Consider the following 144,179-nt stretch of genomic DNA (forward strand, 5'->3'; position numbering starts at 1 on the left):
ACGTCACCTCAGCTAATAGCTGGGTTTCAGTCATGTGATCATGATGACGATTATGATGACGTGGGAAGGCGGGGCGATTTCAGATGGAGGGCAGGAAGTAAACATGGATAATACGTCTATGGAGGAAACCGTTGCGGATAGTCCATATTGAGTCTAATTTACCTTGATCATTTAATGTCCCATTCCCACTGATCCCCTGAACGACAACCTAATGCTATATTAACACAGACACAAAAAAACTCGTTGGCTTGCTAACATACCATCGCTGCAGACACGGCATTAAGATACTCTGCTCCTCCCAAACCGCAGACGTAACGTTACATTAAAAATCCACTTTTTATGGTGTTGTTCTATGAGCTTTTTACATTTCTCACCTTTATGAATGACAATCTTTGGTACTCTATTAAAACCCTTTCCTCGATTAGAACGATTGGAGCAGCCGTAAACTACACAAAACATTGATGGCAGATCCTCAGTGTAGGGTATGGACCAATCAGACACATACCGTATTTTCCGGACTATAAGTCGCTCCGGAGTATAAGTCGCATCAGCCCAAAAATGCGTCATGACGAGGAACAAACATATATAAGTCGCACTGGACTATAAGTCGCATTTATTTAGAAATTTATTTAACAAAATCCAAGACCAAGAAAAAGTTATTTAAACAGACTTTAATTCATTTAAACAGAAGGCATTTAAGTTATTCAGCTACACACAATAGCACAAAGAACAACAGGCTGAATATGTGTCCGGTATGTTGTTAACGTAACACATCAACAGTTAGCTACACAATAGCATAAAGAACATACCTGAGAGGCTGAGTAGGATCATATAAAATTAAAAAAAACATAAGACAGCGAGTCCAACAGTTATCAGTAAAGCAATTTCACCAAGCTCCCGCGATCTTATTCCACATCACTGAAGAGAGATTTTTTCAGCAGATTTTACGACCTCCGAGGAATGTGGCCACATACTCAAGAGAGAGAATATGAAACAGAAACCCTCTTTAAAACAGACTTTGCTGCATTAATCATAGACTAACTGATCTATAAATGAACATGCATAAAACTGTGAAAGAAACAGTGTAAATGGTTTACTGTCTGTTGTACTATTAGGTATATATTATGGTATGTATCCTGGTATACAACCAACTAACGATCAATGGACCTCAGGGCCCAGCAGGCCTCGATTCCAACCAGATATGGGCTCAGGCAGGAGAGAGATGACTCTCTCACAAAGAACCAAGGACAATCTCAAGAGTTTTGGAACAAAGACTCCAACCAACAACGGCTCCAATCACCCATCCTTCCGACTTCCTCACTTCTCCTGGGTGCTCGGCGTGGCCTCAACAGAGTCCCAGGCCTTGACCAAACCAGCGATGCGTTCCTGGAGAAAGAGAACGCTCAACCAACTTCCACTTGACCCTGCCGGAACCATCAACGACTTCAATTTTCAACAACTTCAAGAATTGTTCCAATTACAAATGCAAGTATTCAATTCAATGAAATGTGAAAATGAAATTCTGATGGTTCTTCTCATAGACCCCCTTCCGGTTTCCAATTTCATCCTATCACTAACCTATTTATGTATTCATGTGTGTATGTTGTTTAGTTTATTTATATTCATATAAATATTTATATTTAGTTAATAAAACTTGTACATAATATGTATTTGGTTCTGTTTTGTTTGCAATACAAGTCACTTTACGATCACGTTTTTTGCTACTGGCTCAAAGTACTGTACAGGCGAAGAAATAATTATTCTTCTGTGGCCATGGAAGATACCATTTTCTTAGAATAAATTAATAATCAAAAGAGTTAGTTGGAAGAACTGATTAATTGATTGTAATATTAATTCAGCCACATCAAGTTAATCCAATTAACTGATATTAATTTATAATTAATAATAACAAGATATTATTGATTATTAATATTTCCAAAAAGCTGAGTTCCTTACATATATGGTGGAGAATTTTAAACATTGTATGCAAGCAGACAGTAATCAATCATATGTTGTCCCATACGTTTTTATTAACATCTCATACATGCACGTACAAGTTTCTGGGTAAATCAGCAAAACTATAGCTTGAATATGCCTTCCTACGAATGGCAGAAAGTTCACAAATGCTATAATGCATATTTAAATCGTACGATAAGAAACTCCTAATATTAGCGAAGAAAGCCTAATTTCAGATATAAATCGAGCATAAGCCTTCTCTGACGAAGAAATCTCAGATTAGCCGCGCGCATAAATGGTACCAGAACAAATTAACCTGATATGGACGAAGAAATCTCCATTTTCAGCATTTTTGAATGTGATCTGAGCGATGTTCCTCAATCACCGATTAAGGCCTTATTATGCGTTACGTCATTGTATTCATATTAAACCGCTGAAGCGCTCATATGAAACAATCGCGTCGAATTAGTGGAATAAATTCTAGCCCAGCTAACTAATTTGCCATTGTCTGTGAAAGAACGGTGCTGTTTTGATTTGTTAAAAAGAGTCACTCACACGCAACGTCGTGTCTAAGCGAGAGACTCAGTGCAAACTGTCAGCACAGCTCGCCCGCTGCTCTGGCCGATCTGTGTTGTTGGTTGGCATTGCGTCCGGAACGCGAGCAGGCGTTCCTATCTAGTTTTTCTGACAACAGCACCAATCTCACAGACCCTCGTGTAAACAAGCGACGGTTGTAGCCAATAACCTCCCTCAATCCTAACTTACAAGTAAAACCCTCTACCTCGAGTGATAGTTTTAGCACCGCCTAAAAACTTAGACACGTTAGAGCGTAAAGTGTAACCTTAAACCAAAGACTATAGATTTTGCGTGATTTGAACTGAGTGATTTGAACACGAGTAATGAGAGTCAAAGCTCTTCGAGGCTTTGAATCAAAGGAGTCAACTGCGTCACAAATGATTCTTTGTTTGAAGCGCCCTCGCTGGCGACCCCTGCTGGTCAGAACAGTGTAAGTGTAGCGGAAAATCAAATCAACGGAACACCTTTTACAAACCAATCGCAAAGGTTTTATCAAAAGGTGTAATCAGGTAATGGCAATCCGCGAGCTACCTAATATCGTTTAATATGAGGTGTCTTTCAAGGCACAATATCTTAGTAAACTGTAGGGCTCGTTTTATGAAAGCTTGACTTGAAAGTCAATCAGACCCTAAATCAAATGCGTCATTAAATGTGTACGAATCTATAAAGTGATACGAGATCACATAGAGACCAGATACACAATGGTTCACGAACCGTTGAAATTTAAAACAATTTCAAAACAGCTATGACGAGTAACGAAGCCCAGTTTAATAAAATCACGTGACCTTAGCAGTGATACACATTACACACTCCGAATGATTTGAGATGAATGATTCACCCTGGTGTCAGAGCTTCACGAAGCACGTCTCATAAGAGGGTTAAACCACCCTCTTCTCTCTCTCTTTCTCTCTCTCGACCCCTTCCTCTTGGTTTCACTTTCAGATTGAAACCCAGATACTTTGGGTTTTTATTTGTGTTTCTTTTATTTTTACTTAAATCTACCCCTATTTTATTTTGTGTATTTACACCTGTTGAGCCTGAATCGTCATATTCAGTTAAGTTGAATTTAATTAAATTGGGAATTTAATTAAATCAATTTGCTTATTCAAGTTCCCCCCCTAGTTACCAGAGCTATGAGAACACACAATGTTTACATAATTTTTTTTTTGATTTTATTTCAATTTAGTTATTTACTTTTGTTTCAGCCTGAATTCTTATATTCAGCTAAAGAAAAAAAAAGGGCTTAACTCAATTTGAAATTTGATTAAATTACTTGATACGCTTCCCTTTCCTTTTAGTTTTCTTAGAGCTATAAGGACGTTCTAACTTTACCTTTACCTTATTTTAGATCACTAGTCACTATCCTCATCTTCTCTCTCTCTATAGGATTTCCATAGCGAGTTACACAGGTCATTAATATCCTACTTCCTGTCTGTGTTTTACCCATCCTCACTCCTTAGCACCAAGCTAAATACATGAAGTACGGCTAAACACAAACGCACAGTAGGCCCCAGACAGAACTGGAAACACTTCCCATTGTTTCTTCTTCTTCTTTTGGACCTTGAGATGTCTGATGTGTCCCTGGTAGCTTAGTCTAACAGCAGCATAACCCATAAGTGACTCCTGTTTACCTATGTCTCCTAGCTAAACCTAAATAGGTAAAACTCCTTTCTTCCTCTACTTTTCTGGTTTCATCCTATTGTTTTATTTTGGTTTTGCTCTATCTGTTACTCTCGTAGCACAACATGTGAGAAGAACCATCAGCATTTTTGAGTAATAGGTTATGAAATGTAAGAGCCCAGTCATCAGTCGATGCTGCTTAAAGCACGTCAACTAAAATACTCAAAACTTTTTTTGTTGTTGTGTGTGCTCACCAACACTAAATTTTAGCTGCTCCACATAGCCTTTCTCCCACACAGATAGCTCACCAAATCTGTAGAAACTTGCATTTGCCTTTGCCATTTCTCTCTCGTGTGCCCACAAGTGTGCCAGTAGGCCTCAGACACCCGGCCCTGCCACCAGGACCACCTGAAGACCCGGCAGAGCAGTGTCATGGACATCCTTCAGCCTGAAGCAGGCAACGAACTGCCACGGCAGAGGAAGGAACAGTTAGGCAACAACGAAAGCAGACGTCTGACACCCAGCCTGAGCCACCAAGAGCTGACCAGCATTATCTTCTCCTTGGCCATGCTCCGCAGGCCTCAAACAGGAGGTAAATGAACTAACGCTGCCAGCCACAGGACTCTACAGAGAACGAACCCTGCTTAACGGGAGAAGGCACAGGACAGATGCAGAGACCCTGACAGCGTGGAGCAACTGAAAGAGATCACCAGTTTTCAAGCGGCTCTGACTGAACTGGTTGAACTCAAAGAGAGAGACGCTGAAGCCATCGGCTTGCAGCCAGAGCTGAAGTCCCAACACTGACTCAGCGATGCTGCAACATTATAGACCAGCTCGATGTGGTCCAAATAGAACTGAAACAGTCCAACCAACTGCAAATGGACCCCACGAGAAAGATGTACCCTGCTGAACTTTGCATCAGCAGCGTAGGCTTCCTCACCCCTGCACAAAAGGGGGGGGGGGGGGGGGGGGGGGGAGAGACAAACCCCTCTGCTTAACATGTCATCAGACAATTTCCTTAAAGCTTCTGCAGCCGTTGAAGGAAAAGGATTGATTCAGAAGAATCTTGAAACGACGCGTGTAGTGACAGTCAAAGACCTCAACCGAATGGCCATCCAGTCTAACTACCTGCAGCCGGAACAAGCCATCACAACAGGATTCTCAGACTTAAGAGTCTGAATGTAGACTGGGCGCGGTCCCAGACACCAACCAGGGTAACCCTGAAAGTCCCTGTGCTACTACCACAGACATCAAGCGAGCTACCTCGGAGCGTGCAACGAACCTGTGATGGAGGAAGACACCAGCTTCAAGAACCTTTTGACTCTGAACTTCAAAACCCAGAAGACACACGGCATGACCACAATGCACGACTCTGCTACAAAGTTCCTAGTCAGCATAGGACATAAAACTTTTAAAGTAGATGAAAATGTGTGCTCAAAAGGAAGCAAGAGTTTGCATTAGTAAAATTAGAATTTTACTGATTTAAAGAAAATCTTGAATGCAGGTGTAAGCCTCACGTGCCAACAGACTATGCACTGCTTTTTGAATCATACAGACATTGTGCCACCCGCTGGTTGAAATATACACTGCTGCACATTAGTTTCCGTGACAATGACTTGTTACAGGAAATACAAACTCCAAATAGGGCATTCGTCACCCTAATGCCAGATAGTAAGCAAACCACCTAAGCTGGGAAAACTAGCATGACCTAGAGCCCCTTCGTAACTACTGTTATCCTAAAAGTGCTTATTTGATCATTCCGATCCAAACGGGACATGATATGCGATACACATTTTGATCACCAGCTGCTGGCTTGTCTAAATGCAGATAAAACGATAGCTGGAATTGATATCTCTACTTAAAATAATAATAATAAAATAAAAATAAAAAAGGGTCTTAACTGGTATCGGTAATTTCAGCATTAAAGCGTAAGTCTGTATGACAAAGGAATCTCATCTCAGCGGCATGCAAACTGTACCGGTATTTATTAGTTTGCTTTGGTTGAAGGAATCCAAATTGCAGTATTGCTTAATCTGTTTCTGACGAAGGAATCTCAGTACAGTGTTAGATACACGTAGACTTGGGTGATGCTCCCCTTTCTACAAAGTAAAGACCTTACAAATTATTGTTAGATTGATGTAATTCACCTAAATTTTGGCTGCATCTACAAGCAGAGAGCTACCTAGCGATCAAAACTGTTCACTCGCTGAAAAGTCAGTATTTATGCACGAGATGGACGTAACTATATAGGCTTAGACAAGCTTTGACTTACAGTAAATCTATTTCCTTACTCTGTAAACAAATAGAATAAGTTGCGTAAAGTAAAGAGTTCCATGAGTAAAATTTGCAAATGCCAAACCACATTTGCATTTTACTGAATGTAACATCAAGTTCTTGAAAGACTTAGAGTATAGGCGCCCCCTTTTAACCCGTTTAAACATGCATAACTCATTTAAAATGTGCAGACATTCTTCATGGACTGTTGAATTGTTCTGACATGCACTGGTTCCCATGACAACGACTTGTCACAGGAAGTGCTAACTCGTGACGTCATCTTGTAAACAAACCAGCCTAGGTGGCTAAGCTAACTTAACCTAGCGTCCATCCAGCTTAGGCTAAGCTAAGCTAACCTAGCATCCATCCAGCTTAGGCTAAGCTACATAATAACTTCTACAGTTAGCGGTTAGCATCATTTACTTGAAGCCTTAATTACAGCTTTTATGTATACAGCGCAAAGTATTCTAAAATACTTTCTTTAACCCCATTTAGGGTTTCTAATTTTTCTCTTTCCTTACTTTCAATTCTTCTCAGCTGAATTTCACCTTCACTAGTTTAGGCATAGTCCTTGCTGAGCACTGTAGGCTAAATTTGCAGATGCCCTGTCAATTAAACCCAAGTTTAGTTACATGTAAGCTATGTAGCTAGAGAAGAATTCTTATAGTTATGAGAATTTTCATCAGCATGTTGACTAAACCTTTGGAGGGACACACACGGTGTGGTCTTAAACACGCAACAGCTGTGACCCACTATGGAGTGTTGGTCCAGGCAAATCTAAAGGTTAGTCACTAGTGCTATTGATTATTCTCAATTTCAGATCATTCCCGCTGTTTTGATCACTTACTTAAGTCCTTTTTATTTTTATTTTACTTCGATAATAATAGCAGTCAGCTATTCACTTGTCTATTCTGGCATGTATATGATTTATTTCCATTTCCTCTCTTGTTCAAATGTGGTTCCATTTCCATAGGGCCCAGAAAGGAACCAGAGACACCTTTATTTGTGATTTTGTTTATTTTCAACAAGTGCACTAATTTTTATGACCCTGCAACACAAGTAATTTCAACGATTACTAGGGCATAACTATAGTCCTGAGGATTGATAATAAGCATAATTTGAATAGGAAAGCTGTCCTTTTTCCTCCTATTCTTCACTTCGTCAAGCCGTAGTGAACCACCAGTTAAGTCCAGAGAAATATTTTAGTCATAAGAACCATCTTAAGTCATTTATTTCATCTTGGCTATGCCCTTTCCAGGAAATACTCTCGGAACCACACAAGTTTTAGCCTCCTAACATCCACAGCTAAGATGATAAGGATACAATACACACTTCACTAGCTAGCTACACATGAAATACCTAGCTTTATGCTACATATCTAGCGAACCCATTAAACCGTAGCTCTGAACTTTCTAGGGTCATGCATTAGTCTCTCACCACAGGTGTGCCAAAATGTTGCAGATCCTCTGCTTAACCTGACCTTAACCGGTTAGGAGACCGAAAAGACTGACAAGCCATCGCAAGGAACATTGTTCCACCCATGGCTGCTGACATCCGACGGCACCAGAGCCAACGGAACTGCACCATGAGAGAAGAGGACAAACGACCCATGACCCAAGCCAGAGTTACAGCCACACCGGGGTGATCAAGATTCTCATCTCCTTACCCCACCTTATGGGTATAAAACAGAAGGTAAACAACCTCACATAATAGATCACAGCGTCCCACATGGAGCGGACCTGTGCCCAAAGCCTTACAGACCAGCTAGACACTGAGGTTCGAACCAGATTCAATGCAGCTGGACTGAGCATGCCCAGGACCAGCACAGAACTGTCACCATGGCAACAACCCAGGTACCAGCCAAGCCCCTTGGAGAAGCCATGGAGGACAGCACCCTCAACCTGCAAACACCACAAGAAGACCAACGGCTGTCAACGACAGCATCCTCTTCCATACCCTTCACACAGGTATCAATCTGAGGCTCCGCAAGGACAGCTGGACGCACCTGCCTCAGAGTTACTGGAGCCGCTGACACACGCAAAAAAGCTCCCTGCACAGGACTCACCCGAGGAGTCCTGTAAGGTACAAGCTTCCGACTCCTTGCCCACCCCAGCTTAGGCAAGCTTGCGTCGGCACCACCATAAGGACAGAACAACACTTCAATCCTTCAGACCTCTCGTGACTGAGAGGCTAACAACCACCTTCTGACCTCCGGCCACCAGCACCAGGTCAGCTTGAAAACCTCTCTATGCTACATAGAGGCCTAACCACTTCCTGCAACCACAAGGAAACACCTGCCCCAAAACTAATGAACTTCAGAATGCCCCAACACCTGCTGCCTCAACACCTGCTGCAGAGACCTGGACTTGGCTACTGTCCACATTACCAGCCGTGGAACGACCACCGCTCCAGAAGACACGAGCAACCAGAGGCCACCATGGCCTTCCAGCCTTCTATGACAAGTGTGTGTCTGATCTCTCTGCACTTCCAACTTCGCTCGTGGTTGTCCTTGAGGGGGGACAACAACGATCGAAAGGGGGGGGGGGGGGGGTCTGTAGGGTATGGACCAATCAGACACATACTAATTATTCATTATATACAAAGGTTTATGAAACTCCTCACACAGCCCAAATGAACAAACACAAGGGCAGAAACAGTGTCATGTTACAGGGCATGATAAGGAGATTTTACGACCTCCGAGGAATGTGGCCACATGAAACAGAAACCCTCTTTAAAACAGACTTTGCTGCATTAATCATAGACTAACTGATCTATAAATGAACATGCATAAAACTGTGAAAGAAACAGTGTAAATGGTTTACTGTCTGTTGTACTATTAGGTATATATTATGGTATGTATCCTGGTATACAACCAACTAACGATCAATGTAACCTCACCTGTATCATGCCTCCTACCTAAATAATCCTCATTTAATGACTCACACTTTGATGTACATCACCTTCTTCTAGAATGCAGTGTGGATGTGTTATAGCTATTTGAGCATTAATGAAGGTATAATCATGCTAGGGACAAAGATCCGTAAATCAACTAAGAGCCACTTTCCCTCTCAGACATGTCCCCTTTCTGATTGGTCGAGTTCAACCCTTAGGGGAGGATCTTCTCCAGGCCTTATTAGAGACAGTCCACATGTGACCTCCCTCTCTTAGTTCTTTCATCCAGCCGCAACACTGTTCTGGGGAACCCCCTCCCCCTCCACGGGGGCCCCAGGGCCCAGCAGGCCTCGATTCCAACCAGATATGGGCTCAGGCAGGAGAGAGATGACTCTCTCACAAAGAACCAAGGACAATCTCAAGAGTTTTGGAACAAAGACTCCAACCAACAACGACTCCAATCACCCATCCTTCCGACTTCCTCACTTCTCCTGGGTGCTCGGCGTGGCCTCAACAGAGTCCCAGGCCTTGACCAAACCAGCGATGCGTTCCTGGAGAAAGAGAACGCTCAACCAACTTCCACTTGACCCTGCCGGAACCATCAACGACTTCAATTTTCAACAACTTCAAGAATTGTTCCAATTACAAATGCAAGTATTCAATTCAATGAAATGTGAAAATGAAATTCTGATGGTTCTTCTCATAGACCCTCTTCCGGTTTCCAATTTCATCCTATCACTAACCTATTTATGTATTCATCTGTGTATGTTGTTGAGTTTATTTATATTCATATAAATATCTATATTTAGTTAATAAAACTTGTACATAATATGTATTTGGTTCTGTTTTGTTTGCAATACAAGTCACTTTACGATCACGGTTTTTGCTACTGGCTCAAAGTACTGTACAGGCGAAGAAATAATTATTCTTCTGTGGTCATGGAAGATACCGTTTTCTTAGAATAAATTAATAATCAAAAGAGTTTGTTGGAAGAACTGATTAATTGATTGTAATATTAATTCAGCCACATCAAGTTAATCCAATTAACTGACCCAAATATTTATAATTAATAATAACAAGATATTATTGATTATTAATATTTCCAAAAAACTGAGTTCATTACATCAGCTATTTTACTTCCTGCCCTCCATCTGAATTTTCGCGCTCCCGCGATGCAGCAGCGTAACGTCATGTGAAACCAACCTATTCCAGCTGCTGAACTTGCCATCTCTGCCGTGTTTATAATTTTTTTAGGGATTATTTCAAAAATTGAATACACGCCTTATACTTTCGCCCACGCCGTTGGATTCCGTCATTGTCGAGTATCGAAAGAACAACCAGCGCTGTTTTTCAGTTGTTTTCCTCTGTGAACATGCACTCATTGATGTCTGACAATTTCGTTGCTTTTTGGAGTTCAGATTTAAAAACGTCTAAGATATAGAGGCCACACTCGTTCTGCGGTACCGTTGATCTTATGGAACAGATAGACTATTATGCTTATTTAACTTTTTAGTGTTAAATAAAAAGTACCATCAGATGAAATCCTGCAGGTGTCAGTACGTGTATTAAATTTGATGAAATAATCCAGAAAAAAAGTATAAACACGGCAGAGATGGCAAGTTCAGCAGCTGGAATTAGCTGAGGTGACGTGATGGCTAACAGAGAGCAGACAAACGATAGACATCATATAGATAGACGCCCTATCGACCGCTACTGCCTATTGGCGCGCACGAGCCGTGGGGCCGCCATCTTAAACCGGTCACCCGCTCCGCTCAGTGTATTCTTTTTGGCAGGTACAATGAGCTGCCAGCGCATTTAATTAATCATATCTCACTGAATACCGAACTGATTTTCACGCAGGTTTTTTTGCTGCAAAGGTCATACACGTAGCTACGATACAGGACACATTGTATATTTTGTTCACAAAATACAACCAATAGTACAGTAATGTTAAATGTTAAATCTTACTTGTGAAAAGTAATCCCCGAGTGATGGTCCGCCGATTTGAGCAGGAATATGCTGCACAGTATAGATGTATCGATCCTGATCGATTGCTCCTGTGTGCCTAGCTGCCTGCTGTGTTTTGTTTGCTTCGAGGCTGTAAGCTCCGTCTAAGCCTCGTATTAGCTTTGTATTTCTTTCTGTTTTGAACCATCATTTACTACCATTTCTAGTTGTTTATACTACTAAATACAGCTTAGACAACATCTCAGATTAACCTGACATCGCTAGCTTCCGTTATTGTTAGAACAACATGCTAGTAACTCGCTAGTCTGTTAACGCAGGCGCGCTGGAAGCTGTTTCATGCGAGGGGGGCTGAGTCCTGGTTTGGAAAATATGTGACGTCATCATGGGCGGCGCTAAGGAGGGGGCGGGGCTAGCAGGTGCTTCAGCACCCCCAATAAAGACCAAAGCAACCCGAAAGCACCCCCCATAATAATTTCTGGAAGCAACTTATCTCGTTATTTCGACATATCTCGTTATTTCGACATATGATGGGACATTCTAATCTGTATTAAACCAAGTGTTCTTATAATGGTTTTCTATGGGAGGAAAATGCTTAATGTGTAGGCTAATTAAACGTGTTGCGTTTATATTCTGGGCTCATCTGATTTTTTGTAGTATAACCTACTTTATGATTTTAGTATCATAATGATTAATAAATGCACGCACAATTATTCGTGAACTTGATACATTTTTCAAACGAAAAGAAATAAGCTACTCTCAGATTATGCTGCACACACACATGTCGAAATAACGAGATATTATGTTGAAATAACATAAATAATAGGCCTACATCTTTAAATATATTTCATTGAATGTTGTGCTTATTCAATTTAGTAAAATTAAAACTTTAGTTGTGATAATTAAAATGATTGAATATTAAATATTGAAGTTTTGCTCATTTTATAATAGTATTTATACGAGCAGCTCCCCCTGTCAATGATAGCACCCCCTCAGCACCTGCTTAAAAATTATCTGGCGCCGCCCCTGGACGTCATTATGTTGTGGCTGACTGACGACAAGACATGAAATTTCTCTGTACAGTATACTTGTTGTAGCCATTAAAGTAAACATATTTAGTATCATATTTATGTTTAAATATTATAGGCTAATGTTATTTTTTAATTTAATCAATGTTGATTATGAAAATGAGCATGCAGCATGATAAAGATATGATACATCATGAGATGCGCAATATGTCTGGACTGGAGACATGATTTTGACCAATTCATTGAGTTTTGTTATGTAGAAAGACTCTTTTTAAAAGATTTTCGTTTTATATAAATTGTATCTTAATTTTGATCAATGTTTTATCAACCAATTGAATTGCCTGTATTTAATAAATAAGCAGCAAATATAGCAGACAATGTAATAAGGCGCCGGCACAACTTGCATCGCACGTGAACTTGGAGGGCGCCGAAACTCAGCTTGTGCCTAACGCTGTCCATTGATACCCACTTCAATCAATCACGTAAAATGAGAGGCCAAGTCACAAGTCAAATAAAATGTTTTATTAACAATAGTGATTGTCGGACGAGATAGGGGATGCCTGGCTTCCTTTGGCTTCCGGTAGAAAACGCTGAGAACTGGGATGATAATTTCTGAAAAATAAAAAATAAACTAATGTCATATTTAATCACTATAATACATGCATATTATTTAGTGATGTGCTGCCCAATGCTAGGCTTCTTCAGCCACAGGATACAGAAATAAATAAAGCTAAAATGCTTGGCGGCAGTATAAGGGATTTAAAACAATTTCTTACCTCGATTTAAAGTGCACCAAACATGGCCTTGCGTTCAGGTGTGTTGCTGATAAATCTCCGAACAAGAGATAGTATATCCAGCCTGTCCAGAATGTCACTATGTATGTGCATTAACGCCAGATGTGTCAACCTCTTCTGGCTTGTGGTACATCGGGTCCAGGTTTTCAGTCGTCTGAGTGCTGAGAATGATCTTTCTGATGGAGCAGCTGACACAGGTAGACATAAACAAAGCTCAACGAATGCCTCAACTTCTTTAAATAGCTCTCTAGTTTGGGGATGCAATGATGAAATGAATTCAGCTATCTCTTTCACTGCAGTGAACCGTCTCTCCTTAGTTAGGCCACCCAGTAGAGTTAGTTGCATTTGTAGGCGTGATCGATCAAACCGTTCCGGGAGTTGCATTTCTTCATTTAGTCCAGACAGGTTTTGGTTTGCAGCTTCGATAAGAGTCGTTTCTCTTTGTGCAGCCACTTTCATTCCATTTTGATCAAATCTTCTTTTAAGCTCAGTTTTGATTAAGTCTACTGCTTCAAAGAACTGACGTCGCCACTGTGCTTCTCCAGATTTGCACACCAGAGCCTCTGGTTCTGAAGTGTTGCGGATGCGAGCTGGGGTTTTGCTCAATCTGGAGAGATTTGGCATTTTCAAATTGTTGCATCTTGCAGCGGTGTTAACCTTCTCCATCAGCTCTTTGAAAGAGTCATCCCCCCGAAGTCTCTGCATTTGTTGCTGGAGGACTGTGACACACTCGAGGGCTGCGCGTGCAGTTGATTTTTCACTCTGCAGACTTCGGGCCACTGCCTCAGAAGGCTCAAAAATTGCCTGGCTGCACACTAATCCAAAATATGTCCTTGCTTGTTTAGCTTGAGTGCACAATCCAGATATCTTAGACCGAATCTCAGCCCTAACTGACTTGTCTTGCCCCAGAGTCTTTAGGGTCTCCAGTAGTGTAGCATATGCAGAGGTGACTCTTGAAATCGCAGTGCTGCGGATGCACCATCGAGTTGGGCAAAGCCCCAGAAGATTGCACACCACATCTTCACAGCCAAAAAGAGACCTGAACAACTGCTTACGTTTGGCTGATTCTGAAATGACCACAGACACTCCCTGAACAAAATTCAATGTGTCTGCAATGAGTCTCACTTCCCTTGCTACCTCTTGCAGAACGAGGTCCAAAGCATGGTTACTGCAATGCACATATAGGGACCCTGGACACTCTGCTTTTAGCTTTGCCTGAACACCATTTATACGGCCAGACATGTTGGACGCACCATCAAAACAATATCCTGCCAAACGTTCCAGAGATACGTTTAAACGGATAAATATGTCTTTGATGCATGAAAACATTGTTTCTGCCGATGAGTCACTAGCGTTATAAAATCCAAGAAAGACATTTTGTGCCCTTAAATCATCTGAATCCACAAACTGCAAACAACATGAAAATTGCTCGCTCGCGCTGATATCGGTTGTTCCGTCTGCTGTGAGTCCAAAGAAAGAACAATGGCTAGTTTGAGACATGATTTCACGTTGTATGGCATGAGCAAACATCCCGAGAATTTCGTTTTGAATTGTATCGGACATCCAATTGTCTCTCCGTAACATCAATTCTCTTTCTTTCGGGAGAGCGTGTGTCCTCTCCAGCATTAACTGCCAGAGTACTCCATCTCGGTGAGCGTGCCCTCTGAGTGGCAACGCTTCGCGGCCCAGGGGCTTGATTGAGAGGAAAAAAAGCTCCAGCACAGCCCTACCCGTAGCCTGGTCTCGAGCGGCAATATCCGAGATCACAGCGTTGATTGGTGTTAATTTTAAGGATTCCAAAGCACGCACTGAATCCGAGTGCAATTCGGACAACTCATGTTGAGCAAATTTATCACGAGCTTTCTTCCAGTTACTATATCCAACACCAGCCTTTACAAAGGAGCTTTGATTGTCGTTGTGGAGGCGCAGTAATCCTTTATCCATGGCTTTAGCACATATAAAACAAATCACAGAGTCAGATTCTCTGATGCAATGCAACAATCTCCATTTGTCAAACCATCCACATTGAAATGAACGCTCGAACGTTTCCCCACCAAATCTCCTGCCTGGAAATTTCATCCTGGGTTGGTAGGGCTTGTCATCTTCCCTGGCAGCCATCCGATTATGTGTCCCGACCTCAGCAGAGTCCATAACGTCCAGCTCACAAACCTCGCTGCTCGCGGATGCTGATATAGGCCTAACGAGGCTTTGAACTGAGTTTCGTGTCAGTGTCAGCCTTTGGCGCGGGTTCAGTCGTCGTTTCATCGTCGTTGTTGTTGACATCCTTTGTTTGAGAATTTTTCCCATGACTACTATTTATTTTACTTTTCTTAACCGTGGTGTTACTCGAAAAAAAGTCAGAAATACGTTTCTGCTGCTTATTGCTAGCCATGACCAAATTAGTATGACGTGACGGAAGCACTTCCTGTCTTAGGAGTAGGCGTATATCAACGATTCACGAAATATTAAAATAAATCATCAGTTTATATCTTACTGCCCATAATTTTTATCCCATACACAGTATGTTATGTATATTTTACATTTTTTCCTCACGTTTTTAAGTATAATATTATAGTCCACCACAGCCCCCCACCAGGGGGGGCTGATGCTATGACGAGGGGGGCTGCAGCCCCCGCAGCACCCCCCTTCCCGCGCTACTGTGTTAACGCGCCACCCGTGCGCTCAGTTATTTATTTATTTTTCTCTCGCGCGCCCGCGCCTCTGAGTTCATAAAAAGCCCAGGGGCCTCATTTATAAAACTTTGCGTAGGACTTGCGTCAGAAGTGGCGTACGAATGAAACATAGGACGTGCGTACGCACAGAAATATTCAGATTTATAAAACCGTGCGCACGCACATCCTACGCATTTTTCCCTTAATAAATCACAACCAATTCTAAATATAGCGCAGCTTTTACGGCTTCATGTCACGCCCATAGTTGCCCATAAATAGTCCGTGAAACGCCCACAAGTTAATATTCATCGATTGCGAAAGCATGGTGAACACAGAGAGGAAATCAAAAAAACGTAACTTCACTCAATGTGAATTAGAAGTTATCGTGGCGAAGTGGAAAAGAGGAGAAAAATGTTGTTTGGAGGGCACAGTGTGGGCATTACTAATGTCAAAAAGGCATTTGAGTGGCAAATGGTTGCAGACGCAGTAAATGCTGTAGCCTCACAACATCGGACTGTGGCCGAAATAAAAAAGAAATGGTCGGACATTTGCCTCATTTGCCAGCAAGTCTTCTTGCTGTCTGAAGATGCGTTCACTCCGAATCCTTCCATTTTCCACATCTTCTAAGAGCGCAAGATCAGCCATTGTGCGTCATTACGCATTGTGATGGGGCATTTTATTTCCATCCATTTAATTGCATCCATTTAATTTTAATAGATTAAAATTGCGGTTATAATCTACTTGGAAATGGGAAATAGTTCAGCGCAAATGTAATTTCTAGCAGTTTTCTGAATGTTTGAGACATACGTCATACGTTATTTTATCTAAAATAAAACAAAATAATGGCATATGCATGAATACCATGATTCCGTAGCTGATGAAGACATTTTTACTAAAACAACTTTCCCCAGTGGACAAATAATCTATCTATCTATCTATCTATCTATCTCCCTAATTATCTATCTGTCTATCTGACTGACTATCTAATTGCATCTATATCTGCTCCGCCAGACGGACACATTGGCGAGAATATCAGTTTTGTACATTATTTCGTTCTGTTTACCATCTTATTTATGAGGATGAATTGTATAACATGCCAATATTATTGCAGAACATATTTCACTTTTCTTTTTGCAAATAGGCCCTATGTGTTAATTTGCATTTCTGTTGCAGATCGATTAAACGGGTGTTCATGTAAGCTGTTAATTGTAAGACTTGCTTTGTGAAGCTTCGTTTTATTTATGAGAGGCAGTATTGCCATTTATTTTACATAACGGTCTACAGTTTCACACACTTTCACGTGTTTCTTCCATCTGCCGACGGTGTCGCCATTTCTCATTTCACCCGTTTTTGTGCGTACGCCTGGGTCAGAGCTTGCGTGAAGGACCGCACATTTTACCGTCAAGTTTGCTTTTTATAAATACCAATTATTGCGTAGAGAGCGGCGTACGCCTTCTTTTGTGCGTACGCAACGTTTATAAATGAGGCCCCAGGTGAGTAAGAATCAGTCAACAAACACGGTGAGTAATGTCTTGTCCTGTTATTGTCACCTGCACTTCATGTTACATGTTTAGCATAGCCTTCCCCGTCGGCAATACAGGGTTTATATGTGATAAATGCAAGGAAACAGTCAGGCTGACAGAGAAGATTTCAGAATTAGAAACACGCATCCAAACTTTAATTGAGGATAGTAAGTGTGCTAGAGCTTTAGATTCTACTTTGGATGCGCCTAGCATAGTGAACTCTTTACATGATTCGGTTCCGGCTGAATTATTGCCTGTGCCGCCAGGCAGATGGGTGACAGTGAGGGATCGCTCTAGTCACGGATCAAAAAACCACTCTTCCGTTCCGATTACCACAACAAATCGATTTGCCCCACTCAGTGAAACACCCACTGAGAATTCTGTTGATTGTGCCCTGGTAATTGGCGATTATATTACACGGAACGTGAAAATAGGGACACCAGCCAACATAGTCACATGTTTGCCGGGAGCCAGAGCGCCTGAAATCAAAGCAAATTTAAAAGTGCTGGCTAATGCTAATCGTAAATTCTCTAAGATTGTTATTCACGTCGGCACTAATGATGTTCGACTCCGCAAGTCGGAGATCACCAAAATTAATATTAAAGAGGTGTTTGAACTCGCAAGTACGATGTCAGGCACTGTAATTTGCTCTGGCCCCCTTCCTGTTCGAAGGAGTGATGAGATAGTTAGCAGATTGTCATCACTCAATGGCTGGCTGTCTAAGTGGTGTCCGCAAAATAATATAGAATTCATAGACAATTGGAAAAGTTTTTGGGGCAAACCTGACCTGTTGAAAAGAGATGGTATTCATCCCTCCTGGGATGGTGCTGCTCTTCTCTCTAGTAATTTGGCTCATTGTCTTAGAGACAAAACATGGCAATCTGGGGCTCAGGTCAGGAAGCAGACAAACTGGCTAAACCGACCATCTGCTAGCGGCCTCGCGTCACCAAGGTATATTCAACAAATATTTGTTGATATTCAACAAATAAAAAATAGATATAATACAGATGAGCAAACGATAAAGCTTGGGTTGCTGAATATTCGATCCCTTACTTCAAAAGCACTCATAGTTAATTATATGATTTCAGATTATAACCTAGATGTGCTGTGTATGACAGAAACCTGGCTAAAACCAGACGATTACATTACTTGAAATGAGTCCACCCCTCATGATTACTGTTATAAACATGAACCTCGCCTGAAAGGCAAAGGGGGAGGTGTTGCTGTAATTTATAGTAATATTTTCAAAACCACTAAAAAATCTAGTTTAAAATATATTTCTTTTGAAGTGTTGGTGCTTAATGTAAAAATATATAATGTAAACGATAAATCTAGTTTGAGAATTCTGCTGGCAACTGTATACAGGCCACCAGGGCACCATAAAGATTTTTATCAAAGAATTTGCTGACTTTCTATCAGAATTAGTATTGACTGCAGATAAAGTCCTAATTGATGATTTTAATATACATGTAGATAATGGAAAAGATGCAATGGGATTGGCATTTAAAGACATTCTTAACTCTACTGGAGTTAGACAACACGTGTCAGGACCTACTCATTGTCGTAATCATACTCTAGATCTAATATTATCACATGGAATCAATGTTGATGCTGTTGAAATTCTGCAGCAGAGCGACGACATCTCAGATCATTATCTAGTCTCATGTAAATTACATTTAGCCAAGGCTGCAAAGCCAACTCCGTGTTACAAGTATGTTAGACCTATCACTTCTGCAACTAAAGATTGCTTTATCAATAATCTTCCTAATCAGTTTCATCGTCTCAGCATCCCAGATAGCTTAGAAGAACTTGATATGAAGAAACTTTTAACTCTCTCCTTGCCAGCACTTTAGATACAGTTGCTCCGTTGCGCTTAAAGAAGATTAAAGAAAATAGTTCAACACCGTGGTACAACGAGCACACCCGGGCCCTTAAGAGAGCAGCCAGAAAAATGGAGCGCAACTGGAAGAAAACAAAACTAGAGGTATTTCGGATTTCATGGAAGGACAGCTCGATTGCTTACAGAGAGGCTTTAAAAGCTGCTAGATCTGCTTATTTTTCAACCCTATTAAAAGAAAATAAACATAATATTTATTATTTATTTGAAAAAGTGGCTACACTAACGAAAAAGAAAGCTTTAAGCCCAGAAGTTTCCAAGAAACACAGCAGTAATGACTTTATGAACTTCTTCACTTATAGGGGTGGCACGATCCGCTTTTTTTGCCTCCGATACCGATTCCGATACCTGGGACTCAGTATTGGCCGATACCGATCCGATGCTAAAATAATAATTAAAAAAACAGTGCCAAATTACCTAATAAACTGTATCTGTATGCCTCACTGTGGGGAAGAGACTGGGATTATTCTTTTGTTAAAGGCATCAAAGCTTGACTTAAACATTATTTTCCTTACTTTGTAAAACTATACAGACAAAATATATACTATATAATTAAAATACATTTATTTTAAAATTTTAAGCGAAACTCTTTAATGAATCAGCAACATATGATACATAGATTGGACAGAACAACTAAGGCTATCAATAAACTGCCATCGCGCAAAAGTATTGTAATATGAAAGGCTCCAATTCAGATTGGCACGAAACCTTATGCGCATCCCGTGCGCAGAATGATGCGCTCGAAGCAACATGGAGTCACGGCGCGCAGCGCGTCACATTGAAACGTTCAAAGCACAAAAATAAGATATACATATATTTCTTTATTTATTCATTAGTTTGAGCCTTTTAACAGTTTTAAATTTCAGTTAATGTGCGTGTGAAGAGCAATTATATCGCTCTCTACTCCAGTGTTGTGATCACTGAGGAGTTGTGTTGTGATCTAACAGACACCCGGTTGAAAGTAACATGTGAAACTCCAGCACGCTAAAGTCCTTTTATTCAAACCATAGACCTTTATCTACATATCTACAGTATAATAATAGGAACATTGACTCATCTTGGAGAGAGTTTCATCGTGTTGACTGTTTTACCCGAGCGCGACGCGCTGTTTGAGTGCTGAGAATGACTGACAGCCGCAGCGGAGGGAAGCACTTAGGTGAAGATTAATTTAACGATTTATATCTGTACCTCACATTAAACTATATGTAATGGCTTCAGAAATCTTGGAATACAGTACACGAAAACATTATAGAGCTTTATAATGTTTTTGTGCCTTTTGTGTTGTATAACAATAACATACGTAGGCTATACAATGGTCTCGTCTGGCGATACCCGATCTGGCAAATATTGCTAGTATCGGAGCAATACCGATACTGCGTATCGGATCGGCGCACCCCTACTTATAAGATTGATAATATTAGGGACAAAATTATAACTATGCAACCGTCTACTACAGCATCACATCAGGGAGTGCATTATAGTCTCTGCATTATAGGTAAAATTTGATTAATTTGTTGCCATAGGAGAGGAAGAATTTTGCAAACTCGTTAATTCATCTAAATCGACAACATGTATGTTAGACCCTATACCGACTAAACTACTGAAAGAGATGCTTCCAGAAGTCATAGATCCTCTTCTTAACATCATTAATTCATCTTTGTCTCTAGAATACGTACCAAAAACCTTTAAGCTGGCCATGATTAAACCGCTTGTTAAAAAAACGCAACTTGACCCTACAGAATTAGTCAATTACAGGCCGATCTCAAATCTACCTTTTCTGTCAAAGATACTAGAAAAGGCAGTATCCTCACAACTGTGTTCCTTTCTTAAAAGAAATGGTATCTGCGAGGATTTCCAGTCAGGATTTAGACCGCACCATAGCACTGAGACAGCACTCATTAGAGTCACAGATGATTTGCTCTTATCATCCGATCGTGGTTGTATCTCTCTATTAGTGTTACATTTGACACCATTGACCACAACATTCTCTTAAATAGACTAGAAAACTATGTTGGCATTAGTGGAATTGCATTAGCATGGTTTAAATCATATTTATCTGACCGCTATCAGTTTGTAGCAGTAAATGAAGAGATGTCTTATCGATCACAAGTTCAGTATGGCGTACCACAAGGCTCAGTACTAGGACCGCTGCTTATCACTCTGTACATGCTACCTTTAGGAGATATCATTAGGAAACATGGAATTAGCTTTCACTGTTATGCTGATGATACTCAGCTCTATATTTCTTCCAAACCTAACGAAACCAATTCACAAAATTATCGGAATGCATAGTTGATATCAAAAATTGGATGACTAGTAATTTCCTACTACTAAATTCTGAAAAAATAGAGATTCTAATTATTGGACAAAAAACTTCCACACGTAATAATCTAGAATACCGTCTAACACTTGATGGCTGCTCTGTTAAGTCTTCGTCGTCAGTTAGGAACCTGGGTGTGCTCTTTGATACCAATCTTTCATTTGAAAGTCACGTGTCTAGTGTCTGTAAAACCGCATTTTTCCATCTTAAAAATATATCTAAATTACGTCATATGCTCTCATTGACAAATGCGGAACAACTAGTTCATGCGTTCATGACATCAAGGCTAGATTATTGTAATGCTCTACTGGGTGGTTGCCCTGCACGCTTAATAAACAAACTACAGCTAGTTCAAAACGCAGCCGCTAGAGTTCTTACCAGAACCAGGAAGTACGACCATATTAGCCCGGTTCTGTCAACACTGCATTGGCTCCCTATTAAACATCGTATACATTTTAAAATATTGCTGATTACTTACAAAGCACTAAATGGTTTAGCTCCCCAGTACTTGAGCGAGCTCTTAACGCATTATAGTCCTTCACTTCTATTGCGATCTCAAAACTCCGGCCAGTTGATAATACCTAGAATATATAAATCGACTGCTGGCGGTAGATCCTTTTCCTATTTAGCACCATAACTTTGGAACAATCTTCCTAACATTGTCCGGGAAGTAGACACAGTCTGTCAGTTCAAAGCTAGACTAAAAACACATCTCTTTGACCTAGCATTCACATAACACTCTATAGCCTTCTATAATTCAATATTAGGCTGCTTAGATTAGGTCAGCCGGAACTTGGAACACTTCCCTCATATCCTGATGTACTCGTTACATCATAAGAAGAATGGCATCTACGCTAATTTTAGTGTCTTTGTTTATCCCGAGGTTTTCCCGCAGCCTGCTGGATCCAGGCCGTTTCCAGATCTGACGAAGGACTTTGGCCTGGACCTGATGACAATGTAGTGCTGAAGTGCCAACTAGCCTCTCCCTATGGAGGATCCCTATACCACTCTACAGATAAAGCATTGTGGAATTTTTCGGTTCGCGTACCTACCCAAAGTAATAAGATAAAATAAAAATTCTGCATCAAAATTTATAGACAAGTAGTTTGTTTAGGCATGGTTTGTAAGGAATTACAAACCTGCGCACATATATTCAAACGCACATAACTATAGAATGAATTCTTAATGCGCATGTGAACGCCATCAGCGTCTATCACAGGTTCACGTTTAAAGTCTGTTTAGAGAGAGCGGTGTCGTCTTAGCGGCCCCTAATTTAATAACAAATGATCATTTAGACGGAAGTGAATCAATCAAAACTAACTTTAGCTGGAAAAAACATTTTTCAAGAGCCACTATAAAACCAAACCAATATCTGTTACCTTAAATTATATGTTTATCTCTGTAAAGCTGCTTTGAAACTATCTACATTGTTAAAAGCGCTATATAAATGAGGATGACTTGACTTGACACAGTGCTCTGGCATCTACTGCTGCTATTCAACGCAAATAGGAGTATGACTGGTTTAAGATGGCCGCCGCATTTCTTGCACCACAGCGGCCAATAGGGCATCTAGTCTCTATATGATGTCTATGTGACAAATGGCTAGACAGCAGCGCAATCCACCCATCACTCAAGTGGCCACGCCCTTGATTATGCAGCATTTTAAGGCTTAATATAATTTAAACGGATGAGTTATAAAAAAATTCACCCCCCTCACAGTTGTCATGAAGGGTAAAATTAGCTGTATAGACCAAAACCACTTTAGACACCAGGCAGTAAACATATTTTTTTCTGCTGTAAAGTTGGACTTTTTAACAATGGGGAGATACAGGGTGCTTCTCAATATCCCCTCGTCTCCTCGCTCCTCCTTCCTCCACCCTATGACCCGGAAACCGATCGAGCTCAGCCATCTTGAAGGACATCTCAATTCTCTAATTGCACCGCGAGGAGTCGAGGATCAAGGAGTGAGGAGGGTTCCTGAGGAGTCATGAGCGAGGATACACAGGTGCATCCTATGCGGAAGTGTTTTACGACTAAACGTAACGCACGCATCCATTCTCCTGCCCCTTCACATCGATCACAATCGGTTTAATTTATACTTTACAGTTTAAATAAACCACACATCACACATATTTCAACAGGGTATCTTGATTTATGATTATTTATTATGAATTTCTTAAATAACCAAACTTCAACAACATAAGGGCAGATCCTTTGAGCGCTGCTGATGACGCTGTTAACTGACGCTGTTAACTGGCGCTCGAGTGATCAATTATTCCAATGTATAAAAAAGCTTTAATTCGATTCCTTCATCCTCATTTTATTTCCTCGCAGCCTTCCCTCGCATCCTACAAGGGGGAGGAGCTAAGACGCGAGGAACGGAAGCGAGGAAAGGAAACGAGGATGCACAAATAAGAAATGAGAAGCAACCACAGATTTGACTCACTTTTTCTCCCAGCCTCAAGCGGCCAGTCATGAATTACAGTTTAATTCACTTCTGTGAGGTTGCCGCTTGGAATAAACGCGAAAACACGTGATTGTTGCCGTGCGGTGAATCGTGAAAGAGCTGTGGCGTCATCAGAGCTCTTGCAGCCACTCTGGAGAAGCCGCGCTGTATGAAGTCGAACAAGCCTAAAATCAGCTAGTATTCTTCTTCTTCAATTTTTAAATGGCGGTTGACAACTATTTGTTGCATTACCGCCACCGCTGTCACGTTACAGTTACAAAAAGTGGAGAGGAGGACTCAAGTGCAGCAACGGATGATTTATTAACAAAAGAAAACAAAACACAAAGCAAAAACCCACAAGGGGGACAATAAATCACACAATAAATGAGACATTAAACAAAAACTGAACTTGAAGAACAAACACTGACTCTGAACACGAAGACCATCACACGGAAACTGGGAAAACATATGACAACGATCCGACAAAGACTGCAAACAAGAGTTAAAAAGACTTAAAAAGGGAACAAATCAAGAGGGAACAGGTGGAAGAACTCATGCCCACCCGGGACTCTGTCGCGGAGCCAAAGCTGAAACGGTCTCATATGAAACAATCCGAGCGGCGTCGCCGCGGCTGCAGATGCCATATGCCCCAGGAGCCTCTGAAAAAGTTTCAGTGGAACCGCACTCTTGCCCTCGAACTGTCTCATGCAAGTCAGCAGTGACTGCGCGCGCGCGCTCGCTCGTAAGCTGCGCGGACATGGCGACCGAGTCGATGTCCATACCGAGAAAAGAGATCCTCTGCACGGGGCAAAGTTTGCTCTTCTCCCAGTTGACCCGAAGGTCCAGACGGGCTAGGTGCCGGAGCACAAGGTCCCTGTGTTCGCAAACCTGGTTTCGAGAGTGAGCTAGGATCAGCCAGTCGTCGAGATGTTCAGTTCAGGATGCGGACCCCGTGTTCCCGAAGGGGAACAAGGGCAGCCTCGATGACCTTCGTGAAGACGCGAGGAGACAGGGCTAGCCCGAAGGGGAGAACCGCGTACTGATATGCCTGCCCCTCGAAAGCAAACCGTAGGAATGGTCTGTGTCGAGGAAGAATGGAGACATGAAAGTAGGCGTCCTTCAGGTCGATTGCTCCAAACCAATCCTGGGGCCGCACACATTCGAAAATGCGTTTGGCCGTGAGCATCTTGAACTGCAGCCTGTGAAGGGAGCGGTTCAGAACATGCAGGTCAAGGATTGACCGTAACCCACCGGTTTTCTTCGGGACAATGAAGTACGGGCTGTAGAAGCCGGACCTCATTTCGGCTGGAGGGACAGTCTCGATCGCACCCTTCGCCAGCAGGGTGGCAACCTCCGCTCTCATGATAGGGGGATTGCCACCGACCATAGTGGAGCGGACTCCCCTGAAGCGGGGAGGAGACCGTGCGAACTGAATCACGTAGCCGAGCCTGATCGTCCGCGCGACCCAGCGGGACAGGTTGGGAAGCTCTAGCCAGGCTCCCAAGAACTTTACCAGAGGGGTCATACGAACCAGACTTCCCGGTGGTGCAGCAAGGCGGAATGACTGGCCCAGACGTGGACGGCATAGCGGAACCGACTGAACACACTCACTGGCAAACCATGCTCAGATAGGCAGGAAGTGTGCACTCGCCGGGAGATCGCCGTCACACCAACACTGGAGAGTTGCTCGTCTCGTAAGAAGCTGACAATCAGATAGCTTAGGGAGTGAAGAATACACTTGGCTCCGAAGCGAAAACATATCTGCCTGTTGCCGGCATCCTCCTTTTATACCCACGAGGTGGGGCGGAGTTACGTCATGCAAATTCCGCAGACCCATGGCATTTCTTTGCCATTGGCTCGTTTTGTAATACTCGAAGTTGATAGGCTTTCTAAGCGAAACACCATTCGTCGTCATCCGACGTAACTCGGAGTGACAACGAAAGGGAACTGAGCATAGTTTCATTGCTAGATAAATCTGCCACCTTGTTCAAACCTTTTGATGCCCAGATTTTAAAGCCACCATCATGTGTCCCCGGTGTAAACATAGTGTTTCCCCAAATAGGGGTAAATTGTGATAATTGTGGAATCTGTCCAATATGTTTCCAAACTTCATACCATACCACAATAGTATTTTTAGCAAAGGGGTTGGAAGTGGCTTTTTTCAGTTTGGGCAGGGTTGCTGAATACAGATACAGGTTCAAAGGCAATTTCTGAGTTGTACTCGCCTCAATCCCTATCCAAGGTATAGAATTATCATTTGCAAACCAAAACATTGCTGCTCTTAGCTGAGCTGCCCAGTAGTACCACTTAAGATTAGGCAACTGCAACCCTCCCCTTTCATATGGTAAATACAAAAGAGAGAGCCTCAGCCTGGGACGTCGATTTGCCCAAATAAAATTGGTAAACAGCTTCTTCATATTACAGAAAAAATAATGTGGTTGGGGCAGAGGGTTTGATTGAAATAAATATAAGAATTTTGGGAGAACATTCATTTTTAATATATTGATTCGTCCGATCTGAGAAATTGGTAGGGATGACCATTTATTAATTGATTCAGTGATTAATTTAGTTGTATAATTATAATTACTGGTAACCAAATTCTTTATGTCTGCTGTGATATCAATACCAAGATATTTAAAATCTTCATGAGCATTTTTAAAGGGGTCTGGAAGGGAGGTCTGAGACGTTCCGTTCCTTTTAGAAATAGGATCATCGATTTTGACTCATTCACTTTATAACCTGAAAAGGATCCAAATGATTTAATTAGGCACAATAAAGAAGGCACAGATACACTTAAATTGGATAGATATAATATAATGTCATCAGCATATAAAGCTATTTTATTTTCAAGACCGCCAATTGTAATTCCTGATATGTCTCCACTTCTTCGTAGGGCAATAGCCAAAGGCTCAATAGCCAATGTAAAAAGGAGCGGCGAAAGGGGGCATCCCTGACGTGTGCTTCGAGAAAGTGGAAAAGATTTAGAAACTATATTATTAGTCAATATCTCTGCTGTGGGTTTTGAATATAATTTTTTTATCCATTTTATAAAATACGGACTAATACCAAAATAAGAGAGTGTATCAAAAAGATAGTCCCACTCCACTCTATCAAAAGCCTTCTCGGCATCTAAAGAAAGTAAAGCTGTATCAGAGACTCCTTTTGTTGAGTATATGCCATTTAACACACGCCATATATTATGAAAAGCTTGTCTACCTTTTACAAAGCCATTTTGATCAGGATCAATCAGTAAAGGTAAATACTTATCAAGTCTACTGGGTAAAACTTTAGCAATTATCTTTGTGTCAGAATTTAAAAGACTAATGGGCCTGTAAGAGCCACATTTCGTAGGATCTTTCCCTGGCTTAGGAATTAAAGTTATGAGGGCTGAACGCAAGGAAGAGGGAAGTTCTCCAATATTGAATGATTCATTTATCATGTCAATCATTGGGGTTATCAATTTGTCATGAAAGATCTTATAGATATCTATAGGTAGACCATCGGGACCTGGTGCTTTCCCACTATTCATACAATTAATGGCTGCATTCAGATCTGTTACTTCAATTGGTTGATCCAATACTTTGGAGTCTTCCTCAGACAATGACTGTATCTGGATCTCGTCCATTAATGTTTTATAATGATGGGTATTCTGCAGGGGTGTCGATTTATAAGGATCTTCATAATATTTTCTAAAAGCATTATTAATTTCAGTTGGGATCGTGGTGTTCTGTCCATCTATAGTTTCTATCTTGTTAATCCCCCTTCATTTTGTTGAGTCTTAATTCGCCATGCCAATAACCTCCCAGCCTTTTCTCCTTGGTCATAATATGTTTGTTTTAGCCTAGTTATATTAGTCGCAGCTTTATTAGTAGAAATGTCATTAAATTCTGCTTTAAGTAGCAAAAGTTTATGTCTCAGTTCAGGAGTATCTTGTTTGAAAATTTCTTCTTCTAAGTCCTTTATACTCTGTTCCAATTCAATCATTTTAAGGGCAGATCTGTTTGTCTTAGAACTAGTAAAGCTGATAATTTGTCCCCTAATATAAGCCTTAAATGCCTCCCATCGTATTGAAGCGGATATCTGGTTTGTATTAAACTCAAAGAATATTTCAATTTGATTTCCAACAAAATCCTGAAAATCAGGGTTATGTAGCCACTTTATATTTAGATGCCATCTAGATGGGCTTTTGATTATGGTTCTGAGAGTATATTTCAGTGATAATGCTGAATGATCCGATAAAACAATACTACTATATTTACAGTTAGATATATAATCAATCAAATCCCTTGAAATAAGAACGGAGTCTACTCTGTAGTAGGTACGGAAAGATGAGGAATAGCAAGAAAATTATTTCTTTGTTGGGTTTTGAAGCCTCCAGACATCGCTTAAATTAAGGTCTTTAATGTATTGATTAATTATGTTCCTACTTTGCGAATGTGAAGTGTCAATACCTGTGGAACGATCCAATTTAGGATCGAATGTACAATTAAAGTCACCAGAAACTTTTAAGATACCTTGAAGGGAAGACAAAATTAAGAAAAGATTATGAAAAAAATTTGGTTCATCTGTATTAGGGCCATAAACACTTACAAGATTACAATATTCGTTGAGCATCCTACCACTGATTATAACATATCTAACTAATGGATCACGAATAGTTTTTAATATATGAAATGGGACTGATTTATGTATCAGCACAGCTACCCCTCTTGAGTGCGAGCTATATGATGCTGCTATAACCTGCCCCGGCCATCTTCTATGCAGTTTAATGACTTCCTCGGACAATAAATGTGTTTCTTGCAGGAATACTATTTTAGGATGGAGGTAGTTAACTCTGTTCATCACTTGTTTCAATTTAGTAAGGTTACAAAGCCCCCGCACATTCCAAAATGTCAATGTAAGACTAGAATCCCCTGACATTTGCAACAAAGTTGAATATTCTAATTATTCTTGGTAGTCCAAACATTAATGATTTGTTCCAATAAACACCCTGTAACCTTTTTGTAAAGTACAAGGATGTGCCAGAAAACTGAAATGCAAGTATAAATGTATAGTAGTAAAAAAAAAAAAAAAACACAACAACAACACAATCCCCAGCACATGCACTAGATAGAACACACCGATGCACGGCGAAACTCCCTTTTTCTTCGACTAGAACTGTAGTTACGTACTCTTGCGGTCCTCTAATAGGAACGCTATTAGGTTACTGAATTAAGAGGAAAAAAGACAAAAGAATAGTGTCCAAAACAAAAATAATAAACGCACGCTCTCAACGGCCAAGTATTATGACCTATTAACCAAAAGAAAATAAGCTTACTTGATGATTCTGCTTAGTATTCAAATCAAAGCCAACCTTTTACGAAATATGAAAACAGAAAAAAAAAAAAGCCCAACCTTACGTTTTATAGGGCATTTTCAGACTAAGCGTCCAACAAAATTTTTAATGAAAGTTCAGTACTAAAGTGGACGATTAAACTTTAATGCAAAGTGTCAAAAAGAACAAATGAGTTCTTCTTCAGGAGAGTCGAAGAAATGATGACGGTCTCCGAAGCTAACCAGAAGCTTGGCGGGGAAAATCATCCCGTACTTAATCTTCCTCTTTCGAAGCTCTAGCTTTACCTCCTCAAATTGCTTTCATTGTTTTAACACCTCGGACGATAGATCAGGAAAAAACATAATATGGTGATCCTGGAACATCACTGTACCTTTTGCCCGGGCTGCTCTCAGTATTCTGTGTTTGTCAGCATAGTTGAGTAATTTCAGTATCATTGTTTTTGGCCTTGACGATGCGTTTCCACCAGCTTGTTTGCCACTACTGGGTAGCCTGTGTGCCCTCTCAATGATCACCGGCGCCGGGAAGGTATCCGCACCTAGAAGCTGTGGAAGCCAACTTTCCAAAAACGAAACAGGATTATTTCCTTCGATTCCATTTGGAAGTCCCAAAATCCGAATGTTAGAGCGCCGGCTTCTACATTCTGCAATGTCAAGAGCGGAGGCAAGATCTGATGCGGATTTTTCGAGGTTAACAACCCTTCCTTGAAGGCCGCTAATGTTATCCTCGGCTTGGCTGATTCGGCTCTCCGCTTCGGTAAGTCTTTCAGTGAAGGTAAAGAAATCCTCTTTAACTTTTTTAATCACTGCCAGAACCTCCTTGTATTGGGACCGAAACTCACTCTTCAAACCGTTTATAGCTGAAAGAATTATGCTATTATCGGATGGAGTATCAGCCTCGGTGTGAGTGTTGGCGACAACTGGAGTGCTATCAGCTTCAGACGTGAGTCCTAGGTCATCGACAGCCGAATCTGTATTATATTTTTTATCTCTTTTTCTTTGCGGACGTGAAGACATGCTGACTGTTTTGCAGAGCCACCGTCAAGAAACAGAAACATTTATTTTGGTTATCGGGTCTAGATAAAGGTTTTAAAACAGGAATATCCAAGAGCGTTGAAAAACGTGACCGTTCAGCAACCCGACATAACCGGAAGTCACTATAGTGAAATCTATTGCTGACTCTGTTCCTCTAGAAAAGTCTACCCTAGTGTTAGATCCATCATTTAGACAAACTAACCCCTCCTCCTCCATAAACTCTTCTAGGACAATCTCATTACCATCATCCCTATCACCCCACAGTGTACTATGCGCATTAAAATCCCCACACCAAATTATTCTTCCAGACAGCTCCTTCCAAATTCCTTCAAGTTGTCTCATTTCCAACTGTCTACATGGATTATACATATTAATAATCAATATTTTACCATTTTTAGACCAAACTTGAAAAATAATATACTTCAAATCATCTCCTTTCCTTACTTCCCTGAACTGGAGCCCCCTCTGAATGAATTTAACTACCCCTCCACCTTTACCAGATTCCCTGTCCCTTCTTACAGACATATATCCCTTTATATCAAAGTCTAACCTTGGGATCAGCCAAGATTCTTGAAAACATATAACATTTGGTTTTACCTCAAGATCTTCAACATATTTCTTAAATTCTTGTCCATTGGAAATCAAACTCCTTGCATTCCATCGGATGATATTTAAAACCATTAAAATTATCCTTAACATTTCTCATCTTGAGATGACTCCTCGACGGTATTAACTTCTGATTCATTAAGATAATCTACGACATTCCCCCATTCCAACCCTTGCACATTCAAAAACGTTTTGGCTGATTTAACTATGAACCTGATCCTATCTGTTCTACTTTTTTTTGTGCAGCTCCATTAATAACATCTGCCATAAAAAGCACAAAATCCAGTTTCTTTACAATCAGAGTGTCTTCTTGAATTTTTTTAAGATACTGTACACTCTCCTTCCATTTTGCCGCAGGGATCAGTTTAGGGATTTGCTTCACTGCTTCTGCATAGGACATTCCTTGCTCTGCTTTCATCTTCTGAACTTCTCTCATGCGTTTATAAACCTCACATCCTCCATACACTGCACTGTGGTCGCCACCACAATTGCAACATTTTTGAGTTACCCCTTCTTCGCATTCCCCATACTTATGTTCTCCTCCGCACTTACTACACCTAATCTTCCCTTTGCACACAGCAGCCACATGCCCATACCTTTGGCAATTGAAACACCTTAATGGAGGAGGGATGTATACCCTGACATTATAGCTCATGAATCCAATAAATACCTTCTCAGGGAGTCGGTTTTCATCAAACGTTAGCAATATTGACAAACTATCACTCAAAACACCATCTCTTTTCCTTTTCAGATGCTTGGCTTCTTTTATTTTCACATTTTTTATGTTTCCCATCAGCTTTTCATTTGAATCTTTAACTGGGATCCCAGTTATAACTCCTCTGATCAATTCCTTTTCACAAGCTATTACACCTCTCACTCCCTGTCCATTCATCTTTCTTATCTTAACTGCTTTCTTCTGTTGTTCCTCATCAATACATTCTACCAACAGTGACCCATTTCTCAATTTTTTCGCACTCATTACTTCCCCTATCTCCTTATGCACACATTTCATTAGCTGGATAGGACTCCAATCAGAAAAAGATGCTGCCTCCTTTACTATGGAAATAAATACCTTATATGTTTCCTTCCTTACAGACATATCCATATCCTCATCATCTAGTTTATTATTAAATTTATTTTTCTTGCGTTTTGGCCTACCTTCCTCTCCAAACCCACACTCAGATTCATCCATCCCCCACTTCCTACAATTAACTCCAGTCCAGCAGCAGATGGCAGTCACACTCGCGATCAACCAGCCCGCTCCACCAACCAAGACCCACCGGCCCCAGGACACACACTCCACAGCTGTGCTGAATGGGCAATCAGCTAGTATGGTGAGTGATTGATTAATTATTGATCTCATTAATTAGCAGATTTGCCCCAATAATGAGTTAACAAGTCATCCAGGTGGTACAAATGGTTTTCTGTTTGGCCTTTTAAAAGGCCTTGGTTTGAGACTTTAACCTGCAGTTGAATTGGTTTTCTTAGTGGCTCAGTTTGTTATAGAATGGGTTTGATTAAAATTACTATTTTGGTACTTCTTTATCACCAGTTAGTATGGCATGGTGAGTTTAATTTTTGTTTGCTTTTAGTAAATTTACTTGTCTGTTTTTTTTTAAATGTCAAATGTGTTTCTCAGAATTCAGCTGCGTAGTCGAAGATGGATCCTTAAATTTCTCCTTGAGTGATGTTGGGAGAGTAGTTGGAGAAAAAGGTTTGTAGATCTTTCATAATTTATTCTCTTTTACAAAGGTAATGATTTTATACTAACCCATTTACATGGTGGTTGTTTTTGCTATTAGCAAAAAACAAACAAACAAACAAAAAAATCTCTTTCTCCCTCTCTGTAGACAATTCTAACTCTAAGGGGTCTGGTTGTGTTAACGCCACCTTCAGCCAAGATGATGCTGAGGGGTCTGGTTCTGTGAACGTCACCTTCAGCCAGGACTATTCTGAGGGGTCTGGTTCTGTGAACGCCACCTTCAGCCAAGATGATGCTGAGGGGTCCAGTTCTGTGAACGCCACCTTAAGCCAAGATGATGCTGAGGGGTCTGGTTCTGTGAACATCACCTTCAGCCAGGACTATTCTGAGGGGTCTGGTTCTGTGAACGCCACCTTCAGCCAAGATGATGCTGAGGGGTCCAGTTCTGTGAACGCCACCTTCAGCCAAGATGATGCTGAGGGGTCCGGTTCTATGAACGCCACCTTCAACCAAGATGATGCTGAGGGGTCGGGTTCTGTGAACGCCACCTTCAGCCAAGATGATGCTGAGGGGTCTGGTTCTGTGAACGCCACCTTAAGCCAAGATGATGCTGAGGGGTCCGGTTCTGTGAACGCCACCTTCAGCCAAGATGATGCTGAGGGGTCCGGTTCTATGAACGCCACTTTCAGCCAAGATGATGCTGTGGGGTCCGGTTCTATGAACGCCACCTTCAGCCAAGATGATGCTGAAGGGTCTGGTTCTGTGAACGCCACCTTCAGCCAAGATGATGCTGAGGGGTCTGGTTCTGTGAATGTCACCTTCAGCCAGGACTATTCTGAGGGGTCTGGTTCTGTGAACGCCACCTTCAGCCAAGATGATGCTGAGGGGTCTAGTTCTGTGAACGCCACCTTCAGCCAGGATGATGCTGAAGGGTCCGGTTCTGTGAACGCCACCTTCAGCCAGGATGATGCTGAGGGGTCCGGTTCCGTCAATGCCACCTTCAGCCAGGACTATTCTGAGGGGTCAGGTTCTGTCAACGCCACCTTCAGCCAGGACTATACAGAGGGGTCCGGTTCTGTCAACTCCACCTTCAGCCAGGACTATTCTGAGGGGTCCGTTTCTGTCAACGCCACCTTCAGCCAGGACTATTCTGAGGGGTCTGTTTCTCTCAACGCCACCTTCAGCCAGGACTATTCCGAGGGGTCCGGTTCTGTCAACGCCACCTTTAGCTAGAATGATGTTGTAGGGTCTTATGTTTCATCTCATGTCTATTTAACTTGACATGAGTCAAGATTCTGTGTAACAAATAAATTTTGTCTTTTGGAATGAGTTTCATGGTTTGGTTTGTCAACTATTGTCTTGTGGATGACAGGAGGCTTTTCTTTTGAGGTCCAGTTTTGTCCAAGAAGTCTTCAGCTGTGAAGTACCGTGAATATTAATCTTCTCAGTTTAATTTCTTCTCGGACTATGATAATAAAATGTGGCTGAAATATTTTGCCGATTATAATTTACTCCCCATGACATTACTCTATAGGATTGGCTGAATTATGTGTTTGCTTGCATTTCATGTGCAGTTCACGAATGATGTTGCTTTGAATAGTTTTTTTTTTTTTGCTTTCAGGATTTGTCGAATGTTCCTAAAGGTCCTCTGTGCTCTGCGAATCAAAGAAATGTAAAAAAACCAAAACAAATTTCTCATTGAGTTCTGCCCATTAGAAGTGAGTTTATGACCTACTACTGATAGGAGCTGAAGGACAGTCGCTTTTGTGAGTGAATCACGTGACCCAATCACCAAAGCAGTCCAGCAGGGGTGACAGACAGGCTGTGAAAAAGCAACAGCTAACCTTCATGATGAGGGTGAGCAGAGAAATACTGTGGAAAAAAAATACACTTAAAAAGAGAATTTTTCTTGAGTTTCATCAGTGATATTTTACGGGAAAGGAGAGACTGAGCAAAACACATTTTATAGCAGCTCTTGACTCCTTAATAATGGTAGAGACTCTCTAGCGGGTGCAATCGATTTTTATTCTTCTAGAACCATAAGCACCAAGAAGTAAACACACAAAAAGCTGGTTAATGAACATTTGGCATAACACAAATTTACAAATAAATCCTCACTCCTTTTACAGTGCATCATCATGCATTTGTGTATTATGTGCAATGGACATCAAATGACCCTCAAAGCTACTTTAAAAAAATAACATAAAACAATAATTTGCTCACTAAACACATGCAACTTTCCTGGCACAAGATACACAACAAAACAATTTCCAGTAACAGTCAATGTAGAGCATTTTACAGCCTTAAAGCCTTTCATTCTCTTATACATGGAGCCAAATACACACCTCGCTCCGCTCACTAAGGGTGCAAACTTTAGACTTGCTGCTTTCCTGAATTAGCCGCTAGCTTGATGGTCTCTTAACTAAACCAGCACACAAATGTGTGGATATAAGACAAAGCAACTTCACAAAAACATTGTGAAAACGGAATTACATAACTTAATGTTGCATAGTGAACATCACCAGGATTCCCCAACCTGAGTTAACTTACACATGTCCCCAAGGGCGTAGATTTGGTTTGAACACTGGGGGGGGTTGAAGTTTGGGTATGCCTCCTGATATTGTGATCATGGTATAAATAATGGGGGGGTTGTAATGCATAGATTTAAATATTGGGGGGGGTTATAAACTTGCTGAAAATGTACTCACCCTCAGGCAATCCAAGATGTTTGTTTCTTCATCGTTCAGATTTGGAGAGATGTAGCATTCCATCACTTACTCGCCAATGGATAAAACTGGAAAAACATCTACATCTTGGATTGCATGAGTTTTCATCTTTGGGTGAAATATTCCTTTAATTCCAAAAACATACATTTTAGGTTAAACAAAAATATACATAAACGAGAATAGTTATTTAAATGTTGTTACTTAGATTTATTGTTATAATTTGTACAGAAGATAGAAAATATACACTGTAACAAATGTATACAATTAAAAATATATATTTTTGTACCCATTGGCTTTTAAAGGGTAACTAAACCCCCGGTCAAAGCCTGACTCCACCCACTGGCAAAATTTGACAAATGCTGGAAAAGTGGGCAGAGCCCAGCGGAGATAGAGGGGAAGAACCGAGGGCGGGGCTGGGCGGGGGTGGGGTGTGGGGTTGGGTGGGGCGTGCCTCTGAGACCCGCAGTGACAGCTGCTGTCAAACTAGCTAAAATGGAGTGACGCAAGTAGCTTTGCAACAGAGCGGTCATTTGAAGTCGAGAACTTTTCTCCCCCACCTTCACCTGAAGTGGAGGAGGGTGAATTGTCTGTGGACACCAGCTCAAAATGCGGTCTTAACTCCCGCATCGCGATCGGCATCCGATTATTCTTATATTCAGTCATTTTGAGGTAATTTTTTCCAGGATTATTATTAGGCTACTATTACTATTACGCCGGCACGTTTGTCGACACCAGAGGATTAACTTTAGCCTCTAAAGTTCTACGTCAGAGAGTACCCCTACTGCAGGAGCTTTCCGTTTAACCTGAAGAGGGCAGCACTCAGACGTTTTTACACCATATATTTGAAAATTAAAACACTTTATACCCAAATGTCAAAAAATGTACTCGAATCAATGAACAGCATTTATGAAGCTCCATTCTTACAGATAATTAACTAAAAAAAGTTGTTTTAGTATTTAGTTACCCTTTAATGTAGAAATGATTTGCTAAAACTGTACATATATATTTCTTTCATACTTTAGACTATATACAGTTAAATTAATTCATTTATAAATAAAACTCTGTTTGTTCAATCAGTGGAATTCAGTTTCTTTAATGTAAGAATGAGTTGTTCTAAAACTGTAAATATATTTACTTAATTATATTTACTTATACTTATCTAATGAGTGCACCAAATGTCTGTTAGGAGTAAGTGTGTGGTATTCCTGGGTTTATAAGCACAAGTTGGGCTGCCAGTAGTTAGTAAAAACCAAGTTGGACTTGTTCTTTTTGAGCCCCATTTCTCTTCGTAAAAATGAATGCGCTCCAGGTGGAAGTAATTTCTGGATTTGACATAGAAGTCACTCCATAGGATCCCTGTGATTCCCATTTGTCCAATGGGAATCAGATACTAAAAAGTAAACACCAATGGATGGCATACAGCAGGGGCCTGTACCATGATGGTAGTTGAACAAACTCAGGGTTACAGGATTAGTTTAGAGTTGACAAAACCAAACCAATCCAACCAGGCTTTGTTGGTACCATGATGCTGATCATCAACTTTCTCTGTCAACCCAGGCTTTGATCCTGAGTTTAGGAGTTTAAGTGTGACATCAGTAGCGAACAGCCAATCACATGTTGAGAAAGAGTGAAACTGAGAATAATTTCTCGTGAGAGAAGCAGCGCAATTCACTTATTAAATAAAAGTATTAAAATAGTAAGAATGTAAACAAACTTACACAGCAAGAATAAACAGCTGTCTATGAAAGAGGACAACTAAAAGAAATAGTCTCGCTACTGTATATCAGTGCAAGTAAAAGTTGTGAAGTTAGTTTATACAGCTGATAAAGGTATAGAGAGAATTGAACATTTAAGCTCACATGTAGTCATTTTATAGCTTCATCTATTGATGCTAAAGCGTATATATATTACCTTTATATATTTATTTATTTAAACTGCGCAATAATAATTGATGAACTAAAATTGTACATGTGTGATTGATAAAGGGTATAATAATACATAAATAATATCTAAATCATACAAATGTATTATTCAAAATAAGCATCACTATAAACCAGACGATTTTGTCTTTAAAAATCATTTGCTATGTAGTGACCTTTAATTTGGAGTACAAACAGGTGGAGTGACTTTATCACATCAGACATGTGTCACTTTGCTCACAGCTGATTGGTCCAAGTTCAGTTTTCAACCTCTTACCTAGAGCAAAACCTGCCCCGGAACAGGTTAGCCGTAGAGCGTAAGTTACTATGGCGATGAACACTGCTAAAAGCCAAACCACTTTCATGGTCCCTAAAACCCAGGGTTGACGCAAACTAAACTGAAACATAGCTGGCTAGCCACCTAAACCGGCTTCATGGTATAGGCCCCTGATCTTGTCCTTGCTCCTCGGCCGACATTAGGCATTTCTCAATACCAACTATGTAAAGTTCTCAGCAGAAGGACTCCTGAGGACACGAGTCCGGTAATTCTCCAAATGCAACAGCGCATTCGTGAAAGCGTCACTCAGCTCGCTCTGCATGTACATTTTAGGCAACAATAAAACAAAATATGTTATAAAACACAACTCTGCCTCTTTTTGTTTTCATTTAAATAAATTTTAAACAGTATAGGCACACAAATGTGGTTCAGGCAATGTATAGACCTGATTATATTATTCACTGCATGTTTAACACAAAACTCAACCCTATCTCTTTTTGTTAAATTTCAGTTTTATCAATAATAGCCATTATATAAGTATAAGTAAAAGGTAACGTTACAAGAAGCTATACAATAATAAATAAAGCAAACAATTCAGTCAAATATACGAATTCAGCGCTAGTCTTACGTTAACGTTACAACAGAAAAGTTATAGCCTAAATATATGAAACTTCACTTAGCCCTCAGCCAAAACGATTGGCCAGGGAACGAATTATCGATTCACGAGACCAAAGACAACCTGTTAGATATACACAAGACGAATTACCACTACAGAGTCAGTGGCAAACGTCAGAACGACTAGCCGAGGAAAGGCTGTTCCAGGCGGGGAACATGAGCGCCGAGCACCCAGTGATCCCTGGAATGGATCAAATTATCATAAATCATTATAAATAAACCGCAGATTTTTGCTTTAAACAACTACATTCTCGCCTCAAAAACTCTTAAAACTACATTTCGTGAAAGAATAACGTCTCGGTTACGTATGTAACCCTAGTTCCCTGATAGGGAACGAGACGCTGCGTCAAACGCTGTGGGAACGCCCCTGCGTTGTGCGTCATGAAGCACGTATGGAATCAGCCCAATGGAGAGATGGAACGTCATAGGCGGGTGACCTCATCGATCAGGAAACTATAAAGCACCCCATAAACACAAGCGCAACAGCTTATAGGCCTGAAGGAAGCGCTAGCGGGAATGCCGGGAGTATGGTGGAATGACGCAGCGTCTCGTTCCCTATCAGGGAACTAGGGTTACATACGTAACCGAGACGTTCCCTTTCAAGGGAACTCGAGCTGCGTCAAACGCTGTGGGAACGCTGTGGGGAATCCCACAGCGTTTGACGCAGCTCGAGTTCCCTTGAAAGGGAACCGTAGTATTATATTCCAACTGTATATTAAAAAATGGCGCTTCTTATGTTGTCATTCCCCTTGTAGCACGCGCAAGTGATGATACTCTGTCAACCAATCAGCGTTCTGCAGTGAGTCTAGCTCCACCCTTTAGTACCTTACCACTGTGCTAGGTACCCCAACGGAAGGGTACCCAAAAGTGGGAGATAGGTCTAACTCTCTATGGTCTAACTGCAGAACCGCAGAACCATACGTCATAGCAGTGTGAGGACGACAGCGCGAGCCTAACAGTCTGATGCCGAAAGTGGGCGCGGCAAGGCATTGCGCAACTTTCGTGTTTTGGAACGTTTTAAAGTTTAAAACAACGTTATTATAAAGACTTTTTTTAAACGATTTAATTGAAAAGATATATCAAATAGTATAACAGATAAGAATTATGTTCTGTCCTATTAACAAAAGACATTACAGCCTACTAGTACTATTAACAAATATCAATCGGTTTTTAAAAGGTAATATTATACTTTATCCATTTGCTTTGTTGAGTCAAATGACTAACAATGTAAATTGAACAAAGCTTAAAACAAAACCAAAAATAATAAAATGAAAACAAAGCTTGAGCGTTTGAACATTTGATTTAATTGAAAATAATTTTTAATACCCAAACAACAATTTTTTTTCATAGACCATACACAACAATTATATGATGAAATGTGAAATATGACGGAAAAAAAGGAAACACTCAGTTCCTGTGCTTCAGAGTGTAACTCCAACCCTACCCAAACTTATCCCTGTTGTGTGTTTAAATGTTTAATTGGATGCCTTCATAGATATGACATATTATTATAACTAAATACAAATACACAAATATATATACATTTTTTGTGTTTTGTTAGCTTAAGTTTCAGTGTGCATTGTTTGTGTAACCTTTAGACGCTAATGAAGATAAATACATTTTTTATGGCTAAATCATGCAGAAAATCATCTAATTCCAAAGGGACTAGGCCTACCTTGAAATGCAATGTAAGTCACTTTGGAGAAAAGCGTCTGCCAAATGCATTAATGTAAAGTAGTATCTATTGCCACTGTATATTAAAAAATAACTCCAGATGTTCAAACCTCCATGAACAACAGCCTTTTTAAAGTGGATTTTAATGTCATTATTCAATTTGTCCCCTCTTGTCGGTCTAAAAATACTGCTATCACAAAAAGGGCAGTGAAAATTTCTGCAGCATGTTATGCATTGCTCCAAAGTTGGTAGTGCTGAACCTCTCTGAATCGTTATTTGCTTCTATAGGTGAAGTAAAATACAATTAATGCAATTCTCATGGTCAGAAAATTTAAGAAACGCTGTAAAATACAACGCCAACAACAAATGAAATCACAAATCATGAATATGTAACCTAACAAAGTGATACAATCCAACTGTATATAACAATACATGATCAAGTGCCTTCGTCACAATTCTCACTTAGTCAAATTTATTATAGCACTTTTTACAATACATATTGTTTCAAAGCAGCTTTACAGGGATAATAGGAAAATAGTGCAACAAAGTTTGTCTCTGCAGATCTCTTTGTCTCTGAGCGCTGTCGTCCTCACACTGCTATGACGTATGGTTCTGCGGTTCTGCAGTTGGTTATTATTGAAAAGTGGTACGGTACTGTTCGGCTTTTTGGTATCATTCACAACTTTTGACAGTGGAAACGCAAATAATTGCGTACCGTACCGAACTGTACCGTACCGTACCGCTCAGTGGAAACGAGCCATAATATTCATGGATGGTTTTGCATACCATCTGATCTTACAGAAAGGTACTTGAAACAAGTGGCCTTATGTAGACAGTGTCCTAGAGTGCAAGTAACCCCAGAGGAGCAGTGCCGTCAACCACCTTCCGATCAGGAGATGCGCCTAAATGTGGGGCATGGGGATTTATGACAAAGCCACAAGGATAAACGTGATTACTGGTTACCTGCTCATATTGTGCAGCTGCATCTGGCTCCAGTTACAGCCCTCTCTTCATTACCTGTGTCTGAACTGACCTTTTCTGTTTCTGCATACTGGTGGCAAGGCTGTTAAAGTCTGCAACTCGTGAGACTATCCTCTTAAAATTGGATGAAGTCAAACGCGTGGAACAAACATGGTGCCACATCTTATCGTTGCTCTGCCCCCTCGTTTCTTCCCCTAATGCCTTGGAATCCTAGAGTGTAACAGTCATACCACCATAAAAAGTGCTCTCCTTTTCACTGAGAGATGTTGAAAAACTGCATGGTTGTGGTGGGAGAGGAAAAGGTGGGTAGGGATCAGTGGAGGTGGAGGGCAACCCGACGACTTGGTATATAGGTCAATGCTGATCCATGAGACAGATGTCTGAATTCAGTTGCAACTTTGTCCACGGGGTATGTCATTGATGCCTGCAGCAGTTTGTACATTTGACTCCCTGGATCAGGTGATGCTCACCATTCTGTGGCTGAACCTGTCTGATGTGCTGGATGTCGCGCGGACCCGACATTCCCATATCCCAGGTCGGCCTCTTCGGCGGTGCAGTTGAGGGCTTGCCCAACAGCTCTCAGCCGCCCATGAGCAGACTGACGTTGATTCTGTCCCGACGGCCCCGCCGTCCGCTCAGATCCCTCGGCCTGCCCACCGCCGAAGGCGCCCTCCCGCGGCTCCCACCCAGCCCGTTCACCCGGGCCGGCTCTGGGGGCCGCGGGCGGACGCCACAGCCCCCTCCAGCCCCGCCCCCCGCTACACGCCGAGTTAAGCGGCGCTCTTGAGACGGGCTCCTCGGGGATGGAGCAGACTGAGGTTGATTCTGTCCCGACGGCCCCGCCGTCCGCTCAGATCTCTCGGTCTGCCCACCGCCGAGGGCGCCCCCCCGCGGCTCCCACCCCGCCCGTTCACCCGGGTCGGCTCTGGAGGCCGCGGTCGGACGCCACAGTCCTCTCCAGCCCCGCCCCCCGCTACACGCCGGGTTAAGCGGCGCTCTTGAGATGGGCTCCTCAGAGATGGGACTCAGTTCTTTCCAGGAGTTGGTAGCAGGACCACTCCTTTCCCCGGGGGAGGGCCGGGGAAGAATCCTTATTCTCCAAAGAACTGACTATCCCGTCTCTGAGCACAGAGAGTTCTCGGACGTCACAGAGCGCCGCCCACAAGCCGTGCTCTCCTCGTCCCCCTCTGTCCCAGAGGTGGTTGACACGGCGTGCCGTCCACGGACCGCTTCGCCCCTGTCCCCCTCTGTCGCCAGAACCCCTGGCAGAGCAGGCCCCCGCGGGACGACCAGCCTGGTCCTCCCCTGGCCCCCTCTGCCAGGGCGCGGTTGCTAACTGTTGCTATGCGGTTGCTAACCGCTATGCCGTCCACTTCTGGGCCAGTTACTCCGCTTCGCTGCCCCTCCGGGGGGGACGCCTGTGGTTCGCATGATCCCGCTGGTTCAGTTCCTGGGAGCCTGGTTAGAGCTTCCCCCGTCTGTCCTGCTGGGTCGCGCGGACCATCAGGCTCGGCTATGCGATTCAGTTCGCACGGTCTCCTCCCCGCTTGGGGAGTCCGCTCCACTTTGGTCGGTGGCTATGCCCCCATCATGAGAGCAGAGATTGCAACCCTACTGGCGAAGGGTGCAATCGAGACTGTCCCTCCAGCCGAGATGAGGTCCGGCTTCTACAGCCCCTACTTCATTGTCCCCAAGAAAACCGGTGGGTTATGGCCAATCCTGGACTTGCGCGTGCTGAACCGCTCCCTTCACAGGATGCCGTTCAAGATGCTCACCGCCAAACGCGTTTTCGAATGCATAATGCCCCAGGATTGGTTTGCTGCGATCGACCTGAAGGACGCCTACTTTCATGTCTCCATTCTTCCTTGACACAGACCGTTCCTTCGGTTTGCTTTCGAGGGGCAGGCATCCAGTACGCGGTTCTCCCTTTCGGGCTAGCCCTGTCTCCTGTAGGAATACTATTTTAGGATGGAGGTAGTTAACTCTGTTCATCACTTGTTTCAATTTAGTAAGGTTAAAAAGCCCCCGCACATTCCAAAATGTCAATGTAAGACTAGAATCCCCTGACATTTGCAACAAAGTTGAATATTCTAATTATTCTTGGTAGTCCAAACATTAATGATTTGTTCCAATAAACACCCTGTAACCTTTTTGTAAAAGTACAAGGATGTACCAGAAAACTGAAATGCAAGTATAAATGTATAGTAGTAAAAAAAAAAAAAACACAACAACAGCACAATCCCCAGCACATGCACTAGATAGAACACACAGATGCACGGCGAAACTCCCTTTTTCTTCGACTAGAACTGTAGTTACGTACTGTTGCGGTCCTCTAATAGGAACGCTATTAGGTTACTGAATTAAGAGGAAAAAAGACAAAAGAATAGTGTCAAAAACAAAAATAATAAACGCACGCTCTCAACGGCCAAGTATTATGACCTATTAACCAAAAGAAAATCAGCTTACTTAATGATTCTGCTTAGTATTCAAATCAAAGCCAACCTTTTATGAAATATGAAAACAATAAGAAAAGCCCAACCTTACGTTTTATAGGGCATTTTCAGACTAAGCGTCCAACAAAATTTTTAATAAAAGTTCAGTACTAAAGTGGACGATTAAACTTTAATGCAAAGTGTCAAAAAGAACAAATGAGTTACTCAGACGTTGGCTGCTCCGCTTCCCGAACATCCTCTGGCAAGTTCGCGATGAATTTGCCTGCTTCTTCAGGAGAGTCGAAGAAATGACAACGGTCTCCGAAGATAACCAGAAGCTTGGCGGGGAAAATCATCCCGTAATTAATCTTCCTCTTTCGAAGCTCTAGCTTTACCTCCTGAAATCGCTTTCGTTTTTTTAACACCTCGGACGATAGATCATGAAAAAACATAATATGGTGATCCTGGAACATCACTGTACCTTTTGCCCGGGCTGCTCTCAGTATTCTGTGTTTGTCAGCATAGTTGAGTAATTTCAGTATCATTGTTTTTGGCCTTGACGATGCGTTTCCACCAGCTTGTTTGCCACTACTGGGTAGCCTGTGTGCCCTCTCAATGATCACCGGCGCCGGGAAGGTATCCGCACCTAGAAGCTGTGGAAGCCAACTTTCCAAAAAACGAAACAGGATTATTTCCTTCGATTCCATTTGGAAGTCCCAAAATCCAAATGTTGGAGCGCCGGCTTCTACATTCTGCAATGTCAAGAGAAGAGTCCAGATCCGATGCGGATTTTTCGAGTTTAACAACCCTTCCTTGAAGGCCGCTAATGTCATCCTCGGCTTGGCTGATTCGGCTCTCCGCTTCGGTAAGTCTTTCAGTGAAGGTAAAGAAATCCTCTTTAACTTCTTTAATCACTGCCAGAACCTCCTTGTATTGGGACCGAAACTCACTCTTCAAACCGTTTATAGCTGAAAGAATTATGCTATTATCGGGTGGAGTATCAGTCTCGGTGTGAGTGTTGGCGCCAACTGGAGTGCTATCAGCTTCAGACGTGAGTCCTAGGTCGTCGACAGCCGAATCTGTATTATCTTTTTTATCTCTTTTTCTTTGCGGACGTGAAGACATGCTGACTGTTTTGCAGAGCCACCGTCAAGAAACAGGAACATTTATTTTGGTTATCGGGTCTAGATAAAGGTTTTAAAACAGGAATATCCAAGAGCGTTGAAAAACGTGACCGTTCAGCAACCCGACATAACCGGAAGTCACTATAGTGAAATCTATTGCTGACTCTGTTCCTCTAGAAAAGTCTACCCTAGTGTTAGATCCATCATTTAGACAAACTAACCCCTCTTCCTCCATAAACTCTTCTAGGACAATCCCATTACCATCATCCCTATCACCCCACAGTGTACTATGCGCATTAAAATCCCCACACCAAATTATTCTTCCAGACAGCTCCTTCCAAATTCCTTCAAGTTTTCTCATTTCCAACTGTCTACATGGATTATACATATTAATAATCACTATTTTACCATTTTTAGACCAAACTTCAACAATAATATACTCCAAATCATCTCCTTTCCTTACGTCCCTGAACTGGAGCCCCCTCTGAATGAATTTAACTACCCCTCCACCTTTACCAGATTCCCTGTCCCTTCTTACAGACATATATCCCTTTATACCAAAGTCTAACCTTGGGATCAGCCAAGATTCTTGAAAACATATAACATTTGGTTTTACCTCAAGATCTTCAACATATTTCTTAAATTCTTGTCCATTGGAAATCAAACTCCTTGCATTCCATCGGATGATATTTAAAACCATTAAAATTATCCTTAACATGACTGATCTTGAGATGACTCCTCGACGGTATTATCTTCTGATTAATTAAGATAATCTACGACATTCCCCCATTCCAACCCTTGCACATTCAAAAACGTTTTGGCTGATTTAACTATGATCCTGATCCTATCTGTTCTACTTTTTATTTGTGCAGCTCCATTAATAACATCTGCCATAAAAAGCACAAAATCCAGTTTCTTTACAATCAGAGTGTCTTCTTGAATTTTTTCAAGATACTGTACACTCTCCTTCCATTTTGCCTCAGGGATTAGTTTAGGGATTTGCTTCACTGCTTCTGCATAGGACATTCCTTGCTCTGCTTTCATCTTCTGAACTTCTCTCATGCGTTTATAAACCTCACATCCTCCATACGCTGCACTGTGATCGCCACCACAATTGCAACATTTTTAAGAGTTACCCCTTCTTCGCATTCACCATACTTATGTTCTCCTCCGCACTTACTAAACCTAATCTTCCCTTTGCACACAGCAGCCACATGCCCATACCTTTGGCAATTGAAACACCTCAATGGAGGAGGGATGTATACCCTGACATTATAGCTCATGAATCCAATAAATACCTTCTCAGGGAGTCGGTTTTCATCAAACGTTAGCAATATTGACAAACTATCACTCAAAACACCATCTCTTTTCATTTTCAGATGCTTGGCTTCTTTTATTTTCACATTTTTTTATGTTTCCCATCAGCTCTTCAATTGAATCTTTAACTGGGATCCCAGTTATAACCAGAGATGGGGGACTCGAGTCACATGACTTGACTCGAGTCAGACTCGAGTCGCAAATTTAAGGACTTGAGACTTGCTTGACTAAATTAAGAAAATGACTCGACTTGACTTTGACTTGAGATCCAATGACTTGAGACTTGACTTGACTTGAACTGTATGACTCGAGAATGACTTGATATACATTTATCATCGCAACATCAATTGATGATCAAAATGAAAGCAACGGAATCATTGACGCCAGTCATCAGATTCTGCACGTTTGCGTGACACTGCACAAGCCCAGAAAAAACATACATCGTGGTGAGCGCGGTAAATACAAAAACATCTCCCAGCATCGTTTCTTTTTGGATATAAACACTAGAAATTGACTATATTCATACAAGAAGATTTGCTGTACGCATAATAACTGGCAAGGGATATCGGACGACCATCACAACCTCGAACAGTCGAACTTCATTCACCACGTCTAAAAGTAAGCTATAGCTTGTGTCTCTCTAAACCCCTCCTTACCGAGAGCCTACTCTGCTCTGATTGGTCAGATGACTCAGTCTGTTGTGATTGGTTTACCTGTTTGTTATAGTTAATTTGACTATCTTTAAATCGAGAATATTGGTCAAAACAGCATGCCTCTTTATACACAATTATGTTTTCAAATGTAGCTTAATGTTGTCAATATTCAAATGATAATTAATGATGTCATATGTTTTGTATAACATTTTCCACATTTCTTTTTAAATCATGCTTTAAAGCCAAATATGTTGTTCTTTCCAATGACAAAAAACAACATAGAAAACTGTCAATGTTTTGTCGTGTTTTATGTTTCTCTTAAAGCAGGGTTAGATGTTATCAGGGGTTACATCTATTAGATGTTATCAAAATGCCAGCAGAATTAATATTGCACCCCAAATTCAAAATGTGGTGGAAAAAAATGCCCTAGTATGAGTTATTTTCATAATTATAACATATGATATTAAAAAAATATTTCCAGAATATTGACGCGATTGCAAATGTGATAATGATTTTATAAAACAGTTCAGTAAACAAAGAGTGAATATTATGATGTGACATTTAGACATAGCCTAATATTCCAAATATTTTCTGTTTTTGCTCGATTTTTCCAATGACAATAGTTCCAAACAAGCCACAGAAAGAGTTATGCGTATTTGTGATTTAGTGACCTAGTTGCTGTTGTGGCAAAAATTCTGTTAAACATCATCACTGCGTAAGAGACACTCAGAGTCAAATTAATAAAAAGAAAAGTATTTATTCTTGCAAGAATAGGTTCAGTCTAGTACACAGAAGTTACGCTGTGCAAGAGAGTGACACCCCACAGGAAGATATGAGACAGCCTTTATACTGTTTTCAAGGTTCCTCCTCACCCGCTGTACCTTTCACCCACCCAGATAAGGTCCTTACTGCTGTTCAGTTTCTACTAAAAGACACAAACTGGTACTGAAATAAACTGGCCAAACTGACCGTCTCTAAGGTCAGAGGTCCTGTCCCATATGTTCCTGAAACGTCACGCACAAGCACGTACACACATATACTTTTATACATTGAATAGGTTCTTTCTCTTATGATACCTGTTTGGGATCAATGACTATTAAAATTTCCACTACAATTCCCCCCTTTTTATCATTCAGATTACCCAATCATAATAATAAAATAATAGAACAAATTTTAAGTCATATCATCACACTTATACTCTTCATCTCTGGTTACCATTACACATCTTGAAACCCACATGGCATTTCAACAGTCTAAGAAATACAAAGAAATAAAAGAAGAATAAAATCCCTAATTTCAACCCCTCTCTTTGTACGTCATCACATAGCGGATAACCACAGCTTTTAACCTTCTGTTCATATCAAAAACATTCATAGAAAGAAAGAAAAAGAAAAGGAAACATACACTTTAACACATTACAGTAGCTCCCACTACTTGTATCATCATATTTTGTTCAACCTATTGAACAGACTCCCAGCTTTAACCAGTCTCTGTACTGAGCTGGAGACACACATTATAATGCATGGTAAACATAACAATATTGATAATCCTATCGCTGAAATTGGTAGTACAGTACCCCCAACCCCCCAAAGATTAACCAATCTTATCCATTTACCATCAGTCCACGCCCATTTCCATACATCACCTCCATTTTCCTAATCATATTTTCTTAACTTTTAACTCGATTCAGCCAATGGTTTTACTTAGTAAGCTCTATTTAACACCATATTTAATACATCTATCCAGAAAAGGTTTTATATTTTTTATCCATTCTTTTAACCAATGTAGTTATTCAAAATTAACTAAAATATTTCCATTACGGACCATCTTTTAGCTTATTACCATACAGATTTTCCAATGATCGGCCTTTCTTACCCTTAATGGAAAGCCTAATCAAGTTTCTTCAATAATAATCCCTATAATTTACCTGAAATATTTTCTAATGAATCTTTAACCAATCAAATCATTTGATCTAGCCATATTTTGATTCAATCAAATAAAATCATCAAAATCATCACAAAAACAAATTATTTTGCTAAACTCAAACCATTAGTTGAAGCATCTTCCTCCAGGTGTGTTGGTCATCTCGTTTGCCCCATGGACATCCCGTCTTCACCAGGGGGACTCTTTGCGAGTCGTTGCCGTAGTCTTTCCCTCGTCGGTGAGGGAGGCTGTTACTAGCAAAAGCCTTTTACCCCTCACGTTGTCCTCATATTTGATTGTTGAGGCCTGTCGGTGTAGTCTAAGGTGAGAGGCTTCGACCCAGGTGTCCCACTCTCCAACCGTTTTCTGATCATTACCCGATTTGCTCCTTAGATCACAACGCACCCCCACTGGAGTGAACCATCTCCTGCTTTGATCTGTGAATGGAGACCTTAAGGTTTTGTTAGTGACCACTTGTCTAGCTGGTCCTCCCCTTTGGTGTGACCTGTGGAATTTTCACCATTTGTTCACCTTGCTGATGATATGCTTAAAGAATTTCAAGTTTATTCTCAACACTTGTCCAATTCAACTCTGTTTCTTCTCATTTTACAAATCATCTTATCTCTAAATAATTTCTTGCTCACTTAATAGCACTCAGAGTTATTTTCCTCTGAAAAACCTTCAACCCACTTTGCTCATGTCAACAACACAACATTTATACATTTGGAACAGAATCAGTTCTGTTTGATTCAATCCATCCTGACATCCTGCAAAAGGAAAATTTTAAGATATGCGCTGTCCAGGTGTGGCCCTGTTTCTCTCTGCCACACTAATAACCCAGGCCAGGATAGTTAGTCAAATTCATCCATAGCCATTATCTTATTGGACACACTCTGCCCTGTATTAAAGTCTGCATGCTCTGTAAAGAAAAACAAATGTCGAGGTTATTTTCAGATAGTAAAATACATATAGTTTATTTTGTCTAGTGTGCTGCCGCGGCCTACGCTGCCACATCTGCTCTGGTGTTTCCTGTTGAAACAGTCCTGCAAATACACTTACAGACAGCAATTTTGTTAAGGAGAAGAATGGCTTCTTGCCAGGCTTTTACCCAGTCAAACTCAGTGTCTTCCCAACATATATTGTCCCCTAGTAAACCATATTTTGGCCATATTTGGCAATTGTTACCATCCCCCTTTTGATGCAATGATTCAACTCTTGCATCAATCTAACATAATGGTGTTTGAATAAAGTTTGCCATCATCACTAACCCAAACGTTGTCCTTCAGACAAATTTCCTTCAGACATCTTTCTCTGCCTCTTGAAACAAAAATATTACTTAAAGTAACAATCACATCTTCTTATCAGAGTGTTTCGAAGACAACGGCCCTCAGTTTTACAGTGTATCCTGGTTTTCAGGCCTGTTGTTTGATCTCTTATGCCAGTCATCTACAAACATTTTCAAAGTCATCAATCGTTTCTGTCAGGTCAGGTCGTGCTGTAAAGACTTGGTCAATGTCAGTCAAACAACATTTTCCCCCTTTTGTTCACAATATTCATAAATGTGAAGGACTCTCTGGATAATTTGATATTGACTTAGCCAATATGTCACTTTGTTATTGCCTTCAAATCTATAACATTTTAGTTTATCTCAACCCATGATGGACGGCGCTCTACAACTTCACAAATCCAATTTACATAAATGCTTTTAATCCATAGATTGATTCATAATTACCAGTAGCAGAAAGAGCTGGACAACTAATCCATTTAAAGCTCGTTCCATGTTCTGCATCATCTTTTCATCAGAATGACTCAGAATTAACAGCTTCTTTAAAATTTGTAATTTGCCTTAACACATTCTAGTAGCTAATGACACAATTTACACACTATTCAGACGGAGTATTAGTACCCCAAACTAACACATACACAACATAGAGTGCAGTCACCATCACACACACTCATATTAGACACATATTTTAACTGTTCATCTTCAATGTTCGCTTTTCATTATATCATCTCTAAAAATATTTAAATTTTAAGTAAGATTTTAAACTTCACATTTTATTGTAGCTTTTACCTAATTTTACATGGTCTCTTAACCAGTTTCAATGCATGTCTGTTCATTATTCATTTGATTTTAGGAAAGTCAGCTGGGTTGTTTTGGTTCATTATCACTATTTTGCTTCAGCTTGCTTTGGCAGGCCGACAACAAAAAGACAGACACAGTTACCATCCCTTCCTCCACTCAAGCAGTCTCTCTCACTATAAACAAATAATCTTTTCAACATCCTATTAAGACTCTCATTTATACAGAATGTAATATTATATTCATTACAATAACCTTTTACCATTCACCTTTGTTATCCAGACTTTTCTCCAATCTACATAGCTGTCTTCATCTTTAGCCACCACCATGCCTAACGACCTTCAGGAGTTAAAACAATGTTATAGACATATTAGCTCAACATTAACTCTTCTATACATTTTACTTGCCCATATGGCAACCAGCATCATGTCCCTCATATAATTAAGTTTTGTTACTGTCTCCGCAGCAAATAATGGCAATCACCTCATGGAATCAGCTGGCTTTTGAAAGTCCATTCCCGTTAGCTATTTATCTTTAATTTTTTTCTCTTCAGGGTGTCGTCCCCTGGCATAGTTACAGACACTTGTCACAATGAAAAACAAGCCATACAATCAATGCGGTTTCTGGTGAGTGGTATAGAGGAACTCACATTTCTGGGTCAGACTGCCGTAACTTCTCACAGCGCATCTCCCCTTCATGGTGTAATGAATCTGCTGGCCTCACAGAATCTGCTCCACTCTCATACCCATCTCACATAAACACCCCCCATCAGGAGATGCCCAGTGTCTGCGGTGACCCCCTGCCTTAGGTTGCCTTCTGTCTGGCCAAAGAAGATCTTACCCGTCATTGAGAAATCACCTTCGTGCACACTGGTAACCGCTCTTCCCATTACTAATTCAGTTTTCAGTTGTTTTCTGGAGCTTAGGGAAGGCACATTCAAGAGTCACCAGAGCCATTTGGACTGCCTAATAGTGTTAACACAGGGAGACAGGTTAATAACAGCAGCATTTCATCATTAAAATCCTTTAAACATGTTAAAAGCAGAAACCTAGCACTGCATAGATTCAGTGAATTTAGTTCACATCCGTCTATTCGGTGTACATATACATCTGTAGCCGGAGCCATCGGCCCTGTTCCATGGTGGAGACTAAAATGAGACAAAGAAGTTACTGGTCCTAAAATAAACTTAATGCAAAACGTCACTTCTATCGTTTAAGGTCTGCATTATTATTTAAAAGACTTCTTTAAAGTCATTCAGTTTACTTTTAAAACATTTACAAATACAAATTGCCCTCTGAATGGCAATGATTGTTTTAACATCTCTGTGTCTACGATTTTCAACTAAAACACTGTGCTTTACTATAAATAACTTATTCTCACTTATGACACAGGCTCAGATAACAGCTTTTAGCTGACATTGAATGAGAGAGAGACTCTGAGACATTCAGGACTGGTACACTGCATTTTCATAAAACTTTTAACATCAGACTATATCTACCTTCTTTTAACTCTAGCCCAGCTTAAGGCATCTTTGCCAGAAATTACATACGTTTTCAAATAAACATAATTTTATAGTTGTCTTTTGCCCATACATCAGGGAATTTAGACATTACAAATTTCCACTCAGATTGAGTCTCTGTCACACTAGCAATCTCAGCCACAGCACACCAAATCACGGTGGGGCCAGATTCAGATAAGAGAACTGTTTCCGCCAAATCACAAGCTTATCTTTTGAAAGCAAAACATCAGCTTTTAGTTCTTTCATGGTCAACATTAATTATCAACCCTTTAACCAGCACACTTTTCCTTTACGTTAAAAAACACAAGCTGTTTGTTTAATCAGCTGCCTTTCTGCACGATTTACATTTAGCAACTGTTAATCCAGTACTACTGTATCTGCTTATTTGATCTTAAATAAAAATAATTATTCTAGATCTCAATAACGTTTCCCATTTCATCTCAATTTTAGTTGTCAATTTCTCAATTACCAAAGCTTAATATCTGACTTAAATTTTTCCTAGGAGTTTATCAATCTCCAATCGGGATTCACACTAACCTTTACGTATCTGTAATTTTACCTCAACCTTTATTCATCAATTCACTTATAAAAATTACTATTATAGATCTTTTCTAAAAAAGGATTCACTTTAAGACTTCAATCCTTTGACCTTGTTTTTATCTCTAGTTCTTTCTCAGACGAAAATGTTAATATCATCATATTAAACACTGATCTACTTTCAAGCCCACATTAACACCAGAAATTTATATCACTTTATTACACTTTGTTTTTTACACCTTCTCGGTGGGCATTTACAGTTACGTGTTAAATGGTCCTGCTGACCACACTTAAAAATACTCTCTGTCGGCTCCAACTTACTGCACACTCTTGAAGCAGTGTGTCCCATTCAGGAATGCAAACAGAGCCACTGATAAGCAGTTCTCTGTATTCTTTTACAGTCCACCAGTGGCGGATTCAATCCCAATAGCCGAATCATAATCTTTATCATTATTTTTGGCAGAACATTAATTTTCATAAGCTGCATCGAAATGCTCAAAATATTCTAAGTTGTTTTCGAAAAGTTTTCGTTTAACTTTAGTCATACTTGTCCAGGGAAATTATCCTGACCCATAATTTCATTTATAAAACAGACAATATCTTTTGCTTCAATGACTTATTATCAACAAAATATCCAACATTATACATTATTGATTTCCAGAATCTTTGGTCAAAGTTGTCTTTACATTTTACTAATTTGGTATAATCATCAACAACCCTAATTAAAGAACAAGTATACATCTAACATCCGGAAAACGGGCTGAATAAGCAAACCGTGTTGCTGTACCCCCAGCATAGCTGGACCCTAGGTTCAAAACACAATGGTTGTCAAACTTAAAATTAAACCTAATTTCAATCATTATTTTACCATTAAAATATAGAATTTAATACAGAAAATACAGTTTTTCCCCATTTTGCTTAATGAAACATTCCTTATCACATTAGTCCCCGTTAATCATACTCAATGTCTTATTTTTATTCTGAAACTCATTTTTTCATACCATTTAAACAGTTAATTTGATTTCCATAAATTCTGTCAGACATTTTATTTTCATCACATAGTTTTCTACTATATTTCTTCCATCTTTCCCTACATGCCAGTTCCTTCTGCATCCTCCGTTCTACATGCTAATTCTTTCTTTTCTCTACATGCCAGTTCCTTCATTATCTAACCAGTACATGATTGTTTGCTTACAATCCCCACACACATATCCAACCCAGGCTCATTGGAAATACGTTACTCTGCCTACATTTTTGCAAAACCTGAAATACGTACCTCCAGGTACGTTTCCCTGCACTTTTCGAGTGAAAAGTCCACTAGAGGCGCTAAGTGGTATCATTTTTTCTCCGTTCCAGATGGTTAAATAAAGTTTATAAAAATGACAATACCAGTAATGTTCAGACTTCTCAGTAGCCCTATACACTCATTTTAATGTAAATTAGCAATTTTTTCCACGCTTTTGAGGTGCCACACAGCCAAGTCTCATGGCAGTTCGTGATATGGTCACGTCATTTAATCTACTGGTTCGTGATACTGACACGTTTATTTCGTTATTTTCGTGATATCAGCATTTTTATTTATTTATTTAATTTATTTTTTTACTAATGTAATGCACGATTCTTTCTGCCAGTCGGGCTGGAGCAGAGAAAGCTGTTTAATCGACATTTATTCACGATATCTTATCATGTTTATATATGTATTTCTTTTAATGTTATTATTTCGGTCTTATTGCCAGGGAAGCTGGACTAATTTGCAGTTAATTGATTTAAAAAAAAGTATAAACGACTACGCGAATTTTATCAGTAGGAAATCGCGTTGAAGAAGTCTCCTTCCGAACACATCGCGATATTTGGCATCAGTTCATGTGTGCCAAATGTTGGTAAGTAGCAAAATACACTGTCCTAATAATGTTTGATATAATGTCTTTTCTGATGGTCGAAATGAATCAGATTAGCTCATGTTCAGTCTCTGCATTATCTGTCATCTCCACTGAGGCTTTGCGTTTCATTGCTTTCTAATTCAAAACAAGGTGATTAAACACTATCTGTCACGTGACGTGCTACGTCGTACAGGCCTAGAACTTCTATTAGTTAATAATATTCAAATTAGGTTTAAAGTAAGTTAGTACAATTAGTTCCAAAGTGGTATTTGTAGTAGAAACACAGTAAAAACAACACTTAACTTGCTTTTACCACAGTAACCTTAGTTTTACTGTGATAGGCGTGGTACAAGGACAGTAACCACAGAACTTACCATGCTTTTACCACATTATTTGTAGTTTTAATGTGATATTTGTTGTAAATCCATATTAACCACAACATTTACCATGCTTTCACCACATTATTTGTAGTTTTAATGTGATATTTGTTGTAAATGCATATTAACCACAACACTTACCATGCTTTTACCACATTATTTGTAGTTTTAATGTGATATTTGTTGTAAATGCATATTAACCACAACACTTACCATGCTTTTACCACATTATTTGTAGTTTTAATGTGATATTTGTTGTAAATGCATATTAACCACAACACTTACCATACTTTTACCACATTATTTGTAGTTTTAATGTGATTGTTGTTGTAAATGCATATTAACCACAACACTTACCATGCTTTTACCACATTATTTGTAGTTTTAATGTGATATTTGTTGTAAATGCATATTAACCCCAACACTTACCATACTTTTACCACATTATTTGTAGTTTTAATGTGATATTTGTTGTAACTGCATATTAACCACAACACTTACCATGCTTTTACCACATTATTTGTAGTTTTAATGTGATTTTTGTTGTAAATGCATATTAACCACAACACTTACCATGCTTTTACCACATTATTTGTAGTTTTAATGTGATATTGGTTGTAAATGCATATTAATCACAACAGTTAATAATATTCAAATTAGGTTTAAAGTAAGTTAGTACAATTAGTTCCAAAGCGGTATTTGTAGTAGAAACACAGTAAAAACAACACTTACCTTGCTTTTACCACAGTAACCTTAGTTTTACTGTGATAGGCGTGGTACAAGGACAGTAACCACAGAACTTACCATGCTTTTACCACATTATTTGTAGTTTTAATGTGATATTTGTTGTAAAACCATATTAACCACAACACTTACCATACTTTTACCACATTATTTGTAGTTTTAATGTGATATTTGTTGTAAATGCATATTAACCACAACACTTACCATGCTTTTACCACATTATTTGTAGTTCCCTTTCGAGAGGTCTCTCCTATTGCGTAAGTAGCTTACGCTATGGGAAAACTCCTTTTCTCGAGAATATTGAAGTCTTTATGTAAAACGCATTGCAGCTGCACAGCTGACAGCAATTAACGAAGGAAGCTCGGTCATTGGCTGTGCTGCGGCAACTTGCTCGAACCAATGACGGGGCGGCTCTGAATGCGCGACCAATGAGCGCGCTTCGCGCCCGCGCGCGTCAGAGCCCGCCAAGATGGGCGTGGCCAAGAGCAATTTATTGGGCGCCCCGTCATGAGAGTTCTTTAGATTTAATCTCCTTCAGCGAACACCTTCTTCGCTGGATCCTCCGGATTATTGAAGCCTTCGCCGCCGTCGAAAAGATTACCAGCGGGATTGATACGAGGACGTCGGCACCTTCAGCCGCCTTCGAACGCCATCCTACTGAGCCATCCGGCGTGCTACACACGCAAGTATCTTTACATCTGTTCGCCCCGCGACACTTGTAAAAGAGCAATTTTCTGAGGCGTTGTTTCAAATGCCTTCCTGCGCGTCGTGCAGAGACCTTCTCCCGGACGGGGATCGTCACATCATCTGCGCTCGCTGCCTGGGCCGGTACCACGCAGAAGCTGCTTTGACCAAGGGCGGATGCCCGGAATGTGATGACCTGGGTCTCTCCGCACTGCGGGCTCGCCTCGCCGCTTTCGCCGTGAGCGAGCCCATCGCCCCCACCCCTCTGTTTGAGCCGCGCACTAAGAAAAAGCGCCGCTCACAGAGGCTTCCTGAACCGGAGCTCAGTGACGTCACGCCGAGCCAGTCTCCGCGTGCTTCACCGCCGCTCTTACCTTCCCCACCGCCGGTTCAGTTCACCCAGCCGGACCCACACCCCTCTAGCAGAGCGGTGGACCTTGTGACTTTCGGCGCGTCCGAGGACGATGGGGGAATGGATGACAGCTTGTCCATCGACGCTGCATCGGACGACTGGCCGGGCTCCACTCTCAACCCCGCCCCGTCGACGCTAGCTAGCACGAGCGGGGGCTCCACCATGGATACGGAGATTATCCGCGTCCTCTCGAAGGCCGTAGAGGACCTCGGGCTCGATTGGTCTTCTCCCGAAGAACCAACCCGAAGCCGGCTGGATGAGTGGTTTCTGCAGGGGCGCCAGCAGGCCCCTCGGCAAGGGCCTTCTCCCTTCTTCCCGGAGGTTCATGACGAACTCACCAAGTCATGGAAAGCCCCCCACTCTGCGCGTCTGAAGCCTTCTTTTTCTTTGTCGCTCTCCTCTGTGGACGGCGCGAAGGAAAGAGGCTACGAGGGAACGCCGCCCCTCGAGGAGGCCGTGGCCAATCATCTCTGCCCGCCCTCCACCACCGGATGGAAAGCCAAAGCTTCCCACCCCTCGAAGCCCTGCCGCACTACTTCTGCTCTCGCCGGTCGCGCCTACGCCGCTGCCGGCCAAGCTGCATCAGCGCTTCACTCAATGGCGGTACTTCAAGTGTTCCAAGCTAAGCTTCTCCGCTCTATGGATGAGTCTGGCCCCGAACCCGAAGCCTTTAAGGACCTACGCAGCGCAACTGATATAGCTCTGCGAGCCACGAAGGCCACCGCCCAGTCTATTGTCGCGCCATGGCTAATTTGACTGTTCTCGAGCGCCATCTGTGGCTGACTCTGACGGAGATGAAGGACGCGGATAAGGCGCCGTTTCTCGACGCGCCTATCTCCACCAGCGGGCTGTTTGGACCGGCGGTTAAAGGTTTCGCCGAACGCTTCACTGAGGCCCAGAACGCTTCACAAGCTATGCGCCATTTCCTGCCCAAGCGCTCCAGCTCATCGCAGAGCAGACAGAGACCGCCACAGCCGCAGCGGGCTAGAACAGCTCCCACCGCCTCTCAGCCCGCGCCTCATGCTGATGCTCGACGCCGCTCGCGCTCCCACAACCGCAAGCCGCCTCCTGAGCGACGGGTCCTCGGCCCAAGATTGTGCTGAACCCTGAGCCTCGAAAGCCGTCCTAGCCACAGGAATGAGAAGAGAGAGTGCGTGTCTCGCAAAAGCCGGACCACTCTCTCTGCAAAAGCTCAAACATTACCCAGTCACCTTACAGGCGGCTGGAAATGTCCATACAGCAGTCAATGGGCCAGTCACAGAGCTCGCTCACCTGCAAACAAACGCCGTTTTTACGGCGACGCACAGAAAACACAAAAAGAGTCTTTTTCTGCCTGTGTCACTAAGGGTTCACATGTCCACAAAGTGTGCATTCCCAGATACTGTCAAAACAGTGCCAAATTCATTCCCAGCTCAGGCTGCGCGCCCCATGAATGTAGATCACGTGCCTACGGTCATGTACGCATCACTACACACAAGCACTGTTCACACAGTTATGAATTCAACCCCCGAAAAAGCGGGAAACATTATAAAAGTGACGCGTGTGCCTACCACTGTTTATGCACCCCCACTTATAAACACTGTCCTTACAGTGTCAAACACAACCCCAACTCAGGCTGCGAGTTTTACAGACATAGCGCGCGCTGTTGTAAGCACACACGCGCCCATTCACTCAGCTGCTCAGCGCGCGCCCGCGCCTCTGAGAGCTACGAGCTCAGGCGATTCGCTGGCCGGGTCCCTACGTCACAGCGGCCCGCCCCTAGCCTGTATTCAGCCCATATCTGTACACGCAGCGGCATGGGAAAACATTCCAGATATGCCGAAATGGGTATTGAATATAGTAAAGCACGGATACTCGCTCCAGTTCGCTCGCAGACCACCACGTTTTACGACTGTGGTCGAGACGAAAGTGAGAAAGGAGTGTTCACAGGTTCTACGCACCGAGGTGCGCAAACTAATAGAAAAGGACGCTGTGGAAACTGTTCCCCCCTCTATGAGCGAGGCAGGTTTTTACAGCCGCTATTTTCTCGTCCCGAAAAAGGATGGTGGTCTCCGCCCCCTCCTAGATCTCAGACACCTGAACAAAGCACTAATGATTCGCTCGTTCAGAATGTTAACAACCAAGCATATCCTCGCGCAAGTACGCCCAGGAGATTGGTTTCTCTCAGTGGATCTGAAAGATGCTTACTTTCACATTCCAATAGCGCCTCATCACAGGCCGTTTCTGAGATTCGCTTTCGAGGGACAGACTTACCAGTACACAGTACTTCCGTTCGGCCTGTCCCTGGCTCCCCGTACATTCACGAAATGTATGGACGCAGCAATTTCCCCCTTGAGACGAAGGGGAGTGGGAATACTGAATTATCTCGACGATTGGCTGGTCCTAGCACAATCAGAGAGTCAGTTAATAACACACAGATCTTGGATTATCAGCCATTTAGAATGCCTGGGTCTAAGAATCAATTTTGCAAAAAGCATACTATCTCCCAGCAAGAGGATTTCTTTCCTGGGAATAGTTCTAGACTCGATGCAAATGACAGCGCGTCTCTCATCAGAGCGCGCGCTCACCATCCGGCGCCTTGCAACATCATTCAGGGCGAGCGCGCGCGCCCCCGTCAAGCGGTTTCAGAGGATGCTCGGTCTCATGGCCTCAGTATCGGCCGTACTCCAGCTAGGATTGTTGCATATGCGCCCTCTCCAACGCTGGCTCAAGAGCCGCGTCCCTACTCACGCGTGGCGTTCGGGCCACTTTTTAATCAGAGTGAAAAACGGCTGTATAAAAGCCCTGACGCACTGGAAAGCCGCCGACTGGTACCAGTCAGGCGTGAGTCTGGGTGTGAACACAAGGAGAAAGATGATAACGACAGATGCCTCCAAAATAGGTTGGGGGGCCCTTTACGAGGGCAGGCCTGTCTCCGGCTTTTGGTCAAACCCGGAGAAGCGCCTACACATAAACTGTCTGGAGATGAAAGCGGTCGCTTTGGCTCTCAGAGCCCTGCTTCCACATCTAAAAAACGATCACGTCCTGGTCCGAACGGACAACATGACGGTAGTGTCGTACATAAATCGCCAGGGTGGACTCAGGTCGAGCTCCATGCATTCAATGGCCAGGAGACTCATTTTATGGTCCCAGCACAACTTGCGCTCGCTGAGAGCAGCGCATGTGCCAGGCGCCCTGAACCAGGGGGCAGACATGCTATCCAGAGACAAGATTCTCCCAGGAGAATGGGCTCTCAACCCGCTGACGATTCAATGGTTATGGAAAACCTTTGGCAAAGCGGAGATCGACCTCTTCGCCTCCAAGGAGAACGCGCACTGCTCTCTTTTCTTCACGAAGAGCACGGACGCGCTCGCCCAGAGCTGGCCGAGCCGCCCCTTATATGCCTTTCCCCCGATCGCGATGCTGCCACAGGTCATCAGTCGGGTCAGAGAGGAGAAAAACGCAGTGCTTCTGATAGCCCCACTCTGAAAGAACCAAACATGGTTTCCAGATCTGATGCAAATGCAATCTGCACCACGGCCGATTCCACTGAGGCCAGACCTCCTCAGTCAGGCCAGCGGGATGATATTTCATCCCCGCCCCGATCTGTGGGCCCTTTATGCATGGCCCCTCAACGGGTTCCCAGGAACCTCACGAGCGGAGCGCTAAAAACCATCGCTGAGGCGCGGGCGCCCTCCACGAGACGCTTATATGCCCAGAAATGGAAAGTGTTCAGTGACTGGTGTAATGCCAAGGGCCTGAACCCTGAAGCATGCGCGATTACGAACGTACTCGCTTTTCTACAAGGGCTTCTGGAGGCGGGCCGCTCCCCCTCCACGCTCAAAGTATATGTGGCGGCCATCACAGCGTCACACAACCCTGTAATGGAACGTCCATTGGGAAGAAACGACCTAATTATTCGTTTCCTAAGGGGCGCTAGGAGGATGAACCCTTCACGCCCCCCCTCAGTGCCGATCTGGGACCTAGCTACTGTCCTAGACGCTCTTAAAGGGCCCCCGTTCGAACCACTCCGAACCGTGCACCTTAAACAGCTCTCGCTCAAGACTGCGCTCTTGCTGGCACTCGCCTCGGTCAAGAGAGTGGGCGACCTGCACGCGCTTTCGACAAGCGCTGCCTGCCTAGAATTCGGACCTAACGACTGCAGGGTCGTCCTTAGACCGAAACATGGGTATATTCCTAAAGTGCTCACCACTCCCTTCAGAGCACAGGTTATCTCCCTAACTGCGCTATCGTCTCCAGCAGACGAACACGACGCTAATCTACTCTGCCCCGTTAGGGCTCTCAGAGTGTATTTGGAGCGTTCTGCCCTATTCAGACAGACAGAACAACTGTTTGTATGCTTTGGCGGCCGTACGAAAGGTTCCGCCGTTTCAAAGCAGAGAATCTCTCACTGGATAGTTGAGGCTATAGCGCTGGCTTATGAAGCTAAGGGACTTCAATACCCCTGGGGAGTCAAAGCACACTCCACCAGGAGTGTGGCTTCTTCCTGGGCATGGTCGAGCGGGATACCGATCGAGGATATTTGTGCGGCAGCAGGCTGGGCCTCACCGTCCACATTTATCAGGTTCTACAACCTACAGGTTCCGACATTGCATTCCAATGTACTATCAGCATGATACTAGTTGAACTACGAGTTCGTATCTAGATTATGTATGTGCTTGTGTCACACTGAGCCACTTCTAGCCGCTCTGTATTTTTCCCACATATAAAGCTCGCCTCTGCCAGCTAGTTGGATGATAACTTTGCTTTTCAGCTCAGGCACCTGCCTCTGGCTATCATAAGGCGAAGTTCAGCACGCACGGCGTTTTGCATGGTGTTCCCATAGCGTAAGCTACTTACGCAATAGGAGAGACCTCTCGAAAGGGAACGACTCGGTTACTAACGTAACCGAGCGTTTTACATAAAGACTTCAATATTCTCGAGAAAAGGAGTTTTCCCATAGCGTAAGCTACTTACGCAATACTCGTTCCCTCCTCTCAGGGAACCGAGGTTACGTTAGTAACCGAGTCGTTTTAATGTGATTTTTGTTGTAAATGCATATTAACCACAACACTTACCATGCTTTTACCACATTATTTGTAGTTTTAATGTGATATTTGTTGTAAATGCATATTAACCACAACACTAACCATGCTTTTACCACATTATTTGTAGTTTTAATGTGATATTTGTTGTAAATGCATATTAACCACAACACTTACCATACTTTTACCACATTATTTGTAGTTTTAATGTGATATTTGTTGTAAATGCATATTAACCACAACACTTACCATGCTTTTACCACATTATTTGTAGTTTTAATGTGATTTTTGTTGTAAATGCATATTAACCACAACACTTACCATGCTTTTAGCACATTATTTGTAGTTTTAATGTGATATTTGTTGTAAATGCATATTAACCACAACACTTACCATGCTTTTACCACATTATTTGTAGTTTTAATGTGATATTTGTTGTAAATGCACAGTAACCACAACACTTACCATGCTTTTACCACAGTAACCTTAGTTTTACTGTTATAGGTGTAGTAAAAGGACAGTAACCACAAAACTGTCCGTGCTTTTACCTCAGTATTGGTAGTTTTAAAGTGATATTTGTTGTAAATGCATATTAATCACAACACTTATCATGCTTTTAATGGCAAATAATGTAACAAGAAATATTTGTAAGGTAAATCAGTAATTTTTCCATTAAATAATCCGATATATTTTATATAATGATATTTTCTTTTCTCTTTTTTTCAGCTGAAAAGACCAAAAGGGCCTTTCGGACTCAGTCAGCTCATTATTGTTTGAGGAGAAGTAAATGGGGGACGAAAAGCTACAAAGGCAAATATTCGCAATGGTATGTATGTGTTGGTTTTAACCCTAAATCAAACATTTTATCAAGCATTTGTTGTTTCTTAAACCTTCTTACCAGTGGCGGTTCTAGACCATTTCAACTGGGGGGGCCAAGCTGGGCCCAGTTGTACTGTTAGAGGGGCCAGTTACATTTAGACCTTATTGTTGTCATATCATTTTCTGCACTGCACTGCAGGCATTAACAGGCAAAATACCATGTTTATAATCATTCAACAATGCATTTGCATTGCCATTATATTTTTACATTTGCATTACATATTCAGTATTAGTCACAGTAACTGTAATTGACATGATGTCCTTCTTTCTCTTCATTTTGGTGAGAACTATAGAGCAAAAGCAATGGGGACCAAGAAGCGTATTAATTCATTTACTGAAAATAACTGACTTGCTAGGTAACTACTAACCGTTTACAGGGTTCCTGCACACTTTTTAAAGTCAAATTTAAGGCTTTTTAAGACCTGAAGAAATCAAAATTCATACCGTACATTAGGAGTGTGCAATATTGACAAAAATATATCTCAATATTTTCAATGTTTTGTTGATAATTAGATGATATTTTACTGATTGTGTTTTTGTGCTGGTGGCATGGCTGGTTTAGGCCTGTTGTTGACAGCAGACTCACAAAGATATTCATATTTTTTAGTATTCTATACAGTGGTCAGTTAACAGCAGGGACCGAAATTAATTTTTTAATTACTTTTTTATTAATTTAATTTGCCACCTTAAATTGATTTCCAGGGGCATTTTCACCTATATATGGGCATTCTTTCTAAACTTATATAGAGTTATGAATCACCTTTTATGTCAAATACTAACGTTCAAAGTATACAGTAATTATACTTATTTATACAATAATACTTAATTATACAATAATTATACAGTACCACTGTTACCAGTCAAATTAAATCATTTAATCAAAATCCATTTTTGCAGTGCAGAGGTGACACAGAATTGGCATTAATATATTTACACTCCATTTTCAATTGCATAAATAAAGCTATGAGATTTTTTTAAATCAATATTTAAATATGAAATGATTTCTAATTTTAATGTTTTAGTTAAAGGGTACTTTAAATATGAAACTAGAACCGCCAGTAGGTATGGAGCTAGAAATGTGTCTTTATTACATGCGAGAAAATAAATGATCTGAGAGAAGAAAAAAAAAGTTTGAGAGAAAAAGTTATCACACTGATAGCAAAAAAGCATTTCATGAGAGAAAAAAGAATATTTGAGAAAAAAAGTTTTCATACCAATAGCAAAATATAATATTTGAGACTAAAAAAGTTTTGAGAGAAAGTATTTTCTCATAGAACATAAAAAAATATAAATTTGAAATTTTTAAAATTATTTCTGAGAAAAAAAATCTCTCTCAAAATACTTTGAAAAAAATCTCGAATATATATTTTTTGCTATCAGTGTGAAAACATTTTCTCTAAAAATAAAAAGTGTTTCTCTCAAAACGCTTTTCTTTGCTCTCGATGCAATTTTTTGCTCTCGTGTCAGGATTTTGCTTTAGCTGTGAAAATTGTGTCATGGGCGGGGCCACGTTCTTTTTTTTCCTATTGGAACGTTCCTATTGGCCAGTCGGGTGAGCATCGTCTTGTCTTAGGAGTCGAACTGAATCATTACACCATTGTTCGCGTTCGGTTCACCTAGATAGATGCCGTCTCTGCAGATGATGACACACACACAACTCGATGGGTAGCTGGCTGAGCAAGTTCAGCATCACTGAAGATTACACATTAAACAATAGCACTCATCCAAGTTTACCTAGCATGATGGCTAATTAATAATTAGCTTTACTAGCGATTAGCAAGCTAATAATATAATACACATTCATTCATGAATATGAGTGCTATTTTTAATGTTTAATCTTCAGTGATGCTGAACTTGCTCAGGCAGCTAACATCCAGTTGTGTGTGTCATCATCTTACCCAAACATTGGAGTGTCCGTGCTCGACTTAGAGCTTAGATCAGGCCCAAAAAATCAAGCCCGATCCTACCCGAGCCCGTGCACGTTGTGTCCGAGCCCAGCCCGACGCATTAACAATAATTATGAACCCGAGCCCGATTTAAACCCGAGTCCCGACCATTTTAATACGTGGGTCGTTATAACTGACGTTCTCAACTACTTTCTATGTTACTTTCTCCTCCTCCTCTGTTCTGCACCTCCAAATACTTTCAAGTTAGCCTACGTGTCGCCATCATACACATCAGCATAAATGCTCCTGATAAATTATGTGTTATTAAAGCATTAACACACAAACCACTGTTATAACATAAAATCAAGCAGCTACTGAGTGCATGGTTTGGCATGACTGAATGCGCGCAAAGTGCGCTCCCTGAAAAATCCCTAAAGCTGACATCAGTTCATCGCGATCTCACACATCTGTTATTATCAATGACGCTGACTGCACAATGAATCTTTCATAATATATACACTTTGTTTGTTATAATTAGAGGATTTGCCAGCATACAGAATTCAGCTCTGAACAAAAAGTCCGTTTTGAGCAGTGAGGGGAGACTATCTCAAATGCTTCTGATTGGCCATTGCGTTCAAGAAATCAACACATATGTCTGTGATTGGCTACATCGCTCAACGCTGCAAACATGTTATAAAACAAAACTCTGGCCTGTAAATCATTTGTATTTTGTTTTAGTTGTTCTTGTTGTTTTTCTGCAACAGATGAATAAAAATGTATTAGTTTTTATGTTTTATTCATAGATATTTCTAGTTTGCGGGAGTCCCACAAATCGTTTTATTCTCCCGGAACCCACACACACAGAGTGAGTGCATTACAGCCCGCGCCCGCGCTCGCACTCGGCCATCAAACCTAGTCCCGCGCCACACTCTCTTGCGTTGGGAGTGCACGTCTCTAGATCAAAAGCCCGGCCTGGCCCGAGGATGGTGACGGGAAATATCGGCCCGAGGTCGGGCCTGGGCTCGGGCAGAGAATCTAAACTCTAAGGCAGAGACTGCATCTATCTAGGTGAACCGAACGCGAACAATGGTGTAATGATTCAGTTCGACTCCTAAGACAAGACGATGCTCACCCGACTGGCCAATAGGAACGTTCCAATAGGAAAAAAAGAACGTGGCCCCGCCCATGACACAATTTTCACAGCTAAAGCAAAATCCTGACACGAGAGCAAAAAATTGCATCGAGAGCAAAGAAAAGCGTTTTGAGAGAAACACTTTTTATTTTTAGAGAAAATGTTTTCACACTGATAGCAAAAATATATATTTGAGATTTTTTTCCCAAGTATTTTAAGAGAGATTTTTTTTTCTCAGAAATAATTTAAAAAATTTCAAATTTATATTTTTTTATGTTCTATGAGAAAATACTTTCTCTCAAAACTTTTTTTAGTCTTTATTTTTTGCTATTGGTATGAAAACTTTTTCTCTCAAATATTCTTTTTTCTCTCATGAAATGCTTTTTTGCTATCAGTGTGATAACTTTTTCTCTCAAACTTTTTTTTTTCTCTCAGATCATTTATTTTCTCACATGTAATAAAGACACATTTCTAGCTCCATAGTAGGCGGCGGCAAGTCACGCTCTTAATAAGTGAGTTGAGGGATTCATTCATTCAACCGATTCGTTCAAACGGCTGATTCATTCGGGAAAGGAGCAGGTGATTCCTTCAAAACGCGGATTTCAGTCAATAAATCATCGCTGTCTGTTGCGTTGAGACACTGCTACGGTTTCATTTTGAAATTCTAGTCGGCGAAATAAAGGGAAAACAAACAATATTGACAATATTGTGTCTAAAAAGTAGGCTAACTCCCAATGTTCACTTATTGTTATTTTAACTGTTGTAACATCAATATCACAGTTGCAATTGTGCACGGGAAAACGGCACTCTTGCTGATCTGATATTCTAATATAAGACAGGCGCGGATTTATGGGCGGGCCTGGGTGGGCACGTGCCCACCCAGATTGACAGGTGGCCCATCCAATCAGATTAATAAAAACGAAATTTAAATTTTTAATTTTAATAATAATAATAATAATAATGAATTAAGTTTGGCCATATACGGCCCGCCGAACACTTTATATGATATATGACAAGCCTGAGCGCGTCCATCTCTGGCTCAGCGCCAGACAACGCGCGAACGCACAGTTTGAATCTGGCAGTTATGTCATGTCACTGTACATATTTTGTCCAGACTTTGACACCCTTGCAAGGAGAGGGGACGAGGCTCATTGTTCACATGAACACCGTGTCTTGGAAAGACAAAGACGGGCCCGTTCACATTTCGCGTTTTTTGCGCGCTCAAGTTTGTTATTTCAGATGTTCGCGCTCATAATGGAAGCGACGCGGTCGTGAAAGACGTGGTCAGGCATCTGATTGACTCGTCAAACGCATGCGTTTCGACTGCCAAGGGACTCGCGATTTGTCATAAAAGCGCGCGTTCTTAACGTGCGCTTTGTGGTCACGGAAAAAGCGCGTAAGAAACCCGCGTTTTTTGCATCAAAACGTGCGTCCTCGACGTGCGTCCCGCATGCCTTATGAATACTTTAGCTTGCCATCAGTGTTGCCAGATGTACGATAATTATCGTATTTGTTGGATAATTTTGACCTCTGTACGATGTACGATCAATAATGAAAAAAATCCCATAATGTACGATAATTTCAGAGTTTTCAGTCGTTCGTCCAAACACACATCCTACCGCTTCTCTCTCTGACCCAGAATCATTTTGCAGGCTCACCTGCCTGCACGCAAGCACGTATACACACACACACACACACACACACACACACAGGCACCACACGTGTCGCCCGGCCGGCACGTCAACACTACTCCATCGATCCATCCTACATGTTGGGATAAATAGCTGTATTCTGCACGTTTACGTCGTGTACGATTAAGTTCTTCCAAATACGATCATTTTGAACTTCTGGTACGATAATTGGACATTTCCAATCTGGCAACACTGCTTGCCATACGCATGTGGTGCAGGCTGCAGCGCGCTCGTTTTTCCAGGCGCGCCTATATGCCGCGGCGAGATGAAAAACATCTCAACTTTTCAGAGAGTGCCGCAAGGTCATTTGACTAAAACCAACCGGTCAGCTTCGGTCTTTCCGTATTAACAACTTCGAAAGCTCGGCCGAACAGCTGATCATAGCTGTACAGTGCGGTTTTTATTTCTCATCTCCATAAATATAGCCTACTAAACCCTAGATTCAGGCCCACCTCGACTTAATCCAGGCCCACCCATCTGTCACGTTCTGCATCCGCCACTGATATAAGAACATAATATGATATAAATATAAGACATAAACTAATTTGGGGACATAGCCTAAGTTACCTATGAACCGCACACAGCAGTGAAAGGACTATAGACAAATGCGATGTCAGCTCACAGTGCCTAGCCAGTTACTAACAGGGCTGCCAACTTTTGAGTTTAGCTTGGCGTGAGACTACTCCAACGGGGGGGGGGGGGGGGGGGGGGGTGGGGGGGGGGGGTCTGCACACGCAAGGTCTCTCGTTCGCTTACCTCTGCCGTGCGCGCGGTTTGGAGCACAATATCTTTACTCTAGATTACGGGATATTTAACTAATTTGCGGTATAACTAGTCGATCGCGAGTGGCTCAACAGGTAGATATATAGATAAACTCATCTTTCAGGCATTTTACCTACCGGGTTGACACTTAAGCGTGAGAAATCGGGGGTGTGGCGTGAGAGCGTGAGAATTGGGTCAATTGCGTGTGTCTCACGCTCAATGCGTGAGAGTTGGCAGCAGTGGCGGATGCAGAACGTGACAGATGGGTGGGCCTGGATTAAGTCGAGGTGGGCCTGAATCTAGGGTTTAGTAGGCTATATTTATGGAGATGAGAAATAAAAACCGCACTGTACAGCTATGATCAGCTGTTCGGCCGAGCTTTCGAAGTTGTTAATACGGAAAGACCGAAGCTGACCGGTTGGTTTTAGTCAAATGACCTTGCGGCACTCTCTGAAAAGTTGAGATGTTTTTCATCTCGCCGCGGCATATAGGCGCGCCTGGAAAAACGAGCGCGCTGCAGCCTGCACCACATGCGTATGGCAAGCAGTGTTGCCAGATTGGAAATGTCCAATTATCGTACCAGAAGTTCAAAATGATCGTATTTGGAAGAACTTAATCGTACACGACGTAAACGTGCAGAATACAGCTATTTATCCCAACATGTAGGATGGATCGATGGAGTAGTGTTGACGTGCCGGCCGGGCGACACGTGTGGTGCCTGTGTGTGTGTGTGTGTGTGTGTGTGTGTGTGTGTGTGTGTGTATACGTGCTTGCGTGCAGGCAGGTGAGCCTGCAAAATGATTCTGGGTCAGAGAGAGAAGCGGTAGGATGTGTGTTTGGACGAACGACTGAAAACTCTGAAATTATCGTACATTATGGGATTTTTTTCATTATTGATCGTACATCGTACAGAGGTCAAAATTATCCAACAAATACGATAATTATCGTACATCTGGCAACACTGATGGCAAGCTAAAGTATTCATAAGGCATGCGGGACGCACGTCGAGGACGCACGTTTTGATGCAAAAAACGCGGGTTTCTTACGCGCTTTTTCCGTGACCACAAAGCGCACGTTAAGAACGCGCGCTTTTATGACAAATCGCGAGTCCCTTGGCAGTCGAAACGCATGCGTTTGACGAGTCAATCAGATGCCTGACCACGTCTTTCACGACCGCGTCGCTTCCATTATGAGCGCGAACATCTGAAATAACAAACTTGAGCGCGAAAAAAACGCGAAATGTGAACGGGCCCGTTTTTTTATTAATTTTTTTTTTATTAATTTTTATTAATCTGATTGGATGGGCCACCTGTCAATCTGGGTGGGCACGTGCCCACCCAGGCCCGCCCATAAATCCGCGCCTGGTTGGCAGCCCTAATCAGTTAAAACATTGATTACAATATCATAATAGACAATACGCATCGCACACCCGATACGCACATAAAGAATGAACTTGCAACTGAACTGACATTTACCAGGTTTCTCCTTCTCTCTCGCGTGCAGGAGACAGACGTTATTCTGCCGCGATTCCCGCGAATGTGATGCGAATTGTCACGTGAACAAGCAAATCCACGAAGATAGAATAATAAAAAATAATACGCATACAACGATAACAACGATAGCATAAAAACAGTTTTGTAAAAATTATTTCACACTCCACATTTAGGGGGGGCCACAAGGGGGGCCAAGCTTGTTGTCACAGGGGCACGGGCCCCTCTGGCCCCCCCTCTAGAACCGCCACTGCTTCTTACAAAACCCAAAGCCCAATCAGTACAAACATAGTCTCAAAGTCTTAATAATTTACAAGATTTAAGAAGTTGTCAAATTCGTACAATACTTGTACATAATCATGCAGCTTTTACTCCTAGTGCTGTCAATGGCTAGTGCCTCAATTCCTGTGCATATTTATCTCCATATTTGTAAATCAGTTGCACACCTTCTTGGAAAGTAGTCGGACGTCCCATACACTATCAAAAAAGTTTATATTAATTGCATTGTATTCATTAAAATTATTACAATTTGGATCCTGTCTGTTGATATTCCAATGATACATGATGTCTCTCCACATCAAAGCTAATCTGACTTGTCACATGACATCAGATACTCGATTATTTTGTTGTAATCAGATCAGTTACACTGCTGATAACTGTCCCGTTTGCATGTAAATATTTTTTTTTTTTTACATGTTATCATGTAACATATTATATCATGTTATCATAACCACGTTTTTAAGTATATATGATTATTGCATGCTATTAAAGACATACTTTTATTCATAGAAATGCTCACATATCAGTGAACTTATTACATAAAAATCCTTTTAATATATAATTATGCAACACTCCTTACATAAATTAAATCCTACAGTTATATATAAACTGACTACTTGCAAGTAATGTATTAAAATGACCTTCCTTTCTGTTTTGCAGGATTATCTTTTTTAAAGCTCTACAATATCAAACTCAACAGCTCTTTTAGGAACCAACCCTCACAAGATCTACTAGTGAGTCGCAGCAAATCTTGCCGTGATCAGCCCTTCCCAGGTAAAGTTTCTACAATATTTCAATCAGTATTTACTTATCAAATGTTCTCCCCTGAATCGTATGGTAAATTAACTTAATTATAACTGTGTTAATTGGTATGTTTCAAGAACAATAGTAATTGCACATAGAGTAAGTGGAGACTCTCTTGTTTTACAGCAGAGAAGGAAGACCAGTCCTTATATCAACGCAAGCTAATCTAATAAGTCCTTTGTTTCGGGTGAGGAAGAAACATCTGGTGCCCAAAGAAGAAAGAAAGGTGCGTAAGTCCATTGGTATGTCTTGTATTTAAACAATGCTGTGTATTACATAATTTGATCTTGACAATTTTACATTTTACAGATTATCACTCGATTTTTATATGGGTTTTTACTTAGTACTTAGCTTGTATTATGTGCTGCAATATTATATATATATATATATATAATACTTCAATGTGTATATTATATGATGTACTGACTGCTGCTTTGTAAATATAAATAAGGAACAGGCAACTCTGGCCCTTTTGCGTTCTCCTTTTTGAGGTGGAGAGTTTACCTCCAACCCTAATTGAGCACATCTGAAAATTTTAACCAAAGTCTTCAGGTTTACTTGTAGACAATAGGCAGGAGGGTTTGAGGTTGGAGCTAAATCTACAGGACAGTGGACGCTGAGGGCCAGAGTAGCCCATCACTGCTTTAAATAAAGCTACACTTTGTCATTTTTTATGTTGATTCTTTGCAAAAAAAACCACTTTGTTCTTTCAAAATTATATGTGCTCATTCATGTGTAATTACTTCCACCAACTAATCAAGTACTCTCGTAAGTGTAGAATCTGCCATTCAGAATACATATGAGGGAGTCGCTCGAATGGTGGCAGCCATGTTGCTCCTCCATCTTGAAAATACATTAGCCAAAGAGGGACATACCTGGAAATTCAAACTTCGCCTTTCGCGCCTTTACTTAGTGGCACCGTGACGAATGCGAGGAGGAGATTACTCATAATAATACGGCCATAGTAGGAGTTACAACGCCCTCGTAATGGGAGGGGCTAGAAAGTAATATTCAGTTGGTAGTCTTATACAATTTCACCGCTATATGGGAGAAAATCTTACACAATGTAGCTTTAAATAACGCAGAGCATAAGCTGACCTGACTGTCCATTAAACAGTTTAATTTGAATTGTTTGTGTTTTTTGTTTTACTTTCAGACCAGGACTGGAGAACGCCTGACGATGGGATGTTGAGACTTCTTCCTCTGAGAAAGATCTACATCACATCCGTGATCACATCTTCTGTTCATCAGTTATACTGTTGTGCACAACTGAACAAACTGTTTAGATGAGGAAGAAGAACATGAACACGATAGAGACGTACAGGGAAGAACAAGAAACCAGTTTAGCTGTGATTATGAATTATTTTGTTCCAACACAATATAAAATCTGTTTTCTGTATCATAGGTGACTGAATAGGATTCTCTGGCACTCATTTGTGTGGCTTCAGCAGTTGTGAATGGATTAATTTGATGTTAATGTATTTTTGAAGGCTCATTGTTATTTATCTTGAATCTCATTTGTCTTTATGCTACTTTATCAACTTTATGTTGTGTCCTCAAATAAAGTGTTGTGTAATAAAGTATGGTGAAGATTGTGTATTGAAAGTGGTGTTTGGGACAGAATTTTATTTGAGAAATTTGAATTTCTCATTTATTTAGTTTAGTTCATAATTTAAAAACAACTAAATATAATTAATTACCATAATTAGTTTACTTAGGACATAAACATTTTGTTGTGGTTAATGATATTTGGGACAACAATGCAGCAAAAGTTGCACATACTTGCATTTATGCCAGTTTTCAGTGAAATAAAGAGAAGGTGTGTGAATAACAAGAGGCTGCAGTGGGCTATCTTGCTACAAACACTTATAAAGTATAGTTGAAGATGATCCATGTTGATCATTCTGGTACATCTACTACTGCTTTTAAAATGAAAGCATAGACATTACTGATGTCAGGCAAATAATCAGCAGTCAGATGGGGTGAAAAGGATATTTTGGCACTGTTTTGTTGTTTTACTGAATGGTGCATTATCCTTGTGATATAGTAATAGTTCAAAATCTAAAATCTGTGTAGACTGTACTGCCCGTCCACCCTCAGGGGCCCAGCAACGGCCCCCAGAAGAGCAAAAGAAAGCACATTTCAAATGGCTGTAACTCAAAGTCCGGTTAGTGTTTCAAAGAGACAATATGAAGGACAACTGCTTATGCTATGTTTACTAAATAATGTTGGGCACAGTTTTCAGACATATATGGCAAGCTGGCATAAAGGTTATTTTAAAAGTGCTCACAGTAAAATATCAAATTGCAACCTATCCCTCATATATATCATAAAGGTTTGCACAATTAACAAATTTAGATATCCAGTTGCCCATTAAAGATATTATTTAACATTTACTGTTTCATTACTAAACGTTTTAAACTACATTACCCACATATCTCTGTCATTATATCAATGGAACAGGAAACATTGTGCTCTAGTTCATTGAAATGTGCAGACATGCTTAGGGTTAGGGTTGGGATCTCGGTAAAAGAGAAATTTCTCACAACATAGAGACACTTTCTAGTTACCTTAATGTATAACTAACGTAATAATAACACCAAAACATACTTTGTCACATGAAGCGCTGTTTTATATGGGTTAAAAGATAGTCCAATCACAGCGAGTTCTGCGATAAAGTCACAGCCAATAACAACCCAGCTGAACAGATGCGTCACACTTACTTGCCCAATTATGGTAAATGATGACAGATCTCTTCTGGTTCCGGCTGCAGGGATAGATTCCTTAAATATTTAATATTTGGGCTGTTAAATATGTATTGATTCTAATTAAATTGTAAAACTCACATTCAAAAACAAAAAGACTCCTTTGTGTGGTTACCATCCAAAAACGTTGGATTCATATGATCATGACATAAATTTGCTTATTTGATTATACTGATGCAAACATTTGAAAGAGAAAGCAATAGCACAATGGCAGGGTAGTTTGCAGTTTTTTTTTTAAATTAAAGATAATTGCATGTACTAAAGTGCTTCTAACATTTGCAGTGTATGTATAGTATATCAAGTATATTATATAACAAAATGTAACAAAAGCATAATGAATGCACACAATTTTTAAAGCAAATTCCAATATTTAATGTCAAACTGTTTAAAGACAAATGTAGTGCCAAAACTACTGCACAACAGAATAAAAATCAGTTAATTGTAAACAAAACATAAAATCCAGATACAGGGGCAATCTATTATAGTGACATATACAGTTACTTTAAAAAAATCGCTGATGAAGATATATTTTTACAAACCACGAGTTGAAATTCAACTTTAGCACAACATTTTACATTCTCAACTTTAATTCTATGTCCTTGTGATTATTGGTCACTTTTATTGTAAATAAATGAAAGGAAATCTAAAATAGTTAATTATTATAAATGTCAGCAAGAAAAGGCTTCTATAAAATACATTTACAGGTAGGCCTGTATTACAATTACATTAACCAGGTAGTCATACAATGATAACATAGATGTAGTTATGTTGGATAAATAGTGACCACTGTAATTAAAGGTTTAATGAAGCTAAATGTAAGACATTAAGTCCATATAAATGTAAAGGTAACAAACTCACAGAATAATGTCCAGTTGTCAAGTGTGTCATTTTTTGTAATACTCTTTCAGCACCAAACAGAACTCCATAAATATTGCTCGTTTCAAAAGGTTGTCCTGAACACTCTCACTATCTTCAATTGTTCGGACAAACACCGGCTATATACACTTGCAGAAATATACATTTGACTATTTCATCATGAAGTCGCTGCATGACTAGAACTAATGGATGTCAATGAATATGTCCTTTACCAAAACTCCTGAAGAGCACTGACGCTTATTTGATAAAGGCATTAGGTAGGCCTCAAATACAGATTATGAAGATGAAAAACAAAATTCTTTAACAATATGGAAAAAGATAAATGACTATTTTAAATAATGGTTCTGCATATATCAGAGATCATAAGAGTGGGACTCCACATGCAGACTTTCAGAAACTGTGACAGAGCAAAGGGAGCACCTCGCTGGACACATCCTACGCATGCCCAAACTACACAACAGAAAAACAGTTATGAAGTGGACACCACTATAGGAGGATGCAGGAGACAGGGAAGACCAAGGAAGACATGGATACAGATGTTTCACGGACAACTGAAGAATGTCAATGTCCCATGGGAAGATGAGGAGAACTGGTCCATGGATTGAATACGTTGGAGGACACTTGTTGCCCAATGTGCCCAGCACAGGACTTGATGATGTTGTGAGTTTATCCATAACTGTGGGATATTTTTCTGTAAGGAGTATTGCATAATTAAATGTTAAATGCATTTATGTAATAAGCTCACTGATATGTGGTCATTTCTATGAAAACAAGCATGTCTTTAATAGCAAGCAATAATCATATAAACTTGTTTAAAAATAACACGATTTACATGCAAACGGGACAGTTATCAGCAGTGTAACTGATCTGATTACGACAAAATAATCGAGTATCTGATGTCATGTGACAAGTCAAATTAGCTTTTCCACTCTTGCAAACAGAGGAAGTTTATGAGTTGTGGAGAGACATCATGTATCATTGGAACATCAACAGACAGGATCCAAATTGTAATAATTTTAATGAATACAATGCAATTAATATAAACTTTTCTGATAGTGTATGGAACGTCCGACTACTTTCTAAGAAGGTGTGCAACTGATTTACAAATATGGAGATAAATATGCACAGGAATTGAGGCACTAGCCATTGACAGCACTAGGAGTAAAAGCTGCATGATTATGTACAAGTATTGTACGAATTTGACAACTTGTTAAATCTTGTGAATTATTAAGACTTTGAGACTATGTTTGTACTGATTGGGCTTTGGGTTTTGTAAGAAGGTTTAAGAAACAACAAATGCTTGATAAAATGTTTGATTTAGGGTTAAAACCAACACATACATACCATTGCGAATATTTGCCTTTGTAGTTTTTCGTCTCCCGTTTACTTCTCCTCAAACAATAATGAACTGACTGAGTCCGAAAGGCCCTTTTGGTCTTTTCAGCTGAAAAAAAGAGAAAAGAAAATATCATTATGTAAAATATATCGGATTATTTAATGGAAAAATTACTGATTTAACTTACAAATATTTCTTGTTACATTATTTGCCATTAAAAGCATGATAAGTGTTGTGATTAATATGCATTTACAACAAATATCACTTTAAAACTACCAATACTGAGGTAAAAGCACGGACAGTTTTGTGGTTACTGTCCTTTTACCACACCTATAACAGTAAAACTAAGGTTACTGTGGTAAAAGCATGGTAAGTGTTGTGGTTACTGTGCATTTACAACAAATATCACATTAAAACTACAAATAATGTGGTAAAAGCATGGTAAGTGTTGTGGCTAATATGCATTTACATCAAATATCACATTAAAACTACAAATAATGTGGTGAAAGCATGGTAAATGTTGTGGTTAATATGCATTTACAACAAATATCACATTAAAACTACAAATAATGTGGTAAAAGCATGGTAAGTTCTGTGGTTACTGTCCTTGTACCACGCCTATCACAGTAAAACTAAGGTTACTATGGTAAAAGCAAGGTAAGTGTTGTTTTTACTGTGATTCTACTACAAATACCACTTTGGAACTAATTGTACTAACTTACTTTAAACCTAATTTGAATATTATTAACTGATAGAAGGTCTAGGCCTAAAGCACGACACGTGACAGATAGTGTTTAATCACCTATTTTTGAATTAGAAAGCAATGAAACGCAAAGCCTCCGTGGAGATGACAGATAATGCAGTGACTGAACATGAGATAATCTGATTCATTTCGACCATCAGAAAAGACATTATATCAAACATTATTAGGACAGTGTATTTTGCTACTTACCAACATCTGGCACACATGAACTGATGCCAAATATCGCGATGTGTTCGGAAGGAGACTTCTTCAACGTGATTTCCTACTGATAAAATTCGTGTAGTCGTTTATAATTTTTTTTTTTAAATCAATAAACAGCAAAGCAGTCCAGCTTCCCTGGCAATAAGACCGAAATAATAACATTAAAATAAATACATATATAAGCCTAAACATGATAAGATATCGTGAATAAATGTCGATTAAACAGCTGCCCGACTGGCAGAAAGAATCGTGCATTACATTAGTAAACAAATAAATTAAATAAATAAATAAATAAATAAAAATGCTGATATCACGAAAATAACGAAATAAACGTTAGATTAAATACGTTTACTCACGAACCAGTAGATTAAATGACGTGACCATATCACGAACTGCCATGCGACTAGGCTGTGTGGCACCTCAAAAGCGTGGAAAAAATTCCTAATTTTATATTAAAATGAGTGTATAGGGCTACTGAGAAGTCTGTACATTACTCATATTCTTGTTTTTATGACCTTTATTTAACCATCTGGAACGGAGAAAAAATGATACCACTTAGCGCCTCTAGTGGACTTTTCACTCGAAAAGTGCAGGGAAACGTACCTGGAGGTACGTATTTCAGGTTTTGCAAAAATGTAGGCAGAGTAACGTATTTCCAATGAGCCTGGGTTGCACATATCTCACACACCAACCTTTTTGTTTTTCACTTCCCTCTTCCATCACAACATGACATCATGACTTTGCGTAAACATACACGCCACTTTCAAGTCAAGTGGCGTGTTATCTATACGTATTTTGAGCTATCCGCGTGTATGTCCACGCCGAAATCTTTTGCGTGTATGTCTACGCCATTAAATGTCCGAGTGATTCCGCGTGTATGTGTACGCCGTTAAATGTCCGAGCGAAACGAAGCAAAATCTATATCTACATCTGTGGAGCGATCTTTTTTTTCCTAGGATGGTAGGAGAACACTCATAAATGGTATTAACCCCAGTGACGGGTAAGTTTAGGGACGGGGTTGGGGTAGGTCATATATCTATATATACATAATACAGTAATATAACGTTAAGTCAAAGGCGTTGATAAACACGCTGAAAAGCGATTATGCGTATTGATAGCACGCCAAAAATGGAAATACGAATTGGCGTGTCATACATACGCCATTTCATGAGATCAGTCTGTCCATCAAGTCTCTCACTTACAGTTCCCTCTATTTCACACAGACAGCCTTATAGCTGCTTGCTACTTCAATCCTTATATTGTAAATTTAAGTTCTCAGACATCTAATGTCATGCTTCCATTTACTGGATGAAGAAGTAAAAACTTTATTTCTCCTGGCAGTTCAACTTTTTTTATCTGCCTAATCACACGTTGAATGCAGCCATAACAACCTTTTTGTATCTCACTACCCTGTTCAACTGATTCCCGCACTACTTTTAATCTTGTAGCGCTCAATGTTCCCTCACCTTGGAAAATCATGATATTAGGTTCAACTTTTCAATACCCTGCATGCATTTTCTCCCCGTAATTCTTTCAGCTTTGACAGAAAAGCATGTTTTGAGATTTCCCCATACTGGCTGTTTTCTGTTCTCCGTGGATTTTAGTTCGACGCTCGTCTAATAATCTGTCAGACGTCTCCGACAGATCCGATTTTTAACCTAAAATCGGACAGGGGTCATTAATTATGGTTCACCCAAAATCAGTATTTCAATTATCCTTAATTAACTTTTGGTGTGGCAAAATCTCTTGACCTGTTCGTAGGTCTCAGTTTCCCACTTTTGCGAGAGCTCAATCCTCGGTCAAAACTTCTTGACTCAGCCTCAGTTTAGAAAATCTCTTGACCTGTTTAAGGGTCTCAATTTCTTGGTCGAGGACCTCTTGCCTCAGTCTATGCCTTAAATCTCTTTATCTCGCACCATAGAAAACAGTCTCAGCCAGTATAGTTTGCTCACTCTTATACCAAAAGAAAAATATTTTACCCCAAAAGAAAATATATATTTTAGCCGTCTCTTACCAGAGATGTTTTGGGTTGCCACGGTCGCTTTCATTCAATTTGGGTTGCCACGTTCGCTTTCATTCAATTCCAGTGGAGTTTCTCCTGGCCCTGATAGCGGTCGGCCCCTCTCTCTAAAGCTTACGAGGTAGAGCTGGAACTGCTCAGTCCAGGATGATCAATCACCGTCCGCTCTCAGGTCCAGAAGGCACTTCCAAGGAATCCCACTGTTCTGACACCAAATTGTCGTGGCAAAAATTCTGTTAAACATCATCACTGCGTAAGAGACACTCAGAGTCAAATTAATAAAAAGAAAAGTATTTATTCTTGCAAGAATAGGTTCAGTCTAGTACACAGAAGTTACGCTGTGCAAGAGAGTGACACCCCACAGGAAGATATGAGACAGCCTTTATACTGTTTTCAAGGTTCCTCCTCACCCGCTGTACCTTTCACCCACCCAGATAAGGTCCTTACTGCTGTTCAGTTTCTACTAAAAGACACAAACTGGTACTGAAATAAACTGGCCAAACTGACCGTCTCTAAGGTCAGAGGTCCTGTCCCATATGTTCCTGAAACGTCACGCACAAGCACGTACACACATATACTTTTATACATTGAATAGGTTCTTTCTTGGCCTAATGTTGGCCTAATTTCAGTTACATTTAGATTTTTATTGTAGTAACCACTCAGCTATATGTGGTGTAAGACTGGAAAAACTTGAAGGACTTTAAGAGAGGGCCACTCTCTGAGAAAACAAAGGAAATTAACATTTGAACTCCCCCTCATGCACTATTGAGACGAAGGTCTCACCTCCCTCATCCTAATCTACATTTCTGTCCCCAATTCTTCATCCTGGCAGAGATCTCCCAAACTCACACAAGAATCTAAATGGTTTAATGTGAATGATTATGATCTAGTTTTATACATATTTGGTATTATTTGAAATGTCTCGGTACGACTGGTAAAAATGTCTCATTCCCAAAGAAGTAAACCCAAAAGGTAATAAAGTTCTTAGGAAGTTAAGAAATATCTTCCACACCCTCCAATACTGGAGGGTGTGTCTTTGAGTTAACACCTTCGACCATTTGACTGAATGCTAATTTTCCACTGCTAGCAAATTGTGACTTACAGGTAAATTTCCACTGTGAATTATGTTTAGATTTGAAATGAGGTCTGGGTATATAATGAAACGCAGCGAGAGCTCAGGGCCTTTTCTGTACTTCAGATCGGTCCGTGAGGCTGAGAGGAAGACCTCTCAGCCTCATGTATTTCTTAAAGTCGGGTTTGCATCTTCTCTCTATTCCAGAGCATTTGATGTTTTGTATCGATTATCTTTGAATTGATTATGAAATTGGCATGATACATTTACCTGACATAATAAATTGTTACATTTGATTATTTTAACTGACTCTGACATTGTTTTCATTGAAGAGTTAAACGGAATAGTCAAACATTCGCTCACTTTTAGTGAGGCACAGATATTATTAAAACCTTTCATTTTATGGAGTCAGATGAAACGAGTTAATACTTAAGATAAAATGTATTGCATTTAACCAAATATACTTTGCTGCGAGAAAAGACAGTAACACGCAAAGACCTTCACCGCTAATTCGAATACCGCCATTGGATCGAGTTAGACGGCCTTACAGCGGAAATGCATATATTAAAAAAATGTTGCAAATAAAACCAGTCCACAACTTCTGTAGTTGTAACTTATTTTAATATATAAATTCAGTGAAATCGTCAAACGTTTGTATGACTTGCGTGACTTGTGACCCAAGCTACGACTTGACTTGACTTGCTTGACATAAGACAATGACTTTATAAAAAATTTACTTGGACTTGCTTGAGACTCGAAGGTTAAGACTTGAGACTTGCTTGTGACATGCACATGTGTGACTTACTCCCACCTCTGGTTATAACTCCTCTGATCAATTCCTTGTCACAAGCTATTACACCTCTCACTCCCTGTCCATTCATCTTTCTTATCTTAACTGCTTTCTTCTGTTGTTCCTCATCAATACATTCTACCAACAGTGACCCATTTCTCAATTTTTTCACACTCATTACTTCCCCTATCTCCTTATGCACACATTTCGTTAGCTGGATAAGACTCCAATCAGAAAAAGATGCTGCCCCCCTTACTATGGAAATAAATACCTTATATGTTTCCTTCCTTACAGACATATCCATATCCTCATCATCTGGTTTATTATTAAATTTCTTTTTCTTGCGTTTTGTGCCTACCTTCCTCTCCAAACCCACACTCAGATTCATCCATCCCCCACTTCCTACAATTAACTCCAGTCCAGCAGCAGATGGCAGTCACACTCGCGATCAAACAGCCCGCTCCACCAACCAACACCCACCGGCCCCAGGACACACACTCCACAGCTGTGCTGAATGGGCAATCAGCTAGTATGGTGAGTGAATGATTAATTATTGATCTCATTAATTAGCAGATTTGCCCCAATAATGAGTTAACGAATCATCCAGGTGGTACAAATGGTTTTCTGTTTGGCCTTTTAAAAGGCCTTGGTTTGAGACTTTAGCCTGCAGTTGAATTGGTTTTCTTAGTGGCTCAGTTTGTTATAGAATGGGTTTGATTAAAATTACTCTTTTGGTATTTCTTTATCACCAGTTAGTATGGCATGGTGAGTTTAATTTTTGTTTGCTTTTAGTAAGTTTACTTGTCTTTTTTTTTTTAAATGTCAAATGTGTTTCTCAGAATTCAGCTGCGTAGTCGAAGATGGATCCTTAAATTTCTCCTTGAGTGATGTTGGGAGAGTAGTTGGAGAAAAAGGTTTGTAGATCTTTGTTTCATAATTTATTCTCTTTTACAAAGGTAATTATTTTATACTAACCCATTTACACGGTGGTTGTTTTTGCTATTAGCAAAAAACAAACAAACAAACAAACAAACAAAAAAATCTCTTTCTCCCTCTCTGTAGACAATTCTAACTCTAAGGGGTCTGGTTGTGTTAACGCTACCTTCAGCCAAGATGATGCTGAGGGGTCTGGTTCTGTGAACGCCACCTTCAGCCAAGATGATGCTGAGGGGTCTGGTTCTGTGAACGCCACCTTCAGCCAAGATGATGCTGAGGGGTCCGGTTCTGTGAACGCCACCTTCAGCCAAGATGATGCTGGGGGGTCCGGTTCTGTGAACGCCACCTTCAGCCAGGATGATGCTGGGGGGTCCGGTTCTGTGAACGCCACCTTCAGCCAAGATGATGCTGAGGGGTCCGGTTCTGTGAACGCCACCTTCAGCCAAGATGACGCTGAGGGGTCTGGTTCTGTGAACGCCACCTTCAGCCAGGATGATGCTGAGGGGTCCGGTTCTGTGAACGCCACCTTCAGCCAAGATGATGCTGAGGGGTACGGTTCTGTGAACGCCACCTTCAGCCAAGATGATGCTGAGGGGTCCAGTTCTGTGAACGCCACCTTCAACCAAGATGATGCTGAGGGGTCCTGTTCTGTGAACGCCACCTTCAGCCAAGATGATACTGAGGGCTCTGGTTCTGTGAACGCCACCTTCAGCCAAGATGATGCTGAGGGGTCTGGTTCTGTGAACGCCACCTTCAGCCAAGATGATGCTGAGGGGTCCGGTTCTGTGAACGCCACCTTCAGCCAAGATGATGCTGAGGGGTCTGGTTCTGTGAACGCCACCTTCAGCCAGGATGATGCTGAGGGGTCCGGTTCTGTGAACGCCACCTTCAGCCAGGATGATGCTGAGGGGTCCGGTTCTGTGAACGCCACCTTCAGCCAGGACTATTCTGAGGGGTCAGGTTCTGTCAACGCCACCTTCAGCCAGGACTATACTGAGGGGTCCGGTTCTGTCAACTCCACCTTCAGCCAGGACTATACTGAGGGGTCCGGTTCTGTCAACGCCACCTTCAGCCACGACTATTCTGAGGGGTCCGTTTCTATCAACGCCACCTTCAGCCAGGACTATTCTGAGGGGTCCGGTTCTGTCAACGCCACCTTCAGCTAGAATGATGTTGTAGGGTCTTATGTTTTATCTCATGTCTATTTAACTTGACATGAGTCAAGATTCTGTGTAACAAATAAAATGTGTCTTTTGGAATGGGTTTCATGGTTTGGTTTGTCAACTATTGTCTTGTGGATGACAGGAGGCTTTTCTTTTGAGGTCCAGTTTTGTCCAAGAAGTCTTCAGCTGTGAAGTACCGTGAACATTAATCTTCTCGGTTTAATTTCTCAGACTATGATAATAAAATGTGGTTGAAATATTTTGCCGATTATAATTTACTCCCCATGAAATTACTCTATAGGATTGGCTGAATTATGTGTTTGCTTGCATTTCATGTGCAGTTCACGAATGATGTTGCACAATTTGAATTGTGTTTTTTTTGCTTTCAGGATTTGTCGAATGTTCCTAAAGGTCCTCTGTGCTCTGCGAATGAAAGAAATGTAAAAAAAAAAACAAATTTCTCATTGAGTTCTGACCATTAGAAGTGAGTTTATGACTACTACTGAGAGGAGCTGAAGGACAGTCGCTTTTGTGAGTGAATCACGTGACCCAATCACCAAAGCAGTCCAGCAGGGGCGACAGACAGGCTGTGAAAAAGCAACAGCTAACCTTCATGATGAGGGTGAGCAGAGAAATACTGTGGGAAAAAAATACACTTAAAAACAGAATTTTTCTTGAGTTTCATCAGTGATATTTTACGGGAAAGGAGAGACTGAGCAAAACACATTTTATAGCAGCTCTTGACTCCTTAATAATGGCAGAGACTCTCTAATGGGTGCAATCGATTTTTATTCTTCTAGAACCTTAAGCACCAAGAAGTAAACACACAAAAAGCTGGTTAATGAACATTTGGCATAACACAAATTTACAAATAAATCCTCCTTTTACAGTGCATCATCATGCATTTGTGTATATGTGCAATGAACATCAAATGACCTTTAAAGCTACTTTAAAAAAATAACATAAAACAATAATTTGCTCACTAAACACATGCAACTTTCCTGGCACAAGATACACAAAACAATTTCCAGTAACAGTCAATGTAGAGCATTTTACAGCCTTAAAGCCTTTCATTCTCTTATACATGGAGCCAAATAATACACACCTCGCTCCGCTCACTAAGGGTGCAAACTTTAGACTTGCTGCTTTCCTGAATTAGCCGCTAGCTTGATGGTCTCTTAACTAAACCAGCACACAAATGTGTGGATATAAGACAAAGCAACTTCACAAAAACATTGTGAAAACGGAATTACATAACTTAATGTTGCATAGTGAACAGCACCAGGATTCCCCAACCCAGAGTTAACTTACACATGTCCCTGAGCTTCTGAGACGAGAGAAATCAGGCTAGAGTAAACTGTTGATCGGCTATAGAGGTTATTGGGCTCACAGCCTCAAACCCAGTCACATGAATGACCTGACTGTGAATGAATTACCTCTAGCGGCCACCAGTGAGCACTTACACATTTAAAAAAAACGTTATTTGTCATTTGTTGCATTATTTGATAGAGCAGCATGCTGTTCATGGCTGATTTCTTTGCTCTTTTCATCCTTCTCCAAAGCTGATGAAGAACTTCACAGATCATTTAGGCAAGGCAAGTTTATTTATATAGCACATTTCATACACTATGGTAATTCCATGTGCTTTACACAGAAAGGAATTAAAATAATCACAAAATAAAGTGAAGGAAAATTAAGACAGTTATGCAAGGAATTAAAAGAGATATGAAGATGATACAGTTATAAAATAAATTAAAAGAGTAACTTTCATAGTCCTCGAGTTTCACATTAAACTCACTACTCGAACATCATCACCATGTCCTCAACATTGTTTAATATCTCAATTTCCCAATTAACATTTCAGACTAATTTATGTTTGTCTATTACCCAATTTTCAATGCCATTTGAGTTCAGTTCAGAATCAAAAGGAGGATGCAAAAAAAAAATGCAGAGTATTCAGTCGGACGAACAGTGGTACAGTGCTCATTCAGTAAATGCACAGCTAAACAGATGTGTTTTGAGTCTGAATTTGAATGTGATGGTTCAGTCAACCAGACGTGGACTGTTTATGCTCTACTGACAAATTTTCAAGGACCTCTATTTTAAAGGAAAGTTTCACCCAATAATAAAAACTTGCTGAAAATGTACTCACCCTCAGGCAATCCAAGATGTTTGTTTCTTCATCGTTCAGATTTGGAGAGATGTAGCATTCCATCACTTACTCGCCAATGGATAAAACTGGAAAAACATCTACATCTTGGATTGCATGAGTTTTTATTTTTGGGTGAAATATTCCTTTAATTCCAAAAACATACATTTTAGGTTAAACAAAAATATACATAAACGAGAATAGTCATTTAAATGTTGTTACTTTGATTTATTGTTATAATTTGTACAGAAGATAGAAAATATACACTGTAACAAATGTATACAATTAAAAATATATATTTTTGTACCCATTGGCTTTTAAAGGGTAACTAAACCCCTGGTCAAACCACCAGCTCAAAATGCGGTCTTAACTCCCGCATCGCGATCGGCATCCGATTATTCTTATATTCAGTCATTTTGAGGTAATTTTTTCCAGGATTATTATTACTATTACTATTACGCCGGCGCGTTTGTCGACACCAGAGGATTAACTTTAGCCTAATAAGAAGGAACATAAATTATGATTAAAAATATATGCTCACTCACATCATGACACCGCTGCGGTGGTGGAGTTCATGCAGGAAGAGGTATGAAGAGCAGCGTTTGGCAGCGCGAGCTGTGTGGAGAAGCCCATTTCCACCTCCATTGCGTTGGAGAAGCAATCCCACGTAAAATGCAGGTTGCACACCGGAGTAATAGGCGAGATTAACTACCTAGGCTACACAAAATAATCTAAATAACTATATAAATGCTATGCTAACTAGATGCTAATATATATCTATCCTGATCGTTTTCAAAACGATCGTAATTCCAACTCCTGACTCGCTACAGTAGTTTTGACGGAACCAGATGCTTTTATACCAGGGGCTGCCAAGAGCGTGGTGAGCTCGCACCAAGGGCGTGACAGATTGACGTCAGAGAGTATTCTACGTCAGAGAGTACCCCTACTGCAGGAGCTTTCCGTTTAACCTGAAGAGGGCAGCACTCAGACGTTTTTACACCATATATTTGAAAATTAAAACACTTTATACCCAAATGTCAAAAAATTTACTCGAATCAATGAACAGCATTTATGAAGCTCCATTCTTACAGATAATTAACTAAAAAAGGTTGTTTTAGTATTTAGTTACCCTTTAATGTAGAAATGATTTGCTAAAACTGTACATATATTTCTTTCATACTTTAGACTATATATAGTGAAATTATTCATTTATAAATAAAACTTTGTTTGTTCAATCAGTGGAATTCAGTTTCTTTAATGTAAGAATGAGTTGTTCTAAAACTGTAAATATATTTACTTATTTACTTAATTATATTTACTTATACTTATCTAATGAGTGCACCAAATGTCTGTTAGGAGTAAGTGTGTGGTATTCCTGGGTTTATAAGCACAAGTTGGGCTGCCAGTAGTTAGTAAAAACCAAGTTGGACTTGTTCTTTTTGAGCCCCATTTCTCTTTGTAAAAATGAATGCGCTCCAGGTGGAAGTAATTTCTGGATTTGACAAAGAAGTCACTCCATAGGATCCCTGTGATTCCCATTTGTCCAAAGGGAATCAGATACGAAAAAGTAAACACCAATGGATGGCATACAGCAGGGGCCTCTATCATGATGGTAGTTGAACAAACTCAGGGTTACAGGATTAGTTGAGAGTTGACAAAACCAAACCAATCCAAACAGGCTTTGTTGGTACCATGATGCTGAACTTTCTCTGTCAACTCAGGCTTTGATCCTGAGTTTAGGAGTTTACGTGTGACATCAGTAGCAGACAGCCAATCACATGTTGAGAAAGAGTGAAACTGAGATTAATTTCTCGCGAGAGAAGCAGCGCAATTCACTTATTAAATAAAAGTTTTAAAATAGTAAGAATTTAAACAAATTTACACAGCAAGAATAAACAGCTGTCTATGAAAGAGGACAACTAAAAGAAAAAGTATTGCTAGTGTGTATCAGCGCAAGTAAAAGTTCTGAAGTTATTTTATACAGCTGATAAAGGTATAGAGAGAATTGAACATTTAAGCTCACATGTAGTCATTTTATAGCTTCATCTATTGATGCTAAAGCGTATTTATATTACCTTTATATATTTATTCATTTAAACTGCGTAATAATAATTGATGAACTAAAATTGTACATGTGTCATTGATAAAGGGTATAATAATTACATAAATAATATCTAAATCATACAAATTTATTATTCTAAATAAGCATCACTATAAACCAGACGATTTTGTCTGTAAAAATCATTTGCTGTGTAGTGACCTTTAATTTGGAGTAGAAACAGGTGGAGTGACTTTATCGCATCAGACATGTGTCACTTTGCTCACAGCTGATTGGTCCAAGTTCGGTTTGCAACCTCTAACCTAGAGCATAACCTGCCCCGGACCAGGTTAGCCGTGGAGTGTAAGTTACTATGGCGATGAACACTGCTAAAAGCCAAACCACTTTCATGGTCCCTAAAACCCAGGGTTGACGCAAACTAAACTGAAACATAGCTGGGTAGCCACCTAAACCGGCTTCATGGTATAGGCCCCAGATCTTGTCCTTGCTTCTCGGCATGTTTGTCACAAGAAGACAAGCGCCGACATTAGGCATTTCTCAATACCAAGTATGTAAAGTTCTCAGCAGAAGGACTCCTGAGGACGCGAGTCCGGTAATTCTCCAAATGGAACAGCGCATTCGTGAAAGCGTCACTCAGCTCGCTCTGCATGTACATTTTAGGCAACAATAAAACAAAATATGTTATAAAACACAACTCTGCCTCTTTTCGTTTTCATTTAAATAAATTTTAAACATTATAGGCACACAAATGTGGTTCAGGCAATGTATAGACCTGATTATATTATTCACTGCATGTTTAACACAAAACTCAACCCTATCTCTTTTTGTTAAATTTCAGTTTTATCAATAATAGCCATTATATAAGTATAAGTAAAAGGTAACGTTACAAGAAGCTATACAATAAGAAATAAAGCAAACAATTCAGTCAAATATACAAATTCACCGCTAGTCTTACGTTAACGTTACAACGGAAAAGTTATAGCCTAAATATATGAAACTTCACTTAGCCCTCAGCCAAAACGATTGGCCAGGGAACGAATTATCGATTCACGAGACCAAAGACAACCTGTTAGATATACACAAGACGAATTACCACTACAGAGTCAGTGGCAAACGTCAGAACGACTAGCCGAGGAAAGGCTGTTCCAGGCGGGGAACATGAGCGCCGAGCGCCCGGTGATCCCTGGAATGGATCAAATTATCATAAATCATTATAAATAAACCGCAGATTTTAGCTTTAAACAACTACATTCTCGCCTCAAAAACTCTAAAAACTACACTTCGTGAAAGAATAACGTCTCGGTTACGTATGTAACCCTAGTTCCCTGATAGGGAACGAGACGCTGCGTCAAACGCTGTGGGAACGCCCCTGCGTTGTGCGTCATGAAGCACGTATGGAATCAGCCCAATGGAGTGATGGAACGAGATAGGCGGGTGACCTCATCGACCAGGAAACTATAAAGCACCCCATAAACACAAGCGCAACAGCTTATAGGCCTGAAGGAAGCGCTAGCGGGAATGCCGGGAGTATGGTGGAATGACGCAGCGTCTCGTTCCCTATCAGGGAACTAGGGTGACATATGTAACCGAGACGTTCCCTTTCGAGGGAACTCGAGCTGCGTCAAACGCTGTGGGAACGCTGTGGGGAATCCCACAGCGTTTGACGCAGCTCGAGTTCCCTTGAAAGGGAACCGTAGTATTATATTCCAACTGTATATTAAAAAATGGCGCTTCTTATGTTGTCATTCCCCTTGTAGCACGCGCAAGTGATGATACTCTGTCAACCAATCAGCGTTCTGCAGTGAGTCTAGCTCCACCCTTTAGTACCTTACCACTGTGCTAGGTACCCCAACGGAAGGGTACCCAAAAGTGGGAGATAGGTGTAACTCTCTATGGTTTAACTGCAGAACCGCAGAACCATACGTCATAGCAGTGTGAGGACGACAGCGCGAGCCTAACAGTCTGATGCCGAAAGTGGGCGCGGCAAGGCATTGCGCTACTTTCGTGTTTTGGAACGTTTAAAAGTTTAAAACAACGTTATTATAAAGACTTTTTTTAAAACGATTTAATTGAAAAGATATATCAAATAGTATAACAGATAAGAATTATGTTCTGTCCTATTAACAAAAGACATTACAGCCTACTAGTACTATTAACAAATATCAATCGGTTTTTAAAAGTTAATATTATACTTTATCCATTTGCTTTGTTGAGTCAAATGACTAACAATGTAAATTGAACAAAGCTTAAAACAAAAACAAAAATAATAAAATGAAAACAAAGCTTGAGCGTTTGAACATTTGATTTAATTGAAAATAATTTTTAATACTCAACCAACAATTTTTTTTCATAGACCATACACAACAATTATATGATGAAATGTGAAATATGACGGAAAAAAAGGAAACACTCAGTTCCTGTGCCTCAGAGTTTAACTCCAACCCTACCCAAATTTATCCTTGTTGTGTGTTTAAATGTTTAATTGGATGCCTTCATAGATATGAAATATTATTATAACTAAATACAAATACACAAATATATATACATTTTTTGTGTTTTGTTAGCTTAAGTTTCAGTGTGCATTGTTTGTGTAACCTTTAGACGTTAATGAAGATAAATACATTTTTTATGGCTAAATCATGCAGAAAATCATCTAATTCCAAAGGGACTAGGCCTACCTTGAAATGCAATGTAAGTCACTTTGGAGAAAAGCGTCTACCAAATGCATTAATGTAAAGTAGTATCTATTGCCACTGTATATTAAAAAATAACTCCAGATGTTCATACCTCCATGAACAACAGCCTTTTTAAAGTGGATTTTAATGTCATTATTCAATTTGTCCCCTCTTGTCGGTCTAAAAATACTGCTATCACAAAAAGGGCAGTGAAAATTTCTGCAGCATGTTGTGCATTGCTCCAAAGTTGGTAGTGCTGAACCTCTCTGAATCGTTATTTGCTTCTATAGGTGAAGTAAAATACAATTAATGCAATTCTCATGGTCAGAAAATTTAAGAAACGCTGTAAAATACAACGCCAACAACAAATTAAATCACAAATCATGAATATGTAACCTAACAAAGTGATACAATCCAATTGTATATAACAATACATGATCAAGTGCCTTCGTCACAATTCTCACTTAGTCAAATTTATTATAGCACTTTTTACAATACAGATTGTTTCAAAGCAGCTTTACAGGGATAATAGGAAAAAAGTGCAACAAAGTTTGTCTCTGCAGATCTCTTTGTCTCTGAGCGCTGTCGTCCTCACACTGCTATGACGTATGGTTCTGCGGTTCTGCAGTTGGTTATTATTGAAAATTGGTACGGTACTGTTCGGCTTTTTGGTACCATTCACAACTTTTGACAGTGGAAACGCAAATAATTGCGTACCGTACCGAACTGTACCGTACCGTACCGTACCGCTCAGTGTAAACGAGCCATAATATTCATGGATGGTTTTGCATACCATCTGATCTTACAGAAAGGCACTTGAAACAAGTGGCTTTATGTAGACAGTGTCCTAGAGTGCAAGTAACCCCAGAGGAGCAGTGCCGTCAACCACCTTCCGATCAGGAGATGCGCCTAAATGTGGGGCATGGGGATTTATGACAAAGCCACAAGGATAAACGTGATTACTGATTACCTGCTCATATTGTGCAGCTGCATCTGGCTCCAGTTACAGCCCTCTCTTCATTACCTGTGTCTGAACTGACCTTTTCTGTTTCTGCATACTGGTGGCAAGGCTGTTAAAGTCTGCAACTCGTGAGACTATCCTCTTAAAATTGGATGAAGTCAAACGCGTGGAACAAACATGGTGCCACATCTTATCGTTGCTCTGCCCCCTCGTTTCTTCCCCTAATGCCTTGGAATCAGAGAGTGTAACAGTCATACCACCATAAAAAGTGCTCTCCTTTTCACTGAGAGATGTTGAAAAACTGCATGGTTGTGGTGGGAGAGGAAAAGGTGGGTAGGGATCAGTGGAGGTGGAGGGCAACCCGACGACTTGGTATATAGGTCAATGCTGATCCATGAGACAGATGTCTGACTTCAGTTGCAACTTTGTCCACGGGGTATGTCATTGATGCCTGCAGCAGTTTGTACATTTGACTCCCTGGATCAGGTGATGCTCACCATTCTGTGGCTGAACCTGTCTGATGTGCTGGATGTCGCGCGGACCCGTCTGTCCGACATTCCCATATCCCAGGTCGGCCTCTTCGGCGGTGCAGTTGAGGGCTTGCCCAACGTGCTCTCCTCGTCCCCCTCTGTCCCAGAGGTGGTTGACAAGGCGTGCCGTCCACGGACCGCTTCGCCCCTGTCCCCCTCTGTCGCCAGACCCCTGGCAGAGCAGGCCCCCGCGGGACGACCAGCCTGGTCCTCCCCTGGCCCCCTCTGCCAGGGCGCGGTTGCTAACTGTGCCCCCACATCGGGCCGCTATGCCGTCCACTTCTGGGCCAGTTACTCCGCTTCGCTGCCCCTCCGGGGGGGACGCCTGTGGTTCGCATGATCCCGCTGGTTCAGTTCCTGGGAGCCTGGTTAGAGCTTCCCCGTCTGTCCTGCTGGGTCGCGCGGACCATCAGGCTCGGCTATGCGATTCAGTTCGCACGGTCTCCTCCCCGCTTGGGGAGTCCGCTCCACTTTGGTCGGTGGCTATGCCCCCATCATGAGAGCAGAGATTGCCATCCTGCTGGCGAAGGGTGCAATCGAGACTGTCCCTCCAGCCGAGATGAGGTCCGGCTTCTACAGCCCCTACTTCATTGTCCCCAAGAAAACCGGTGGGTTACGGCCAATCCTGGACTTGCGCGTGCTGAACCGCTCCCTTCACAGGATGCCGTTCAAGATGCTCACCGCCAAACGCGTTTTCGAATGCATAATGCCCCAGGATTGGTTTGCTGAGATCGACCTGAAGGACGCCTACTTTCATGTCTCCATTCTTCCTTGACACAGACCGTTCCTTCGGTTTGCTTTCGAGGGGCAGGCATCCAGTACGCGGTTCTCCCTTTCGGGCTAGCCCTGTCTCCTGTAGGAATACTATTTTAGGATGGAGGTAGTTAACTCTGTTCATCACTTGTTTCAATTTAGTAAGGTTACAAAGCCCCCGCACATTCCAAAATGTCAATGTAAGACTAGAATCCCCTGACATTTGCAACAAAGTTGAATATTCGAATTATTCTTGGTAGTCCAAACATTAATGATTTGTTCCAATAAACACCCTGTAACCTTTTTGTAAAAGTACAAGGATGTACCAGAAAACTGAAATGCAAGTATAAATGTATAGTAGTAAAAAAAAAAAAACACAACAACAGCACAATCCCCAGCACATGTACTAGAAAGAACACACAGATGCACGGCGAAACTCCCTTTTTCTTTGACTAGAACTGTAGTTACGTACTGTTGCGGTCCTCTAATAGGAACGCTATTAGGTTACTGAATTAAGAGGAAAAAAGACAAAAGAATAGTGTCCAAAACAAAAATAATAAACGCACGCTCTCAACGGCCAAGTATTATGACCTATTAACCAAAAGAAAATCAGCTTACTTAATGATTCTGCTTAGTATTCAAATCAAAGCCAACCTTTTATGAAATATGAAAACAATAAGAAAAGCCCAACCTTACGTTTTATAGGGCATTTTCAGACTAAGCGTCCAACAAAATTTTTAATAAAAGTTCAGTACTAAAGTGGACGATTAAACTTTAATGCAAAGTGTCAAAAAGAACAAATTAGTTACTCAGACGTTGGCTGCTCCGCTTCCCGAACATCCTCTGGCAAGTTCGCGATGAATTTGCCTGCTTCTTCAGGAGAGTCGAAGATTTGACGACGGTCTCCGAAGATAACCAGAAGCTTGGCGGGGAAAATCATCCCGTACTTAATCTTCCTCTCTCGAAGCTCTAGCTTTACCTCCTCAAATCGCTTTCGTTTTTTTAACACCTCGGACGATAGATCATGAAAAAACATAATATGGTGATCCTGGAACATCACTGTACCTTTTGCCCGGGCTGCTCTCAGTATTCTGTGTTTGTCAGCATAGTTGAGTAATTTCAGTATCATTGTTTTTGGCCTTGACGATGCGTTTCCACCAGCTTGTTTGCCGCTACTGGGTTGCCTGTGTGTCCTCTCAATGATCACCGGCGCCGGGAAGGTATCCGCACCTAGAAGCTGTGGAAGCCAACTTTCCAAAAACGAAACAAGATTATTTCCTTCGATTCCATTTGGAAGTCCCAAAATCCAAATGTTAGAGCGCCGGCTTCTACATTCTGCAATGTCAAGAGAAGAGTCAAGATCCGATGCGGATTTTTCGAGTTTAACAACCCTTCCTTGAAGGCCGATAATGTCATCCTCGGCTTGGCTGATTCGGCTCTCCGCTTCGGTAAGTCTTTCAGTGAAGGTAAAGAAATCCTCTTTAACTTCTTTAATCACTGCCAGAACCTCCTTGTATTGGGACCGAAACTCACTCTTCAAACCGTTTATAGCTGAAAGAATTATGCTATTATCGGGTGGAGTATCAGTCTCGGTGTGAGTGTTGGCGCCAACTGGAGTGCTATCAGCTATCAGCAGAAAAGTCTACCCTAGTGTTAGATCCATCATTTAGACAAACTAACCCCTCCTCCTCCATAAACTCTTCTAGGACAATCCCATTACCATCATCCCTATCACCCCACAGTGTACTATGCGCATTAAAATCCCCACACCAAATTATTCTTCCAGACAGCTCCTTCCAAATTCCTTCAAGTTGTCTCATTTCCAACTGTCTACATGGATTATACATATTCCATACATATATTTTAGACCAAACTTCAACAATAATATACTCCAAATCATCTCCTTTCCTTACTTCCCTGAACTGGAGCCCCCTCTGAATGAATTTAACTACCCCTCCACCTTTACCAGATTCCCTGTCCCTTCTTACAGACATATATCCCTTTATACCAAAGTCTAACCTTGGGATCAGCAAAGATTCTTGAAAACATATAACATTTGGTTTTACCTCAAGATCTTCAACATATTTCTTAAATTCTTGTCCATTGGAAATCAAACTCCTTGCATTCCATCGGATGATATTTAAAACCATTAAAATTATCCTTAACATGACTGATCTTGAGATGACTCCTCGACGGTATTATCTTCTGATTCATTAAGATAATCTACGACATTCCCCCATTCCAACCCTTGCACATTCAAAAACGTTTTGGCTGATTTAACTATGATCCTGATCCTATCTGTTCTACTTTTTATTTGTGCAGCTCCATTAATAACATCTGCCATAAAAAGCACAAAATCCAGTTTCTTTACAATCAGAGTGTCTTCTTGAATTTTTTCAAGATACTGTACACTCTCCTTCCATTTTGCCTCAGGGATTAGTTAAGGGATTTGCTTCACTGCTTCTGCATAGGACATTCCTTGCTCTGCTTTCATCTTCTGAACTTCTCTCATGCGTTTATAAACCTCACATCCTCCATACGCTGCACTGTGGTCGCCACCACAATTGCAACATTTTTGAGTTACCCCTTCCTCGCATTCACCATACTTATGTTCTCCTCCGCACTTACTACACCTAATCTTCCCTTTGCACACAGCAGCCACATGCCCATACCTTTGGCAATTGAAACACCTCAATGGAGGAGGGATGTATACCCTGACATTATAGCTCATGAATCCAATAAATACCTTCTCAGGGAGTCGGTTTTCATCAAACGTTAGCAATATTGACAAACTATCACTCAAAACACCATCTCTTTTCATTTTCAGATGCTTGGCTTCTTTTATTTTCAAATTTTTTTATGTTTCCCATCCAAGGTTATTATAGTTTTGCACTTTTCATTAGTTTTTATTTTTATTTCGTTTTGACTTTTTGTTTTCAAATTCAGTTTAGTTTTAATTAGTTTTTAAAGTGGGTTTGCTAGTTTAGTTTTTTTTTTTTTTGAAAATGCTTAGTTTTAGTTTAGTTTTTATTAGTTTTAGTGTTAGTTTTAGTCTTTTTTTGTAATTTTGGTTATTTGTCAGGGGCAAGATTCAAGAAAAAAGTATTGTGTAATAATAACTCAACAAAAACATCATACAATTTTAGAAATATGTATTCAACAATAACACCAGTAGCTACATAAAATGTACATATGTGACCCTGGATGATAAAACCAGTCATATGGGTCATTTTTTTTAAAATTGAGATTTATACATCACATGAAATCTGAATAAATAAGCTTTCCATTGATGTATGGTTTGTTAGGATAGGACAATATTTGGCTGAGATGCAACTATTTGAAAATCTGGAATCTGAGGGTGCAAAAAATCGAAACATTGAGAAAATCGCCTTTAAAGGGTAACTAAACCCCTGGTCAAAGCCTGACTCCACCCACTGGCAATATTTGAAAAATGCTGGAAAAGTGGGCAGAGCCCAGCGGAGATAGAGGCGACGAACCGAGGGCGGGGCTGAGCGGGGGGGGGGCGTGCACCTGAGACCCGCAGTGACAGCTGCTGTCAAACTAGCTAAAATGGAGTGACGCAAGTAGCTTTGCAACAGAGCAGTCATTTGAAGTCGAGAACTTTTCTCCCCCACCTTCACCTGAAGTGGAGGAGGGTGAATTGTCTATGGACACCAGCTCAAACTGCGGTCTTATCTCCCGCACCGCGATCGGCATCCGATTATTCTTATATTCAGTCATTTTGAGGTAATTTTTCCAGGATTATTATTACTATTACGTTCATTATATTTTGCTGCTATGTGAAAAAAATAATCAGCAAATCGAGCCGGCGCGTTTGTCGACACCAGAGGATTAATTAACTTTATCCTAATAAGAAGGAACATAAATTGTGATTAAAAATATATGCTCACTCACATCATGACGCCGCTGCGGTGGTGGAGTTCATGCAGGAAGAGCAGCGTTTGGGAGCGCGAGCTGTGTGGAGAAGCCCATTTCCACCTCCATTGCGTTGGAGAAGCAATCCCACGTAAAATGCAGGTTGCACACTGGAGCGATAGCCGAGATTAACTACCTAGGCTACATGAAATAATCTAAATAACTATATAAATGCTATGCTAACTATATGCTAATATATATATATATATATATCCGTTTTCAATACTCCTAATTCCAACTCCTGACTCGCTACAGTAGTTTTGACGGAAACAGATGCTTTTATACCAGGGGCTGCCAAGAGCGTGGTGAGCTCGCACCAAGGGCGTGACAGATTGACGTCAGAGAGTATTCTACGTCAGAGAGTACCCCTACTGCAGGAGCTTTCCGTTTAACCTGAAGAGGGCAGCACTCAGACGTTTTTACACCATATATTTGAAAATTAAAACACTTTATACCCAAATATCAAAAAATGTACTCCAATTAATGAACAGCATTTATGAAGCTCCATTCTTGCAGATAAGTAACTAAAAAAAGTTGTTTTAGAGTTTAGTTACAACTTTAAAGTTGTCCATTTATGTTTGCGATTGTGCTGCATTCACTCACAAAAATAAATGTTTTATACATTTACGGTAGGAAATTTACAAAATATCTTCATGAAACATGATCTTTACTTAATATCCTAATGATTTTTGGCATAAAAGAAAAATTGATAATTTTGACCCATACAATTTATTGTTGGCTATTCCCACAAATATACCCGTGCTACTTAAGACTGGTTTTGTGATCCAGGGTCACACATGAGCACAAATATGTAAATAGTCTACACAACACTCCGCAGTAAGTGCAAAATGTGTAAGTGACGTGTGCCAGGAAAAAACCTAAATAGCCAACAGACTAAAGAAGACACACATGAACGGCATGTATCAACACATTTATGAGCCACACAAGACATTGCTAGGAGCTCAATCTCTTTACCTCTACAAAATCCACACGCCGTACGAAAAATCTACGTTACACATCTTCTATACAAAATGCACAACCTATACAAATCCCACAGGGGTACAATTTTCACACCCCTACTAAATTTACCCTATACAATACTCATCTGGATTGAAGCAGCAAACATTCAGTGTTAGAGTAAAAAAATGACATAACATTATTTAACTTTAGCTAATATTTGAATCACAGCTTATATCGTGTTTTGACATCGACAACCCAACTGCATTTTACCTCAAACTTTCTAAAGAAGCCGCAATCGCTTCTCGGGTCGACATTAACACACTGACAAAATTATTCTGTATTCAGAATTTAAAATATTTGTTATACTACTTTTTAATGTGTGATTGTGTAAAGGTGTTCACGAGATAGCCTACCAACCTTTCGCGAACTTGCTTTCAACGAACACTCGTTTTCATGGAGACGCGGTGTGCACGGAGGGGAGGGTCTGTGTGTGTGTGTGTGTGTGTGTGCGCGCGTGCGCGTGTATGTGAGAGAGAGAGCAGGGAAAGGAAATGCAGCTGAACGAATACGCTGCGTTTTTTAAAAATGAATAACGAAACGCAATATGTGGCGGCCTGTGCGGCGGCCCAAGACATTTACAAAGACGAAAACTAAGGACATTTACTCTATAATTTTATTTTATTTTAGTTAGTTTTGCCAAACACACATTAGTTAGTTATCGTTTTTTGTAATGCCTCGTTTTTATTTTTATTTCAGTTAACGACAATGTTTTTTCCCACCTAGTTTTCGTTTTTTCGCTCGTTTTTGTTAACGATTATAACCTTGTTCCCATCAGCTCTTCAATTGAATCTTTAACTGGGATCCCAGTTATAACCAGAGATGGGGGACTCGAGTCACATGACTTGACTCGAGTCAGACTCGAGTCGCAAATTTAAGGACTTTAGACTTGCTTGACTAAATTAAGAAAATGACTCGACTTGACTTTGACTTGAGATCCAATGACTTGAGACTTGACTTGACTTGAACTGTATGACTCGAGAATGACTTGATATACATTTATCATCGCAACATCAATTGATGAACAAAATGAAAGCAACGGAACCATTGACGCCAGTCATCAGATTCTGCACATTTGCGTGACACTGCACAAGCCCAGAAAAAACATACATCGTGGTGAGCGCGGTAAATACAAAAACATCTCCCAGCATCGTTTCTTTTTGGATATAAACACTAGAAATTGACTATATTCATACAAGAAGATTTGCTGTACGCATAATAACTGGCAAGGGATATCGGACGACCATCACAACCTCGAACAGTCGAACTTCATTCACCACGTCTAAAAGTAAGCTATAGCTTGTGTCTCTCTAAACCCCTCCTTACCGAGAGCCTACTCTGCTCTGATTGGTCAGATGACTCAGTCTGTTGTGATTAGTTTACCTGTTTGTTATAGTTAATTTGACTATCTTTAAATCGAGAATATTGGTCAAAACAGCATGCCTCTTTATACACAATTATGTTTTCAAATGTAGCTTAATGTTGTCAATATTCAAATGATAATTAATGATGTCATATGTTTTGTATAACATTTGCCACATTTCTTTTTAAATCATGCTTTAAAGCCAAATATGTTGTTCTTTCCAATGACAAAAAACAACATAGAAAACTGTTAATGTTTTGTCGTGTTTTATGTTTCTCTTAAAGCAGGGTTAGATGTTATCAGAGGTTACATCTATTAGATGTTATCAAAATGCCAGCAGAATTAATATTGCACCCCAAATTCAAAATGTGGTGGAAAAAAATGCCCTGGTATGAGTTATTTTCATAATTATAACACATGATATTATATTTCCAGAATATTGACGCGATTGCAAATGTGATAATGATTTTATAAAAGAGTTCAGTAAACAAAGAGTGAATATTATGATGTGACATTTAGACATAGCCTAATATTCCAAATATTTTCTGTTTTTGCTCGATTTCTCCAATGACAATAGTTCCAAACAAGCCACAGAAAGAGTTATGCGTATTTGTGATTTAGTGACCTGGGGCCTCATTTATAAACGTTGCGCACGCACAAAAGAAGGCGTACGCCGCTCTCTACGCAATAATTGGTATTTATAGAAAGCAAACTTGACGGGAAAATGTGCGGTCCTTCACGCAAGCTCTGACCCAGGCGTACGCAAAAAAACGGGTGAAATGAGAAATGGCGACACCGTCGGCAGATGGAAGAAACACGTGAAAGTGTGTGAAACTGTAGACCGTTGTGTAAAATAAATGGCAATACTGCCTCTCATAAATAACACGAAGACTTCACAAAGCAAGTCTTACAATCAACAGCCTACACGAACACCCGTTTGATCGATCTGAAACAGAAATGCAAATTAATATTTCCAAAAAGAAAAGTCAAATATGTTCTGCAATAATATTGGCATGTTATACAATTCATCCTCATAAATAAGATGGTAAACAGAACGAAATAATGTACAAAACTGATATTCTCGCCAATGTGTCCATCTGGCGGAGCAGATATAGATGCAATTAGATAGTCAGTCAGATAGATATATAATTAGGGAGATATATAGCCTAGATAGATTTATAGACAGATAGATAAATAGTTGTATTATTTGTCCTCTGGGGAAAGTTGTTTTCATACTAAAAATGTCTTCATCAGCTACGGAATCATGGTATTCATGCATATGCCTTTAGTTTGTTTTATTTTTGATAAAATAACGTATGACGTAGCCTATGTCTCAACCATTCAGAAAGCTGCAAGAAATTACATTTGCGCTGAACTAATTCCCATTTCCAAGTAGATTATAACCAACATCTGTAGCTTGTCAGATGCAATTAAATGGATGGAAATAAAATGCCCCATCACAATGCGTAATGACGCACAATGGCTGATCTTGCGCTCTTAGAAGATGTGGCAAATGGAAGGATTCGGAGTGAACGCATCTTCAGACTGCAAGAAGATTTGCTGGCAAATGAGGACGAGTGGCTCATGAGCCGGTTCCGACTTCCTCGAGCTGTCCTGTTGGACCTCTGCGGTCTTTTGGCCCCCGCGTTACAGAGGAGCACTCGGAGGAACCATGCCGTGCCAGTCCCACTTCAAGTCCTAACAACACTAGGATTCCTGGCGACTGCCACTTTTCAGAGGGAATTGGCTGACAGGTCAGGCATATCTCAGCCGACCCTTAGCCGGATAATGCCAGACGTTTTAAAAGGCATAATAGCTTTGTCCCATGAGTGTATAAAGTTTCCATACACGGCGGGTGAACAGGCAAACAAGAAAGCTCAATTTGCAGCTATGTACGGTTTCCCAAACGTTATCGGTGCTATTGACTGCACTCATGTTGCCATAAGGGCACCGAATGTGAATGAAAATGCTTTCATTAATCGAAAGCATTTCCATTCGATCAATGTCCAAATTATTTGTAATGCAGACATGTTGCTCACTAACGTAGTAGCTCGGTGGCCTGGGTCAACCCATGACTCATTCATTTTAAGACACAGCAGTGTTGGGCGCAGACTCGAGGCTGGTGCTGTGCGTGATGTCTGGCTTCTAGGTAGGCTACGTATGATTACTAGACATTTTACTGTACTTCAAAGTCTTAACCCTTTCACTATCCTTGCAGGGGACAGTGGATATCCCCTCAAACAGTGGCTGCTTACACCTTTCCTCAATCCACATAATGCAGAGGAAAGGCACTACAACATGTGCCACAGCCGAGCTCGCGCTATAGTGGAGCGCACCATCGGCCTGTTTAAGGGCAGATGGCGCTGCCTCGACTGCACTGGAGGGAGGTTATTGTACACTCCTGAAAAGGTGTCCAAAATCGTGCTGGCATGTGCTGTGCTACACAATGTGGCACAGCTTAAAAACGTGCCTCTACCCCCTGACGCCGATTGTTGTGTTGGCCCCGACCCTGACCCCCATCCCCAGGCATTTGAGCCAAATGCTGCTGCTGTGCGCCAGCGTTTGGAAGTGATGCGTCGCTTGTAAAGAACAACAAAAGGTGTGGAAAAAATATATTATTTATTCAAGAATTCCCTCATTGTGCTGTTTATTTCAGTTAGGACAGTCTTGATTTCACCCAACTCCTTTGCCACCTCTCTGACTGAGTTAATGACTTCCCTCTGCATTTCAAGGACTGCATCGGTGAGGACACGCCCGCTGCTGGAGGGTTGAGAGCCGCGTGCCGTGGAGACGCTGGGCACAGACGGCTGCTCAGCTGCAGCCTCTGAACCACTGGCACTGGCCCAGCTAGAACACCCAGCGACTGAAATAAAGATTGTTCTATATGAATAAATTGTAATCGTGTAGCCTACATACATGTGACTTGACTGCATTCATTTGACTTATTTCACTTACCTGTGTCATCCGGTGCATCTGGCGCGTCAGTGTCCCCCTCCGCCTCAGTCACCACTCCACTTAATAGGGATTCCCCAATAATTGCCGACAGTCTCTCATCAAGAGGGGTCAGCTCCGGTGTCCCCTTTCCCCCACCCGTGGCAGACACATTCTGGCGATGGAGCGCTAGACGCTTTTTTGCCTCGACTTTGATGTCTGACCATTTCTTTTTTATTTCGGCCACAGTCCGAGGTTGTGAGGCTACAGCATTTACAGCGTCTGCAACCTTTTGCCACTCAAGTGCCTTTTTGGCATTAGTAATGCCCACACTGTGCCCTCCAAACAACATTTTTCTCCTCTTTTCCACCTCGCCAACGATAACTTCTACTTCACATTGAGTGAAGTTACGTTTTTTTGATTTCCTCACTATGTTTGCCATAATTTCACAATCTATGAATATTAACTTGTGGCGTTTCACGGACTATTTATGGGCAACTATGGGCGTGACATGAAGCCGCAAAAGCTGCGCTACATTTAGAATTGATTGGGATTTATTAAGGAAAAAATGCGTAGGATGTGCGTGCGCACGGCTTTATAAATCCGAATATTTCTGTGCGTACGCACGTCCTATGTTTCATCCGTACGCCACTTCTGACGCAAAACCTACGCAAAGTTTTATAAATGAGGCCCCTGGTTGCTGTTGTGGCAAAAATTCTGTTTAACATCATCACTGCGTAAGAGACACTCAGAGTCAAATTAATTAAAAGAAAAGTATTTATTCTTGCAAGAATAGGTTCAGTCTAGTACACAGAAGTTACGCTGTGCAAGAGAGTGACACCCCACAGGAAAATATGAGACAGCCTTTATACTGTTTTCAAGGTTCCTCCTCACCCGCTGTACCTTTCACCCACCCAGATAAGGTCATTACTGCTGTTCAGTTTCTACTAAAAGACACAAACTGGTACTGAAATAAACTGGCCAAACTGACCGTCTCTAAGGTCAGAGGTCCTGTCCCATATGTTCCTGAAACGTCACGCACAAGCACGTACACACATATACTTTTATACATTGAATAGGTTCTTTCTCTTATGATACCTGTTTGGGATCAATGACTATTAAAATTTCCACTACAATTCCCCCCTTTTTATCATTCAGATTACCCAATCATAATAATAAAATAATAGAACAAATTTTAAGTCATATCATCACACTTATACTCTTCATCTCTGGTTACCATTACACATCTTGAAACCCACATGGCATTTCAACAGTCTAAGAAATACAAAGAAATAAAAGTAGAATAAAATCCCTAATTTCGACCCCTCTCCTTGTACGTCATCACATAGCGGATAACCACAGCTTTTAACCTTCTGTTCATATCAAAAACATTCATAGAAAGAAAGAAAAAGAAAAGGAAACATACACTTTAAACCATTACAGTAGCTCCCACTACTTGTATCATCATATTTTGTTCAACCTATTGAACAGACTCCCAGCTTTAACCAGTCTCTGTACTGAGCTGGAGACACACATTATAATGCATGGTAAACATAACAATATTGATAATCCTATCGCTGAAATTGGTAGTACAGTACCCCAACCCCCCAAAGATTAACCAATCTTATCCATTTACCATCAGTCCACGCCCATTTCCATACATCACCTCCATTTTCCTAACCATATTTTCTTAACTTTTAACTCGATTCAGCCAATGGTTTTACTTAGTAAGCTCTATTTAACACCATATGTCATAAATCTATCCAGAAAAGGTTTTATATTTTTTATCCATTCTTTTAACCAATGTAGTTATTCAAAATTAACTAAAATATATCCATTACGGACCATCTTTTAGCTTATTACCATACAGATTTTCCAATGATCGGCCTTTCTTACCCTTAATGGAAAGCCTAATCAAGTTTCTTCAATAATAATCCCTATAATTTACCTGAAATATTTTCTAATGAATCTTTAACCAATCAAATCATTTGATCTAGCCATATTTTGATTCAATCAAATAAAATCATCAAAATCATCACAAAAACAAATTCTTTTGCTAAACTCAAACCATTGGTGCATCTTCCTCCAGGTGTGTTGGTCATCTCGTTTGCCCCATGGACATCCCGTCTTCACCAGGGTGACTCTTTGCGAGTCGTTGCCGTAGTCTTTCCCTCGTCGGTGAGGGAGGCTGTTACTAGCAAAAGCCTTTTACCCCTCACGTTGTCCTCATATTTGATTGTTGAGGCCTGTCGGTGTAGTCTAAGGTGAGAGGCTTCGACCCAGGTGTCCCACTCTCCAACTGTTTTCTGATCATTACCCGATTTGCTCCTTAGATCACAACGCACCCCCACTGGAGTGAACCATCTCCTGCTTTGGCCTGTGAATGGAGACCTTAAGGTTTTGTTAGTGACCACTTGTCTAGCTGGTCCTCCCCTTTGGTGTGACCTGTGGAATTTTCACCATTTGTTCACCTTGCTGATGATATGCATAAAGAATTTCAAGTTTATTCTCAACACTTGTCCAATTCAACTCTGTTTCTTCTCATTTTACAAATCATCTTATCACTTAATAATTTCTTGCTCACTTAATAGCACTCAGAGTTATTTTCCTCTGAAAAACCTTCAACCCACTTTGCTCATGTCAACAACACAACATTTATACATTTGGAACAGAATCAGTTCTGTTTGATTCAATTCATCCTGACATCCTGCAAAAGGAAAATTTTAAGATATGCGCTGTCCAGGTGTGGCCCTGTTTCTCTCTGCCACACTAATAACCCAGGCCAGGATAGTTAGTCAAATTCATCCATAGCCATTATCTTATTGGACACACTCTGCCCTGTATTAAAGTCTGCATGCTCTGTAAAGAAAAACAAATGTCGAGGTTATTTTCAGATAGTAAAATACATATAGTTTTTTTTGTCTACTGTGCTGCCGCGGCCTACGCTGCCACATCTGCACTGGTGTTTCCTGTTGAAACAGTCCTGCAAATACACTTACAGACAGCAATTTTGTTAAGGAGAAGAATGGCTTCTTGCCAGGCTTTTACCCAGTCAAACTCAGTGTCTTCCCAACATATATTGTCCCCTAGTAAACCATATTTTGGCCATATTTGGCAATTGTTACCATCCCCCTTTTGATGCAATGATTCAACTCTTGCATCAATCTAACATAATGGTGTTTGAATAAAGTTTGCCATCATCACTAACCCAAACGTTGTCCTTCAGACAAATTTCCTTCAGACATCTTTCTCTGCCTCTTGAAACAAAAATATTACTTAAAGTCACAATCACATCTTCTTATCAGAGTGTTTCGAAGACAACGGCCCTCAGTTTTACAGTGTATCCTGGTTTTCAGGCCTGTTGTTTGATCTCTTATGCCAGTCATCTACAAACATTTTCAAAGTCATCAATCGTTTCTGTCAGGTCAGGTCGTGCTGTAGAGACTAGGTCAATGTCAGTCAAACAACATTTTCCCCCTTTTGTTCACAATATTCATAAATGTGAAGGACTCTCTGGATAATTTGATATTGACTTAGCCAATATGTCACTTTGTTATTGCCTTCAAATCTATAACATTTTAGTTTATCTCAACCCATGATGGACGGCGCTCTACAACTTCACAAATCCAATTTACATAAATGCTTTTAATCCATAGATTGATTCATAATTACCAGTAGCAGACAGAGCTGGACAACTAATCCATTTAAAGCTCGTTCCATGTTCTGCATCATCTTTTCATCAGAATGACTCAGAATTAACAGCTTCTTTAAAATTTGTAATTTGCCTTAACACATTCTAGTAGCTAATGACACAATTTACACACTATTCAGACGGAGTATTAGTACCCCAAACTAACACATACACAACATAGAGTGCAGTCACCATCACACACACTCATATTAGACACATATTTTAACTGTTCATCTTCAATGTTCGCTTTTCATTATATCATCTCTAAAAATATTTAAATTTTAAGTAAGATTTTAAACTTCACATTTTATTGTAGCTTTTACCTAATTTTACATGGTCTCTTAACCAGTTTCAATGCATGTCTGTTCATTATTCATTTGATTTTAGGAAAGTCAGCTGGGTTGTTTTGGTTCATTGTCACTATTTTGCTTCAGCTTGCTTTGGCAGGCCGATAACAAAAAGACAGACACAGTTACCATCCCTTCCTCCACTCAAGCAGTATACTCTACTACTCTATAAATAACTCTCTCACTATAAACAAATAATCTTTTCAACATCCTATTAAGACTCTCATTTATACAGAATGTAATATTATATTCATTACAATAACCTTTTACCATTCACCTTTGTTATCCAGACTTTTCTCCAATCTACAAAGCTGTCTTCAACTTTAGCCACCACCATGCCTAACGACCTTCAGGAGTTAAAACAATGTTATAGACATATTAGCTCAACATTAACTCTTCTATACATTTTACTTGCCCATATGGCAACCAGCATCATGTCCCTCATATAATTAAGTTTTGTTACTGTCTCCGCAGCAAATAATGGCAATCACCTCATGGAATCAGCTGGCTTTTGAAAGTCCATTCCCGTTAGCTATTTATCTTTAATTTTCTTCTCTTCAGGGTGTCGTCCCCTGGCATAGTTACAGACACTTGTCACAATGAAAAACAAGCCATACAATCAATGCGGTTTCTGGTGAGTGGTATAGAGGAACTCACATTTCTGGGTCAGACTGCCGTAACTTCTCACAGCGCATCTCCCCTTCATGGTGTAATGAATCTGCTGGCCTCACAGAATCTGCTCCACTCTCATACCCATCTCACATAAACACCCCCCATCAGGAGATGCCCAGTGTCTGCGGTGACCCCCTGCCTTAGGTTGCCTTCTGTCTGGCCAAAGAAGATCTTACCCGTCATTGAGAAATCACCTTCGTGCACACTGGTAACCGCTCTTCCCATTACTAATTCAGTTTTCAGTTGTTTTCTGGAGCTTAGGGAAGGCACATTCAAGAGTCACCAGAGCCATTTGGACTGCCTAATAGTGTTAACACAGGGAGACAGGTTAATAACAGCAGCATTTCATCATTAAAATCCTTTAAACATCTTAAAAGCAGAAACCTAGCACTGCATAGATTCAGTGAATTTAGTTCACATCCGTCTATTCGGTGTACATATACATCTGTAGCCGGAGCCATCGGCCCTGTTCCATGGTGGAGACTAAAATGAGACAAAGAAGTTACTGGTCCTAAAATAAACTTAATGCAAAACGTCACTTCTATCGTTTAAGGTCTGCATTATTATTTAAAAGACTTCTTTAAAGTCATTCAGTTTACTTTTAAAACATTTACAAATACAAATTGCCCTCTGAATGGCAATGATTGTTTTAACATCTCTGTGTCTACGATTTTCAACTAAAACAATGTGCTTTACTATAAATAACTTATTCTCACTTATGACACAGGCTCAGATAACAGCTTTTAGCTGACATTGAATGAGAGAGACTCTGAGGCATTCAGGACTGGTACACTGCATTTTCATAAAACTTTTAACATCAGACTATATCTACCTTCTTTTAACTCTAGCCCAGCTTAAGGCATCTTTGCCAGAAATTACATACGTTTTCAAATAAACATAATTTTATAGTTGTCTTTTGCCCATACATCAGGGAATTTAGACATTACAAATTTCCACTCAGATTGAGTCTCTGTCACACTAGCAATCTCAGCCACAGCACACCAAATCACGGTGGGGCCAGATTCAGATAAGAGAACTGTTTCCGCCAAATCACAAGCTTATCTTTTGAAAGCAAAACATCAGCTTTTAGTTCTTTCATGGTCAACATTAATTATCAACCCTTTAACCAGCACACTTTTCCTTTACGTTAAAAAACACAAGCTGTTTGTTTAATCAGCTGCCTTTCTGCACGATTTACATTTAGCAACTGTTAATCCAGTACTACTGTATCTGCTTATTTGATCTTAAATAAAAATAATTATTCTAGATCTCAATAACGTTTCCCATTTCATCTCAATTTTAGTTGTCAATTTCTCAATTACCAAAGCTTAATATCTGACTTAAATTTTTCCTAGGAGTTTATCAATCTCCAATCGGGATTCACACTAACCTTTACGTATCTGTAATTTTACCTCAACCTTTATTCATCAATTCACTTATAAAAATTACTATTATAGATCTTTTCTTCAAAATGATTCACTTTAAGACTTCAATCCTTTGACCTTGTTTTTATCTCTAATTCTTTCTCAGACGAAAATGTTAATATCATCATATTAAACACTGATCTACTTGCAAGCCCACATTAACACCAGAAATTTATATCACTTTATTACACTTTGTTTTTTACACCTTCTCGGTGGGCATTTACAGTTACGTGTTAAATGGTCCTGCTGACCACACTTAAAAATACTCTCTGTCGGCTCCAACTTACTGCACACTCTTGAAGCAGTGTGTCCCATTCAGGAATGCAAACAGAGCCACTGATAAGCAGTTCTCTGTATTCTTTTACAGTCCACCAGTGGCGGATTCAATCCCAATAGCCGAATCATAATCTTTATCATTATTTTTGGCAGAACATTAATTTTCATAAGCTGCATCGAAATGCTCAAAATATTCTAAGTTGTTTTCACAAAGTTTTCGTTTAACTTTAGTCATACTTGTCCAGGGAAATTATCCTGACCCATAATTTCATTTATAAAACAGACAATATCTTTTGCTTCAATGACTTATTATCAACAAAATATCCAACATTATACATTATTGATTTCCAGAATCTTTGGTCAAAGTTGTCTTTACATTTTACTAATTTGGTATAATCATCAACAACCCTAATTAAAGAACAAGTATACATCTAACATCCGGAAACCGGGCTGAATAAGCAAACCCTGTTGCTGTACCCCCAGCATAGCTGGACCCTAGGTTCAAAACACAATGGTTGTCAAACTTAAAATTAAACCTAATTTCAATCATTATTTTACCATTAAAATATAGAATTTAATACAGAAAATATAGTTTTTCCCCATTTTGCTTAATGAAACATTCCTTATCTTTATATCACATTAGTCCCCGTTAATCATACTCAATGCCTTATTTTTATTCTGAAACTCATTTTTCATACCGTTTAAACAATTAATTTGACTTCCATAAATTCTGTCAGACATTTTATTTTCATCACATATAGTTTTCTACTATATTTCTTCCATCTTTCCCTACATGCCAGTTCCTTCTGCATCCTCTGTTCTACATGCTAATTCTTTCTTTTCTCTACATGCCAGTTCCTTCATTATCTAACCAGTACATTGTTGTTTGCTAACAATCCCCACACACATATCTTACACACCAACCTTTTTGTTTTCACTTCCCTCTTCCATCAAGTCTCTCACTTACAGTTCCCTCTATTTCACACAGACAGCCTTATAGCTGCTTGCTACTTCAATCCTTATATTGTAAATTTAAGTTCTCAGACATCTAATGTCATGCTTCCATTTACTGGATGAAGAAGTAAAAACTTTATTTCTCCTGGCAGTTCAACTTTTTTTATCTGCCTAATCACACGTTGAATGCAGCCATAACAACCTTTTTGTATCTCACTACCCTGTTACAACTGATTCCCGCACTACTTTTAATCTTGTAGCGCTCAATGTTCCCTCACCTTGGAAAATCATGATATTAGGTTCAACTTTTCAATACCCTGCATGCATTTTCTCCCCGTAATTATTTCAGCTTTGACAGAAAAGCATGTTTTGAGATTTCCCCATACTGGCTGTTTTCTGTTCTCCGTGGATTTTAGTTGGACGCTCGTCTAATAATCTGTCAGAAGTCTCCGACAGATCCGATTTTTAACCTAAAATCGGACAGGGGTCATTAATTATGGTTCACCCAAAATCAGTATTTCAATTAGCCTTAATTAACTTTTGGTGTGGCAAAATCTCTTGACCTGTTTGTAGGTCTCAATTTCCCACTTTTGCGAGAGCTCAATCCTCGGTCAAAACTTCTTGACTCAGCCTCAGTTTAGAAAATCTCTTGACCTGTTTAAGGGTCTCAATTTCTTGGTCGAGGACCTCTTGCCTCAGTCTATGCCTTAAATCTCTTGATCACGCACCATAGAAAACAGTCTCAGCCAGTATAGTTTGCTCACTCTTATACCAAAAGAAAAATATTTTACCCCAAAAGAAAATATATTTTAGCCGTCTCTTACCAGAGATGTTTTGGGTTGCCACGGGTTCGCTTTCATTCAATTCCAGTGGAGTTTCTCCTGGCCCTGATAGCGGTCGGCCCCACTCTCTAAAGCTTACGAGGTAGAGCTGGAACTGCTCAGTCCAGGATGATCAATCACCGTCCGCTCTCAGGTCCAGAAGGCACTTCCAAGGAATCCCACTGTTCTGACACCAAATTGTTGTGGCAAAAATTCTGTTAAACATCATCACTGCGTAAGAGACACTCAAAAGTCAAATTAATAAAAAGAAAAGTATTTATTCTTGCAAGAATAGGTTCAGTCTAGTACACAGAAGTTACGCTGTGCAAGAGAGTGACACCCCACAGGAAGATATGAGACAGCCTTTATACTGTTTTCAAGGTTCCTCCTCACCCGCTGTACCTTTGACCCACCCAGATAAGGTCCTTACTGCTGTTCAGTTTCTACTTAAAGACACAAACTGGTACTGAAATAAACTGGCCAAACTGACCGTCTCTAAGGTCAGAGGTCCTGTCCCATATGTTCCTGAAACGTCACGCACAAGCACGTACACACATATACTTTTATACATTGAATAGGTTCTTTCTCTTATGATACCTGTTTGGGATCAATGACTATTAAAATTTCCACTACATTGCTTAGTTCCAGAACGAATCTGCCGTTTTGAACATAAGTTAAATGAATGCTTCTATGACTCGTACATTAATACGGTAATTTGGCGCCACCTATTGGCGGTTTTAACTTCATAATTAAAAATATATAACTTGTATTAAGGGGATGCCAGTTTGAAGAATGCCTTTGGTCGTATAGGAATTATACTTGAATTGTGAATTGTTTAATACCTTTTAATGGTCTTCTGCAATGTTTGAGGCATATTTATTTTTTCATGCTTTAATGTTGGCCTAATTTCAGTTACATTTAGATTTTTATTGTAGTAACCACTCAGCTATATGTGGAAATGCATATATTAAAAAAATGTTGCAAATAAAACCAGTCCACAACTTCTGTAGTTGTAACTTATTTTAATATATAAATTCAGTGAAATCGTCAAACGTTTGTATGACTTGCGTGACTTGTGACCCAAGCTACGACTTGACTTGACTTGCTTGACATAAGGCAATGACTTGACTTTATAAAAAATTTACTTGGACTTGCTTGAGACTCGAAGGTTAAGACTTGAGACTTGCTTGTGACATGCACATGTGTGACTTACTCCCACCTCTGGTTATAACTCCTCTGATCAATTCCTTGTCACAAGCTATTACACCTCTCACTCCCTGTCCATTCATCTTTCTTATCTTAACTGCTTTCTTCTGTTGTTCCTCATCAATATATTCTACCAACAGTGACCCATTTCTCAATTTTTTCACACTCATTACTTCCCCTATCTCCTTATGCACACATTTCGTTAGCTGGATAGGACTCCAATCAGAAAAAGATGCTGCCTCCTTTACTATGGAAATAAATGCCTTATATGTTTCCTTCCTTACAGACACATCCATATCCTCATCATCTGGTTTATTATTAAATTTCTTTTACTTGCGTTTTGTGCCTACCTTCCTCTCAAAACCCACACTCAGATTCATCCATCCCCCACTTCCTACAATTAACTCCAGTCCAGCAGCAGACGGCAGTCACACTCGCGATCAAACAGCCCGCTCCACCAACCAACACCCACCGGCCCCAGGACACACACTCCACAGCTGTGCTGAATGGGCAATCAGCTAGTATGGTGAGTGATTGATTAATTATTGATCTCATTAATTAGCAGATTTGCCCCAATAATGAGTTAACGAGTCATCCAGGTGGTACAAATGGTTTTCTGTTTGGCCTTTTAAAAGGCCTTGGTTTGAGACTTTAGCCTGCAGTTGAATTGGTTTTCTTAGTGGCTCAGTTTGTTATAGAATGGGTTTGATTAAAATTACTCTTTTGGTATTTCTTTATCACCAGTTAGTATGGCATGGTGAGTTTAATTTTTGTTTGCTTTTAGTAAGTTTACTTGTCTGTTTTTTTTTTTAAATGTCAAATGTGTTTCTCAGAATTCAGCTGCGTAGTCGAAGATGGATCCTTAAATTTCTCCTTGAGTGATGTTGGGAGAGTAGTTGGAGAAAAAGGTTTGTAGATCTTTTTGTTTCATAATTTATTCTCTTTTACAAAGGTAATGATTTTATACTAACCCATTTACATGATGGTTGTTTTTGCTATTAGCAAAAATACAAACAAACAAAAAAATCTCTTTCTCCCTCTCTGTAGACAATTCTAACGCTAAGGGGTCTGGTTGTGTTAACGCCACCTTCAGCCAAGATGATGCTGAAGGGTCTGGTTCTGTGAACGCCACCTTCAGCCAAGATGATGCTGAGGGGTCTGGTTCTGTGAACGTCACCTTCAGCCAGGACTATTCTGAGGGGTCTGGTTCTGTGAACGCCACCTTCAGCCAAGATGATGCTGAGGGGTCCAGTTCTGTGAACGCCACCTTCAGCCAAGATGATACTGAGGGGTCTGGTTCTGTGAACGCCACCTTCAGCCAAGATGATGCTGAGGGGTCTGGTTCTGTGAACGCCACCTTCAGCCAAGCTGATGCTGAGGGGTCTGGTTCTGTGAACGCCACCTTCAGCCAGGATGATGCTGAGGGGTCTGGTTCTGTGAACGCCACCTTCAGCCAAGATGATGCTGAGGGGTACGGTTCTGTGAACGCCACCTTCAGCCAAGATGATTCTGAGGGGTCCACTTCTGTGAACGCCACCTTCAGCCAAGATGATGCTGAGGGGTCCAGTTTTGTGAACGCCACCTTCAGCCAAGATGATGCTGAGGGGTCTGGTTCTGTGAACGCCACCTTCAGCCAAGATGATAGTGAGGGGTCTGGTTCTGTGAACGCCACCTTCAGCCAAGATGATGCTGAGGGGTCCGGTTCTATGAACGCCACCTTCAGCCAGGACTATTCTGAGGGGTCAGGTTCTGTCAACGCCACCTTCAGCCAGGACTATACTGAGGGGTCCGGTTCTGTCAACTCCACCTTCAGCCAGGACTATACTGAGGGGTCCGGTTCTGTCAACGCCACCTTCAGCCACGACTATTCTGAGGGGTCCGTTTCTGTCAACGCCACCTTCAGCCAGGACTATTCTGAGGGGTCCGGTTCTGTCAACGCCACCTTCAGCTAGAATGATGTTGTAGGGTCTTATGTTTTATCTCATGTCTATTTAACTTGACATGAGTCAAGATTCTGTGTAACAAATAAAATGTGTCTTTTGGAATGGGTTTCATGGTTTGGTTTGTCAACTATTGTCTTGTGGATGACAGGAGGCTTTTCTTTTGAGGTCCAGTTTTGTCCAAGAAGTCTTCAGCTGTGAAGTACCGTGAACATTAATCTTCTCGGTTTAATTTCTCGGACTATGATAATAAAATGTGGCTGAAATATTTTGCCGATTATAATTTACTCCCCATGACATTATTCTATAGGATTGGCTGAATTATGCGTTTGCTTGCATTTCATGTGCAGTTCACGAATGATGTTGCACAATTTGAATTGTGTTTTTTTTTGCTTTCAGGATTTGTCGAATGTTCCTAAAGGTCCTCTGTGCCCTGCGAATGAAAGAAATGTAAAAAAACAACACATTTCTCATTGAGTTCTGACCATTAGAAGTGAGTTTATGACCTACTACTGAGAGGAGCTGAAGGACAGTCGCTTTTGTGAGTGAATCACGTGACCCAATCACCAAAGCAGTCCAGCAGGGGCGACAGACAGGCTGTGAAAAAGCAACAGCTAACCTTCATGATGAGGGTGAGCAGAGAAATACTGTGGAAAAAAAATACACTTAAAAAAGAATTTTTCTTGAGTTTCATCAGTGATATTTTACGGGAAAGGAGAGACTGAGCAAAACACATTTTATAGCAGCTCTTGACTCCTTAATAATGGCAGAGACTCTCTAACGGGTGCAATCGATTTTTATTCTTCTAGAACCATAAGCACCAAGAAGTAAACACACAAAAAGCTGGTTAATGAACATTTGGCATAACACAAATTTACAAATAAATCCTCACTCCTTTTACAGTGCATCATCATGCATTTGTGTATATGTGCAATGAACATCAAATGACCTTTAAAGCTACTTTAAAAAAATAAAATAAAAAAATAATTTGCTCACTAAACACATGCAACTTTCCTGGCACAAGATACACAACAAAACAATTTCCAATAACAGTCAATGTAGAGCATTTTACAGCCTTAAAGCCTTTCATTCTCTTATACATGGAGCCAAATAATACACACCTCGCTCCGCTCACTAAGGGTGCAAACTTTAGACTTGCTGCTTTCCTGAATTAGCCGCTAGCTTGATGGTCTCTTAACTAAACCAGCACACAAATGTGTGGATATAAGACAAAGCAACTTCACAAAAACATTGTGAAAACGGAATTACATAACTTAATGTTGCATAGTGAACAGCACCAGGATTCCCCAACCTGAGTTAACTTACACATGTCCCTGAGCTTCTGAGACGAGAGATATCAGGCGAGAGTAAACTATTGATCGGCTATAGAGGTTATTGTGCTCACAGCCTCAAACCCAGTCACATGAATGACCTGACTGTGAATGAATTACCTCTAGCGGCCACCAGTGAGCACTTACACATTTAAAAAAAACTGGGTAGCCACCTAAACCGGCTTCATGGTATAGGCCCCTGATCTTGTCCTTGCTTCTCGGCATGTTTGTCACAAGAAGACAAGCGCTGACATTAGGCATTTCTCAATACCAAGTATGTAAAGTTCTCAGCAGAAGGACTCCTGAGGACGCGAGTCCGGTAATTCTCCAAATGGAACAGCGCATTCGTGAAAGCGTCACTCAGCTCGCTCTGCATGTACATTTTAGGCAACAATAAAACAAAATATGTTATAAAACACAACTCTGCCTCTTTTCGTTTTCATTTAAATACATTTTAAACATTATAGGCACACAAATGTGGTTCAGGCAATGTATAGACCTGATTATATTATTCACTGCATGTTTAACACAAAACTCAACCCTATCTCTTTTTGTTAAATTTCAGTTTTATCAATAATAGCCATTATATAAGTATAAGTAAAAGGTAACGTTACAAGAAGCTATACAATAAGAAATAAAGCAAACAATTCAGTCAAATATACAAATTCAGCGCTAGTCTTACGTTAACGTTACAACGGAAAAGTTATAGCCTAAATATATGAAACTTCACTTAGCCCTCAGCCAAAACGATTGGCCAGGGAACGAATTATCGATTCACGAGACCAAAGACAACCTGTTAGATATACACAAGACGAATTACCACTACAGAGTCAGTGGCAAACGTCAGAACGACTAGCCGAGGAAAGGCTGTTCCAGGCGAGGAACATGAGCGCCGAGCACCCGGTGATCCCTGGAATGGATAAAATTATCATAAATCATTATAAATAAACCGCAGATTTTAGCTTTAAACAACTACATTCTCGCCTCAAAAACTCTTAAAACTACATTTCGTGAAAGAATAACGTCTCGGTTACGTATGTAACCCTAGTTCCCTGAAAGGGAACGAGACGCTACGTTAAACGCTGCGGGAACGCCCCTGCGTTGTGCGTCATGAAGCACGTATGGAATCAGCCCAATGGAGAGATGGAACGTCATAGGCGGGTGACCTCATCGACCAGGAAACTATAAAGCACCCCATAAACACAAGCGCAACAGCTTCTGATAGGCCTGAAGGAAGCGCTAGCGGGAATGCCGGGAGTATGGTGGAATGACGCAGCGTCTCGTTCCCTATCAGGGAACTAGGGTGACATATGTAACCGAGACGTTCCCTTTCAAGGGAACTCGAGCTGCGTCAAACGCTGTGGGATTCCCCACAGCGTTTGACGCAGCTCGAGTTCCCTTGAAATGGAACCGTAGTATTATATTCCAACTGTATATTAAAAAATGGCGCTTCTTATGTTGTCATTACCCTTGTAGCACGCGCAAGTGATGATACTCTGTCAACCAATCAGCGTTCTGCAGTGAGTCTAGCTCCACCCTTTAGTACCGTACCACTGTGCTAGGTACCCCAACGGAAGGGTACCCAAAAGGTGGAGATAGGTCTAACTCTCTATGGTCTGACTGCAGAACCGCAGAACCATACGTCATAGCAGTGTGAGGACGACAGCGCGAGCCTAACAGTCTGATGCCGAAAGTGGGCGCGGCAAGGCATTGCGCTACTTTCGTGTTTTGGAACGTTTTAAAGTTTAAAACAACGTTATTATAAAGACTTTTTTTAAAACGATTTAATTGAAAAGATATATTAAATAGTATAACAGATAAGAATTATGTTCTGTCCTATTAACAAAAGACATTACAGCCTACTAGTACTATTAACAAATATCAATCGGTTTTTAAAAGTTAAAATTATACTTTATCCATTTGCTTTGTTGAGTCAAATGACTAACAATGTAAATTGAACAAAGCTTAAAACAAAAACAAAAATAATAAAATGAAAACAAAGCTTGAGCGTTTGAACATTTGATTTAATTGAAAATAATTTTTAATACTCAACCAACAATTTTTTTTCATAGACCATACACAACAATTATATGATGAAATGTGAAATATGACGGAAAAAAAGGAAACACTCAGTTCCTGTGCTTCAGAGTGTAACTCCAACCCTACCCAAACTTATCCCTGTTGTGTGTTTAAATATTTAATTGGATGCCTTCATAGATATGAAATATTATTATAACAAAATACAAATACACAAAAATATATAATTTTTTGTGTTTTGTTAGCTTAAGTTTCAGTGTGCATTGTTTGTGTAACCTTTAGACGTTAATGAAGATAAATATTTTTTTTATGGCTAAATCATGCAGAAAACCATCTAATTCCAAAGGGACTAGCCCTACCTTGAAATGCAATGTAAGTCACTTTTTTGAGAAAAGCGTCTGCCAAATGCATTAATGTAAAGTAGTATCTATTGCCATTGTATATTAAAAAAATAACTCCAGATGTTCATACCTCCATGAACAACAGCCTTTTAAAAGTGGATTTTAATGTGATTATTCAATTTGTCCCCTCTTGTCGGTTTAAAAATACTGCTATCACAAAAAGGGCAGTGAAAATTTCTGCAGCATGTTGTGCATTGCTCCAAAGTTGGTAGTGCTGAACCTCTCTGAATCGTTATTTGCTTTTATAGGTGAAATAAAATACAATTAATGCAATTCTCATGGTCAGAAAATTTAAGAAACGCTGTAAAATACAACGCCAGCCACAAATGAAATAACAAATCATGAATATGTAACCTAACAAAGTGATACAATCCAACTGTAAAATAACAATACATGATCAAGTGCCTTCGTCACAGTTCTCACTTAGTCAAATTTATTATAGCACTTTTTACAATACAGATTGTTTCAAAGCAGCTTTACAGGGATAATAGGAAAATAGTGCAACAAAGTTTGTCTCTGCAGATCTCTTTGTCTCTGAGCGCTGTCGTCCTCACACTGCTATGACGTATGGTTCTGCGGTTCTGCAGTTGGTTATTATTGAAAAGAGGTACGGTACGGTTCGGCTTTTTGGTACCATTCACAACTTTTGACAGTGGAAACGCAAATAATTGCGTACCGTACCGAACTGTACCGTACCGTACCGTACCGCTCAGTGGAAACGAGTCATAATATTCATGGATGGTTTTGCATACCATCTGATCTTACAGAAAGGCACTTGAAACAAGTGGCCTTATGTAGACAGTGTCCTAGAGTGCAAGTAACCCCAGAGGAGCAGTGCCGTCAACCACCTTCCGATTAGGAGATGCGCCTAAATGTGGGGCATGGGGATTTATGACAAAGCCACAAGGATAAACGTGATTACTGGTTACCTGCTCATATTGTGCAGCTGCATCTGACTCCAGTTACAGCCCTCTCTTCATTACCTGTGTCTGAACTGACCTTTTCTGTTTCTGCATACTGGTGGCAAGGCTGTTAAAGTCTGCAACTCGTGAGACTATCCTCTTAAAATTGGAAGAAGTCAAACGCGTGGAACAAACATGGTGCCACATCTTATTGTTGCTCTGCCCCCTCGTTTCTTCCCCTAATGCCTTGGAATCAGAGAGTGTAACAGTCATACCACCATAAAAAGTGCTCACCTTTTCACTGAGAGATGTTGAAAAACTGCATGGTTGTGGTGGGAGAGGAAAAGGTGGGTAGGGATCAGTGGAGGTGGAGGGCAACCCGACGACTTGGTATATAGGTCAATGCTGATCCATGAGACAGATGTCTGAATTCAGTTGCAACTTTGCCCATGGGGTATGTCTTTGATGCCTGCAGCAGTTTGTACATTTGGCTGTTGCTTCCAATTTTAGCAAGTTTAGCAAATCACTTGGTAGAGGGGTTGAAATAGGACAATACATATTAGGTATGATTCCATGACTAGATCTTTTATAGATTGTTTGAGGTGGATTAGCTGTTGGTGGTTTCAATTTTTGAGATTTTAACTGTATTAATAGGTTTAGGGGCTAGACCCATAGAACGTGAAGGAATATGCCATGTCTGTGGCAGGGAGGTTTTACTAACGATAGGTGGAACGGAGTTATATTCTAATTTGATGTAGTGTGCCAGGGTATACAGACCAATTTGATGATTGCAGTGACCCAGGCCAGCTTTGCAGCTGCATTTTGATTCTCCGATGACAAAGGAACCTTCAGATGGAAATTTTATCTGGAAATAAAGTAACAAAATAGACAAGTCAGTATTTATTCAGAACAATGACAATAAAGGTCCAGCAAGTTGTGTGAAGTCAAGGAACATTCAAACTTTCATACTATACAGGTTTACCTTATGTTTGGTACTGGTTGTAGGAAACAAGGTAAGTGGACAACAGTGTGATAATTGCTGACAAGTACTGTAATTGTACTGTATTTTGAGTTGAACTGATAATACTACATGTTGGATGTGTGTGTTTGTGTGATATATATATATATATATATATATATATATATATATATATATATACTTTATATATAGTGTGTGCATAATTATGCAAGTAGATATTCTGATACATTTTTTCCAAGCCCATTTTTACCAATTCCATACCATATGAATCTTAATAACCACTCAGTTTATTAATCCTAAAAATTTAGAAGTGATATATAATTGTGCGCATAATATTCAGCTGAGCATAATTAAGCAGGTTCCCTTTCGTTGTCACTCCGAGTTACGTCGGATGACGACGAATGTTTCGCTTCGCTTCGCTGGAATTTGTTTCGCTTAGAACACCTATCGACTTTGAGTATCACAAAACGAGCCAATGGCAAAGAAATGTCATGGGTCTGTGGAATTTGCATAGCGTAACTCCGCCCCACCTCGTGGGTATAAAAGGAGGAAGCTGGCAACATGCAGATATGTTTTTTCGCTTCGGAGCCAAGAGTATTCTTCACTCCGCAGTCATCTCTGACTTCGCTCTACGAGACGAGCTTCTCTCTCCGGTGTTGGTGTGACGGCGATCTGCAGTGAGCTCACAGTGCCTGCTGATCTGTGCAGTGATCTGCCAGTGTGTGTGTGTGTCTCCCTGTGCGCTTCAACATCGCAGAGTTTTTTTCTCCTCTCATAAAAGAGCTCGCACGCGGCACGTCTTTTTAAAGACGGCTCGCCCGCGTATTTCTGGTTGCAGCGGACTGGTATCGGACTCTGATGGGCACGAGCGCTGTCTAGTGTGTTTGGGCTTTGATCATGCTTGAACAGCGCTCGTGGGTGATTCATGTTCTCGCTGGGAACTTGATCATCGCGTCATATATAGGTCGAGACTCGGTGAACTCGCAAGAGTGAGAGTCCCCTCATCCACCCCCCGATCTTCGGCTGGTGGCCAGGGTGACCTGAGGGTTACGGTCTGGATCAAGGCGCCGACTATGTGTCCGCGACCCCAGCCCCCCTCTTCAATGACGGTGCCCGCTAGTGAACTGCTGATTCCCGCGAGTCTACCCTCTGGTGGCCCGCGTGTTTCAGTTGAAGCTACAGAGGAAGATGCCATGTCTGTTGCAGCATCACTAGGTGCGTTTGAGTCTTCTGGAAGTGAGGGCTCGTCACAGCTGCCACCTTCCGGTGTGCATACGGCTGTGCCTGAGTCTGATCTGGAGAGGACGGCCATGCTTTCCTGGGACGATTGGTTTTTGGGTAAGGCCGCCGACCCTCGTCCACGGCAAACCCCAATACCTCTCTTCCCGGACGTGCATGATGAGATCTCGAAGTCCTAAAAGACCCCTTGTCTTCTCGGGACCGCTCGCTGATCTCATCCACCTTTCCTCCCCTCGACGGGGTCGCTGCCCATGGGTACACTGGGGTCCCCCCGGCTGAACGCTCTGTTGCGATGCTATGTGTCCTCAGAGTGCTTCTTCTCGGCGCAATCCTAAGCACCCGCCCGTGGCCTGTAGTTTTTCGTCTACGCTCGTGGCGAGATCCTATAGTGCCACAGGACTGGCAGCCACCTCACTGCATGCCATGGTCATTCTACTGGTCCACCTGACCCAGATGCTCATGGACCTGCACGAGGGCGGGACTGACCCAGGGCTCTTCACTGAGCTGCACGCCGCCAGTGACCTTGCTCTCCGAGTGACGAAAGTGGCCGTACGCTCCCTGGCTCAGGTGATGCTCATCATTCTGTGGCTGAACCTGTCTGATGTGCTGGATGTCGCACGGACCCATCTGTCCGACATTCCCATATCCCAGGTCGGCCTCTTCGGCGGTGCGGTTGAGGGCTTGCCCAACAGCTCTCAGCCGCTCATGAGCAGACTGACGTTGTTTCTGTTCCGACGGCCCCGCCGTCCGCTCAGATCCCTCGGTCTGCCCACCGCCGAAGGCACCCTCCCGCGGCTCTCACCCCGGGCCGGCTCTGGGGACCGCGGGCGGACGCCACAGTCCTCTCCAGCCCCGCCCCCCGCTACACGCCGGGTTAAGCGGCGCTCTTGAGATGGGCTCCTCAGAGATGGGAGTTCTTTCCAGGAGTTGGTAGCAGGACCACTCCTTTCCCCGGGGGAGGGCCGGGGAAGATTCCTTATTCTCCAAAGAACTGACTCTCCCGTCTCTGAGCACAGAGAGTTCTCGGAAGTCACAGAGCCACCCACAAGCCTTGCTCTCCTCGTCCTCCTCTGTCCCAGAGGTGGTTGACACGGCGTGCCGTCCACGGACCGCTTCGCCCCTGTCCCCCTCTGTCACCAGACCCCTGGCAGAGCAGGCCCCCGCGGGACGACCAGCCTGGTCCTCCCCTGGCCCCCTCTGCCAGGGCGCGGTTGCTAACTGTGCCCCCACATCGGGCCGCTATGCCGTCCACGTCTGGGCCAGTTACTCCGCTTCGCTGCCCCTCCGGGGGGACGCCTGTGGTTCGCATGATCCCGCTGGTTCAGTTCCTGGGAGCCTGGTTAGAGATTCCCCGTCTGTCCCGCTGGGTCGCGCGGACCATCAGGCTCGGCTATGCGATTCAGTACGCACGGTCTCCTCCCTGCTTGGGGAGTCCGCTCCACTTTGGTCGGTGGCTACGCCCCCATCATGAGAGCAGAGATTGCCACCCTGCTGGCGAAGGGTGCAATCGAGACTGTCCCTCCAGCCGAGATGAGGTCCGGCTTCTACAGCCCCTACTTCATTGTCCCCAAGAAAACCGGTGGGTTACGGCCAATCCTGGACTTGCGCGTGCTGAACCGCTCTCTTCACAGGATGCCGTTCAAGATGCTCACCGCCAAACGAGTTTTCAAATGCATACGGCCCCAGGATTGGTTTGCAGCGATCGACCTGAAGGACGCCTACTTTCATGTCTCCATTCTTCCTTGACACAGACCGTTCCTTCGGTTTGCTTTCGAGGGGCAGGCATCCAGTACCCGGTTCTCCCTTTCGGGCTAGCCCTGTCTCCTGTAGGAATACTATTTTAGGATGGAGGTAGTTAACTCTGTTCATCACTTGTTTCAATTTAGTAAGGTTACAAAGCCCCCACACATTCCAAAATGTCAATGTAAGACTAGATTCCCCTGACATTTGCAACAAAGTTGAATATTCTAATTATGCTTGGTAGTCCAAACATTAATGATTTGTTCCAATAAACACCCTGTAACCTTTTTGTAATGTACAAGGATGTACCAGAAAACTGAAATGCAAGTATAAATGTATAGTAGTAAAAAAAAACACAAAAACACAACAACAACACAATCCCCAGCACATGCACTAGATAGAACACACAGATGCACGGCGAAACTCCCTTTTTCTTCGACTAGAACTGTAGTTACGTACTCTTGTGGTCCTCTAATAGGAACGCTATTAGTTTACTGAATTAAGAGGAAAAAAGACAAAAGAATAGTGTCCAAAACAAAAATAATAAACGCACGCTCTCAACGGCCAAGTATTATGACCTATTAACCAAAAGAAAATCAGCTTACTTAATGATTCTGCTTAGTATTCAAATCAAAGCCAACCTTTTACGAAATATGAAAACAGAATAAAAAAAAAAAAGCCCAACCTTACGTTTTATAGGGCATTTTCAGACTAAGCGTCCACCAAAATTTTTAATAAAAGTTCAGTACTAAAGTGGACGATTAAACTTTAATGCAAAGTGTCAAAAAGAACAAATGAGTTACTCAGACGTTGGCTGCTCCGCTTCCCGAACATCCTCTGGCAAGTTCGCGATGAATTTGCCTTATCCAAAGCGACTTACATTTGAGGATTAAACCAAGCGAGTCATCGTGGAGAGGCAAAAACAACGCAAGAAGTGCTCAGAATACAAAGTTCAAACATTGCTCGGAGTAGCATAAACCAGACAAGCGAAGATTTCAAGAGAAAGGGTTGTTTTTTTTTTGTTTTTTTTTATGTTAAGTGCTCACGGAAGAGATGAGTTTTCAGTTGTCTTTTGAATGCTGTCAGGGATTCTGCATTACGGACGAGGGTGGGTAGGTCATTCCACCAGCATGGAACCGTGAATGAGAATGTTCTGGACAGTGATTTTGTGCCTCGCTGTGAAGGCACCACGAGCCGTCGCTCCTTGGCCGATCGTAGGCTTCTGGTAGGGATGTAGACCCGTAGGAGCGAGTGAAAGTAGGAGGGAGCTGAGCCGGTGGACAATCTGTAAGCAAGTGTCAGCGCCTTGAACTTGATTCGAGCAGCGAGTGGTAGCCAATGCAGGGAGATGAACAGCGGAGTGACGTGGGCCCTTTTGGGCTCGTTGAATACAAGACGAGCAGCAGCATTCTGGATCAATTGTAAGGGTTTAGTTGCACATGATGGAAGACCAGCTAGAAGAGCATTGCAGTAATCAAGCCTAGAAATAACCAGGGCCTGTACAAGAAGCTGTGTTGCATGCTCAGTTAGGAAAGGCCTGATCTTCCTGATGTTGTGCATTGCAAACCTGCATGATCGAGCTGTCCTTGAAATGTGGTCTGTGAAGGTTAGCTGGTCATCAAAGATTACTCCAAGATTTCTGACTGACCTTGATGGGGTGATTGAGGATGAGTCTAACTGGATAGTGAAGTCGTGCTGTAGAGACGGATTGGCAGGGAGAACAAGAAGCTCAGTCTTTGCCAGATTGAGCTGCAGGTGATGTTCCTTCAGGATGATGCTGAGGGGTCCGGTTCTGTGAACGCCACCTTCAGCCAGGATGATGCTGAGGGTTCCGGTTCTGTGAACGCCACCTTCAGCCAGGATGATGCTGAGGGGTCCGGTTCTGTGAACGCCACCTTCAGCCAGGATGATGCTGAGGGTTCCGGTTCTGTCAACGCCACCTTCAGCCAGGACTATTCTGAGGGGTCCGGTTCTGTCAACGCCACCTTCAGCTAGAATGATGTTGTAGGGTCTTATGTTTCATCTAATGTCTATTTAACTTGATATGAGTCAAGATTCTGTGTAACAAATAAAATTTGTGTTAATAAGGTTATGACTTTATCTTGTGTTTGTGTTATAATAAGTTATCTAGTTTACTGTATTGTCATTTTCCACTTTTCACGTGCCCAGCAACAGTTAGACCAATCAGCAATCCCCTTTGTTTCTCCACCAATCAGATAGTATCCACTAGCGTAATCCCTAACTATTGTCATTATGCACGTAACTTTCATCGGAGACACTCGCTCCATCTCCGATCCTGTATCTAGAGGGAAATATCTCTATTCTTCAGTTCTGCTTCATGCGTCCATGAGAATGTGAGTTTATGTAAATATTGTTGTCTGTTCCTTGCTTAGATTAATGTAGTATGTGTACTATTGCTTACATTTACTTTGCCTATCGATGTATGCATTATTGGAGCTAAATAACCAAACCAAATTTAGACTACATGATAGTTTCACTTCTTTGATGGTGTTTAGAGCGATTTCACTGTGTTTATTTTGGATGTGCGCATCGTAGGCTTTAACTTTGATCACGCAACACCGGCGTGCGCTCTCTGCATGTTTTTCGGATGTGGCGCGATTTAACCCCTTCTCGGCCAAATGTTATAGTTTATTCTTTTTGGTGGTTTTCAGCCATTCAGGCGGTTTAATCATTTATGTATGTGCAGTTCAAGACAGTATTGTATGTGCCATTTGTATATGTACCAGTCGTATAGTATTTCACACTTTTGAGACATGTTTATTGTTATATTATAGCCTATTCATTGTAGTGATTTAGAAATCTTCTTTTCATACCTCAGTTGCATTTATTGTTACAATTGTGTATGAATAATTATTATTCATGAGTCCATCCTTTTTGTTTGTTTTAGAAACCATGAACGAAACTCCCATCTATATAAAACTGTTTCATTAAAGAGTGGCATGAGAGTGTAAAAGTCGTCTTCATTATTGTTCTGACCGGACAACCTGGGGAGATTGAGGATTTTGTATCAACCCTAAGTACAGTCCTTCTCAGAGGTCACAAGTTTGGGTCTCCTTCCCGACACCTCCTTTATATGGTCCTTCGAGCCGGATCTTCAGTTTCCTCAGCTCTACAATGGATCACACTCGTCCGCGCCGTGATATCCGCCGGCCTCGCTACCTCGATGACTTCCTGGTGAATATCCCGCCACGTCGACTTTCTTCTCTCACACTCCATGGCCACTCCAACGAGGGAGCAGCTTTTCAACCTCCTGCTCCAGTCATCACTCCAGATCAAGTTGGACCTGCGCCTCAGAACCTCAGCTCCGAAGCAGTCATGTCAGCTTTGCAGGAAATGAAAGAGGAAAATAACCAGCTCAGGTGTGATATGCAAAGCCTCTTCAATTCTCTCTCTCTGAGATCAGCGCCTCAGCCTCAACACCTCAATCCAAGGCATTCTAGTCAGTTTGAGGACAGCTCCACTTCATATATGCCTTATCAACTTCCTGAGAGAACATCCACTCCTAATCGCAATATTCAAGCAGTAGTGGATGATCTTCCGCCCTGGCCTGACGCTGTACCAATTCCTCTCTGGAGCGAGCCTCTACCTCCTCCACCTCAAGCTGACGTGCCGCTACCGCCTCCGCCGCCTCCGGTGTCATATTTACCTTCATATGAGGCAGGGATTCAGTCCACTCCAGCGTATGTAGAGCCGTATACTCTCCCTTACAATACATACTCTGTGGAGGGGACATACAGAGGGCCAAAGCCGGACATTCCATGTTTCACACATGATGATCCACGTCAATATGCCCGCCTCAAGATAGCGCTTGACAACCTCTTGCCCAGAGATGCAACTGAGCGGTTCAAATACCAAATACTAGTTGATCACCTCAAGTTCGAAGACGCGCTCCTTATTGCAGACTCCTACAGTAATAGTCCAACTCCCTACTCGAAGACAATGGCCTCACTGACTGAAATGTATGGGCAACCTCACAAACTAGCCCTGCAGCGCATCAATGAAGTCCTGGCCGAGCCTCCAATCAGGAGTGGGGACAGTCGAAGTTTTCGCCTCTTCGGCCTCAAAGTCAGAGCTCTGGTCGGTATGTTGGACCAACTAGGCAAGGAGGGCAAGGCTGAGCTGGATTGCGGGTCACACACTTCACGACTTCTGTCCAAGTTGCCGCATGAACTCAGAGCGCAATTCAAGCGTTACATAGACCCCATCCGCACTCCGATGCCTACTTTGGTGCACTTCTCTAATTGGCTTGAATACGAGGTTCGCGTTCAGGATGAGGACTATCAACCTTACCATTCACGGTCTCCACGAGACGAACACCAGAAATGCTTCAAGCCCAAGTTGCAGAAGTCCAGTGCACGCCCTACCACCGTTTTGCTTGGCTCTGATCCTTCTCCTAAGTCACCTGAGTCTGCATCACAAGTTCGACCTCACGTCAGCACTAAACTTGAGAAACCTAAGAAGTATTGCCCCTTTTGTGACAATATTCAACATTACTTCAATCAGTGTCCAGAGTTTAAGAAGTTTTCCACTGATCAGAGAGTGTCATGGATCAAAACTGGCATGCGCTGCTGGAGATGTGGCAGAAATCACCTTGCTGCTCAGTGCTATCTCAAGGCTAAGTGCCAGCAGTGTAATCAGACACACCTTGATATACTGCATGAGGTCAACACTTCTGCAACAAAATCAGCCCATTCAACAGCAGCGATTGGACAACCAGCTACCTATTACCTTGATCCAGACCTTAGGAGTAGCTGTGTATTGCTGAAGATGGTCAAAGTTCTTCTCCACAATGGCAAACACAGACTAGAGACGTACGCCATTCTCGACGATGGCTCTGAACGCACCATTTTGCTTCACAATGCCGCTCAAAAGCTACATCTCAAGGGACAGAGTGAGGATTTGGCGCTCAGAACTATCCGTCAAGACGTCAAGACTGTTTCAGGAAAGTCAGTGTCATTCTCCATATCCTCATCTGCCCACCCTCAGAAACAATTTCGCATCCACGGAGCCTTCACTGCAGCAGGGCTTGGCCTTTCCAAGCATTCTCATCCCGTTGAGGCCCTACGGAAAACGTATCGTCATCTGAGAGGCCTACCGCTACAATCAATCAGCCAAGCGCAGCCACTTCTCCTCATTGGTTCAGACTACCCCCATCTTCTCTCTCCAGTTGAGCCTGTGCACCTAGGTCCACCAGGGGGCCCCGCAGCATTGAAAACTCGTCTCGGCTGGACTCTGCAAGGGCCTGCCAAAGTCCTGCTGCACCAGACCTCCACCCCCCAGTGTCTCCATATTAGCACTCCCACTTCCTCTACTGACCTTCTCAGTCACGTGTCCAGATTATGGGAGATGGACATTCTTCCCTATCGGAATGAAAAGCTCATCACCAGGTCAAAACAGGATAATGCGGCCATCAAACTGCTGGAGGAGAAGACAGTCAGAGTTAACATCGACAACGTGCAGAGATACGCCACCCCACTGCTCTGGAAGGAAGGTCTTCCTCCTCTCAGTGCCCCTAAGGAAGCTGTCCTGAGTCACCTACGAGGCACAGAGAGTCGTCTCGCCAAAGACCCAGTCAAGGCTGCATCATACAGCCAAGAGATCAATAAATTGGTGGATTCGGGTTACATCAAGAAGCTCACATCACCTGAAGATCAGAGCAGGCAATCATGGTATATCCCACATCACATGGTCCATCACAATGGCAAAGACCGCATCGTCTTCAACTGCTCATTCACCTTCCAAAACACCAGCCTGAATGAACATCTACTTCCAGGGCCAACCCTAGGTTCCAGTATCCTTGGTGTCCTGCTCCGTTTCAGGCAATATCCCACTGCGGTGAGCAGCGACATTAAGGGCATGTTTCATCAGGTCCGCCTCCTGTCTGAGGATCAGCCCTTCCTACGCTTCCTCTGGAGGGACATGAACCGCAGCAGCAAGCCTGACGTCTACCAGTGGCAGGTGCTCCCTTTCGGCACCACCTGCAGTCCCTGCTGCGCGACCTTTGCCCTCCAAAAGCACGTCATTGAGCACAGCAGTCTTGATGAAGATACTCGGCTTTCAGTGGAGAACTGTTTTTATGTAGACAATCTTCTTCAAAGTTTCCCATCCATCTCAGAAGCAAAGCAGCTTGTCTGCAAACTTCAGACTCTGCTCCAATCAGGTGGCTTTGAGCTGCGTCAGTGGGCCACCAACGTTCCAGACATCATCAGTCATCTGCCACCTGAACTCAAATCCGAGAGCAGAGATCTGTGGCTATCAATGGAGGGTGCAGATCCCCCAGAACGGACCCTCGGGCTGCACTGGCACTGCAGAACAGATACTCTCACCTATCGCCTTCGCCATACAAAGCAATCTGAGCCCACGATGCGCAACATTTACAGAGTCCTAGCTCAACAATATGACCCTCTAGGGCTGCTCATTCCCTACACCACTCGGGCCAAAATCCTGGTGCAGAGCCTCTGGGGAAAGAAACGGGACTGGGACGATCCTCATCTTCCTGAGGATCTGCTCCAGCTGTGGCAGACGTGGGTGAGTGAACTTCCATTACTTCCTAACATTACTGTTAAACGTTGCTATGTCCACTTAGACACTGACCTCCCAGCGGCCTCCCAGAGCCTCCACATTTTCTCAGATGCTTCAGAGAGGGCCTACGGATCGGTCGCCTACCTGCGTACTGTCAGCGCCGATGATAATGTCCAGGTAGCGTTCCTAGCGGCCCGTTCCCGTGTTGCTCCTGTCCGCCAGCAGTCCATTCCGAGGCTGGAACTCTGCGCTGCCCACCTCGGAGCTCAGCTTGGTGCAGTCCTGAAACGAGAGCTCACAGTCTCCATCTCCTCCGTCACCTACTGGACCGACTCCACCACCGTATTGGCTTGGTTGCTGTCTCCTTCCTGCCGCTACAAGGTGTTCGTTGGTGCCAGAGTTGCGGATATCCAGGAATTAACTGAGAGCCGCTCATGGCGCTATGTCCACTCCAGTGAGAATCCTGCTGACGATATAACTCGCGGACTGACCCTCTCACAGATCGAGAGTCACAGCCGCTGGAGATCTGGACCTGCCTTCCTTCATGAAAGGGAGTCAACCTGGTCTTCCTGTCCAGACATTACATGCCCTGATGATTCAATAGAGCTGCGTAAAGCCAAGTTCTGTGGCGTCATCTCTACTCCCCCTCATCCAGCTTTACCTGACACTAGCCAGTTTAACAGCTTCCAAGAGCTACTGGAAGCCACAGTTCGAGCATGTCACGGGGCGGCCACAGACTCTAAACCCACAGCTGAGTCTTTCAGACAAGCTGAACTCTCTCTCTTCAGACAAGTGCAAAGTGACTGTTTTCCAGAGGAGTTTGCTCTCATCTCCTCCCAAAAGCCCATTCCATCCAGCAGTAGGCTTATCACTTTGGCCCCAGAATACGACCCAGGGACTCAGTTAATCCGTGTCGGGGGCCGACTAAGACACTGTGAATCCCTCAGTTCAGACAATTTGCATCCCTTCGTCTTAGACCCTCATCATCCTATCACAAAGTTGATCATTGCTGATTACGACAGCAAGCTTGCACATCCAGGCCCTGAGAGAGTCTTCGCCGAGCTACGCAGAAGGTTTTGGATCTTGCGAGGCAGAGAGGCTATCCGCAAACAGCAACACCGCTGTCCAGAGTGCCGCAAGTGGCGCAGCCAACCCATTATCCCCAAAATGGCCGACCTCCCGCCTTCCAGTCTAAGGTTACACCATCCAGCTTTCTACTCAACTGGTATGGACTGTTTTGGTCCTTTCGTCATTAAAATAGGGAGGCGCAATGAGAAGCGATGGGGCATAATATTCAAATGCCTCACCACACATGCAGTGTACCTAGATCTGTTGGCCAGCATGGACACTGACTCGTTCCTCATGAGTCTACGCCGTTTCATCTCCAGACGGGGAAAGCCTCACGAATTGCTGTCCGATCAAGGTACAAACTTTAAAGGTGGCAGCTCAGAACTTCAAGAGGCCTTCAACTCCCTTGCCCCAGCTCTGCAGTTACAACTCGCTAGCCAGCAAATCCATTTCCGCTTCAACCCACCTAGTGCCCCTCATTTTGGTGGTTCCTGGGAGCGAGAAATCCGCACCATCAAGTCAGCGCTGCATGCCATACTGGGATCACAAACGGTCACCGAGGAGGTCCTCAGAACCATCCTTACAGAAGTGGAGAGCATTATCAACTCCAAACCGCTTGGTTACACCTCTTCTGATGTGGCAGACCCAGATCCAATCACTCCAAATGTGCTGCTGATGGGGCGGCTGGACCCATCTACTCCGCAGGTTGTTTACTCAGGGACAGAGCTCCTCAGTCGCCGCAGATGGCGACACTGTCAGGTATTAGCGGATCAGTTTTGGATTCGTTTTATCAGAAACTACTTACCATCTCTCCAGATCCGCTCCAAATGGCAACAAGACCAAGAGGACATCCGTATCGATGACATTGTTCTTGTTGTTGATCAGCAGCTTCCGCGTGCCTTGTGGCTTGTTGGCAAAGTCACAGACGTTTTCCCTGGATCTGACGGCAGGATTCGTGTTGCTCAGATCCAGATCAAAGACAAATCCTACACCAGACCTGTCGCCAAACTCATCAAGCTGCCTGCACTTCCTCGAGACATTTCTGACTGATTCATGTTCAACTTTGCTACCCAAAGTTGGGGGCGGCTGTTAATAAGGTTATGACTTTATCTTGTGTTTGTGTTATAATAAGTTATCTAGTTTACTGTATTGTCATTTTCCACTTTTCACGTGCCCAGCAACAGTTAGACCAATCAGCAATCCCCTTTGTTTCTCCACCAATCAGATAGTATCCACTAGCGTAATCCCTAACTATTGTCATTATGCACGTAACTTTCATCGGAGACACTCGCTCCATCTCCGATCCTGTATCTAGAGGGAAATATCTCTATTCTTCAGTTCTGCTTCATGCGTCCATGAGAATGTGAGTTTATGTAAATATTGTTGTCTGTTCCTTGCTTAGATTAATGTAGTATGTGTACTATTGCTTACATTTACTTTGCCTATCGATGTATGCATTATTGGAGCTAAATAACCAAACCAAATTTAGACTACATGATAGTTTCACTTCTTTGATGGTGTTTAGAGCGATTTCACTGTGTTTATTTTGGATGTGCGCATCGTAGGCTTTAACTTTGATCACGCAACACCGGCGTGCGCTCTCTGCATGTTTTTCGGATGTGGCGCGATTTAACCCCTTCTCGGCCAAATGTTATAGTTTATTCTTTTTGGTGGTTTTCAGCCATTCAGGCGGTTTAATCATTTATGTATGTGCAGTTCAAGACAGTATTGTATGTGCCATTTGTATATGTACCAGTCGTATAGTATTTCACACTTTTGAGACATGTTTATTGTTATATTATAGCCTATTCATTGTAGTGATTTAGAAATCTTCTTTTCATACCTCAGTTGCATTTATTGTTACAATTGTGTATGAATAATTATTATTCATGAGTCCATCCTTTTTGTTTGTTTTAGAAACCATGAACGAAACTCCCATCTATATAAAACTGTTTCATTAAAGAGTGGCATGAGAGTGTAAAAGTCGTCTTCATTATTGTTCTGACCGGACAACCTGGGGAGATTGAGGATTTTGTATCAACCCTAAGTACAGTCCTTCTCAGAGGTCACAAGTTTGGGTCTCCTTCCCGACACCTCCTTTATAATTTGTCTTTTGGAATGGGTTTCATGGTTTGGTTTGTCAACTATTGTCTTGTGGATGACAGGAGGCTTTTCTTTTGAGGTCCAGTTTTGTCCAAGAAGTCTTCAGCTGTGAAGTACCGTGAACATTAATCTTCTCGGTTTAATTTCTCGGACTATGATAATAAAATGTGGCTGAAATATTTTGCCGATTATAATTTACTCCCCATGACATTACTCTATAGGATTGGCTGAATTATGTGTTCGCTTGCATTTCATGTGCAGTTCACGAATGATGTTGCACAATTTGAATTGTGTTTTTTTTGCTTTCAGGATTTGTCGAATGTTCCAAAAGGTCCTCTGTGCTCTGCGAATCAAAGAAATGTAAAAAAACAACAACAAATTTCTCATTGAGTTCTGCCCATTAGAAGTGAGTTTATGACCTACTACTGAGAGGAGCTGAAGGACAGTCGCTTTTGTGAGTGAATCACGTGACCCAATCACCAAAGCAGTCCAGCAGGGGCGACAGACAGGCTGTGAAAAGGCAACAGCTAACCTTCATGATGAGGGTGAGCAGAGAAATACTGTGGAAAAAAAATACACTTAAAAAGAGAATTTTTCTTGAGTTTCATCAGTGATATTTTACGGGAAAGGAGAGACTGAGCAAAACACATTTTATAGCAGCTCTTGACTCCTTAATAATTGGCAGAGACTCTCTAACGGGTGCAATCGATTTTTATTCTTCTAGAACCATAAGCACCAAGAAGTAAACACACAAAAAGCTGGTTAATGAACATTTGGCATAACACAAATTTACAAATAAATCCTCACTCCTTTTACAGTGCATCATCATGCATTTGTGTATATGTGCAATGAACATCAAATGACCTTTAAAGCTACTTTAAAAAAATAACATAAACCAATAATTTGCTCACTAAACACATGCAACTTTCCTGGCACAAGATACACAACAAAACAATTTCCAATAACAGTCAATGTAGAGCATTTTACAGCCTTAAAGCCTTTCATTCTCTTATACATGGAGCCAAATAATACACACCTCGCTCCGCTCACTAAGGGTGCAAACTTTAGACTTGCTGCTTTCCTGAATTAGCCGCTAGCTTGATGGTCTCTTAACTAAACCAGCACACAAATGTGTGGATATAAGACAAAGCAACTTCACAAAAACATTGTGAAAACGGAATTACATAACTTAATGTTGCATAGTGAACAGCACCAGGATTCCCCAACCTGAGTTAACTTACACATGTCCCTGAGCTTCTGAGACGAGAGAAATCAGGCGAGAGTAAACTGTTGATCGGCTATAGAGGTTATTGGGCTCACAGCCTCAAACCCAGTCACATGAATGACCTGACTGTGAATGAATTACCTCTAGCGGCCACCAGTGAGCACTTACACATTTAAAAAAAACGTTATTTGTCATTTGTTGCATTATTTGATATAGCAGCATGCTGTTCATGGCTGATTTCTTTGCTCTTTTCATCCTTCTCCAAAGCTGATGAAGAACTTCACAGATCATTTAGGCAAGGCAAGTTTATTTATATAGCACATTTCATACACTATGGTAATTCCATGTGCTTTACACAGAAAGGAATTAAAATAATCACAAAATAAAGTGAAGGAAAATTAAGACAGTTATGAAAGGAATTAAAAGAGATATGAAGATGATACAGTTATAAAATAAATTAAAAGAGTAACTTTCATAGTCCTCGAGTTTCACATTGAACTCACTACTCGAACATCATCACCATGTCCTCAACATTGTTTAATATCTCAATTTCCCAATTAACATTTCAGACTAATTTATGTTTGTCTATTACCCAATTTGCAATACCATTTGATTTCAGTTCAGAGTCAAAAGGAGGATGCAAAAAAAAATGCAAAGTATTCAGTCGGACGAACAGTGGTACAGTGCTCATTCAGTAAATGCACAGCTAAACAGATGTGTTTTGAGTCTGGATTTGAATGTGATGGTTCAGTCAACCAGACGTGGACTGTTTATGCTCTACTGACAAATTTTCAAGGACCTCTATTTTAGAGGAAAGTTTCACCCAATAATAAAAACTTTCTGAAAATGTACTCACCCTCAGGCAATCCAAGATGTTTGTTTCTTCATCGTTCAGATTTGGAGAGATGTAGCATTCCATCACTTACTCGCCAATGGATAAAACTGGAAAAACATCTACATCTTGGATTGCATGAGTTTTTATTTTTGGGTGAAATATTCCTTTAATTCCAAAAACATACATTTTAGGTTAAACAAAAATATACATAAACGAGAATAGTCATTTAAATGTTGTTACTTTGATTTATTGTTATAATTTGTACAGAAGATAGAAAATATACACTGTTTGATTTCCATTACACGAGAGTAGATGTTAAAACTTCATGCTGATTTGTACTCGGCTTTCGCCAAGATAATCACCAACTAAGACGTAGCTTTACAGTAACCTATGCTTCTCCATCTATTTACGCTTCTTTCCATCTGGTGACGTGAATCTTCTGTCTGGTGTTAATACAGTGTATTGCGCGTCAGCATAGACAACGGCTGCAACCACAGTGCGGTCCCCCATAACAACCCTCTGGATTGAGCGGAGTAGGGAACATCTCTAGGGTCTTCAAGTGGGCACCTTCCGTCCTCAGTGTTTCGTCGACTAGCCCACGACACCTCAAGAGGGCTCGACAGTGACTCTGGCGTCCCAGAGTCACCCCCCTCCGTCCCCCACTCAACTCAGCCCAGCTTACTGACCTCCACTTCCCTCTTGCTGCTGAGACCTAACCACAATCTCACAATCTCTCCGCAACCCAACCATACGCGCCAACCCGTTTGACTAAGGCTGTCGAGCCCCACTGGTGCGTTAATATGCAGTTTCAGTGGCAATGGTTCCGTATGGCATACCACCTACCGCAAAACACAATATCTGCCCAACCACCCGTCATTCACGCAATATACACAGGAACGTAATGACTGTAAATACTATACAACCTATACAAATAAGCCAACAGTTGCTGCTGAGACCTAACCACAATCTCACCGCAACCCAACCATACGCGCCAACCCGTTTGACTAAGGCTGTCGAGCCCCAATGTAACAACAAATGTATACAATTAAAAATATATATTTTTGTACCCATTGGCTTTTAAAGGGTAACTAAACCCCTGGTCAAAGCCTGACTCCACCCACTGGCAATATTTGAAAAATGCTGGAAAAGTGGGCAGAGCCCAGCGGAGATAGAGGGGAAGAACCGAGGGCGGGGCTGGGCGGGGGTGGGGTGTGGGGTTGGGTGGGGCGTGCCTCTGAGACCCGCAGTGACAGCTGCTGTCAAACTAGCTAAAATGGAGTGACGCAAGTAGCTTTGCAACAGAGCGGTCATTTGAAGTCGAGAACTTTTCTCCCCCACCTTCACCTGAAGTGGATGAGGGTGAATTGTCTGTGGACACCCGCTCAAAATGCGGTCTTAACTCCCGCATCGCGATCGGCATCCGATTATTCTTATATTCAGTCATTTTGAGGTAATTTTTTCCAGGATTATTATTACTATTACTATTACGCCGGCGCGTTTGTCGACACCAGAGGATTAACTTTAGCCTAATAAGAAGGAACATAAATTGTGATTAAAAATATATGCTCACTCACATCATGACGCCGCTGCGGTGGTGGAGTTCATGCAGGAAGAGGTATGAAGAGCAGCGTTTGGCAGCGCGAGCTGTGTGGAGAAGCCCATTTCCACCTCCATTGTGTTGGAGAAGCAATCCCACGTAAAATGCAGGTTGCACACTGGAGTAATAGGCGAGATTAACTACCTAGGCTACACAAAATAATCTAAATAACTATATAAATGCTATGCTAACTAGATGCTAATATATATCTATCCAGATCGTTGTCAAAACGATCGTAATTCCAACTCCTGACTCGCTACAGTAGTTTTGACGGAACCAGATGCTTTTATACCAGGGGCTGCCAAGGGCGTGGTGAGCTCGCACCAAGGGCGTGACAGAGTGACGTCAGAGAGTATTCTACGTCAGAGAGTACCCCTACTGCAGGAGCTTTCCGTTTAACCTGAAGAGGGCAGCACTCAGACGTTTTTACACCATATATTTGAAAATTAAAACACTTTATACCCAAATGTCAAAAAATTTACTCGAATCAATGAACACCATTTATGAAGCTCCATTCTTACAGATAATTAACTAAAAAAGGTTGTTTTAGTATTTAGTTACCCTTTAATGTAGAAATGATTTGCTAAAACTGTACATATATTTCTTTCATACTTTAGACTATATATAGTGAAATTATTCATTTATAAATAAAACTTTGTTTGTTCAATCAGTGGAATTCGGTTTCTTTAATGTAAGAATGAGTTGTTCTAAAACTGTAAATATATTTACTTATTTACTTAATTATATTTACTTATCTAATGAGTGCACCAAATGTCTGTTAGGAGTAAGTGTGTGGTATTCCTGGATTTATAAGCACAAGTTGGGCTGCCAGTAGTTAGTAAAAACCAAGTTGGACTTGTTCTTTTTGAGCCCCATTTCTCTTCGTAAAAATGAATGCGCTCCAGGTGGAAGTAATTTCTGGATTTGACAAAGAAGTCACTCCATAGGATCCCTGTGATTCCCATTTGTCCAAAGGGAATCAGATACGAAAAAGTAAACACCAATGGATGGCATACAGCAGGGGCCTCTATCATGATGGTAGTTGAACAAACTCAGGGTTACAGGATTAGTTGAGAGTTGACAAAACCAAACCAATCCAAACAGGCTTTGTTGGTACCATGATGCTGATCATCAACTTTCTCTGTCAACCCAGGCTTTGATCCTGAGTTTAGGAGTTTAAGTGTGACATCAGTAGCAGACAGCCAATCACATGTTGAGAAAGAGTGAAACTGAGATTAATTTCTCGCGAGAGAAGCAGCGCAATTCACTTATTAAATAAAAGTTTTAAAATAGTAAGAATTTAAACAAATTTACACAGCAAGAATAAACAGCTGTCTATGAAAGAGGACAACTAAAAGAAAAAGTATTGCTAGTGTGTATCAGTGCAAGTAAAAGTTCTGAAGTTATTTTATACAGCTGATAAAGGTATAGAGAGAATTGAACATTTAAGCTCACATGTAGTCATTTTATAGCTTCATCTATTGATGCTAAAGCGTATTTATATTACCTTTATATATTTATTCATTTAAACTGCGTAATAATAATTGATGAACTAAAATTGTACATGTGTGATTGATAAAGGGTCTAAATCTAAATCATAAAAATTTATTATTCTAAATAAGCATCACTAAAAACCAGACGATTTTGTCTGTAAAAATCATTTGCTATGTAGTGACCTTTAATTTGGAGTAGAAACAGGTGGAGTGACTTTATCGCATCAGACATGTGTCACTTTGCTCACAGCTGATTGGTCCAAGTTCGGTTTGCAACCTCTAACCTAGAGCATAACCTGCCCCGGACCAGGTTAGCCGTGGAGTGTAAGTTACTATGGCGATGAACACTGCTAAAAGCCAAACCATTTTCATGGTCCCTAAAACCCAGGGTTGACGCAAACTAAACTGAAACATAGCTGGGTAGCCACCTAAACCGGCTTCATGGTATAGGCCCCTGATCTTGTCCTTGCTTCTCGGCATGTTTGTCACAAGAAGACAAGCGCTGACATTAGGCATTTCTCAATACCAAGTATGTAAAGTTCTCAGCAGAAGGACTCCTTAGGACGCGAGTCCGGTAATTCTCCAAATGCAACAGCGCATTCGTGAAAGCGTCACTCAGCTCGCTCTGCATGTACATTTTAGGCAACAATAAAACAAAATATGTTATAAAACACAACTCTGCCTCTTTTCGTTTTCATTTAAATAAATTTTAAACATTATAGGCACACAAATGTGGTTCAGGCAATGTATAGACCTGATTATATTATTCACTGCATGTTTAACACAAAACTCAACCCTATCTCTTTTTGTTAAATTTCAGTTTTATCAATAATAGCCATTATATAAGTATAAGTAAAAGGTAACGTTACAAGAAGCTATACAATAATAAATAAAGCAAACAATTCACTCAAATATACAAATTCAGCGCTAGTCTTACGTTAACGTTACAACGGAAAAGTTATAGTCTAAATATATGAAACTTCACTTAGCCCTCAGCCAAAACGATTGGCCAGGGAACGAATTATCGATTCACGAGACCAAAGACAACCTGTTAGATATACACAAGACGAATTACCACTACAGAGTCAGTGGCAAACGTCAGAACAACTAGCCGAGGAAAGGCTGTTCCAGGTGGGGAACATGAGCGCCGAGCGCCCGGTGATCCCTGGAATGGATCAAATTATCATAAATCATTATAAATAAACTCCAGATTTTAGCTTTAAACAACTACATTCTCGCCTCAAAAACTCTTAAAACTACATTTCGTGAAAGAATAACGCCTCGGTTACGTATGTAACCCTAGTTCCCTGAAAGGGAACGAGACGCTGCGTCAAACGCTGTGGGAACGCCCCTGCGTTGTGCGTCATGAAGCACGTATGGAATAAGCCCAATGGAGAGATGGAACGTCATAGGCGGGTGACCTCATCGATCAGGAAACTATAAAGCACCCCATAAACACAAGCGCAACAGCTTATAGGCCTGAAGGAAGCGCTAGCGGGAATGCCGGGAGTATGGTGGAATGACGCAGCGTTTCGTTCCCTATCAGGGAACTAGGGTTACATACGTAACCGAGACGTTCCCTTTCGAGGGAACTCGAGCTGCGTCAAACGCTGTGGGAACGTTGTGGGGAATCCCACAGCGTTTGACGCAGCTCGAGTTCCCTTGAAAGGGAACTGTAGTATTATATTCCAACTGTATATTAAAAAATGGCGCTTCTTATGTTGTCATTCCCCTTGTAGCACGCGCAAGTGATGATACTCTGTCAACCAATCAGCGTTCTGCAGTGAGTCTAGCTCCACCCTTTAGTACCTTACCACTGTGCTAGGTACCCCAACGGAAGGGTACCCAAAAGTGGGAGATAGGTCTAACTCTCTATGGTCTAACTGCAGAACCGCAGAACCATACGTCATAGCAGTGTGAGGACGACAGCGCGAGCCTAACAGTCTGATGCCGAAAGTGGGCGCGGCAAGGCATTGCGCTACTTTCGTGTTTTGGAATGTTTTAAAGTTTAAAACAACGTTATTATAAAGACTTTTTTAAAAACGATTTAATTGAAAAGATATATCAAATAGTATAACAGATAAGAATTATGTTCTGTCCTATTTACAAAAGACATTACAGCCTACTTAGTACTATTAACAAATATCAATCGGTTTTTAAAAGTTAAAATTATACTTTATCCATTTGCTTTGTTGAGTCAAATGACTAACAATGTAAATTGAACAAAGCTTAAAACAAAAACAAAAATAATAAAATGAAAACAAAGCTTGAGCGTTTGAACATTTGATTTAATTGAAAATAATTTTTAATACTCAACCAACAATTTTTTTTTCATAGACCATACACAACAATTATATGATGAAATGTGAAATATGACGGAAAAAAAGGAAACACTCAGTTCCTGTGCTTCAGAGTGTAACTCCAACCCTACCCAAACTTATCCCTGTTGTGTGTTTAAATGTTTAATTGGATGCCTTCATAGATATGAAATATTATTATAACAAAATACAAATACACAAATATATATAATTTTTTGTGTTTTGTTAGCTTAAGTTTCAGTGTGCATTGTTTGTGTAACCTTTAGACGTTAATGAAGATAAATAAATTGTGTATGGCTAAATCATGCAGAAAACCATCTAATTCCAAAGGGACTAGGCCTACCTTGAAATGCAATGCAAGTCACTTTTTTGAGAAAAGTGTCTGCCAAATGCATTAATGTAAAGTAGTATCTATTGCCACTGTATATTAAAAAAATAACTCCAGATGTTCATACCTCCATGAACAACAGCCTTTTTAAAGTGGATTTTAATGTGATTATTCAATTTGTCCCCTCTTGTCGGTTTAAAAATACTGCTATCACAAAAAGGGCAGTGAAAATTTCTGCAGCATGTTGTGCATTGCTCCAAAGTTGGTAGTGCTGAACCTCTCTGAATCGTTATTTGCTTTTATAGGTGAAATAAAATACAATTAATGCAATTCTCATGGTCAGAAAATTTAAGAAACGCTGTAAAATACAACGCCAACAACAAATGAAATCACAAATCATGAATATGTAACCTAACAAAGTGATACAATCCAACTGTAAAATAACAATACATGATCAAGTGCCTTCGTCACAATTCTCACTTAGTCAAATTTATTATAGCACTTTTTACAATACAGATTGTTTCAAAGCAGCTTTACAGGGATAATAGGAAAATAGTGCAACAAAGTTTGTCTCTGCAGATCTCTTTGTCTCTGAGCGCTGTCGTCCTCACACTGCTATGACGTATGGTTCTGCGGTTCTGCAGTTGGTTATTATTGAAAAGTGGTACGGTACGGTTCGGCTTTTTGGTACCATTCACAACTTTTGACAGTGGAAACGCAAATAATTGCATACCGTACCGAACTGTACCGTACCGTACCGTACCGTACCGCTCAGTGGAAACGAGCCATAATATTCATGGATGGTTTTGCATACCATCTGATCTTACAGAAAGGTACTTGAAACAAGTGGCCTTATGTAGACAGTGTCCTAGAGTGCAAGTAACCCCAGAGGAGCAGTGCCGTCAACCACCTTCCGATCAGGAGATGCGCCTAAATGTGGGGCATGGGGATTTATGACAAAGCCACAAGGATAAACGTGAACGGGATAAACAGCCCTCTCTTCATTACCTGTGTCTGAACTGACCTTTTCTGTTTCTGCATACTGGTGGCAAGGCTGTTAAAGTCTGCAACTCGTGAGACTATCCTCTTAAAATTGGATGAAGTCAAACGCGTGGAACAAACATAGTGCCACATCTTATTGTTGCTCTGCCCCCTCGTTTCTTCCCCTAATGCCTTGGAATCAGAGATTGTAACAGTCATACCACCATAAAAAAGTGCTCTCCTTTTCACTGAGAGATGTTGAAAAACTGCATGGTTGTGGTGGGAGAGAAAAGGGGGGTAGGGATCAGTGGAGGTGGAGGGCAACCCGACGACTTGGTATATAGGTCAATGCTGATCCATGAGACAGATGTCTGAATTCAGTTGCAACTTTGTCCACGGTGTATGTCTTTGATGCCTGCAGCAGTTTGTACATTTGGCTGTTGCTTCCAATTTTAGTAAGTTTAGCAAATCACTTGGTAGAGGGGTTGAAATGGGACAATACATATTAGGTATCATTCCATGACTAGATCTTTTATAGATTGTTTGAGGTGGATTAGCTGTTGGTGGTTTAAATTTTTGAGATTTTAACTGTATTAATAGGTTTAGGGGCTAGACCCATAGAACGTGAAGGAATATGCCATGTCTGTGGCAGGGAGGTTTTACTAACGATAGTTGGAATGGAGTTATATTCTAATTTGATGTAGTGTGCCAGGGTATACAGACCAATTTGATGATTGCAGTGACCCAGGCCAGCTTTGCAGCTGCATTTTGATTCTCCGATGACAAAGGAACCTTCAGATGGAAATTTTATCTGTAAATAAAGAAACAAAATAGACAAGTCAGTATTTATTCAGAACAATGACAATAAAAGTCCAGCAAGTTGTGTGAAGTCAAGGAACATTCAAACTTTCATACTATACAGGTTTACCTTATGTTTGGTACTGGTTGTAGGAAACAAGGTAAGTGGACAACAGTTTGATAATTGCTGACAAGTACTGTAATTGTACTGTATTTTGAGTTGAACTGATAATACTAGATGCTGGATGTGTGTGTTTGTGTGATATATATATATATATATATATATATATATATATATATATACTTTATATATAGTGTGTGCATAATTATGCAAGTAGATATTCTGATAAATTTTTTCTAAGCCCATTTTTACCAATTCCATACCATATGAATCTTAATAACCACTCAGTTTATTAATCCTAAAAATTTAGAAGTGATAATTGGGCGCACATTATTCAGCTGAGGATAATTAAGCAGGTTCCCTTTCGTTGTCACTCCGAGTTACGTCGGATGACGACGAATTGGGTTTCGCTTAGAACACCTATCGACTTCGAGTATCACAAAACGTGCCAATGGCAAAGAAATGCCATGGGTCTGCGGAATTTGCATAGCGTAACTCCGCCCCACCTCGTGGGTATAAAAGGAGGAAGCCGGCAACATGCAGATATGTTTTTTCTCTTCGGAGACAAGAGTATTTCTTCACTCTGTAGTCATCTCTGACTTCGCTCTACGAGACGAGCTTCTCTCTCCGGTGTTGGTGTGACGGCGATCTGCAGCGAGCTCACAGTGCCTGCTGATCTGTGCAGTGATCTGCCAGTGTGTGTGTGTGTCTCCCTGTGCGCTTCAACATCGCGGAGTTTTTTTCTCCTCTCATAAAAGAGCTTGCATGCGGCACGTCTTTTTAAAGACGGCTCGCCCGTGCATTTCTGGTTGCAGCGGACTGGTATCGGACTCTGATGGGCACGAGCGCTGTCTAGTGTGTTTGAGCTTTGATCATGCTTGAACAGCGCTCGTGGGTGACTCATGTTCTCGCTGGGAATCATTTAGGTCATCAATCATCAAGAATCCTTATTCTCCAAAGAACTGACTCTCCCGTCTCTGAGCACAGAGAGTTCTCGGACGTCACAGAGCCGCCCACAAGCCTTGCTCTCCTCGTCCCCCTCTGTCCCAGAGGTGGTTGACACGGCGTGCCGTCCACGGACCGCTTCGCCCCTGTCCCCCTCTGTCGCCAGACCCCTGGCAGAGCAGGCCCCCGCGGGACGACCAGTCTGGTCCTCCCCTGGCCCCCTCTGCCAGGGCACGGTTGCTAACTGTGCCCCCACATCGGGCCGCTATGCTGTCCACGTCTGGGCCAGTTACTCCGCTTCGCTGCCCCTCCGGGGGGACGCCTGTGGTTCGCATGATCACACTGGTTCAGTTCCTGGGAGCCTGGTTAGAGCTTCCCCGTCTGTCCTGCTGGGTCTCGCGGACCATCAGGCTCGGCTATGCGATTCAGTTCGCACGGTCTCCTCCCCGCTTGGGGAGTTCGCTCCACTTTGGTCGGTGGCTATGCCCCCATCATGAGAGCAGAGATTACCACCCTGCTGGCGAAGGGTGCAATCGAGACTGTCCCTCCAGCCGAGATGTAGAGATGGGATTTATGGCTCTTTGAGGGGATCCGGATCTTTGCGATCCGTTCCTTTCAAAGAGCCGTTCAAAAGAACGGCTCTTTTGGCTCTTTTTAAATATTTAGTCAGTTTTAAGAAGTCAGCTTTGGGGGCATCTCAGTTTATCCTGGAAATAATCACTGGGAGGAATGATGAGGTGAGATTTGTAGTCAAATAATTAAAACTCAGATATCACACACCAATATCTGAGTTTGAATTATTCTGAAATATTGATTATTACCTCATTTGTCATGTGTGGACTATATTCCATAGGGTTGCACAACATCCCTCTGCTTAGAAAGTGACATCACTATTTTGGATTTACCTTTAGTACAAAGTGTGTGCATGTGTAAAGCTATGTTGACTTATGTTATTCATACAATACCTACTCACAAATAAACATCAAAAACAAAGCCGGCTGCAATGAATTTCTGTGCAAAACAGCTTTTACTACAAACACTTCCACACAAGAACATTGTTATCACAAGAACATTTTGATAAAAAACAAAAAATATTTAAAGTTGTAAATATATACTGTAGATACAATAACATGAACATGAACACAAAATGCAATGTAAATAAATACAAAGCAGTTCCTTACTTTATGGCTTTTTCTGCATCTCTTTCTTGTCCTTGGGCAAATTTGCATTAAGGAAGACAAGAGCTCTGACCTTTTTGGGCTTAAGGCGACTTCTCCTCTCTGAGATTATCTGTCCAGTTTTCGAGAATATTCTCTCAGAGGGAACTGATGTCGCCACAACACAAAGCTTCTTGGCCATCAGCTTGCTAAGCCTGGGGTAAACAGGGGCTCGACTCTCCCACCACTTGAGGGGATCCTCATGTGTTGGAAGAAGAGGCTCCTCCAGGTAGGCTCGCACTTCCATGACAGCCTCGGCGGTTGGATTCCTGGCTTCCACTGTTCCGGCTACCTGCTCATAGGGGTGGGAGATATAACAATGGGAGATACAATTTTTATGTGATTAGATTAGATTAAATTAGATTCAACTTTTGTCATTACACAGTGTAAGAGAACAGAGTAATGAAATGCAGTTTAGCATTTAATTAGTAGTGACAATAGTAGATTTGCATATGTACAGTATGTGCAGTATGTACAGATTAAACTGATTTCATTCTAGAGATTTTTAGAGACAAAAATGTGAATTATTGTTGCCACCCTTACTTCCTCATGGAAATAGCTCCAAACTATTGATCCAGCACCACTGCCTGCTCCTTCCAGTCCTTCCACAGCTGGTTGCTGTTGGATGGATGTGCCACTGCTAATTCTTGCTGCTGCAGTTGACAGCCTTTGAAACGTCTCATCTGCTGTTCTGCCATCAGGGAAGGCCATCCTCTTAAAGCGCGGGTCAAGTGCAGCAGACTCTGCTAGTATGTGGTTGGCATGAATCTTGTGGAATCGCGATGACATACTCGCACACAGACTGTCGATCACACCTTGCGCTGCCGCTGTTGTAGTGTTTCGCCGGAAATCAGCGGTGGCTCTTTGAAGTCCCCTGGCCAGCACTATGACCTTCGAGGCTGTCAAGTAGCTGGTAAAAAAAAAAAAAAAAAAAAAACTTTAATGTTACAATTTTAAAGCTGAAACAATGGTAAATATTACAATGTATTAAACAGATATAATTGTGGTATCAAATATCCATATTTTTTTTTATCAGGAAACTGGCATGCAGGCTACATAAATCTACTGACAATGATATATATTCCAGTGTATTACACAGATATAATAGATATAATTCTAATATGGTATAAAATATTCATAATTTACTATCAGGTACTATGCATGCATGCTAAAGAAATATACTGCTGTGCAACCGAGCTACATACCTTTCTGCACTGAGTTCCACAGTGACTTCCTCAAATGGTTGCAAGATTGTGCACATTTCTTGCACTGTGGTCCATTCCTCCTGGGACAGGTGGCGGACAGGTGCATTGGTGACGGCCAGGGTGGAGATTATGGCATTTTTACTGGCAATAAAGCTTTTCAACATGTAGTAGGTGGAATTCCACCTTGTAGGACAATCCTGTTTCGGTCGGAGCTCCTCCATCTTCATTTGTAGTTGAGTCTCCTTCAGTTTTTGTGCCCCCACGGTGCTTCTGTGAAAGTATTCCACTGCCTCTTTCACCTTATCAATGATGGGCTTTGAAACTTGCAGGGCATCTCTTACCACCAGGTTAATAGTATGGGCCAGGCATGGTAGGTGCATCCATCCAATGGTTTTTATAGCCTTAGTAACATTTGCCGCATTATCGGTTAGGCAGCACACTACTTTCTTGTCCACCCCCCACTCTGCTGCAACACTAAGCAGCTGTTGTGCAATGTTGTCTGCTGTGTGCCGCTCACTGAATTCAAAACAGTCCAGGAGGCAGGAGGCCACACGGAAATCCTCGATAAAATGGCAGGTTACAGACATATATGATACTGTCGTTCTTGAAGCCCAACAATCTGTGG

At 41.3% G+C, this 144,179-nt stretch overlaps 2 protein-coding genes and 1 long non-coding RNA gene across 7 annotated transcripts; 2 read left to right on the forward strand and 1 right to left on the reverse strand.

Moving 5' to 3' along the window:
- Positions 1–12,818: 12,818 nt before the first annotated feature.
- On the reverse strand, positions 12,819–13,225 carry LOC143720482 (uncharacterized). The gene is made up of 2 exons (XR_013196581.1): positions 13,088–13,225; positions 12,819–12,923 (listed from the first exon to the last, which is right to left on the reverse strand). It is a non-coding gene; the product is annotated as an uncharacterized LOC143720482 (long non-coding RNA).
- A 19,160-nt stretch (positions 13,226–32,385) lies between these two features.
- LOC143721239 (uncharacterized) lies at positions 32,386–112,257 on the forward strand. 5 transcript variants are annotated; one of them, XM_077211521.1, is made up of 5 exons: positions 32,386–32,500; positions 32,575–32,649; positions 32,786–33,804; positions 111,696–111,909; positions 111,955–112,257. In XM_077211521.1, the coding sequence occupies exons 1-5, from the start codon at positions 32,443–32,445 to the stop codon at positions 112,158–112,160; spliced, it is 1,572 nt and encodes a 523-aa protein (XP_077067636.1). In that variant the 5' UTR covers positions 32,386–32,442; the 3' UTR covers positions 112,161–112,257. The 5 variants fall into 5 exon arrangements, with proteins under 5 accessions (XP_077067636.1, XP_077067635.1, XP_077067637.1 ...); XM_077211520.1 differs by having other exon boundaries at positions 32,786–32,960; positions 33,006–33,804; positions 111,696–112,257; XM_077211522.1 differs by having other exon boundaries at positions 32,786–32,825; positions 32,871–33,804; positions 111,696–112,257.
- Positions 80,995–82,543, forward strand: LOC143721234 (uncharacterized). Its single transcript, XM_077211517.1, has 3 exons — positions 80,995–81,109; positions 81,184–81,258; positions 81,407–82,543. Exons 1-3 carry the CDS (start codon positions 81,052–81,054, stop codon positions 82,444–82,446), a joined length of 1,173 nt encoding a protein of 390 aa, XP_077067632.1. The 5' UTR covers positions 80,995–81,051; the 3' UTR covers positions 82,447–82,543.
- Positions 112,258–144,179: the final 31,922 nt, after the last annotated feature.

Source organism: Siphateles boraxobius, unplaced genomic scaffold, assembly GCF_051911475.1.
Source record: "Siphateles boraxobius isolate OS27281-9 unplaced genomic scaffold, OSU_SipBor_1 65, whole genome shotgun sequence".
Lineage (NCBI taxonomy): Eukaryota > Metazoa > Chordata > Actinopteri > Cypriniformes > Leuciscidae > Siphateles > Siphateles boraxobius.

Excerpts from the sequence above, each read along its gene's own strand:
- LOC143721239 (XM_077211519.1), top strand. The coding sequence starts at position 32,443 with ATGGGTTTGATTAAAATTACTATTTTGGTACTTCTTTATCACCAGTTA. Across the intron at positions 32,501-32,574 it reads TCACCAGTTAGTATGGCATG|AATTCAGCTGCGTAGTCGAA; the intron begins GTGAGTTTAATT and ends TGTGTTTCTCAG. Across the intron at positions 33,805-111,695 it reads ATTCTGAGGGGTCTGTTTCT|GCCACCTTCAGCCAAGATGA; the intron begins CTCAACGCCACC and ends GGTTCTGTGAAC.
- LOC143721234 (XM_077211517.1), top strand. The coding sequence starts at position 81,052 with ATGGGTTTGATTAAAATTACTCTTTTGGTATTTCTTTATCACCAGTTA. Across the intron at positions 81,110-81,183 it reads TCACCAGTTAGTATGGCATG|AATTCAGCTGCGTAGTCGAA; the intron begins GTGAGTTTAATT and ends TGTGTTTCTCAG. Across the intron at positions 81,259-81,406 it reads GAGAGTAGTTGGAGAAAAAG|ACAATTCTAACTCTAAGGGG; the intron begins GTTTGTAGATCT and ends CCCTCTCTGTAG.